Source organism: Lepidochelys kempii, chromosome 6, assembly GCF_965140265.1.
Source record: "Lepidochelys kempii isolate rLepKem1 chromosome 6, rLepKem1.hap2, whole genome shotgun sequence".
Taxonomy (NCBI): Eukaryota; Metazoa; Chordata; order Testudines; family Cheloniidae; genus Lepidochelys; species Lepidochelys kempii.
The window spans coordinates 122,364,480-122,508,658 of record NC_133261.1 but is presented as its reverse complement, the minus strand read 5'-3'; the positions used below and the strand labels follow the sequence as shown (position 1 = coordinate 122,508,658).

At 46.1% G+C, this 144,179-nt stretch overlaps 1 long non-coding RNA gene across 1 annotated transcript; it reads left to right on the top strand.

Moving 5' to 3' along the window:
• Positions 1 to 30,377: 30,377 nt before the first annotated feature.
• LOC140913935 (uncharacterized) lies at positions 30,378 to 132,781 on the top strand. Its single transcript, XR_012159704.1, has 3 exons — positions 30,378 to 30,456; positions 129,722 to 131,244; positions 132,232 to 132,781. It is a non-coding gene; the product is annotated as an uncharacterized lncRNA (long non-coding RNA).
• Positions 132,782 to 144,179: the final 11,398 nt, after the last annotated feature.

Genomic DNA, 144,179 nt, shown 5'->3' with positions numbered 1-144,179 from the left:
CTTCAGATCTGGAAGGGGTTGAAGGTTATTGTAAGTCCCTTCTGAGATGACTGTGATGTCAGCTATGGAGTCAGTTTTAAAGTCCATAGTCTTGCCATGAATATTCTGTTTCACTCTCCAGGTAGGCTCTATATAATCAAACTTGATAGATCCCAGAAACAACAGCTCTTGATTGTCCGTAATATGAGTCAACTCCCTGACTGCTTGGGTATGTCAAACAGCTGCAAAATGTCCATATTTCATGCAATTATTACACCATGAGCCTCTGATTGACATACATCATCTCTTGGGATATGATTTTTTCTACATCTTGTGCATGTCACCTGAAATTTGTCTCTCTTAGCCCTGGTCTACACTATAAACATATAGGTATAACTGTGGGCAAGTCTACACCACAGAAATACTTCATTATAACTATGTCACTCAGGGGTGTGAAAAATCCAAACCTGTAAGTGATGTAGTTATACTGACCTACATTGATGTAGACAGTGCTCTGTCGACGGGAAAGCTTCTCCTGCTGACATAGCTACTGCCTCTCGTGAAGGTGGATTAACTACACTGACGGGAGAGCTCTTTCCCATCACTGTAGAGAGTCTTCACTAAAGTTCGTACAGCCTTTTTAAGTGTAGACCTGCCATATGTCGGTAACGGGTGTAGAAAATCCACATCCCTGAGCAATGCAGTTATACCAACTGAACTCCCGGTGTAGACACCGTTATGTCAACAGGAGAACTTCTTCCATCAGCATAGCTACCATCTCTCAGGGAGGTGGAGTACCTATGCCAAAGAGAGAAGATCTCATGTCAGCATAGGTAGTATCTTCACTAAGCACTACAGCAGTGCAGCTGCAGTGCTGTAAGTGTAGACAAGCTCTTAGACTGGGAGATCTCTCTCCTTGCCTCAGGGGTTTTATGATAATGACTTTTAACACTTGTCTGTTTACAGCTTCTAAACTAGTTTCAGGTTTTTCAAGTTGCTCCTGTCTCTTGTTCTGTTGTTTGACTAATTCTTACTGCTTTCCTATCTATATAGCTGTGGCTTGGGTTAAATCTCTCTTCAGTTGTAGCTGCTGTGAAAGGGCTTTACCTGTTAATCCAATAACTAGCCTGTCTCTGATATTTTTGTGTTTTGCATTCCCAAAATCACATTTTTCAGCCAATGTGTGCAGAGCTCTTATAAAACATTTAACATTTTCCCCCTGGTTCTTGAATTCTCTGGTGAAAACATTCTCTTTGATAAACCACATGTCTCTGAGGTATAGTGTATGCATCAAAGATAGCCAGAACCCTTTCATTGTCATCTTTGTGACTATCTCCAGTAAAGCCAAAGGATTTAAATATATGCTCTGCCTCCTTCCCCATAGCGTAAATGAAAGAAGATACCTGTAGATCTCCAGTTTCTTTGTGGAGTTTGTTTACTCTTTAAAATCTTGCCCCCAGTCTGTCCATTGTGAAAGCTGAAGTTCTCTGGGGCATTGAAGAGAGGCATGCTGGTGGAATCCTGCAACATTTGTTGCTTTGTTCCTTCTGTCTGCAACCTTTGTTCCTTCTGTTTCTGTTCTTAGTTTACTCTTGACACCATGTCATGTACTTCCGTACCACATATGGACTGGTCACAGAACTTGCCTATACACATCACATGTATTCATCATAAGATCCTTTAATGTTCTGCCAGGTAGGGCTGACGTTTGTTTAAATGAGGTATTTTATACACCTAGTGGCTGAACAGTATAATACAGTTTAACATTCAGGGTTGTCCTAATTCTGCTTCCATTGAAGACAGAGATTTCAAGACCAGAAGGGACCATTATGGCTGACCTGCATCACACAGGCCACAGAATTCCACCTAGTAATTCCTGCAGTTGAGCCTATAACTTTTGGTTGAGTTTGGCTGCCTTTCTAAAAGAGATGCACTTTCTTCATTTAAAGCGATTAACAGAGAATCCATCACATCTTTAGCTTGGTTGTTCCCATGGTTAATTACACTCCCTGTTAAAAATTTGTGCCTTATTTCCCAGCTGAATTTGTCTAGCTTAAACTTCCAGACAATGGAACTTGTTATGCCTTTGTCTGGTGGTAGATTGAAGAGCCCTCTGCTATTAGAAATTTTCTTCTTGTGTAGGCATGTATAGACCACGAGCAAGTCACCTCTTAACCTTCTCTTGGAAGGCTAGACAGATAGAGCTTCTTTCATCCGTCACTATAAGGAATGCTTTCCAGGCCTTAGAGGAACAGCCGTGTTAGTCTGTATTCGCAAAAAGAAAAGGAGTACTTGTGGCACCTTAGAGACTAACCAATTTATTTGAGCATGAGCTTTCGTGAGCTACAGCTCACTTCATCTGATGAAGTGAGCTGTAGCTCACGAAAGCTCATGCTCAAATAAATTGGTTAGTCTCTAAGGTGCCACAAGTACTCCTTTTCTTTTTCCAGGCCTTGAATCATTCTTGTAGCTCTTTCTGAACTCTTGAAAATTTTTCAACATCCTTTTTGAAACGTGGACACCAGAACACGACACTGGTGTCCAGTAATGGTCTCATTAATGCCATACACCACCCGGTTCCTTCTCAATATTCTCCTGTTTGTACATCCAAGGATCTCATTCACTTTCTTAGCCTGCACATGGCACTGGGAGCTCAAGTTAGTTGGATTTCATGTATGACCCTCAAGGCCTTTTTAGAGTCACTGCTTTCCAGGATACAGTCCCTCAGTCTGTAAGTGTGACCTATGCCCCAGACTCTCAAAGGTATTTAGGTGCCTATCTCCCACTGAAAATACCAGGAGTGAGGCCACTAAATACCTTGGAAGATCTGGACCTAAGTTCTTTGTTCTTAGATGTTCTTTGTGCTTGGCTGCATTAGAAGAAAAACTCCCATTGACCTCAACAGCAGCAAAGTTAGGCCAGCGCTTCATGCTTCTGAAAATCCCAGGCTAGGTTCATAATGCCACTTTACAGCAGCAACCCTAAAGCGGCGCTCTCAGCTGATCAGCAATGATGGCAACTGAGCTTACTCTGGAACTTGATTAATGAGAACATCCACTAAAAGCAAAATCCTCCACTGTTTGTCCTCCTCTTGTGAGGAGTCAGACAGCCCCTGGCAATCCCTAGTGTCTGTTGCTCTGACAGCTGAGAGTAGGGCAGCTTTTTAATCTCTGTAGGATGAATGCATTCAGAAGATAGAATTCCTTTTTCTCACTCCACCCAGGAGTTGCACTATTTCTTCCATTTCATTTTTTCTATCAGCAAGATTTCTCTCTGTGGCTAACTGGTGACTTCTAGCAGTTGATGTTAGCAGCATGTTTTTTATTCTCTAACACCTTCCTTCTTTACATATTAATTAAAATATTCTAATTTTACTTTCTCTGGTCCCCATTCAGGACAGCGCTCAGGGGTGTTCTTACACCCAGGCTTATTCAGGACAGTGCTTAAGCATGTGCTTAAACCCCAGTAACTTTAATGGGATTGAAGCATATGCCTAAAACGGGGCTGCCATGCTCATTGAAAAGAGAGGACAAATTCTCTGTGGGCCAGCCAGGCTATAAATTCAGGACTGCACAGTGATGTCAGTAAGAGGTTTGCATGGAGATCCAGGGACAAATATGACCTTTTTGCAGTAACTAAATGTTTCATTATTTATTACTTGTTCAGGGCTTTCTTGTTGCATTCATCGTTCAGTAAAAAAATCTGCTCCCCTTTAGGTCACTGCTGTCTCAGCCCTTATTTATCTTCCTTCCCCATCCTCCCTTCTGTTTCTCTCTCCTTTCCCCCTCTTTGTGAATTTCCTCTGTAATTTTCCCTGCATTCCCTTCCCTACAGCAGCTCCCCATTCCTGACGAGGTGGGATTCTATTCTATTCTATTCAGGTGTTTGTACCATATTCATTGCCATAATATCTAAAGGCCTTCCAGTAGTGCATTAAGTCCTGTGTTGTTCGTTCTCTCATCCTCTCCCAGGAGGACAAGTGTCTCGTTTTGGTAGCATCTTTTCTTTTTTAAATCTAAATATAACTGATGCTCTGTGTTTGTTTGTAACAGGATGGGTGGCCCCTTTAAGGGTGAGAGACCTGGGTTATTAGTGACTAGTACGAGTTAGTTACTAGGTAGGCACGCCTGAGCTGGAATCAGCTGATTCCCCTATAGTGAGCCTCCCAGCCTGGGTAGAGAGACTTGTGGTAGCTCGGCTTCAGCTAGTTCGCTGACCATAGCAGTGTGGACATTGCAGCTCCAGTGGAGACTCAGGCTAGCCAGCCCAGCTCACACGCAGGAGGTTGGGTGGGCCAGAGAGCCTGATCTGCCTCCCAAGCTGTCACATCCATGCTGCTATTTTTAGTGCGTCAGCTTGAGCTGAACTAGCATGAGTCTGTCTACCCAGGCTGGGAGGCTCTCTGCCAAGGGCAGTGTGTACACACCTGAAAAGAGCAGGAAGCTGCAGGGGTAGGGGAGGGCAGAGGAGGGGAGAGGTTCCTACAGGGAAGACCATGACATCAGGGGACTTTGGGAGCCTGAAGAGAGGAAAGGAGCTGGGTCCCATCTCTGGGAAGGAGGGCTGGGTAGAGAGACACCGAACTGGGATTGGGGCCTGCAGGGCCAGTGTGTGTGAGGACTAGGGTTGCAACCCATTCGGTTTTTCCACGGACAGTCTGCTTTTGGGCTTCTGTGTCCGGGTGCCATTTAGGGTTGCCAGGTGCCTGTTTTTCGGGGACCTAGCAACCCTAAATGGCACCTGAAGCAAAAGTCCAGTTACCACAGGACATGGGGAGGTGCCAGGTCATTAATCTGCGCCAGCCCCTGCTCATCCAGGGCCGCCTCCTACCTGCAGTCAGGCTCCTTGAGACAATCCAGTGAGTGATGGGAGGAGGTGGGAGAGGAGCAAGCGACGGGGACCGGGCCTTGGGAGGAAGAGGTGGGGCAGGTCCTTGGGGGGGAAGAGGCGGAGCAGGGGGCAGAGCCTCGAGGGTACGGTTACCAGCAATTAAAAAGGTAGCAATCCTAGTGAGGACTAAAGAAATTGGACCCCAGAAGGGGAGTGTCTTAATTATCTTTTGACTGTGATCTGAAGTTGTTGAGGCATCCAGGAGGGAAGTTGAGGCAAGGTGCCACAGAACCACCTCTGGATGCACGGCAGGCAGCCAACCCTTGTTTCAGTATTAGAGAAGGCAAAATCAAAGAGTGCTTGGAGTGGAAAGTGGTGAGGTTTATGATTGTCCTTAGCTCTCGGGGACGTTCATTCCACAGTCTCGGGTTGCCGCTGGAGAAAGTTCTGTCTCCCCCACAGACTAACTTGACCCTTAGTGTTGAGAGTGCCATTGCGCCTGAGGCGTGGATTTGTCAGCTGCGTCTTAGCTCTGAAGCTTGAGATGATCTTTTAGGTACCCTGGATGCAGGCTGTGGAGCTCTTTGAAGATAAGGACCGAGACCTGGAACTGGATTTGAAATTTTATAGGAAGCCAGAGCAGAGGACAGGTCTGATATGTTTGCAGTAGCCTATGTTGCTGAGGAGATGTGCTGCAGCATTTTGAATTAGTTGGAGTTTCTGAAGTGGTGAACACTTCATTCCCAGGTATAGCGCATTGTTGTGGTCCAGCCGAGAGGTGATGAAGGTGTGAATAACTGAGGCCAGGTCTTCATCTGCCAGGATGGGACACATTTCTCGGTCAAATGGAGATGGTAGAAAGAATTACTAGTGGTGGCTGTTACATGAGACCTCCACATCAGTGAGGAATCCAAGAGTACTCCTAGACTTTGGACTGAATTGACCAACTATGGATGTGTATCTTTAACCAGCAGAGACTGCACCATGGGTGCAAGCTCTTAGAAATCTTGTCATCTGCCCACCAGCATCACCTCTTTCTTGTTTGGGTTCAGCTTCAGCCAGCTGTTCTTCAACCATGAAGCGATCTTATCCAAGCACTTGCCCATCTCGGTGGTAGTGGTGTCATTGTACACTGTAAAGGACAGGTGGAGCTGTGTGTCACCTGCATATTGCTGGCACTTGAGTCCATGTTATCTGACCAGTTCACCTAATGGTTGTGTGTAGATGTTGTTGTAAAGGACTACAGAGAGAATTGATCCTTATGGAATTGCACAAGTGAGGGTCTAGAGGTGGAGATGCAGTTTCCCATCACTGCCCCCAGCTCCTGCTCCCCATTTCATCCTTTAAAATGATCCGTGGATAAAGAGTTTATGTTCAGACTGACCTATCATCATTGGCTTTACTTTTGATGATCCAATCAGATTAATAGGGGACAGCTGAATCCAATCCTGTGAGTCATTATTTCAGGCTATCTGCACACTCAGGCAGACATCACCTCATCGGTTGCACTCAGTTCAGATTTGCAAGGTTGTCTTTGCAGTCATGAAGGATAGAAACATACTTTTTTATTTAAATAAAAGCTTAGATTCTGGAGACTCTGAATATGTCACACAGGTCACAGAAGTACATCATGTGAAATGGATGCAGCTCAGGGGCCATATATTTAATAGATTCATATGCATAGAGTCCAAGACCAGATAGGACCATAGTGATAATCTAGTCTGACCTTTTGTGTAATACAGGCCACAGAACTTCCCCCAAATAATCCCTAGAGCAGGTCTTTTAGAAAACGTCCATTCTTGATTTAAAAATTGCCAGTGATGGAGAATCCACACCACCCTTGGTAAGTTGTTCCAATGGTTAATTAGCTTCACTGTTGAAAATGTATGTCTTATTTCCCATCTGAATTTGTCTAGCGCCAACTTCCCACTATTGGATGATGATATATCTTTCTCTGCTAGACTGAAGAGCCCATTATTAAATATTTGTTCCCCATGTAGGTGCTTATAGACTGTAATCAAGTCACCCTTAACCTTCTCTTTGTTAAGCTAAATGGACTGAGCTCCTTGAGTATCTCTCTCTCTCAGGCATGTTTTCTAATCCTTTAATCATTCTCATGGCTCTTCCTTGAATTGTCTCCAATTGATCTTTTTAGATTGTGGGCATCAGAACTGGATGCAGTATTCCATCAGTGGTCACATCAGTGCCAAATACAGACGTAAAATAACCTCTCTATTCCTACCCAAGAGTCACCTGTTTATGCATCCAATGGTCTCACTAGTCCTTTTGGCCATCATGTAGTGCTGTGAGCTCATGTTCAGCTGATTATCCACCATGACCCCAAAATCTTTTTCAGAGTCACTGCTTCCCACGATAGTTCCCCATCATGTCTGTATGGCCTACATTCTTTGTTTCTAGATGTATACTTTTACATTTAGCCCAGCTTACCAAACGATCCAGATCATTCTGTATCAGTGATCTGTCCTCTTCACTGTTTACCACTCCCCCAATTTTTGTGCCATCTGCAGACTTTATCAGTGATGATCTTTATGTTTTCTTTCAGGCCATTAATAAAAATGTTAAATAGTGTAGTGCCAAGAACTGATCCTTGCAGGACACTAGAAACATATCCATTTGGTGGTGGTTCCCCATTTACAGTTACATTATGGGACCTATCAGGTAGCCTGCTTTGAATCCAAATAATGTCTGCCATGTTATTTTTATATTGTTTTAGTTTTTTTTAATAAAAATGGCATGTGGTACCAAGTCAAATGCCTTACGGTAGTCTAAATATATTACATCAACACTATTAATGTTATCAACCAAACTCTCATAAAAAAAATATCAAGTTAGTTTGATAGGATCTATTTTCCATAAGCCCATGTGGATTGGTATGAATTATATTATCTTCTTTTAATACTTGATTAATTGAGTCTGGTATCAGTCACTCCATTGTCTTGTCCAGGATTGGTGTGAGGCTAACAGGCCCATAATTACCTGGATCATCCTGTTTATTCTTTTTAAAATTGGCACAACACTGGCTTTCTTCCAGACTTTCTGGAACTTCCCCAGTGTTTCAAGACTCATTGAAAATCAACATTAATGGGCCAGTGAGCTCATCAGCCAGCTCTTTTAAAACTCTTGTGTGCAAGTTATCTGGTCTTGCAGATTTAAAAATGTCTAACTTTAGTAGCTGCTGTTTAACATCCTCTTGAGATACTGGTGGAATGGAAGAGTGTCATCATAGGATATGATGATATCATCTGTTTTTCCCCATATACAGAACAGAAATATTTCTTGAACAATTATGCCTTTTTGCATGATTAATTCTACCATTTCCATCTAGTAAGGCCCAATACCATTGCTAGGATTCATTTTGTTCTGAATATACTTAAAACCCCCTCTTTCTTTATCGTCCTTAATTCTGCTGACCATAGATTTTTCCTTGTGTTTCTTTGCTTCCTTTATCTATTTTTTACAATTCTTAGTTTCTGATTTATATTCATTACTATCAACTTCCCCTTTCTTCCATTTTATTTTTTATTTATTTTATTGGCACCTGGCTTAAGGTTGAGCACATGTTTAAGTGATATCCAGAGCATTCTGAATTGGGACTTTAGATGTACCTTTATGAAAGACCATATTAATCCAACTAATGAAACTGTTGCAGACTCATGTGAATATTCCCTGGGTCCTCTTCTATGCTATTTTTCACAGAACTTTGTATAGCTTTCAGGTAAGACACTCCCAGCTCTCTCCAAACAAGTCAGCATCAGAAATTAAGCTGGGTAGAAATGTTGGTCAGAATTGAACAGTTGTATGGAACATTGAAATATCCATAATACAAACTGTAGTTTAACTAAACAAAGCAACACTAAAATTACTCAGAGATTATTCAAGTTAATTTCTTTTTGATGAAAGGGTGGGATTCTTCAGTGAAAAGGTGTGTTTCTTACAGTGCATATGCCAAAAGGCCGTGTGTCACAGCGGATGAACTTAATGATGCAAGAGTTTTTCTACAGTATGTGGTTTATGTGTCCAAATTATACCAGCCAAAAAAATGGGAAAGAAGCTTATTTATACCATTTACCAGTAATGTGTAAAGGCTAGTACTCTGAATAATTGACCACTCCCCGTGAGTGTTTGTATTACTATGTATAACTGTCTATAATAGTTATTCCTATAGGTCTTTGATGTATGGATTCTCAGCTGGTGCACATTATTATAGCTTCATTGAAGGCAAGAGAGCTGTGACAATTCACACCAGCTGAGGATCTGCCCCTAGATGTCTCGTTGTTGCCACACCATTTATCAAGACTAGATAGCCGTGTACTGAGAATGACACACGGCTGAGGTTTAGCCAACTGTGCACCTGTCAGTGTGAGCCGAAGGTATCCCTGATGAAGATGATAGTTACTCCAACTGAAGACTTCCCAAAGAACTCAGTGACATCGAAACAGCTTCTCTCAAGGCAAAAGAATCAGCAAAGGGTTGGCTGCACGTTGCAGAAATACTCCCAATGGAGCTGGCTCATGCTGGTGACCCCTACCCTCTGCCACCCCTGCTGCCTGAGAAGCCATTCATGTGGGGAATCAAAGAATCATAGAATATCAGGGTTGGAAGGGACCTCAGGAGGTCATCTAGTCCAACCCCCTGCTCAAAGCAGGACCAATCCCCAATTAAATCATCCCAGCCAGGGCTTTGTGAAGCCTGACCTTAAAAACTTCTAAGGAAGGAGATTCTACCACCTCCCTAGGTAATGCATTCCAGTGTTTCACCACCCTCCTAGTGAAGAAGTTTTTCCTAATATCCAACCTAAACCTCCCCCACTGCAACTTGAGACCATTACTCCTTGTCCTGTCCTCTTCTACCACTGAGAATAGTCTAGAACCATCCTCTCTGCAACCACCTCTCAGATAGTTGAAAGCAGCTATCAAATCCCCCCTCATTCTTCTCTTCTGCAGACTAAACAATCCCAGTTCCCTCAGCCTCTCCTCATAAGTCATGTGTTCCAGACCCCTAATCATTTTTGTTGCCCTTCGCTGGACTCTCTCCAATTTATCCACATCTTTCTTGTAGTGTGGGGCCCAAAACTGGACACAGTACTCCAGATGAGGCCTCACCAATGTCGAATAGAGGGGAAAGATCACGTCCCTTGATCTGCTCGCTATGCCCCTACTTATACATCCCAAAATGCCATTGGCCTTCTTGGCAACAAGGGCACACTGCTGGCTCATATCCAGCTTCTCGTCCACTGTCACCCCTAGGTCCTTTTCCGCAGAACTGCTGCCTAGCCATTCGGTCCCTAGTCTGTAGCTGTGCATTGGGTTCTTCCGTCCTAAGTGCAGGACCCTGCACTTATCCTTATTGAACCTCATCAGATTTATTTTGGCCCAATCCTCCAATTTGTCTAGGTCCCTCTGTATCCTATCCCTGCCCTCCAGTGTATCAACCACTCCTCCCAGTTTAGTATCATCTGCAAATTTGCTGAGAGTGCAATCCACACCATTCTCCAGATCATTTATGAAGATATTGAACAAAACCGGCCCCAGGACCGACCCCTGGGGCACTCCACTTGACACCGGCTGCCAACTAGACATGGAGCCATTGATCACTACCCGTTGAGCCCGACAATCTAGCCAACTTTCTACCCACCTTATAGTGCATTTATCCAGCCCATACTTCTTTAACTTGCTGACAAGAATACTGTGGGAGACCGTGTCAAAAGCTTTGCTAAAGTCAAGAAACAATACATCCACTGCTTTCCCTTCATCCACAGAACCAGTAATCTCATCATAGAAGGCGATTAGATTAGTCAGGCATGACCTTCCTTTGGTGAATCCATGCTGACTGTTCCTGATCACTTTCCTCTCATGTAAGTGCTTCAGGATTGATTCCTTGAGGACCTGCTCCATGATTTTTCTGGGGACTGAGGTGAGGCTGACTGGCCTGTAGTTCCCAAGATCCTCCTTCTTCCCTTTTTTAAAGATTGGCACTACATTAGCCTTTTTCCAGTCATCTGGGACTTCCCCTGTTCGCCACGAGTTTTCAAAGATAATGGCCAATGGCTCTGCAATCACAGCCGCCAATTCCTTTAGCACTCTCGGATGCAACTCGTCCGGCCCCATGGATTTGTGCACGTCCAGCTTTTCTAAATAGTCCCTAACCACCTCTTTCTCCACAGAGGGCTGGCCATCTACTCCCCATGTTGTGATGCCCAGCGCAGCAGTCTGGGAGCGGTCCTTGTTCGTGAAGGCATTGGCAAAAAAAGCATTGAGTACATTAGCTTTTTCCACATCCTCTGTCACTTGGTTGCCTCCCTCATTCATTAAGGGGCCCACACTTTCCTTGGCTTTCTTCTTGTTGCCAACATACCTGAAGAAACCCTTCTTGTTACTCTTGACATCTCTTGCTAGCTGCAGCTCCAGGTGCGATTTGGCCCTCCTGATTTCATTCCTACATGCTCGAAGTCCTGGTGCAAAGGGAACTGCCTGGGCCTTTGAATATCAAGCAGAGAAACATTTCCCATAGTGTAGGAGCAGGGACCCAGTCCCTAGGGACCTACCATGTCCTACACCAAATACGACTCGCTAGCATACAGCTGTACACCAGAGTGCTAGGCAAGGTACACCTCTGCTGGGTTATCTGTCAAATGGATTTGTGGTGATTTACGGCACTCGAGAATGGGCTCAGAGTAAGGGGAAAGCCTCATGGCGGGGTCAATTGAGGCTAAAGCCTGAGGTGCAACGTAAGCTTTTCCTGCTGCCTTGATTTCTTCCCCTTATTTTAAAATTTCTATTTTACTTCATTTCAGCATTCCATAAAACCAGGATATGGGAGCATGCTTACTGGACAGGCTTAGTTTTCTTGCAGCCCCACTCAGACGCTTGTCAGAAGTTATTTAGGTATTTAATAATATTTAATAGTATGTTTCCTGCAGTTACAGCTGCCCATTTCACTGGCAAAAGCCAAAGTCATTTAAAGATTAATATTTTTCCATTCTGGGAGTCAGACTGTGCTGCTTTATATGTATATATCTGACTGCTTGCAGGCTGGCAAGGTGAAAAAAGAAGATAAGGCTGAAAGAAATTCTGCATTTCATGACCCGTTGGCTTATATTCTGTGTTTCATACAGACACTTAACAATCATGACAGAGTGTCTTACATCTCCCTTAAAATAGCCACCATATTAAGCCACATATTCAATGTAAATGAATCTGAACTGTTTTTTTCTGGGTCACTGGCTCCTGAGTCACACTGTGTAACAATGGTTACATTGTGTGCAAGGATAAAAAGAGAGAGTTTGAGTCTAAACCATGACACTTATTGCTTCATATTTAGGAGGCCTTTAGCAAGAAGAATGGGCTTCATTTCTTACACTGTCATAAAATCAGTTTTTAAAAAAAGTTGTTCTAGAAGAGAAGTAGAGAGATTGGTTTGAGAACCACTGCTATAAAGCACTGGGCTGGGAATCAGGAGACCTAATTCCCAGCTCTGCCACGGTCAGTGGTGTGATTTTGGACACGTCATTTCACCTCTCTGTGCCTCCGTTTCACTTCCCACCCTTTTTCTGTCTTGGCTATTCAGACTGTAAGCTCGTTGGGGCAGAGACTGTATCTCACTCTGTGGTTGCACAGTGCCTAGCACCATGAGGTTCTGATCTCAGTTGGGGCCTCTTATCACTGTTGGATATATAAATAGTAATTATACTAGGAAATTGGGTCCCTCAAGTGAGCCATGTTGGTAGAAATGATTGAGATCAGTGTAACTTGCTAAAGAAAGACAGGGCAATGTTTCTCAACTGTCCTTCATTACAGACCAAAAGCTGCTTCCTTCGCAAGTCAACATGGGGTTAGGTTCATAGCTCACTGGATGGAGATGGGAAAAGAGATGTTACAACATCAAGTATAGCTCCTCATATGTATCTCCATTGCACGGTCAGGCTCTAGTCCTCTGACATGTCGGACCTCAAACCACTCGATTTTATTGTAATGTATTTATATCAAGGATGCTGAAGTCAGAAACTGACATTGTAGACCGGGATCCTAAAGTGCAGCCTGTGGAACTGTGACAGGTGTCAGTCGGTCCTCCGAGCCCCTAGGGGCGATGGAGAGCAATGGTCTCCGTGGCAGGCCTCGGCCCCACCTCCCGGGCGTTGGGGAATTAGCGGGAAGGTGTGCCGGCCGGAGTCAGTAGCGCGCCCCTCCGGGCAGGGGAGCGCCGGCAAGAGTCAGTAGCGCGCCCCTCCGGCAGGGGAGCGCCGGGGTAGGGGAACACAGGCCCACCCAACTCCACTGCGTTCCAGCCCAGGGCCCTGACAGTGGCGGGAGGCGAAGGTCCTGCCACTGGGTCAGCGGGGCAATCCGCACCCGCTGACCAAACACACCCATCCCATGGTGTGGTTGGTCCCCTGGGCTACTTCCTACCCGGTCTCTCTCAGGCAGGTCTCTCCGGATCCTCCATCTCCTCCGGGTATTCCGCTGCGGGCAGCTCCGGATCCTCCATCTCCTCCGGGTATTCCGCTGCGGGCAGCTCCGGATCCTCCATCTCCTCCGGGTATTCCGCTGCGGGCAGCTCCGGATCCTCCATCTCCTCCGGGTATTCCGCTGCGGGCAGCTCCGGATCCTCCATCTCCTCCGGGTAATCCGCTGCGGGCAGCTCCGGATCCTCCATCTCCTCCGGGTATTCCGCTGCGGGCAGCTCCGGTTCCTCCGGGTATTCCGCTGCGGGCCACCCCCGCTCCCCCTCGGTATCGGACTCACGCTGGCCTGGGCTGCAGTCAGGCCCCTCCAGGTCCTCGGGGTATTCAGCGGCTGGCAGCCCTGGTTGCCACAGGCCTTCCCCCCGGTCAGGCTCCTCCTTGCCCAGGGCTTCGCCTGGGTCAGCAGCAGGATCGCGAGGGAGCAGCCTGTGTCTGTTTCCCTCCCTGGTGCTCTCCTCACTGGGCAGAGGGCCCCGCCCTTTGTACTTCCTGTCCCACCCTTCCCCTTCCGGGGATTGGTGGAAGCTTGGCCTGGCCCCGCCCACTCAGGCTCAGAGGGTGGCTCTTTACCCTCTGGTTCGGAGGGGAGCGCTGGCTCCCTACAGGAACATAAAACCTGGCCTGTAGCTGCCGCCTTCCTATAACTGCAAGGTGAGCACAACTGCTGGCCTGTAACGGTGATGCACCAGTTCCTGTTCATCTGGTGAGAAGGTTACAGTTAAGGGCAGTGTGACTGTGCCCATTTATCTAACCTAATAAATATATATTGCAAGTGGTTTGGGGCAGGATCATCTCTGAAAAATTTCAACAGTACCTAGCACAATGCGGTCCCAGCCCCATTGAGGCCATTAGCTGTTACCACAATCTAATAATAAATATGCAAATTTGGTTTGGTCATGTTGCTAGAATGACCCCATAGCAACTGCCTAAAATTGTGCTCTAAAAGAATGAGTGGAGAGAGAGGCCAGGGACATCCAAGGAGACGATGGTGCCCCAATGGGCTCAAATGGTGGCTCAAAACAGATGTGGATGGAATTTGCTCATAACCTCGGCCATACCCACCTTTGGCATTGGAAAAAGAAGATGATGATGATGATGATGAAGAAATTAGGAGCAGCCACCTGACAAATGGCTGGGCAACCCTTGTGATATGTGGGTCCCCCTGTCACAGGCAAAGTTATTTATGCCTAAAAATTGTACCCCACCCAGCATCCCTCTTCTCTTCTCCTTGTGTTCCAGTTTGGATGTCACCTCTCCAACTTAGGCCTCTGTGGTTTGGGGTGTGGATTGGCTCAGAAGAGGGGCCAAGTTCTTTTGTCCAGGCTCGTGTTTCAGCGCGGTTGCAGTCTGAGCTTTACAAACGAAAGGGTTCAGCAAACAATGGGAGAGGTAGAGTCAGTTTGGAAGAGACCCGCGACTGCTTTTCTTTGTAGGACGGCTCACTTGCACTTCACAAAGCAACCTTGGCTCGGTCTCACTCCGAGGAGTGAGGAGCGTGGCAGGGCCAATTGCCTGGAACACCTGGGAGCTGGCTCTTTAAGACAATGGGAGGCACGAGAGGAGAATGAGTGTGAATTGCCATTACGTCCTCCATGGCTAGCGTGCTATCAGCATGTGCGGCTGAGAGATGCACACATGGCCCTTCAGAATACTGATGAGTCAGCGGCATTAGTATTCAATGCCAAGAGCTGGAGCTGTTAGTCTTAGAATAATGGTGTGAAGTTGATAAATGATTAAGCTGTGTTATAATACTGGCACCTCTGGTCCTGGCTTCCTTGTGTGGAGGATTTAGTAAGTACAAATGTTGGTCCGTAACATCATAATGAAGCAATTGGAATATGCACATTTCAGGTGCTGCGTGTCAACTGCTTTGTTGTCAGTGTATTTCCAGAAAGGGAAACACCCGATTGACAAGGCGTACAAAAAATAATAAAATCCGATCACGTGGCCCTGTACCTACTTACCATACACTTAGTCTGCATAAGGACCTGATTCAGCAATGCCAATGTCCATCCCTATGCAGGAAAGCACTTAAGCATATAATTACATTAAAATTAAGCACACGCTTTGGTGTTTTGCTGCACGGGAACCTAGATGCACGGTGGCTTGTAGTTCTGTGAAGTCTATCCTGCGTAGAGTCGGCTTGCTGGAAGTTTGGCACCTACGGTACCAGATTTCTAAAACTAAGGATGAAATTGCCCCTTCACCCTTCAGAATTGGGTTAAATCCCCAGGTGGCTACATAAGATGATTTAAGATTGAATCAGGTGCACTGCACCTGCTGAAGGTTACCATGCAGGAGTGTCGTCTTCAATTGTGGAGGGCCGCAAGCAGGATCTAAAGCAAAATTGATTTAAACAGGTGAAATATTTGTTTTGTTTTTGTTTATCCTCAAACATAGTCACTAATTTTATCCAGGCTTCTGGCTACACACCCACAAAAAAGCATGTAGGTGAAACAGAACAAAGGTTTTGTTACATCTGGTTTTCAAGTAGAGCTTGTTATAAAATAGGGTGGAGGAAAATATTCATGAATAAATTATTTAGGTTTTTTTTTTAAAAAAACAAAGTTTGCAACGAATAATCTTCACCGTGGATTATCCAGCCAGCTGTTTCTGGGCAACTTTGGTAATAATTATACATGAGAAAAGCCCCTAATTTTCATGATTAGCAAAACCAGGTAGTGAACACTTCCCACACCAAGAGGTTTGGCTGAGGCTAAATTAATTAATATTCAGTACTTTGAGCTCTTGCTTGGAAGGATCTGTGTGAGGTCAAAGTCTTAGTATTTATAATAACGAAAAGAACTGCTGAGCCTTACTTGGATTGCAAAGCTAAAGAGATGTAGACGTCTGGGAGCTGGTTTATATAAACTAGGTGCTGTAGGTATAATGGGGACCAGGTGGGCTTAGAAACAGCTGATCTGGGCACTGTTGAAGGAGTAAGAGAAGTAATCAAATGGGAATACAAAAAACAGTCGGGCGCCCTTTCTTAGGCAGTGTAATCTGCACTGCAGCAGCTTTCTTTTAGCCAGACACTTATTGATCATCTGGGTCGTCTGATACCTGAAGGACTCTGGTTATCAGTTACTTAAGAACATTATTCCCAGTATTGATTATTTTATTATTTCCCTGATGCATCCTTGTATTGACTGTCTGAGCCTGTCAGGGGAACACTCAGGGTGGCAGCGAATCATGGAAAATGTGAGGTCATCCATCATTTCCTTTCAGAATGTGGGAGGTTTTCCTTGGATTATCTTCTGCAGCATGGTTTGGAGCAACCCTCGCCCCCCAAGTCACGATTAACTCTTGCTGGTGTCATCTGGCTCTAATTTCAGAGTCAAAGTTTACGTGCAGAGTGGGAGGAGCAAGACATGGCTGTCCCATGCTGAGCTTGTCAGAGCCCTGAACAGATGGCTCTGCAGATCTGTGCTATGGGATGTGACAACAAACACAAGTTTCCATTGTTTTCTTCTGTACCTTGGTAGCCACTTAATCTCAGAGAGATGTCTAATGCCCTCAATGGCCGGAGACAGTTTTAATTGAAGGAGGCCAGCTATTGAGCTGTTCAAGGTCCCAGCAAAGTAGATGGGTGATATGTAAGTGGCTAGAGAAAGTATTCTCTGGATCATGTTTGTGCAACAGCTTTTGTTGAAATGATGGGATTATTTGCAAAGGAAACTATTGAGTTGCAGAGAAAACATTATGAAAGCAATAGTTATGTGTTGCAATAGGCTCTCCATGCTAGCAGTGCTTACAGAATTGTGGGTGCCTCCCCGGATCAGGCCACAAACAGCTGGCAGCTTTAGCAGATGAGTCCGCATTCTTGAGGTCTGAACAGTAGGGGTTCTCAGAGAAGAGTCCCTGAATGTGAAACTGCTCCTACTGTTAGCTTTCAGAGTAGCAGCCGTGTTAGTCTGTATCCGTAAAAAGAAAAGGAGGACTTGTGGCACCTTAGAGACTAACAAATTTACTTGAGCGTAAGCTTTCGTGAGCTACAGCTCACTTCATTGGATGCATCCGGACACATGCATCTCTAAGGTGCCACAAGTCCTCCTTTTCTTTTTGTTCTTACTGTTAGTCCATCTGAGCTCTTAGCTTTCCAAGCATGGATGCTGCATTGATCTATTTTGACTGAGTTTTTGATGAATGGGTTTAAACGAGGGACTGGCATGAATCGGAACTCTGGTTCTAAATTTTGCAGTTGGCCTATGTCTTTATGATGGGTTGAACCCCAGAGCCAAACACCTCTGGGTGTTCTAAATCCATCAGTGAGTCGGGGCCCACCTCAAATCTGAACAAACCATTGTCTTTGTCCACATTTCTGTTTTGTTTTTATGGATGATGCATTCAGGTGTCTCAGCCACCAGCATGAAATAAATGAATGAAACAAACAGATATGAGCTGTTGGCTGCTTTAGGGAATGTATTGTGCATTAAGGTTCGTTGATAAAAAAGGGACACAGCTGAGACTTGGGGGTGGAATGTATAAAATATTCCCCAGATATGCAAATTCCTTTCTCCAAGTACACTGAAATGGCAATCTTGCTTGCCTTCATCCCTAAATCTGGCTCACACCTTGAGGGTTGTTTTTCAGCTACACATCTATACCTTAAAATTTGAGATGGGCAAACTCACTTTGCCTAATTACACAATCATTACTATTAGAATGGATTCTATTATGGCATCACCCAGGGACCTCAGTCAGGATCAGGGCTGCACTGTACTAAGCATATGGTTGAGAGACAGTCCCAGACCCGAAGAGCTGATGCAGTTGTTTTTGTGTTGGAAAGTTAAAATTCAACTTAAACTTTACAACGTTCCTGTTTCCCAGGGCAGCAAGTAAAAGATCCAGTAGGAGTAGAAAAACAGGGGTTGGAAATGGAGCAGAGAATGGGCAGAGTAAAAATCCAATACATGTTTTTTCTAAAAGATCTGCTCTAGGAATTATTTTGGGGAAGTCCCGTGCCTTGCGTTCTATGAGAGATCAGACTAGATGATCACAATGGTCCCTTCTGGCCTTGAAATTTATGCAGCTATGAATCAAATCCAGGGAGACTGTTAAGGAAAGGAGCAGAGATGGGAGGAGAGTGAGAAATGTTAATGAACAATATGTTGCACACAGCTCTGAACACTACAGGGTCCTTGCCCATGACTGGGGCTCCTAGATACTAGGATAATACAAATAATAAATAACAATAACACGTCAGTGTGCGCTATATACAGGGCCATCCATCTGTCCCAGCCAGGGGGACGAGACAGTTCGCTGGGTTAAATTACAGCAGAAAAGCTTTGCAAACCCCAACAACAACATCATCAAAAATAGTTGGAGAGGTTTGAAACACTCTTGATTTCCCGGAGGTTCGCCCAGCCCTGTTTCAAGCACAAATTCCTCTGGCTGGGGTTCATTTAGTCCAGTGGTTCTCAAATGTTTGTACTCGTTCCCCCTTTCACAGAGCAAGCCTCTGAGTGTGACCCCCCCCACCCCTGTATCAATTAAAAACACTTTTGAAATATATTAAACTCTTTATAAATGCTGGAGGCAAAGCGGGGTTTGGGGTGGAGGCTGACAGCTCACGACCCCCATGTAATAACCTCGCAACCCCCTGAGGGGTCACGGCCCCCAGTTTGAGAACCCCACTCTATTCGGTGTTGACCGTCTTGTGGGTTGTCGTGCCTTTAAGTTGAGGTTTATTTTATTTAGTAATCACGCATGGCCAGTGATCCCTGCAGGACTCGGGAGATGGGGAGTTAGAACCGTGCAGCTCTGAGGCGCTCGGAACACTCGGATCCAATGCTAGCAGCCCCGTTGAAACGCAAAGGCAGGATGGCCGAAGCGACTCATTCTCAGTGTGCAGTGCAAGTGTGAGGGCTTGCATGCTGGCACAAAGGCCATGGCATAGAACGGATTCAGCTCCGTCGGCCCGTCTTCATTTTGCAGACGACGGACTAAACAGTCTACAGCAAAGCAATTATCTCCATAAAGATAATTCCAGCTCTGCTGGAGTGCTTTAAAAGAGTGCACAGAAACAAATCATTTCGCACTAAGTTTTGTAATTTGTTTCTGGGGGTATCTATGAACTCTCTAAGCGCTCGGATTGGAGTTTGCAGAATGGAAGGGTCTAGTAAGACGTAACTATTAAATCAGAAGGAATAAGCAAACCTCCTTCCCCTTTGAATCACCGCTTATTATCTAGCTTCTTGGGCGAGCTCTCCCTGCTATTTTTTTTTTGTCCTGTGGGAATTTGCTGACTGAGTCACCCTTGCAGACCACCTTGAACCTCAGACAGCCACGCTGGGCTCTGAAGCAGTAATATAGACGGAGAGGGTATGTTCAATGGTGAATTAAACAGACCAGCCGAGTTTATTTGGCAACAGTCAAGGGCTAATGAGACACTTTCAGCATAATCCAAGCCCTAAAGAAACACAAATGATTTGCTCCAAAAAGGGCAATGTTTGAAACTGACGAGATTGGGGATTTGACACTGTTCTATGGTATGAGTAGGGCACAGTCCATTTTGGTCAATTTCATGGTCATAGGATTTAAAAAATCGTAATTTTCGTGATTTCAGATATTTAAATCTGAAACTTCAGTGTTGTCAATGTCTGGGTCCTGACCCTAAAGCGGGCTGTGGGAGGTTGCAAGGTGATTGTAGGGGAGGTCACAGTATTGCCACCCTTACTTCTGTGCTGTTGCCTTCAGTGCTGGGCCCTCAGCCAGCAGCCGCTACTCTCCGGCTACCCAGCTCTGAAAACAGCCCCAAAGTAAGGGTGGTAATGCTGTGATCCCCCTACAATAACCTTGCAACCCGCCTGCAATGCCCTTTTGGGTCAGAACCCCCAGTTTGAGAACGCTTGTCTTCCCTGTGAAATCTGGTCTTTTGTGTGCTTTTACTCTGTACTATTCAGATTTCATGGGGGGGGGGCAGATTTCACAGTCTGTGACACTTTTTTTGGAGGGCCGTGAATTTGGTAGAGTCCTCGGCATGAGGTACCTGTCTGCCTATGACCCTGTTTATTGCATTAACCTCATTATCCTTGTTAACCTTTAGGGAGTATTGCTCAGGAAATTTCATTGAGAACTTTATATTTGCTTTTCAGGGTATATTTAAAAGGACTTATTGATTGAAATGGGAGCTTAGACTGCACAGTGCCTCCCAGGATGGAGCCCTTTATCTGCAGTTCACAGGTTGGTTCTTATTATTTATTATCCATATTGTGGGAGTGTCCAAAGGGCCAGTCAGAAGCTGAATACCATTATATTACAAGTTGCCTAAACACATAAGACACAGTCTTTGCCCCCATAGAGTTTATATTCTGCCAGATCCCCTTTTGTCCTTTCTGTGTGCTTGCTGGTTTACACATTAGTCTTTAGACATAGCTCAGCAGGGCAGGGATCATGTCTGATGGTAACATTTTTCAAGAGCAACTAAGTGACTTAAAAGCCTATGTTCCATTGACTTTCACTGAGACTTAGGATCTGTGGTTTCAATGGGAGTTCTTGACAATCCCTCTGGATGTCTTTCTGCAACTTTAAGCACCTAAAGACCTTTAAAAATCCAGCCAGAATTACCCACGTTACTTTTGAAAATGGACGTAGGCTCCGAAGTCACTCGGGCACTTGAAAATTTTACTCTGCATCTTGAAATAATATTGTATACATACTTATGATGCTAATACATCCCAGGCTTACAAGGCATTAGCACTCTTCAGCATGCAGCGTATTTCATGGCGAATATTACTGGCACTCGTCAAGGGGCCAAGCCACACCTTCTGATCAAAGCATCCTTCAGTTTTGGAAAAGTTTGGATCTGAACTTTGCATTAGGCCCCCATCTTTATAATGGGCCAAACCAAAAACCCGCGTCCAAGACTCCTGCCCTTTTGAATAGTTGGGATTCCCACCCAAATGCTGCAGCTCAGGCCTAGCTGTCCTCTGCACGAGCTCTTGGAGTTTGTTCTTCTGAACTTCTCTAATAACCTGCAGTGCAACACAGCTTCTCCCTCCACAGTCTCCTTAGGCTTGATATTCTGTGTGCCTCCCTGAGCCTGGGTGAATAAAGCGGGCCTTTGAGTGGTCCCAGTTATTGAGGTAAGATCTTGCCCACTTAGGGTCACATTTTCAAAGGGCCTGGCCTCTCAATTTGTGTCCAAAAATGGAAACAGGCAGCATTGCTCTAACAACGTTAGTGGCTGCTTGTAGAAATGTGGCCCTGAGAACAGGCAAGAGCTCTGCCTCTGTTATCCCCTTCCTGTGTTAGTTTGTGATGATAGCTCCATTGAACTCTAAGGGTCACATTTTTCTTTGGGTGTGCTTAGCACTCTTCAGCATGCCGTGAATATGCCCTGCAAACGTTTCTGACGCTAGTCAAGGGGTCAAACCAAACCCTCTGATCAAAAGCATCCTTGAGTTTTGGAAAAGTTGTGGGTGTGTTTACTTCTGCTTCCATGAAATGCACCTGCCATGTTTGCATGCAAAGCTGGTAACGCTGCTGTCGTGCCAGTTTGTACATGCAGTCCAGCAGGTAAGAACACAGTCTGTCATCTTTGACATGCACCTGTAGATTCTGGGCTTGCAGGGTCAATGTGCTCACAAATTCCCCAGCATAACTTTGTTGTTTTATTTGGCTTGCTGTTAATGCCTGAGCTGTAATAATATTGGTCTGTCAAGAGACTTGCACTGTGCGCGCTCTACAAGCATTGCATGTTGTTCTTGGCCATGTAGTGAGGCTGCAGAAACTGAGTGTTTTGTGTTTCATATTTGTATTAGTAAATCATGGGAGAGGAATTTGTATTCTTTCCAAGTGCTACGAGGTGGCAGGAGAGCTATGTCCTGAACTGAGGAGGTCCCAGAGGAGAATAGCTCTCGAGTTTCCCCCCTGCACTCTCTGGTCTGTGAGGACAGACAGCAGGCGCGTGTGCTGCCGTGCCTTTGCCACTCAGCTCAACCACTGGAGAGCCTGGGTTAGCAATCGCTGTGCAATGCCCTTGTCCATGGAAAGTCCTGCAGGCCTTCTGGACTGCTGGGGAAGAGAGAGAGCACTCAACCTGAACCTGCTCATCCAAAGCCCCAGGCTCATGCTGAAGAGAGTGGGTATACACCACCGAGGCCCTATCGTGGGCAGCACATCCTGGGCTTCCACGTTGCCATAGCAAGAGACATGTTGTTGGTCCACCATAACTAATGTGGAATGAACTTCCACCGAAACTAAGGAGCACCACAGACCTGCTCACCTTCTGCTCTAAGGGCAAGATGCACCTCTTCAACCTGCCTTCTCCACCCATCGCTCATAGCTCTCTGGGTATTTACAAAAAAAGCTCCTACCGAAACAAACGCTCCACTGCACACACAGTTCTCCCCCAAGGGAGAGGATGAGCGGGAGCAATGCACACGGGACAGATGTTAGTCATGTTGCTTCATGCATGACTGGAAAATGCTAGTTTCTGTGGTGATGAGTTGGGGAGAAGAATCTACGTGGAATAGACCGATATAGAATTTGCCATCAATTTATAGAACTAAAAAATTGCCATAAATGTGTCTATTACTTTTGAATCCTGAATAAATCTGAGGAAGTTGCAATGTGCATGTGGACTTTCAATGGAAAGAAAAGGATAGCAAATTATTTGCCTCAGATGATTAAATCTGCTCTGGTTAATAATGCCGAACTAGACTGTAACTAATATTTGAGGTTTTATGGGTAGTGCAACACTAGAGGGCATGCATCCTTAGAAAAAAATATAGCCATGATACTATCTTTGGAAATCATAGAGAAGAGAACTCCTGAGTGTCTTTATTTTTCCTCTTGATTACTATATCGTACTGGTTAATTTTGTGAAATGCTCTTTTCTTTGATAAAACCAGTGTGATGCCAAAGTCCTGGGAATTATATTCCAGCTCTTGGGCTCTGGGGACCATTCCTGTGTCGTTCCTTTCCCAGTGTAATTAAAATGCATCCATCATCTTTTTTTTCCCCAAAGAAAAATGTAACCTTTTGTTGGCATATTATGGTTCTGTTTAATGGGTGAGATACAAAACATTCGCATTTGCTGCCTGCGGGATCACTCTCTGGCTCGAACTGCTCTGAATGCCGCTGCTGAGTCTGGTGCCAATGGGATTACGTATTGGGAAGTTCTACACACAAACCACCTGTCAGGAATATTTGTTGAGAGGCAGGCACTGTGGTCTAGTGGTCAGAGCGGGACACTGCGAGACAGACCTGTGTTCTGTTCCTGACTGCCGCTGTCTCACCTGGGAAAGGACATAATTTCTGTGCACTTATTTCCTTATCTGTAAAACTGGGATCCATCTTTGTAAATTGCTTTGAGATCCTGAGACAAAATGTATTACAGAAGGGCAAAGAATTAGTCTCCTGCATTCTCCGCTCTCCTTTCAATCACTTTGTTACTGATTATTTCTTCTCTTCCTTTACTATCCCTATTCTTTCATTTCCTTTGGCCCCTCATCTTTGTCCTCCTCTGTTCCCCAGCACCTATGTCGTGCATACCTGTCCAGGTGTCTGTCTCTCTATTTCGCTCATCTTCTTTTTCTCCTTCTGTTTTTACAGGTGTTATTGCAATTGCATCTGACACTATGCGGCCCCTTCGTTCTCCCCTACCTGCTTTCACTGCCAGGCAAATTGTTTGCTGTGGGACAGCAAGGGAAAGGGACCCAAGTTTCAGGAGGACCGGCTTTCCTTTGGCCCTCTCATGCACACATAGAGCTAAATGAAATTTTTCTGCCAAAGCTTTTTTCCCCACTGGAAAATGCAGAATCAGGTAGATGGAAATATTTCATGAGTTTATGCTGAATCCCCCAAGTTGAAACATTTTGGTTTGACCTTTTGAAATCAAACCATCTTTTCGTTTAGAAGTTTACTTCAATTTAAGTTTTAAAGAAGAGAATAAGAAAACAGCCCTGAAAACTAAACAAAACATTTAATCTTATGTTGCATTTCATTCAACCCAAAACCATTTTATTTTTCACTTTTTTGCTTCACCAATTTTTTTTAAGTTTCATTTTCGGTCAGCCCGAAACAATTGGTTTTTGGTTTGGCCGGTGAACTGGAAAATCAGTTATTTGCACAACTGTAGCTACCCACACAGGCTTTCTCTTGTGTTGGTGCCGATAGTCACAGCCATATCTTAAATAGATGACAAGAGCATTAAAAAACATCTATTCCTTGTTGGCCTGATTCCCCATTGCCCTGCACCAGGTGTTGCTAGTTACACGAGTCTGATTTGGAAACGTTTTCCACTCATAGCATTGCCAAACCCAAGCATTCAAAACTTGTCAGTCATTTGCCCCCAAATCATGAGACTGGCTTAAAGATCAAGACTTTTTTGTTTCTGAAGTTGGGTTCTTTTTCACCTTCAGGTTTCTGAGCCTGTAGGGTATGTTTGGGTCACATTTTCCAGCTTCTTCTCTGCAGCCATGAGCGTGAAACACTGACTATATTTTTTTAAAAGGAATGCTGAAATCCTCACATCATCACATGACTCCAGGAGCTGGGGGCTTTAACAAAAATACGGAATCTCTTTTCCTGCTAACACTAGTGCAGCCCTGTGAGTCGGAGCTCCCCAGCCCTACAGTTTCTGCAAAGGCTAATGCATTTGAGAGAGTGCCTTGGCCCAGCAGGCTGCCTCCTGTCTTCGTTATCAAAGAGGCTGCCATCGGCCAAACATTTGCAGAGGTTTCCAGGGACTAATCATAATGATTCTTAATCCCTTTAGCTCCATGGTGAGCATGGCATGAACCACTGCTAGGGATGGGATGCATGATGTAGGAAGTCCCGGCCAGAAGCTTATTTAAAAGAGCCCCTGGGGAGAAAGCAGCTTTCTGATTGGACAGTGAGGGGCTTAGAGCCAATCTGTTGGAATCCTGACATTTTCTTCTTACAGACACCCCAAACCCCTGCTGCCCGTTCTCTGCTACTTTCCTCTGCTCTCAGGATGTGCTCTGCTCTCACACCCTTCCCCTCCTGCCTGCCTGGCATTTCCGATATCCCCTTTCTAGCTCACCTGGCGGCCCCTACCCTTCTTGTGGAGTCCCCTTCTAGGCTCTCCTCCCGGATTTCTTTTGCAGCCTCTTCCTTCCCCTGCTGCCTGCCAGGTACTGTAAATACCTAGTACGCAAATGGCAATATAGGCCTCCGTCCTGCATGTGCATGGGTGGAACAATGCACAAGCAACTGGAGAGGAATAGAGGGTCTGCAAAGGCTAAGGCCATGGCTCCATGTACAGCGCCACAGGGGCACAGCGGTACCGATGCAGCTGCTGCAGCACGTCTGGTGAAGACGCTGTATGCCGACGGGATAAAAAAACCATCCCTGCGAACGGCGTAAGCAGGGGTGACAGTAACTTAAAGGACTTACCAGTATGCCGGAGTCCTGAGCGGTGGCGTGGCCTCAACCGGCAGAGGCGGGGCCTTTACATCTAGATGTAAAGGCCCCGGGGCTCCGGCTGTGGCTGGGAGCCCCGGGGCCTTTAAATAACCCCCGGAGCTCTCAGCTGCAGAAGTGGCTGGGGGCTCGGGGGCGATTTAAAGGGCCCGAGGCTCCGGCCGCTGCTATCGCAGAGGAGCTCCAGTCTTACTTTAAATCGCCGATGGAGCCTTGCCGCCGCTACCCCGGGGCTCTGGCAGCAGGGTTCGGGAGGCGATTTAAAGGGCTCGGGGCTCCGGCCACTGCAGGGAGCCCCGGGCCCTTTAAATTACCAGCCTGGGGAAGCCGGTCCGGTACGCCGTACCAGACCGTGCTGGCTTACTTTCACCTCTGGGCATAAGCTACGTCGGCAGGAGAAGCTCTCCTGCCAAGATAGGACTGTGCACACGAGCACTTCTGTCACTGTAACTTCCGTGGCTCAGGGGGTGGAATATTCACCTAAGATGCTTTGGAAGAAGGTGCAAGAACCTGCAGAACAGACATGTATGGAATAATCTGCTTATGGAAGAAGCTTCTTCGTACCCCCCCCCCCCCACAGTCTGGGCCTGTTTCTATCCCCAGGAAAGCCAATGAGAGTTTTGCCACTGACTTCTGTAGGCACAGGAGTAGAGTCCATGTTACTTATAAATTAGATGGTATCCAATGGAGATGAGAGGAGCAAACGCAAAGCTCGGGGGCTGCCTGATCCATGCTGGGATGGCTTCCTTTTTTTTTTTTTTTTTAACTTTTGTGCATCATTCTTTAGCTGTGCCAAAACACCAGGTTTTGGCTTATCTTGTAAACCCAGTTCACACTGCTCTAAAGTTACTTAAAGCCCTTGGTTTCCTAGACTGAGTTCAGCAGTCTTCTCAATCTGCTAGCCTGCTTTATTTTCTCGTTGAATTTGACTAAACTCCAGGCTGTGATAAGACAACAAAGAGTGAAATCAGCAACCCTTGGAACATTCAAATCGGCTCCAGTTTGTTTGGTTTGGGGCTCAATTTGGAGTGAGAAAACCGGAGCTTGGAGGTGCTATTGGGAATGGGATAATATAGTTGTCTTTCATCTTGGCTCCATCCCCTGTGGCTATGAGAGCTTTCTGCTCCCAGCTGGCCTAACAGCCCTCCTCCCTTTTGGGAGGGGCTGTTTCATCACTGTGTCTGGGGAGGAACATTTTAGCAGGGACCATATGACATGGAGCAAAAGTCGAGGGAACAGATGTTTCTCTCTCAGGGTGTGTGTGTGACCGGGGAAGGGGGGTTCTTTGCAAAGTGTTGAAAAGGGTATAAAATGCCTTTCAATATTTTAAAATCAAAGCCTGGAACAGCTTTTGTTTTTTCTGGTCGTTGACCACAATGTTAACCTGCTGACAACTACACACACGTGCGAGCAGAGCTGCTTCTGGCTATTTGTGGGTGGTTTCATGCAACTTTCATAACCATAGACATTTGATTTTTGGCCTTGGAGTAATTCTGGGCCAAATTGGGGGTGTAAACTCCATGTTAAGTGGTGGTGGAACCTCCACTGACTTTGCCTGAGTTTCTCCCGTTTGTACTAGCAGAGAATTTACCCTCAATTTCACTTCTTTCCTAACCCAGGGCCCCTCCCTAGAACACAGCAGGAATGGTTATTGGTATGAAACCTTGGTGACTTTCATTAACGAGTTGCCCTGTTAACTAATGGTGATACTCTCCCATTCCTGAGCCTTTCACTGATTTCCCTTGTCCTGATTACTTTTATTTATGGGGTGTCTTTCTAGTGATAAGCATTTTGTTTCACACAATCTCCCTCTCCAAACCCTTACTTCTCCCAGATTGCTTCAGTTTCTTTTATAAAACTTTGTTTTCTTCTCTTTTTCTGCCTTCTTTTCATTCACAGCTCTTTCAAAATAGTATTTCTGGTTTGTTTAATACTGTATTTTAGAATGCAGATCTGCCACAGACTGGCGGTTGGACGCTCTCCTGTAGATGTATGTTACTCTTAGCTAGTGGCTGACATACGCTTAGCCCAGTGGTCTCAGATTTTCATCCGTTTTTAGTGTTTTTCCTCCAGATATATGCCAAATTCCTCAGTTGATTTTTCTCACAGTCTCTGCTGAATTACAGTTTCAGATCATGCACAAACTGGTCCCCAAGAAGAGGGCATTGACTGTTCTTTAAAGTCTCACTCTCCAGCTGCAAATTCAGCTGTTCTACACTCAGATTCCATCTCAGCCATATTAAGGGTTTGATCCTGCAAGATGCTGAGTAACTTCTGGAGGTGCAGACTTCATTTCCCAGTGAAGTCAGTTGATCCTAAGTTTCCATCTCTTTATAGTCATTCAAAACTTAAGTTGTTCTCGTTTTTAGCTACTAATAAGCTCTTTCTCCTCTGGTCCCCTTTTGTGTCTTGCATCTCTAAGAGGTTATCCACAATGTGCCTGAAATTTGCTTTAACAGTGTTAGTCTAATCCACACTGAGTAGCCAAACTGTGTTAGCTGAACCGGGTATCTCTGTTTGTCTAGTCTGAGTGGGGCTGGAGGTCAAACTGCTTCATCCAAATGTGGAAGGTGCTCTAGACTCTGCCTGTGTTTGTACTAGACTTCTGTTTTCTTACCTTTACCCTCTCTCTCCCTCCAGACTATGGTTCCTATAGACATCTGTTTTCCTTCATTCCCTACAAACCTTCCCCTCTGCTTCATCAGAGCTAAGATGCTCTTTCTTATCCTTATTGAGACCAGACTGTATTTGTATACTTCCACCATATAAAGCTGCACTAACTCACTGAGCTTGAGTAATTTTATTTGAATCAATTTTGGGGTGAAATTTGTCTTTATGGGGCACAGGCGTTCTGGAACATGGTCCCCCACTTTTTAATAGCCGTAAGAGCGAGTGACGGGAAGGGGGGAGAAAGGAGTGAATGGGGGGCAGGATCTTGTGGGGAAGAGGTAGTGTAGGAGTGAGACCCTGGTGTGGGGGCAGGGTCTCAGGGTAAGGGGCAATGCGAGGGAGTGGGCTTGGGGAGAAGGGGTGGTGCGGGGGTGGCATGGCGGGGGGCAGGGCCATGATTTGGGCACCTGTGGCCCCCCGCACTTTCAGGGTGCTTCTGGTGCTCCTGCTGGGGCTCCTTTCATGAATGCGGGTTGTAAACTGGCCAATTTCTTAGCAAGCTGCAAATGGCAAGCTATGCCAGGCTCCTTATTACTCATATTACAAATGTACTGAGAGACCCCAACTGAGATCAGGGCCCCGTTGCGCTCAGGGTTGTACAAATGCAGAGTTAAAGACTGTCTCTGTCCTGAAGAGCTTCCAGTCTAAGGAGACAGAACAGGCAAGGGGGAGAAGAAATGAAACGTTCTCCCCATTCTATAGATGGGGAACTAAGCCCTGGTCTATACTAGGGACGGGGGGAGATCGATCTAAGTTATGCAACTTCAGCTACGTGAATAACGTAGCTGAAGTCGATGTACTTAGATCGACTTACCGTGGTGTCTTCACCGCGGTGAGTCGACTGCTGCCACTCCCCCACCGACTCCGCCTGCACCTCTTGCTGCGGTGGAGTACAGGAGTCGATGGGAGAGCGCTCGGGGGTCGATTTATCGCGTCTAATCTAGATGCGATAAATTGATCCCCGCTGGATCGATTGCTGCCCGCCCATCCGGTGGGTAGTGAAGACATACCCTGAGACATAGAGAGATTAAGACCCAGATCTTCCAAGAGGGTTAGGTGCATAAATTCCCTTGACATCAATGAGAGTTAGGCACCTAAACACCTTTGACAATCTGGGTCTCTGTGACTTGTTTAAGGTCACAGAGGAATTATATGATAGAGTCAGAGCCTTGAACCCTTTATCTCATGAGTCCCATGAGGCCATCCTCCCTCAGCCTCAGCCAGCCCACTAACATTGGAATATCCCACATGATCTCAGCTAATTTGCAATGCTCTTGTTTGGATTTACTCCTAGTCATTGGAGACAATGAACTTCACTTGTTAGGGTCAAGCACAGGCAGGCCTAGGACAGCGTTCTCCTGAGCAGATCGGCCCAGTGGTTTTTTTCAAAACCTGAACTTTTTCAAACATCATGAAAACTTTAGTGGTTTACAGTGCTGCAACAAAGAGAGCTAGTACTCTGGAGAAGGAGGTCAGTTAATAGCACTGATAGTTCATACATATATATTTAATGTGAATTCATTTTGTTTTGAAGGACCAGGTTAGAAAATGTAAAGGTTTCTAACATGGAAAAAGAACATGGCACCTTAGAGACTTACCAATTTATTTGAGCATAAGCTTTCGTGAGCTACAGCTCACTTCATCGGATGTTGTAGTTCACGAAAGCTTATGCTCAAATAAATTGGTTAGTTGCTAAGGTGCCACAAGTCCTCCTTTTCTTTTTGCGGCTACAGACTAACATGGCTGCTACTCTGAAACCTGTCATTATGTTAACATGGAAAAAGCTTTGTTGCAATGTCAGTCTTTGGCTAGTAAGCTAAATAGCTTTAAGTACACGCTGAAGAGTTTTGCTAAAGTTAGGAACTTCTTGGCACTTTCTTTTTCAGTATGTTTAGGAAATCCGATCTGCACAGCAGTTTGTCTTTGCTCCTGGTGTCTTGGACACGAACGTCAGTTGCATTCCTTGCTCCTTTCCATGCTGCTGGCAGAGGCGTTATTGTGGCAGAAGCAGGCACAGATGTGGAAACTCCTTCTCTGCTCCATCCCCTCCAGCACCTGAAGAGAGACAGAATCAGAACTCTCCCTAGGGCAGTAGAAAGCAGGTAAGAGAGAGAGTGAGAAGAGGAGCTTGACTACCAAGCATAGGCACTGACTCCATGGGTGCTCTGGAACTGGAGCACCCATAGGAAAAAAAGTGGGTGCTCAGCACCCACCAGCAGCCCTGCTGATCAGCTCCTCTCCCACCCCTCCAGCCCTCCCGCCTGCCGGCGGGCCCCTCTGATCAGCGCCTCCCCCTCCCTCCCAGCACCTCCCACCTGCCACAATCAGCAGTTCAGCGGCATTCAAGAGGCGCTGGGGGGGGAGGGGGAGGAGCGGGGACAGGAAGAGGCGGGGAGGGGGCGGAATGGGGCAGGAAGAGGTGGGGCAGGGGTAGGGCCTTGAGGGAAGGGGCGGAGCGGGGAGAGGGGCCTGGGGCAGAGCGAGGGTGGAGCACCCCCCTGGGAACAGGGGAAGTTGGCACCTCTGCTATCAAGTACTGCCTGTGGGTTTCCCCTCATTCAGCTTTGAGGATCACCCCTGTCCCTTGCTTTCACTCTACACCCCTCCTACTAGTCACTGCCCCTGCCCTTCAGGTTGAGGAGCGCTGGCTGGAATGCTCTTTAGCACTCAGCTGCTCCTTGGGATTTAGCAGATGGCGTTTTCTATGTGGGTGGAGCTGCCAAGAGAGTCCAGCCTATGCTGAGATTTCGGGGCACGCCCTGCCCGGCCTGCCTTTGAAGTGCTTTTGGGGAAAGCGCGGGTCATAAAACGTAATGGCAAGTCGCCGCACGGAAGGTCATGAAACGGGGGATGAAACCCTTCCTGCAGCTGCATCAGCACAGTCCCATTTCATCCGTGCCTCGAACAGCTCTCTGAGGGGACACGGGCATTCCTGGCAATGTGCACACCGTCTCTCAAGAGTACTGGCACAAGCAGGAAGTGAGAGGTAGGGGCTGGAGGGGATAGCGAGGAAGCGTGCTCAGTGAGGTAGATCAGCACAGCAGCTTTAAGAACTGAAGCGCAGATCCTCAAAGGTATTTAGGCTCCTAACTTCAATTGAAATGAACAAGTTAGGGGCATATAGAACTTTGAGGATCTGGGCCTGACTGCGTAGTTGAACTGTCAATCAACAGTATAACTTCTGATTGGATGGGAAGCTCTGCTGCTGATCCCCAGTCGCTGATCAGAGCAGACATAAGCAGTAATGTCAGCCCCACGCATTCAAATATCATGATATTGGTTTAAAATAATGAGATTTTTTTAAAAAGAATCCTTTTTGGGTTCTCTTGATTTGCCTTCTGTTTTTTGAGACTTTAGGGTTTGTAATTCCACGCTCTTCTTTGCAACCATGAGGGTTAGCAACTTTTTGTACAAATACAGTGAAAGCTGAGAGTCTTATGAAATCACATGACTCCAGCAGCTCTGGCTTCAAGCAAAAGCACCAAATACAGTGAGATTTTCTTTCTTAGAAGCTGTGTTACTTCTCTCTAGTTTGCAGTTTTGTTGTAGCCATGTCGGTCCCAGGATATTAGAGAGACAAGGTGGGTGAGGGAATATCTTTTTATTGGACCAAGTTCTGTTGATGAAAGAGACAAGCTTTTGAGCTTACACAGGTCTGGGAAACTTAATCAGAGTGTCACAGCTAAATAAATAAATTGATAGAACTTCCCAGACCGGGAGAAGAGCTCTGTGTTAGCTTGAAAGCTTGTCCCTCTCAGAAACAGAACTTGGTCCAATAAAAGATATTCCCTCACCCACCTTGTGTCTCTTAACATTAATATTAGAAAGCCACCTTGTTAGATGCTGAAGGACAGCTTTGGAGTTACGTCAAGATCCATCTTCGGTACTACATGCCACTGTTACCGTAGTATCTGAATTCCTCACAATATCTAATGTATTTAACCTCACAACACCCCGGTGAGGCAGGGCACTGCTATTAGCCCCATTGTACAGATGGGACTTGAGGCACACAGAGGCTAAGTAACTTTCCCAAGGTCACAGAGGAAGTATATAGCAGAGCAGGATCTTGAGCCCAGGTCTCCCAAGTTTAGACCATCCTTTCTCTCGTGCTGTGGTTATGATGACCGCGGTTGTAGCCAAGGAACAAATGAGAGGAAGGTCAGACTCCCAGGATTCAGAGGCGCATCCATGGTTTTGGATGTTTATCAGAACTGAAACTGGTGGGTTTTGAGCCATGCTGATCCTGAACAGTTCACAAAATGAATGATGGCTGTTACTGGTGTCATTGGACAATGAGTGGAACTGGTTCTGACTGTGCTAAGAGAGTGACACACACAGTGCTTGAAAGAGACTGATCTTCATTTCCTGGACTCAGACACATGACCAGTAAAGCCTATGCCAGGGTGCTGGAGAGGAGGTTACACCTGTTAGTTGAACCTCAGATTGAGGAGGAACAATGAGGATTCCATCCCGGCCGTGGAACAATGGACCAGCTCTTTGCTGTCTTGCAGATACTCGAGGGGTCATGGAAGTTTGCTGATTTTGTTTTGTAGATCTGGAGAAGGCATATGACCGTGTTCCGTGAGATGTCTTGTGGGAAGTGCTGTGGGAGTATGAGATGCTGGTGCTGTTTTTGCGTGCTATCTGGTCCCTCTATTCTCAGAGTGAGAGTTGCGTTCGTATTCTTGGCATTAAGTCGAGTTCGTTCAAGCTGGGTGTTGGACTCTGCCAAGGGTGTGTCTTGTCCCCACTCCTGTTCGTGATTTTCATGGATAAGATATCAAGGTGCAGCCAAGCTGTGGAGTGCATCCGGTACGGGGACTCGGAGGTGGCATCTCTGCTGTTTGCAGATGATGTTGTCCTTCTTGCTTCTTCCGACTGCAATCTCCGATGCGCACTCAAATGTTTCACTGCTGAGTGTGAAGCGGCTGGGATGAGGATCAGCACCTCCAAATCAGAGGTCATGGTCCGCTCCTGGAAAGAAGAGGACTACTCTCTCCAGGTGAGGGGGGAGCAGCTGCTCTTATTGGATGAGTTCAAGTATCTAGGGGTCTTGTATGTGAGTGACAGTGAGCGTGAGATCAACTGGCGGATTGGTGCAGCAGCAGCTCTGTACCCATGTCTGATGGTAAAGCAGGAGCTGAGTCCTCAGATGAAGCTCTCGATTTACAGGTCACTCTACGGCTCCATCCTCACCTGTGGTCATGAACTTTGGGTAATAACCAAAAGGACGAGACTGTGGGTACAAGTGGCGGAAATGAGGTTTCTCCACAGGGTGGTTGGGCTTACTCTCTGAGACAGAGTGAGAAGCTAGGCTATTCAGGAGGGCCTCAGAGTAGATACTCTGGATCGAGAGGAGTCAGCTGAGGTGGTTTCGGCACCTGATAAGGATGCCCCTGGGAGGCTTCTGTTGGAACTATACCAGACACGTCCCACTGGGCGGAGGCCTGAGGCCGACCCAAGACACACTGGAGGGATTATATCCCCCTGCTGGCCTGGGAACACTGGGGAATCCCCCAGGAGGAGCTGGAACCTATTGCAGAGGAAAAGGAGGTCTGGTTCTCCCTACTCTCCATGCTGCCGCTGTGACCCTCACCAGGAAAAGCGGCATAAAGGAAAAAGAAGAAGAAGAAACTCACATGGCCAGGGTCAGCACGTCAGAAGATGAATACCTCAGTCACATCCCATTGCAATAACTGGAGCTACAGCAAATGTACATCTTGGAAAGTCCACATTACAGACAGTGTAGATCTCCATGCCCTTCACTGACAATGTCACTTAGGGCAGTGTGTTTCCCCCTGGAACTATTCAGCAGAAATCTTGCAAGAACTTGGGCCTGATAACTGCAGTCTCCAGAGAAATCTCAGCAGATGCCTCTCTCCCCAAGGTAGGGATGTGCTTCTCCCACGTGGGAGTCACTGGATGGTCTGAAAAATGATCAGAGTACAGTCTCCTTCCAGCGTGCCTGAAGGGCTGAGGAATCCTGGCTGTCAGGCCCTTTCCTTTCCCCTGCCGAGGAAGGAGTAGGAAGATCTCTGGAGTAGAGAGAGAGGGTAATTCACTGAAGAGCTTCTGTGTATTCTGACTCAAACGGGTTTAAAAATCTTAATGGAATTTTCAGCCGCTTATACAAAAATGACAAGAGACTGCACTGAAAATTCCCACAGCTGGCATGCATCATCACGTCTGCAGGTCTGTCAATTAGACAGCTTAGTAGTGGGAATTCTGCCGCTGCTTAGAAAGTAAAGTTGAAAGACAAGTAAAGAACACCTAGTATCTTGTTAATAAGCACTGCAACAGACTGGTGAAAGACAATGGGTGATATACTGGCCCAGTGGTAGTTCTGCCAATTGACTTCTCTGGGCCCAGGATTTCCCCTCACGTATCTGCGCTGAAGAATTTACGATCTAAGTCTCTGCTTCTGCCAAGGCTTATGCAGGTATCTTCAAGTACCTGACCGGTTCTATCAAACTGTTAATATTTGCTACCTGTTACAGTGCTTATGACTGAGAGCTGCTCCATTGAGGCCAGTAAACACTATGCCTCGTAGGAAACACAGGCAGGATTGGGCTTAAATGAACACTTCAGGGGATCTCTACATGGCAGCTGGGAGGGTGCTTCCCAGTGTGGGTAGACAGACGCGCTCGAGTCCGTGCTGAAAAACTGCAGTGTAGCAGAGGTGGCCGCTTGGACTAGCCCCCTGACTACAGCCCTTCCTGGAAAAGAGCTGCGTACATATTCGTGCAGCTCGTCTGAGCCGTTGCCTGTACTACCACGGGCTATTTTTAGCGTACTAGCTTGAGCAGAGCTAGCATGTGTCTGTCTACCCGTGCGTGGAAGCACTCTCCCAACTGTGGTGTACGTATCCTTCCAGTTGTTTGACCTCATCTCCGCATGCCTGTGATGGCCCACGGCCATGCACTTTTATAAACACCAGCCATCCATGTCTGTACGGGGGGTGGGGAACTTGCAAAAAAGATTTGCATTGCTACTTCCACCAGGCAAGGCTGTTCAGTACATGTCCTGTGAAACCATCTCCCACCTGCTGGTTTCAGAACCCGTATTTCAAGCTGCATTTAGGGGATTCCTCTCTGTGGCCGTGGCCATAGTAGCACAATTGTCGCCTTTTAGGTCAACAGCGGCAGTAGCAAAGAAATAACTGTCAGCAGTACAGCCCCATTGGCTGGGAGGCCACATCTCTCACTGCTTCAGACTGTAAGGTGCATGTCAAGGCTAAGGGCTGATGGTTCGGCAGCCAGCAGGCACCACAGCAGGTAATTCATCGTTGTGATACGCACCACTGAAATCAACCGAAAACGCCATTAACAGCGTCCGCTTTCTGAGCCTGCAGGTTTGCTGCTGCGCCTTCAGTCTGAGCTGGACCTTTGTCAGAAGCCAAGTCTGCAAACCATTCGAGGCATTCACACCATTGAGGTTACGCTGATAATTTATCAGAGAAATGTAAAACACACTTGCAGCACGTCTGTGTTGAGGCCATTTTAAATTCATATAATGGTGGAAATTTCTCCAGTGTACAAGGGGCCTTAGTACATCCATGAATTACAGGATTACAGTCATGGCATAAATTCTGCCACACAGTAACTATCCTCTTATTGACAGCTTCTTTGCACACAACTTGTCAGCTCGAATATGCCTGGCGGGCGTGGGACATGCCTGTTTGCTGCTGAGAAATGCTTTCTTTTGACAACGTTTTGGTTTGGGGCCTGTAGTGGGGCAGCTGCCCTACTCTGATTAGCAGGGGTTAAAAGCAGTCAAGTTAGGCGGATTGGGGAAGTCAGGGCCTAGCTGGCCCCTATAAGAGGGCTGTGGGCCAGAAGTTGGAGTCTCACTCTAGCCCTGGAGTGGGAAGGGCTAGCTGCCTGAGGGGATGGTGAGCAGGGGCAGAGCAGAGCAACTGGGGAGCTCCAGCCTGGTAACTTCCCAGGCTGAAGGCCTTGTTGAAGAGAGACAGCCTGGGAATAAGCAGAGGCAATTGGTCCTAACCCTTTGCCAATGATGCGTGGCCTTTACAGACTGCAGTCTGCCCCAATGAGTGGGGGCTAGATAATGACTGGCAGTAGCCACTGGGGCAAGGTGGGTTCAGTGGGTTGGGGGTTCCCCTGGGAGGGGAGACCCAGAGTAAGGGGGTACTGCTGGGGGCAGAACCCTGAGGTAAAGAGGCACCAGGGTCTGGGAGGGACACGGGGCCAGTGGCAGGTGAGACACTGGCTTGCAGAGGGCACGCCATATGCTGGAAAAGAGCTAATTCCCAGATGACCAGCAGGAGGCGCTGCACTGGTGGGTTGTCGCTTTGCTACAGGGCTGTTCATTGAACCACCCCCTTCTAGGGTGACCAGATGTCCCGATAATAATGGGACTGTCCCGATTTTTAGGTCTTTGTTCCGTGTCCTGACCGATGCACGGTCGGGATGCCATTTGTCCCGATATTGTGGGTTTGGCTGCTCCGGCTTTTTTTTTTTTTTTTGCTTCCCCCATGTGTCCCGATAATTTCTCCCTTACATCTGATCACCCTACCCCCTTCCCCCCAATTTTTGCTGTAGGAACAGTCTTCTGGCAAATGTATCTCTTCACAGCACCCTTTTAGTGTTAATGTAATAAAGCTCCTAGCAGGTAAATGATTTTGCCCTCCCTAGTCATTACCAGGCACTTGCATTGAGTCTCCTTCAGTGGCCGCCGAAGCACTGCAAGCCTGTCGCGTAAATTACCTTTGAAGCAGGAGTATTTTCAATGGGCGATTCTGTCACTAGACTAGAAATCCACTCACATTTCAAGGAGCCACCAGCCACAGCACAGATCTGTGTCCATCAGCGGCAGCCCAAAGGCCATTGTAAATTCGTTAGCCTCCTCTCTGTAACTAACTGTGTATTGTAGTGGGCTTTCCCTATACACTGGAGTTAAATTACCAACACTAACGTAGGGTGAGATTAAGGATTTCAAGCACTGCCCTGGAATCCTATGAGAGCTATTTAGTTCTTGGCCTTCTTTCTAGGTCACTGGGTCTAAGGTGCCGCAAGTACTCCTTTCCTTTCTGGGTCACTGTTGACTCTCGATGTAACGCCCAATTCCCTGTAGCCAGTTGTCAATCCTAAAACCCCTCTTGAGCAGTGGCTGATAATGACTTTGGCCACCAACTGGCTGCACTGATTGATGCTTTCCACCACCCTCCCTTTGGAAATCAAAGGCCTAGCATAGAGATAATGCAAAACCCAGCCAGGCTTTCATCTCAGAGCTCTCTAATGACGTGCTCCTAATGAGTAGACCTTTGCTATGCAGATTCACACATTATCCTTCTCTATATTGTTGTATGCAGCCTTGTTGTGGCCTGCAGGTCCCAGGATATTAGAGAGACAAGGTGATATCTTTTATTGGACCAACTTTGGTTGGTGAGCGAGACAAGCTGTCCAGCTCCACAGAGCTCTTCTTCAGGCCTGAGACAGCTAAATACAAGGTGGAGCTGATTGTTTAGCATAAATAGTTACCACAGATTTCAAGGGACTGTTCCATTCACCTCACCCACTTTGCCTCTCTGTATTGTTGTAGCAGCTCTGGGTGGGGGGAGTGTGGGTCCCTTAGCATATGAAAGCTGCCTCTTGCACAGGACTACAAGCATGGCACATTTCAGCCAGCCTGAGCCACAAGCTTCTGCCAAGTCATGATGTATGAGACATGAAGGTCAAAAGTTCAATTTGACAATCCACAAGGTTAGCTGATGGTCACTTCATTTGTGGTTGTTTGTCCCCAAATTGTCAAGCCGGCGTTTAGGTTTTGGTGATGGATCTGACTCCTCAATTAAAGCCTGACATTTGCCCCTTCGTTTCTATTTCTAGAGGGCCCGATCCAGAGCCCAGTGAAATCTTCCCATGAACTCCAATGGGTTTTGGATCCATCCTACAAGGAATATGTAGCTTTCTAGAGCCTGCTTTTCTGTGTTTGGTGTTATGACTATCTTACAGTTCCATGAGATGCTGCTGTTGCTGGGGAGTGCTTATGCTCCAGAGCATGGTCTGAAATGTATGTGTCCTGTTTCTCGTTTACATCTCAGGTTCCTTTCCCTCGTCCCCACACAATATTTACAACAGAGCTTCTTTGGATGGCAGATTGGAAAAAATCTGAGTTGTACCAAACGTATTCAGAGTCTGATGTTTCATAATCCCTTCTTTTAGCTTATCCAAACAAATATATAGCTAATACTTCTTGTGAGGCAGTCTGCTTCCTTGATAACACTGTCCTTATCCAAACAAAAACCCCTTTTAAATATTTCACTGTTTTTTTCCAGGGGCGGAGGGAGGGAGTTATTCATCCAAGGGCTTGATTTTGCAGGATACTCAGCTGTCAGGGTCCAATCCAGAAAAGCAATTAAACATGAACATTGCCCCATAGAAGTCAATAGGACTATGTGGATGCCTGAATTACACATATGCTCATGTGGTGTGCTGGGTCAAGGCCAGCGGGCTCAGCACCTAGCAGGATGGAGCCCTGGGTGAATAACTTTTTAATGGCCAATGAATGGAGTTTATTTGGTGAGATTTGGCTAATCTGATTAAATGCCAGTTTGTCCCCTCTGAGGTCTGCTCTACGCACAGTTTTTGAACCAGTGTAAATATTTCAGTTGGGGGGGTGATTTAAAAAAAATCAACAAAATAGTTACATTGCTACAACTGCTAGTGTTATCCCTCCCCACACCTCCTGACTGCTGCCACCAAGGAGTGTGTGTGTGTCTCGAAGATTCTGTCTCTCCCTCAGCCTTCTTGCTGCTGTGAGGGGGTGTCTCCATTATTCTACTCCTGTCCCAGTTCCCAGTCTTTACCCCTCCTCCCCAGTGAACAGCTCCAGCACCTGCCTTTCATGCTGCTCCTGAATTTCCCAAGGAGAAGTAGAGTGAAACTGACAATCTATTTCATGGCTGCCCATAGGGTTCTGGACAGCAACAGTGAAAATGGACAGGACTGGTCAGTTTTCATTTGGCAGAGTTCTGAGCAGCAGCAGAGACACAGCAGCTGTCTGCCTGCAGACTCAGGATGGCAGCACTGCAATGATCTAAACACAGATCCCATTTTTGCTAGTGCAGGGGTCTCAACTATGCAAAGCATTAATTCTTTATGAGCTCTTCTATGGTATGCATGAATCTAGTAGCTGCCTGCGCCACAACGCCCCTGCGAAGTAGGGAAATACTATCGCTCCCATTTTACAGGTCCAAGTTGAAGCAGAGAGAAATAAGAGCCTGATTTCTGGAAGTCACTAGGAGCTGTGGGTTCCCAACAACTTTTGCTGAAGGTCAAACAGGGAGCCTGCGGCAAGGCCAGGAAGAGCCACTGAGTCCCAGGGGAGTGTTTTAAGCACAGGGACATCGTTCTCTCACTGCGGGGAGATTTAAGGCTTCTCAGCACCTAAGAAAGTCAAGCCCAGAAGGGCTGGTTCACTAGAAATGATACGGAGCCTTTCCTGTCGACCTACAAATGGAGCCACAATAGGCTCTGGCAAATTCGGACTCTGCAGAGGCAAGATAGCCCTGCAAGTTGCAGAAATATATTTTAAAGCCCGTTTCCTGGGGCTTTCTGCAGAGAGCTGCGAGGGGACTGAAATTTCATTAGCGAACATCTCTGCTCGACTCACCGCTAATCTTGACCCCCCCCCCCGCCCAGAGGCAAAATCTCAGTGTAACATGGATAGAAATGTCGTTTTCCCCTGGACGGCGGTGAAACTGGGAGGCAGAGTAGAGATTGCTGCTCTCCTTAACTCTAGATGTAGCAGTTTAGGGCTATGTGATTCCTTAATGTTTCTCCCTGGAAAATCCGGCCTTAAAAGCAGCACGGTTTCTGGGAATACACGGCATGGGAATTGTCTTCCAAGGTTGTGGCACAGGATATTTCTACCTTTATGGAGACTATACTGGCATAGCTACTCGGGCATAGACCCGTAGTGTAGACACAGCCTATTCTGACAGAAGGAATTTTTCTGAGGAGGTAGGAACACTGCCTCCCCAAATGACATTAGCTATGTTGACAGAAGCTCTCTTCCCTCCACGTGGTTGTCAGTTTAGCTACATTGGTCAGGAGCGATGTCCGCTCACTAAAAGTGGGGAGGCCACTGGTGCCTGAACTGTGGCTTCGCCCCCGTGCCATCCCTTCTCCCTGAGGCTCTGCCCCCGCTTGCTCCTCTCCACCCCATTCCCACTGTCACTCACCCTTACGGCCTGTAAAAAGTGATGGGGCCCTGTTCCCTCCCTGTTCCACTGCCCCTGACGTTGGTCAGGGATGTGGATTTTTCATGGCCCTGACAGACCAAGTTATGTTGATATAACTTTCAGGGGTAGCCCAAAATCTGTGTGTTAAATTAGCCATAGACTCCCTGAAAAGATGGCCGGGGAGAAAGGATGATGATGATGTGGTCTGCAAATCAGATCTGGGTTCCACTAAACCTCCTCTCCTGTGTGTCCGTGGGCAAGTTACCCCACCTCCCGGTGGCTCCGTCCTCCAGTTGTAAAATGGGGGTGATGATGCGGACCTACTTGTTCTGCAAGCATGCAGAATAGCTGGCTGCAGCCCAGGGAATCAGCCACACCAAACTGAAACTGGAATGGACGTGATTTTTCTCTAGGGAAGCAAATAAACTGTCTCCATGCTTTGTCCGCATGTAGCATATTTTGGGCTATGTTGCCTGTGCATATTTTCTCCTTCCCCTCTTCCTCAGAGTTTGTGCTGAAGGCCTCTGGGCTGCAGCAGAAGGAATTGTGGGGTTTAGGGATTGCCGGACCCCTTATTACCTTGGGTCCAAATGTTTGAGGCTGCAGCGAGTGGCTTGTGTGATCCCAACTGTTACTGTTTTCTAGAAGGTTCTCCAAGCTTAGCAGGGCTGTGAATGTGCAGCAGAAACACCTTCAAAGGTCTGCAGCTACTGTTAAGTAACTTCTCTTGATTATGAAGTCTTTAGCGGTTAGCACTATATTTGTCCAGCCACCTAGACTTATTTACTGTTCATTTCCTTTCCCCATTTTAGTCTCATGTTGTCAATATTTCCATGTAGTTCTGTAGATGGTATGTTCCAGAAAATGATTTTATTTTTTTGCAGGCAGCCTGATTATCTTGCCATTTCCTTGGTGCCAGAAAATCTGGAGGTAGAAAAACAGGCTTCTCATATTTTCTTGCTGATACAATTTTGTTTGCAAAGTCATAAAGATGTGAGAGCTGTAATGAAATGCATCCAACCACAGAATACTATGTACAAGAAATAAGATAATCAGATCTCCCATTAAAATCATGAAAGCGCAGATAGGCAGATTGTAATCTCTGTAGGACAGTATTGGCAATGTCCAGCTGGGTCAGAGGAAGGAAATGAACCAACAAATCTTCCTAGAGGAAAGATATAATGCTAGTCGCACTCCTTCCTGCGCTGAGTCCCAGTGGAAAAGGAAAATTAGCAGTTTTCACAGGCTACTCTTGCAAAACAAAATTCAGAACCAAATGCTGCAGGGAATCGTTTTCATTCTTCTGGAAAAGTTCCAAATTGAAAAACCTCTGGACTCATGTGAGAAAATTGATGAAAGACACAGCAAAGGGATAGAGTTCCCAAATCACTGTCGGCATGGTGGAAAGAAACTGTCCTGGTTTGCTGAAATTAAAGACAGATACTTGTTCTGAATCTTTGTGACTGCAGCCAATACATATGTTATTCCTATGGTAGCAAAAAAGCATCCCCAACCAAATTCTTGCTAAAAAGAACATGGGTCACAATAAAAAGAGAAACGGACAGGCTTACTGCCTCTATAAGGGCAAACTACTGAACTACTGGAGGAGAAATAGAGCATACTAATGCTCTCCATACTTACTGTAACCTTTGCTGTATTCAATTAGTCGACCTTCTGGCCCACCCAAGTAAATAGGCATTGCAAAATGTGACTTGCCTGCCTGGTGCGAAGGTTGCAGATCACTCGAGACATCTAGATAGACTTATGTGTAGTGCTAGGTGGTCATGGTACATGTATGTACCAACGACATAGGGAGGGATAGGAGAGAGGTCCTGGAGGCCAAATTTAGGCTGCTAGGTAAGAGCGTGAAATCCAGGAAATCCATGGTAGTAGTCTCTGAGATGCTCCCAGTTCCACGCGTAGGGCCAGTGACACAGGCAGAACTGCAGGATCTCAATGCGTGGATGAGACGATGGTGTAGGGAGGAGGAGTTTAGATTTATTAGGAGCTGGGAAATCTTTTGGGAAAGGGGGAGCCTATACAGGAAGGATGGGCTCCACCTAAACCAAAATGGAACCAGATTGCTGACACTTAAATTTAAAAAGGTCGTAGAGCAGTTTTTAAACTGAGGGCTGGGGGAAGGCCAACGGGTACAGAGGGGATGTGGTTCGGACAGAGACATCCCTGCGGGGAGGATCTATTAATGCAGATTGTCTATGTCCTAGTAAGGAGGAGAGGATGGAAGATGATAAAATACAGGTAGGATCTGATGAGAAACAGTCAAATGAAAAGTGGTTTCAGAGTAGCAGCCGTGTTAGTCTGTATTCGCAAAAAGAAAATAAATTGGTTAGTCTCTAAGGTGCCACTAGTACTCCTTTTCTTTTTTCAAATGAAAAAAAGTCTCATTCAATTATATCATGTAATGGGAGACAGCTAAAAAGTGACAAGTTTTTAAAGTGCTTAAATACCAATGCTTGATGTCTAAATAATAAGATGGGTGAACTTGAGTGCCTCCTATTAAATGAGGATGTTGATATAATAGGTATCACAGAAACTTGATGGAATGAGGATAATCAATGGAACACAGTAATACCAGGGTATAAAATATATTGGAAGGACAAAACAGGTCATGCTGGTGGGGGAGTGTCACTATATGTGAAAAAAAGCGTAGAATCAAATGAAGTAAAAATCTTAAATGAACCAAACTGTACCATAGAATTTCTATGGCTAGTAATTCCATGCTTGAATAATACGATTATAGCAGTATGGATATATTACCGACCACCTGACCAGGATGGTGATAGTGACTGTGAAATGCCCAGGGAGATTACAGAGGCTATTAAAATAAAAAACTCAATAATAATGGGGGATTTCAACTATCCCCATATTGACTGGGTACACAGCACTTCAGGATGGGATGCAAAGATAAAGTTTCTTGACACCTTACATGACTGCTTCTTGGAGCAGCTAGTCCAGGAACCCACAAGAGAAGAGGCAATTCTTGATTTAGTTCTAAGTGGAGCATAGAAGCTTAACTTATATGTATATGCCAAATTAAAAAACATAGTAGGAGAATCAAAAAAGAGCCACTGTGGTTAAACAACAAAGTAAAAGAAGCAATGAGAGGCAAAAATGTATCTTTTAAAAAGTGGAAGTTTAAATACAAGTGAGGAAAATAGAAAGGAGCATAAACTCTGGCAAGTGAAGTGTAAAAATATAATTAGGAAGGCCAAAAAAGAATTTGAAGAACAGCTAGCCAAAGACTCAAAAAGTAATAGCAAAATTTGTTTTAAGTACATCAGAAGCAGGAAGCCTGCTAAACAACCAGTGGGGCCACTGGACGATCAAGATGCTAAAGGAGCACTCAAAGACGATAAGGCCATTGCGGAGAAACTAAATGAATTCTTTGCATCAGTCTTCATGGTTGAGGATGTGAGGGAGATTCCCACACCTGACCCATTCTTTCTAGGTGACAAATCTGAGGAACTGTCCCAAATTGAGGTGTCATTAGAGGAGGTTTTGGAACAAACTGCTAAACAGTAGTCACCAGGACCAGATGGTATTCACCCAAGAGTTCTGAAGGAACTCAAATGTGAAACTGCAGGACTACTAAATGTAATCTGTAATCTATCATTTAAATCAGCTTCTGTACCAAATGACTGGAAGATAGCAAACGTGACGCCAATTTTATAAAGGGCTCCAGAGATGACCCCAACAATTACAGGATGGTAAGCCTGATTTCAGTACCGGACAAACTGGTTGAAACTATAGTAAAGAACAAAATTGTCAGACACATAGATTAACATAATTTGTTGGGGAAGAGTCAACACGGTTTCTGTAAAGGGAAATCATGCCTCACCAATCTACTAGACTTCTTTGAGGGGGTCAACAAACATGTGGACAAGGGGGATCCAGTGGATATAATGTACTTGGATTTTTGGAAAGCCTTCGACAAGGTCTCTCACCAAAGGCTCTTAAGCAAAGTAAGCAGTCATGGGATAAGAGGGAAGGTCCTCTCATGGATTGGTAACTGGTTAAAAGATAGGAAACAAAGGGTAGGAATGAATGGTCCATTCTCAGAATGGAGAGAGGTAAATAGTGATGTTCCCCAGGGGTCTGTACTGGGCCCAATTCAACATATTGATAAATGATTTGGAAAAAGAGATAAACAGTGAGGAGGCAAAATTTGCAGATGATACAAAACTATTCAAGATAGTTAAGTCCCAGGCAGACTGTGAAGAGCTACAAAAGGATCTCTCAAAACTGGGTGACTGGGCAACAAAATGGCAGATGAAATTCTATGTTGATAAATGCAAAGTAATGCACATTAGAAAACATAACCCAACTATATGTATAAAATGATGGGATCTACATTAGCTGTTACCACTCAACAAAGAGATCTTGGAGTCATTGTGGAGAGTTCTCTGAAAAAATCCACTCAATGTGCAGCAGCAGTCAAAAAAACTAACAGAATGTTGGGAATCATTAAGAAAGGGATAGATAATAAGACAGAAAATATCATATTGCCTCTATGTAAATCCCTGATATGCCCACATCTTGAATACTGCATGCAGATGTGGTTGCCCCATCTCAAAAAAGATATATTGGAATTGGAAAAGGTTCAGGAAAGGGCAACAAAAATGATTAGGGGTGTGGAGCATCTGCCATATGAGGAGAGATTAAAAAGGCTGGGACTTTTCAACTTGGAAAAAAGACAACTTAGGGGGTATATGATAGAGGTCTATTAAATCGTGACTGGTGTGGAGAAAGTAGATAAGGAAGTGTTATTTACTCCTCATAACACAAGAACTAGGAGTCACCAAATGAAATTAATAGGCAGCAGGTTTAAAACAAACAAAAGGAAGTACTTTTTTCACACAATGCACAGTCAACCTGTGGAACTCCTTGCCAGAGAACGTTGTGAAGGCCAAAATTATAACAGGGTTCAAAAAAGAACGAGATAAGTTCATGGAGGATGGGTCCATCAATGGCTATTAGCCAGGATGGGCAGGGATGGTGTCCCTAGCCTCTGTTTGCCAGAAGCTGGGAATGGGTGATGGGATGGATCACTTTATGATTACCTGTTCTATTCATTCCCTCTGGGGCACCTGGCATTGGCCACTGTCGGAAGACAGGATACTGGGCTAGATGGACCTTTGGTCTGACCCAGTATGGCTGTTCTTATGTGTTTGCACCATGTGGCTAGAATACAGAATCCTTCCACCACCTCCACTGGAATGCCATTGGAGATGCTCCCCCCACAGCTGCTATACCAGTTCCGCTACATAAAAACAGGGTTAGCTGGTGGTATACACTGGTATACATATGTAGCTGTGGTATACACTGGTCATTGCCCCACACTTGCCAACTTCCTCTGCATTGCCCTGGCTGGAACCCAGGAGTTCAGCACCATGCTGTCCCTGGGTACAGAACCTGCTTCATGGGTGGTCCTTGGCTTTCCCACCCTTGTAATGGTGGAATCACACATTCTGCTGCTTTTTGTGTTGGGGGGTTGGAGTGTTTGCTATTTTATACATCAGTCTCTCTCCTGAAACAACAAAATACTGTGTGGAGTCAGTTTGGTTCTGTTTTCCTCTAATTAAAACTGGTGCAGATGTGCCAGTTAGAGCCATGCACGGGTTTTTACTTATCACAAAATGGCAATATATTGTTTCCTCCAAGCGGCAGAATCTTGAAGCATCATTTTCCAGCCTCCCGCAGGGCCCAACTTTGAATGACAGCTCTACGCTCTGCCGAGAAAAATCAGTCTGCAGAAAACTCTCTGCAGAATGGAGCTCTTCCCAAGGATTCAGCTGCCCCTGGTGGCCCTGGGGAGCATGTCTCAGAGCAGACAAAAGAGAAAAGAATACCTGCCTCTCTGCTATCATGTCTGTGGGGGATGGTTTGCAGATGTGAGCTGTGCAAGGTCAGAGGGTAATAGAGATAAGTACTGTCCCTCTTGCCACTCAGCAGAGGAACACCCGACTTAGCGAGTGGCAAACTCTCCCTACGGAGCAGTATGCAGCTGTGCTAGAAAGGGCTTAATGGTTGGTGACGGGCATCCTGTATGTGAGGTTTCAAAGGGATTCTGCTGCAGTGCTTCCTCCTCTTGGATGAATGGCTGACTTTCACTCTGACAGGTTTCAGAGTAACAGCCGTGTTAGTCTGTATTCGCAAAAAGAAAAGGAGTACTCGGGGCACCTTAGAAAGCTCAAATAAATTGGTTAGTCTCTAAGGTGCCACAAGTCCTCCTTTTCTTTTGACTTTCACTCTGTCTCTCTGCTGTATCCAGTGTGAAATGGCCAGGCTAGGCCACTGCAGTGGGCTGGGCCGCTCTTCCCTGCTGGTTTGTGTTTAGGTCAGACCTGCTTCCCAGGAACGCGGGCTCTGATCCAGCACTGCTGCAGGGCACAAGCACCGTTTTGTCTCTAAACATCTTGTCTGCATCTGGGAAGAGAAGGAAATTTCTGTACATGAGCCTTTCATCTGTGCTGAAAGGGGCTTTGCGGCATGTTGACATAATAGAAGGTGGTTATTTACATAATGGGAAAAGGGGTTGAAAAACCTCACAGGATTTTGGGGTTTTCTGGGGGGAAGATGGATCCAGAGGGTTATTTTTAAAATGACGGTTCCTTGTTTTTCAGACATTTTGGGCTGATTTATACCAGCTGAGAATCTGGCCTTTTCTATTAACAGATCTATGGCATGGGCGTTTGTGTGCCTATAATACCATGTCGGATTAGCCAGGCATGTGTGACAGAGCTGAGTTTTCACACGTTTTTCATTTGATTTTTATCACTTGCTTGAGCACAGAAATTTCCGTGCAATTAATCAGACGATGACACATATTTACTAGCAGCCAACGATTAATTCACTCATGGTTCTGATTATGCTGATGGCAAATGTATCCATTGCATGTGTAAAACTGAGCAAAAATGAGATGGAACAAGAGCTGAATTTCCTACTGATGTGACTGTCAGAAGCACATAGATCATCTGTCTGTATAGAATGCCCGGGGTACAACATTGTCCCAAATTTTATAGTAATACATAGCTGCTTCATTAGCCCCTAAAACTGAAATAAAAGTTATAGATAATTAAAAGCAATAACCAGTCCTAAAGTATAAATGTGCTAAGCCAGATCCTTTATTATTTTTTGTTCATTCGTTCATTCATTCATATTATGGTAGGATCTAGGAGTCCCTGTCAAGAAATGGGGCCCCATTTTGCTAGATGCTGTAGACAAGTAGGAAAAGAGACTGTCTGCCCCAGACAGCTCTCAGTCTAAATGTCACGCAGACACACACATGCACCCCCCAGTCTCCTTCTGATCCCCATACTGTGGAAATGTAAGATCTGCAAAGAAGCCTCCACTTTTCCAAACAAAGGCAAGACAAACACAGGAAACTGAAGTCTAGAAGTGAACTTGATGTCACTGTGGCAAACCCAACAATTAGAATTTAAAATCCCTGGAGTGGAGATGGAATCAAAACGCAATCGGCCCCTATGAATAAAAACGTACAGTTGTGTCATGCTTTGAGCATCCTTTGTGGATCATCATGGAAGGTGATTTATGCTAAATACAAAATGCTTCTCTGCTCTTCCCACCTGAAATTGCTAGAACTGAACTCTAATTATTTTGCTGACTGTGGCAGTGAAAATACAGCAATTTTACTGGGAGAGAAGCTTTGGTTTTCTAGCAGTCCCTTCCTACTATAAATCAACAATAGGCAGCTGCATCCACTTGCTCCTTGGGATAGAAAAATATACCCTGCTGCTAGACAGCAACATAGGCTCCAAAAACATCATGGGATCAAAGGGCACTGAGACTTATCCCAAGCATAATCAAAACAAGCCCGCCAGCTCTCCTGAACAGTTTGTTTGTTTTAGCCGTGGCCTCCGTGTCTGTCCCAGCTGCAGGTGATGGATTTAACGGCATCATTTGTTCCATATCTTAGTTCATCATTAAAGTCTCTTCTTCATACATGAGCACCTTGATTGCAGGTATCTTTCTATAAATCTGTATATAGCATGACTACGGGGATCAAAGTTTCAGATGTAATGCAAAGACAGCTCTAATCTATTTTCTGAACATGCTGGGGTCCATCTGGTCTATTTCATATGGGATGAAAGTGTAACCTTTCATTTCCTCTTTATCTACCCACGAGGCCCTTCTTAAAGAACATCTATAGTGTTGCCCAAAATATCAGTTTCCGGATGTGCCAACAGCTGGGAATAGTCTTGGTGAAAAAGTGTTTGGTTTTTTTTCACTCCGCTTAGACTCACTCCTCAGCAGAAAAAAGTGTGTCCCTGATCTGTCCCGCTATTTTCTTCTATTGGCAATGCTTTATCCAGTGTATGAATTGCTCCTCATACTTCCTAGAATTAGATTACGCTTTCTTTGGAAGCAGAGCGTGAATGCTATGCTTGTCTCCAGGAGGTCAAACATCATTCCGGCTTCCCAGGAACAATCTGCAAAGCTGCCAAGTCAGTTGTTTTTCCATATAGTTTGTAGACTTTTGGCCTATTCTACAGGGGAATGTACTGTTGTTTTCTGATGCTGCAAGCTCCAGGCTCAGAGCAGGGAGATTTCATGGGATCTCAGAAAGTGACTGGTGTGTGGGAAGAAATAGCCTCAGCACTAAATGTTTCAAAGCTTTCCTTTCCTCTGTCAATTTTACTCATGATTCTTGTTCTTTTGACTGTATTTCTGTTATATGAAAGTAACCTGCAGCTTTTTATATGTTGGTTACGTAGTAACTGACTAATAGGCCCATACTAACTCTAATACAACCAAAACAATATTTCCTAAATATATTGTACAATAACACAACCAAAACAATATTTCCCAAATGTGTCATAGAGCAAAGTTTCTGTCCATCAAAAAGCGAAACTCTGATGATGGTTTTTACCATTGATGTTTAGCTCCAAATACTCACAGGGCCCAGTTCTGCACTTAGCCTATTAATTGACCTGGGTATGAATGGGAAACCTATTTAAAAACCCCCATGTCAATTTCACTGAACAAGACCTTGATTGAGATGTGAATCATGAAAACACATGCACACACAGAGTCCTTACACAACCATTAATAATCACAGGTTAGCTTACAGCATCCTAATGGAGCTGACTTGCACTCTTCATGTCTAAATTTCATGGTACATTTTGGAAAGACAACTGTAGGCAAGCCCTGTCTCCTCAGTGCCATCGGCTCCAGGGCTCAGCAGTCCTCTTTGCTGGACTTACAAAGAGAATACAGCTAAGTGAGGAGGCTTTTGCATGAATTTCATTTCCCATTTCACTGATATATTGAATTTTTATGGGCTGCAGTGTGGCGTGGTGTGGCCTGAGCCACCAATGACTAGTTAAAGAAACAGCACTGACCATGGGTAATATTGATTCTGGGTTTTTTGACTTGATGTCTAAAGACTGTAAAAACTCTGGGTCAAAATCACTGCTAGCATAAGTGGGCAGAACATCTGGACTTCCATGGGAACAGCATCTATGTCCCACTGATGAGATGAATGTTGTATGCAGGCTGAGCTAGTAGAGGATAACAGCCTACTATTGTTACTAGTTAGGAAAACTGCTCCTTTGGCCAAAGGGTTATGCTTCCTTGATGAAGGCTGTAGGTTCAAACCCTCCTGATGTCTATAGTGGGGCATTGTTACACACCCACTTAGGCCAGCAGTGAATTTTCTCAAGAGGCAAGATGACCATTTGGCTTTGATTGTCCAAGACTTTGTTTTGTAACTTCTTGATCTAATGCAGCACTGTCCTTTTGTAATCAAAGCAGCGGACAACTGTTTATCAGATATAAACTCTATTGCTATGAATTATTAGTATTACAATTGTGCAGCGAGGACACACACCATGTTAGCACTCCATTGTGCTTGGTGTTATGTACACGCCCCATGACCGAGTACACAGTAAGAGACTGTCCCTGCCCCCAAGAGTTTGCAGTCTTAGTAGACAAGCCAGACAAAGGATTAATTAATCCCATATGACAGATGGGAAAATGAGGGACACAGGGATTAGGTGAGTTGCCAAGGACACACAGGAAGTCTGTGACAGTGCCAGGAATTGAATCTAAAGTCTCGAGTCTCAGCACTAGTAGACGAACGACTCTAGTCTCGCTTCAAAATAAATCTTCGCTCAGGTCTCTGGTCATCACAATAGTAACAAATGATTTCTTTCTTTGGGGCACTCCTTGGGCCAAGAGAGGAAAGTGCTGTTTCCGTTGATGTAACTGACCTCGCTCGGGGTGACAGTTGGGTTTGAACCCTGGCACCTGGATTTGTGCTGGAAATGGCCCAACTTGATTATCATACACTTTGTAAGGAGAGGGATCACTTTAGATAAGCTATTACCAGCAGGAGAGTGGGGTGGGAGGAGGTATTGTTTCATGGTCTCTGTGTATATAATGTCTTCTGCAGTTTCCACAGTATGCATCCGATGAAGTGAGCTGTAGCTCACGAAAGCTTATGCTCAAATAAATTGGTTAGTCTCTAAGGTGCCACAAGTACTCCTTTTCTTTTTGAGAAGTGAAAATGTGAACCTCACCTGCTCAGGCTAAAAGCTTAAGCCCATTAGTTTGTAGGCCGCTTCCTGTGGACCTGCCGAAGAGGAGGCCCTGTAATACAGTTTATAAGTGGTTTACACATCATCATGGGAGGAAGTACAGCATGGTGGTTAGGGTGCTGGCCTAGGAGTCTCAGGTTTGAGTCCCTGCTTTGCCATAGACTTCCTGTGTGAGTATAGACCTCAGTTTCCCCCTCTGTAAAAATGGGGTTCCTGGAAAGGAGAGGGGTAAAGTTAGGCTAAAACCCACTAGTTGAAATGATGCCCTCATAACTGAGTTGGCCATGGGGTGTCTACACAGTTGTTACTCTGCTGCTGGAGAGATCTGACGTTTCAAGGAGATGCAGTGAAGAGCAAAGCAAGGAAATTCCTTCAGGCTACTTCTTTATAGCTGGCCCCCCATTGGTCCTTGCTCTGTCTGGTCAGCAGCAGCCTTGCATACTTTAACAAACAATTTCTAAATTTTCAGTTAGCTGAATATTTTGAGCGTATGTGTTTAAGAGGAACGAGAAGGGTCATGTTAGCATCTCTCTGTTCAATACAGATACTGTTCAGCCATCTCTCGCTTTTCTTATGGTGGTTATGGCGAATACATCAATTTCAAATGTGACTGAGTAAGATGTAATGGATCAGAGCCAGTATTTCAATACTGCAACGAGTTCTCCCTCCTGGAATCTCTATTGCCTGGCTTTGTAGAAAGCCACAGGTAGAATATTTCATAAACAGCTGCTCCAGAAGCTTCTAACATGACTATGTAATAGTTATTATAGCAAATCAAAAGCAATTTCCGATTCTCAACGCATAAATGTGGTGAATGAGGCCCTAGATAATCTTTAGCTTGTTCAGATCCAAACCCTGGGAGCACTCTGAGGTGTGCACACTATGTAAGACAGAAAGCCTTCCTTTATCTGAGCCTTAGCGCGGCAGGAAACAGGAGCGTAGCAATTCAATCTCATGTTGCTGCAGCAAGCACAATACAATTAGAAATCCCTGCTGCAGGATAGATCCAGCGTCAATCTGCTAATGCAAATAAAAGCTGCATGCAGCTGCAGCAGGCTGTGCGCGTCCTTGGGAGACCTTCCTGAAAGGTGATTGTGCTAAATGGAATACTTTGCTGGTCCCCACCTGAGCTATAATCATTTCACCAACTGCAAGTGAAAATAAGGCAGTTTTATTGTTAGAACATCTTTGGTTTATTACTGCTCATTTCCTTGTCTAAATCAGCCATAGGCAGCTGTACAGTGGTCAGATTTAGGGGGACACTGTCACTTATCTTAACCACACATGTGCTCACAGAAGCCTTTCTTTAACCCTTGAAAATGCTTCTCAGACCTCTGCTGTGTTGTTGAATGATGTCTTGATGGTGGTGATTTGGAGCCACCTGTTGGAAAGGGGGTACACGTGGACTATGCAGTCTGGGACACCCTAGCAGCTGCCATGCCTTGGTTCCCCAGGGGAAGAGCTAGTCTCTTCCATTTGCAGCTGTGTACGCTGTATAGAATTGGGATGAATTGTTTGAGCTTTGTTTGATTTTCCCATTTTTCCCCCTGAGTGGGGCAGCGCCATGCTTGTTCCAATGGCAGGACCACTAATGCAGCTGCATCCGCTTGCTTTGTGGATAGAAAAATATGCCCTACTGATAGCACAGGAATTAAGATACTGACATCAGAGGTTAGTGACAATTTATTCCAGGAATTAAGATATTTGCATTAGGTACATGGGAGCCATATTTCATTTTGCTAGCAGCACTGATACCCGCTTCCCCAGAGATTGACCCTAGATGGCCAGCATGCTCCGCGGCAAAGCTCCTGTGGGAGGGCATGGGGAGATGTGTTTGTACAGTGCTTGGTGGAATGGAACTCTGATCAGGCGTGGGGTTTCTCGGCACTGCTGGAGCGTAAGTAACAAGAATGTTCCCTGTTCCTGACATTTGTACTGGAGGGTCTGATGCTTTGATTTACAGAAGCTCAGAGCAGAAAATAGAAAAAAAAAATCCCTTAAATTAATCAGGAAAGGGGATAAAAAGGCAGGATGAGACTTTAATAAAAGCTAGCTGAAGCCTGTGTTATGAAGACTGTCAATTTCCAGTAGCTACCAATAATGCTAGGATGAGGAAGGATGGTTAGGGCACTACTCGAGGCCTTAGAAGACCTGGGTTCAAGTCCTTGCTTGCATCATAGACTTCCTGGGTGACCTTGGGGAAGTTTCTGTGCCTCAGTTTCCGTCTGTCAAATGACAATAATGGCATTGCCCTAACTCAGAGGTGTGTTATGAGAATATACACATCATAGATCGTGAGGCACCCAGATACTCTAGTGATGGGGATACATAGGTAGCTAGAAGGCTGAGTTCAGGTTTTAGCCCCAGGTTTTAGCAGCAGTCTAGTTACTGAGACAGCTTCCTGAGCCCCATGGCCAATGCCAGGCATGCAATCTCTGGGAAATAAATCATAGTATCTGTTTTAGCTGATGGGCCTTGATTTTTGCTATTTTTGATTTGTGTAAATGAAGCTGAGGAGCTGTCAGAGAGACAGGCTGAGTTTTCAGTTGGGCCAGGAGACAGGTCGGGCGTGGAGAGGTAGATCTGGGAGTCATCTGAACAGCAATGGTAATTGAATTTGTGTTGGTGGATGAGATTACCCAGAGCTAAGGTACAGAGGGAGAAGAGAACGGCCATTTCAGAGGAGTGCTAGGGCCGGATGCTGATGGGAGAGGGTCGAGTTGGAATTGCGGGAGAGGAATGCCAGACAATGATGGTGAACCGTGCATGCAAGGCCCTTAGAGGTGAAAGGGAGATGGGAGATGAGGCACTAGCTGAAGAGACAAGTGGGTGCTTTATTCTTCAGATGGGAGAGACTTGTATTGTGAGTGTAAGAGGGTGTCCAGCCCCAGTCCACAGGTTTTGGTAGAGCTTGTCGCATTGGCGCTCTGAAAATAGCTGTGTGAACGTCGCTTTGACATGTTGCCTCAGGCTCTCAAATACTCCCCCCGCCCCAGGCTTCAGAGCCCAAGCTGCAGCCAGAGCCACCATATGGACACAGCCATTTTTAGGGTACTGACACAAGCCCCGGTGGCACAAGTCTGTGGAACTGGGTGGCAGACTCGCTCCCAGATGCACCGAAGGCATGTCCATTAGGGCCAGGAGGTCTGGGGCTAGCCCTGCCCTGTTTAATCAGCCCCATCTGCTCGGTAATGAGAAGGCAGGACTAAGGGGGACGGTGGTCAGCTGTTAGTATTGCAAACACCTGGTCCTCATAATAAAAAGGCGGCAGAGAAAACAGTTGAGGAGGAAGCTGTGGTAGAGGCTGCAGAGAGCTGGAGGCTTCTGCAGGGAAAGAACCTACAGGGAGCAGCTGAAGCTCCTGTGGGAGTCCCTGGGCGGGGGCCTGTAAAAAGCTAGCTCAGAAGGGACAAGAGCTGAGGCCAGATGGTGGGCTGAAGAATAGCCGAAGAGAGGGAGAAGCATGGCTTGTTGGGTTGGACTTTTGATACCCTGGAAGGGGACTGAACGTGAAGTGTGACCTGGCCAGAGGGCTGAGTCCCTCAGAAGAGACCGCTGCAGAACCCGATCAGCTGGCGGAAAGAGCATGGGAGTGGGAAGAATCCCTGCAATGCTGCGTCTTGACCCGAGGGGGCGCCGGGGTGAGCAAGGCCCATTGCAGAAAGGGGAACAGTAAAGGAAGGAATGAGAGTGGGCACAAGGGAGATCAGGAGAGGGGATGGGAGGGAGGAAAGGGAGGAGTCAGAGGAGATCAGGTGATACACTTCTGCGGCTGTGATTGGAGCGGGGGAGAAGAGAGTTGTAGGAGGGGAAGGGAAGGCGAGCCAAGGGGAGGGGCAATGTCCTGTTGTATTTTGTCGAGTATCCAGTTTAGGAAAAATGGGTGAGATCCTGTTGAGAAAGAGAGAGAGAGAAGTGGAGGGAGGAGGAATGGAGGGTTTGAGGAGTGAGTCTAAGGTGGTGAGAAGGCAGCTGGGACTGCAGAGAGATGGGACTGAGCAGAGTCGGAGGTAGCGCTGTTTAGCGAGGAAGAGGGCCGGACTGAAGGAGGAGAGGATGAATGCGCAGCAGAGGAAGTTGGCCTGGTCACAGGATTTCCGCTAGAGATGCTCTGTAGTGTACAAGCAGGAATGGAGGAATTGAAGGGGGTGGGGGGAGCCAAAGCTGGGAGTTGGCAGGGCCTTGTGATGGGAGAGAGGGGCAGAAGACTCAAGGGTGGCAGAGAATGAAGCGTGGAGAGAATCAACAACTGGATCAATAGAAGAAAGGGAGGGGAAGGCGGAGAGCAGATAGGATGTCCTCAATGCTGATAGACTGGAAATCCTGGAAAGGCCAAGGGACAGGGTGTAGGGGAGTGATGGTGCTGCTGAAAAAGAGACCAGGTGCTGGTTGGGAGGGGGAACTCACCGACAGAGATCAGAGACAGTGGTGCTTTGTGAAGACCCAATCAAGTGAGTGGTCCTTTTGATGAGTGAGCAAGTTGAAACAGGGCGTCCGGCTGAATGGAGAGGTGAGGGCGAGGGAACGTGCAGCTAAGAGGTTGGATGAGCCATCGACATGGAAGCTGAAGTCACTCAGGATGAGTGTGGCAGACGGTGAGTCAGGGCTGGCCCTAGGTATTTCGACGTGTAGGGTGGAAACCATTTCTGGCCCCCTCTTTCCCCCCAAAGGTGCAAACAAACAAACATAAAAGTCAAGCAAAACTGTTGTGCAACCTCCCCCCTGAAATAAACAGTGATGGTCACCCCCAAATGTTGGTGCCCAGCCTCGCCGTGCTGATCACCAGCCCCTCAGGCCGGCCCTGTTGCGAGGCGAGGAAGAGAGAGAGCCAGGAGACGAGATCAGATCAGAGGAAGGCTGATGGGGAGGAATTGGGTGGCTGGCAGAGGGGGAGAGAAGAGAAGAGCTGGTGTGGTGCTGAGGACAAAAAGTGGGGAGGGGGAGGAAGGTGGACTGGAAGTGGCAGGGAGGAAAGAGGAGAAGCCCAACACCTCCTTCATGGTCTGATCCAGGCCGGGGAATGCGAGAGGAGAGGCCCCCACGAGAGAGGGGTGCTGGACCGGCTGTGTCAGACAAAGGGATCAGGCTCTCTCTGAGGGCCAGGAGCGGGAGGGGACCGTTGCAGATAGCTGTGCTGTTTGAGAGATGGGGTGGGCATTCCAGAGACAGCAAGAGAAGGGGAGCGGGGAAAGAGGGGGCTGGGCATGAGGGTAAGGATGGTATCATGAGAGGGTCAGAGGTGATGGTGGGGACTGAGGTGGGAGGGAGAGAGGGTGGGGAGGACCAGGGTTGGGGCGAATGTCACCAGAAGTGAGGAGGACGGTATGAGATCTGGATTTGAGCTGGTGGGAGGAGGGGAGAGATGGGAGGGGAAGGGGGTAGGTAGAGTTGGTGGGTACTATCGTGGGGTAAGGCTAACCAGGAGGGGGGAATTCTACCAGTGGGGGGAAGGGAGGAGGAAGAAGAAGGAGGCGGATGGATGCTATGATGCAGAAGAGGGTGTGGTGAGGGCCATGGGTGAGTGGCAGATGGACAAATACTCAAGCCTGTGCCCCTGTAACACAGAGGAGGTTGATACCTCTCCCAGCATTCACTGGACACTCCCTTTGATGCGACTCTCCTGACTTCTGCAAGCTGGGCTTTCAGGAGAGCAAAGCATCTCAAAATAGATTTCAGGCCTTATGCCGTGTCTTCTTACTGGTATATTGCATCAAGATGGCCCAAGTGTATCCTATAGGAAGGAGGACATGATCTTAAAGGTAGCAGCCTCTGCTTGGGTTGGGGGTTTCCTTTCACTATATTGCACTGTACCCTTTTATCCTTATTGATGCAAGTTGTCCCACATCTTAGTGTACCCCGTGCAGCACCTCTCCGAGCTCACTACTCAGCTCCCCACTTAGGAGGTGACGTATGTTTACTATGGAAAGCTCGGATCGGATGCTGCATGTTTTTCAGCCTGGGCCTCCTTTTTCCATCTGGGTTTCATTGTGGCATAAAGAAGTACAATGGCTCCTTTTGTGAAGCCAAGGTAACACCCCTGGAAATTAGTACCAAAAAGCCTCCTCGCTCCCAGCCCGCTGCTCTAACCACTGAAGTGCACAGCCTCCTTAAACGTGGGTCGTGACAAGAAAACACTCTCCGGCATAGTGGAGCCTATAGCCGTTCCTGTGCTAAACTGCAGATGCTCATGCAACCAGCCAAACCTGGGTTTGAGGGCCCGTGCTCTGGCTGCGTCTGTTGTTGCTACCTGTACTGCCCAAGCCCTGAACATCAGCCTGGGGACAGAGACGACGGGCAATGCGCGAAAACCACTGGTTCCCTTGCACAGCACAAAGGGCTGGCTCATTCAGCCTCCTCTGCTGTACCCTGGGAAAGGATCAAGCAGGCCTAAGGAGCGCGTGCTTGTTCTGCGGAGATGCTGGGAGTGCGTGGGTGTGTTTTTGCCAAAACCCGTCTCCCACCCAGCGGTGAAGGGAGCGGCAGACGGTGAGTCAGCGTCAGGAGGGACGAGGAAGCGCTGGGTCAAGCCTTCTGCCTGTGGAGCAGGATTAATGGGCTCGCCCTCTCTGTGCAACAGCTCCCGCCCCTCCGCTTTGGGAATGCTGCAGCTGGCCAGTGGCTGAATGCAAAACCAGACACATGTGCGTCCGCTGGGTCTGGGTGCTTCTCCTGAGCCAGCTGTGGCGTGTGTCACACGCTGCTGGCTTTACAGTGCCTCGGATGGGCTGGAGGTAGGGCCTCGGAGGGCAGTGAAGAAACATGTCTTGCCTTCTCACAGCTCTCCTTCCCCCCCCCCCCACCCCACCCCTGCCCTCCTCCTTCCCACATGCTGTGACGGTGCTGCTCAATGCTGATGAGGCAATCTTTGGCCTCCCTCCAATCTGTCATTTTGGGGATAATTATTTCAGGTTCTGAACAACGGACCGGCATTTTTGTGGGAAACGCTGGGGGCTCTGAGAGCTCGGGGCCTGGCCTGCCTCGGTCTCTCTCTTTGCAAGAAGGACTGGGATGATTCCCTCACATGACCTCCCTTTCCCTTTTGCCCTTTCTCCACCCGTGGGGAGACGGGGGAGGGGTGGCGATCTGTCCAAAATCAAAGAAAAATAAAATCGAGACCCCCCCCTCCCAACTTCCTGCCTATTTCTAAATACTCCCTAAATACTCCCCCCCTCCCCTCCCAGCAAATGCAGAGCAATAAGCTCTAGCTAATCAAATAAGCGCTAGAGGGCTTTGCCTCTGAGCAGGACCGTGTGCTTATTTCTCAGAGCTTTCCTTACAAGATGCTAGCACAGTCTCCTCTCATGCCTGCCCTGAGCAACTCCCATCATCCCATGTGCAAAAGCTGCTATGGTAAACTTCAGCTGAGAAGCCCAGCCCCTTCTCCTGCCATCGTACGCCTGGCATTGGTTTCACGCGGCATCAAGGGCATTTGGCTTGCCAAGACCTCGTCAGCGTCTGCTGGAATGCTAGCTGGTGAAGCAATTTTGAGAGCAAGCTGACAAAGAAAGGAAGCGAATGACCATTAGTTATATGGATTCACCATAAAGCATTTTCCATGGTACGGTTCTTAATAAGACACATGGGGCCAGGTTTCCAGGAGGGCTCCGCTCCCTCTGTGACTCGGTATCTAGTGAATACTGAGCTCTTTTGAAACTCTGTCTCTCAAGGCTGATCCTGTATGTTGACTTTGATGCACATTCCAGCACTTCTCTATACTTATATAGCCCCCCATTACCACAGTATATGAGCACCTCACAGTCTCTACTGTATTTATCCTTACTGCACTCCTGTGAGGAAGGGAAGTGCTATTATACCCATTTTACAGGTGGAGAACAGAGGCACAGGCACAAGGGAGACTAAGGCCCAGATTCTCAAAGGTATGTAGGCACCAAACTCCCATAGATGCTGGAACTAGGGGTGCAGCTGCACCCCCTGGCTTCAAGTGGTTTTCATCATATACAGGGTTTAGAGTTTAGTTCAGGTTTCAGAGTAACAGCCGTGTTAGTCTGTATTCGCAAAAAGTTTAGTTCAATGGCTCTCAGCACTCCCACCATACAAATTGTTCCTGCAACCTCCTATTGAAACCAGGGGAGCTAGGCACCAAAACACTTTTGAGGATCTAGGCCTAGCCTCTTGCCCAAGGTCACACAGGGAGTCTGTAATATGGCAAGGAATCAAACCTGGTTATCCCCAAATCCTAGACTAGTACCTCACCACTGGACTATGCTTCCTCTCCTACATGTCACTCCCACTAAACAGGCTCTCCTGATAGAGTAATACAGGGATGCTGTGGTTTGGTCTGTTAAGGCATGATTTTAACCAGGGCTGCCCAGTGACATTTTCATGCAGCCCTGCAAAGTGGCCAACGCCAAGATGCTGGAATGGTCAACACTCTGGAAATAATGAACCTCAGTGGTACAAAATACAATTTTCTAAGGTCTTCCAGCTTTGATGAATGTATCAATCCCTTCCTAGCACAGGGGCTGCCCCAAGAGAAAAGCCAGTTTGTCACCCTTGATAACTTTAAGGCTGAGGTCAAATGTGGCACAAAATACAGGTTTAACAAACATAGGGCTTGATCTCTCCTAAGCTGCTGGTCTCTCGGCTCTTTTCCCTCTCCTCCTGGCCATGCCCCCTTGGCTATGGGGATCTGAGCGCCTGTGTACGGGCTGGTGGCAGCTGTGTGCAGTGAGAGTACCTCTCTGAGTGACCCAGAAGTGACCATCCCTTGGGGGACTGGCTGGGGCCTTTCTGTTCCCCCATGGTGAGTAACGAGAGGGGATCACCTGGTGCCATCCTGGGGGTTGGGGGTGGGGTAAGACCTCAAAGGCTGGAATAGCGTGAGGGTTGGAGCAGGGCTATGCAATGAGCAGAGAGGCTGGGACACTGCGAGCACTTAGCAAATAATACTGATCCTAGTCAGAAGGCTGAGTGTGCTTTGGGGGAGTGTTTTGGAAACCGCAATGCATACTTCAGCTCTAGCCCATGGCCGCCACAGCTAATTCCAGTAAGAAGGGTCTGATTTGTGAGCTGTTTCCCTGAGGGTAAAAGCTTGAGGTCAAAAATCTGGAAGCTGTTAGTTTATAAGGTCTTTCATCAGTGTGCATCGATCATACTCTGCACGGTAGGGATTTGCAGACCTGAGACTCTCCTGAATGCAGGGGCTGCTCCCTCCGAGTGCCTCCCAGGCTGCTAGACATCCAATAGGGGAGGGGAAAAAGCAAAGCCTGGCCTTATCCAGCTGCAGAGCCTAGTGCAAGCTGCACCCTACTGAGGGCTGATGCAGCCGTGGGCTCCTGGGAGCTCTCAGAGGTGCTGTGCCAGGGCAGCTTGAAATATAATACCTCCTGGAGGTCACCCTGGGGCAATCCAGCTTTGCACCATCCCCCTAGCAGGCCTGTGCCTCTCATGCAAAATCCGGCCCATTGTGGTTGCAGAGGTCTTCACTAGTGGTGTTCAGGTCTGGTGTCTGGAAGCCTCTCCCCTAAACTTCCTGTGCAGGGAGTGCTGTTTCCTCTGGGTCTCTTGGAATAACAAGAACATCTTTTTTACTGGGGTGAAAGAGTAATTTTCTCATTGTGAATTGCATTCCTGCTAAACCAGCTAAAGCAGAGAAATTGAACGAGAGCCTCCTGACATGATGCTGCATTATAGGAACCAATCTCTTGAGCTGCATAACTGGTAACCCTCTCCCTTTTGGGACCAACATTATTCCTCAAACAGTGATGAGAATTTCCTTGAACCACTCCGATGACACAGCCTTTCAACAGGATAACCAACTGTCAGATAGTGCCCAGAATTTCCATGGGATTAGACTTAAGGTAATGTCTGCTCTTCCATTATAAAATGCCTCTCCTCCTCTCTCCCCACCCTAAGGACCACAAGAAATTGACTTAGGGTTGCAATTGGATATTTAAAGTTTTGGTCTCATGATTTCCACACCAAATGAAAGGCCAAGTTAAACAGGGCGATGGTACTTGCCAATGAGAGTGGATAACAAAAAGAGATTGGAAGCTGCCCATCACAGAGGGCTGAGGAAAACACTACACATTTCCTGGGAAGACAAAGCAACATATGCAAGGCTAAGGGAGCGGACACAGAAGGACACGTTAAATATCATCAAAGAAAGAAGGCTTAGGTGGCTGGGACATGTATACCATACAGAAGGTGGGAGACATGCTAAGAAGGCGTTAAACTGGGTGTCTGAGGTGGGAAAGAGAAAGCAAGGATGGCCAAAACCAGCAGAAGACAGTGACAGAGGATACAAAACGTGCTGGCATCCCCTGGGAAGAAGTACCACAAGTAGTGAGCGACCATAATCAGAGGAGGAACTGGACTGACCGACGTGGCGGTGGCAGAGAAGGAGCTAAGGTCTCATCAGTGTTTTGAAGTACGTATTCTAGGAAAGAAACAAGATGGTTTATCTGGAAGTTCTGTATGACTAATAATGGAAATGTGGCCTGTTCTTCTGTGAGAGGCAAGCCCTCCGGAGACCTGGGATGTAAGAGAAAATCAGCTTTTTACTGTTACGTTTTAGTGCTTGTGGAAGGCACTCAGCTGCCCTTTTGTAGGCAGGAATCCACTCTTTAACTCCAGGAGAGGTCCATCACTTGCACAGGATCAGGCAAGTTGGGGGTCTAGGCACCTTCTACATAGTCGGCCCTGCCCCTCCTTGGAGGTTTCAGAGTAAAGATTAAAAGGGTAATTTACATCTCTTGGAACTGTTGTCCTGGTCTATGATGGGATCCTAGGTGCTACCACAATACAAACAAATAGTAATATTGTATCTGGCTCGCTGCAGACTCAGGCATCTTTTATACTCACGTCACATTTTCAAGTTTTATTTTGCAAGAAGGCTCAAAATGTATCTTTTTAAAATGACAGCTGAGACTCAGACCTCATCACATGACTCCAGAAGCTAGGGCCTTAATCACAGGCTTATGCCTTAATCTGGCCCTGACTCAGCGGGGTCCATGTAAACGGATGACGTGCAAGCAGCAGCGCACTGACACTGGGCCTCAGCTCTGGCCTCAAAGAACCAACGATTGGATCAGCCATTGCACTAGCTCAGTCCTTCACCTCTCTGCTGAGCTGACTGACATAGATATCAGCTGGCACAATGGTTCTGTGCCCGTGCCTGATCCAAATGCCCCCTGACTTCAGTGGGCTTTGGATCAAGCCCATAAGGAGCTGAGACACTCACTCTCTTTGTATAGGCCAAACAGCCATCAGATGGTGGTGACTTACAGTCACTTGCTTCCAACTGAGGCTATGTGCAAACTGGTGACCTGTAGGTGAAGGGCTCTGCACATTATAACCAGTCCCCTGAGTCTTCCACCCCCAGTACAGGAGAATCCCAATTTCATAAAAGCCTTGGGGGGGACACCCAAACCTTTTCTAAAAGGGGGGAAATGTCCAATAATTAATTTTTTGGACCAGGGAGGGGAGAGAGACACTAGCATTTTTGACTCAATTTAGCTTTGTTAAATGGGTTTACACAGGGGGAGTAAGGCAAATCTGGGGGCTGTAGGCACAGCATGACATACCCCCATGTTCCCAGACCTGTACCATGGCCCTACTCCTTTTTCTGGAGTGGCAGGGGCCTCCTCTCTCTGACAGGCAGCCACAGGGGACTTTCCTATAACCCCCAGGCAAGGTAGCAGGACTCCTTCCTCCACCAGGGAGCAACAGGGTTTTCCCTCCCCCCACCTCCTCAAGAAGTAGAGATGGGAGCGGGGGATTCTGGAACACTTACCTCTGACTGCTGGGGTATCTACTGGGGTAGGTGGGCTCAGCCCACTTCCCTCTTCTCCTGCCACACTCCTGGGCTGTTGTTGGTGGGGGCCCCTCAAAGCGATGCCTCTTGGCGTTAACACCCCATTGAGATAAATGGGGCTCTTGACACGTCTCGGAGCGATTGTTTCAGGCTGTCTGCAGACTCAGGCAGACACCGCTGTATCGCTTACACTCAGGTCACACATTCAAGCTTTTCTGTGCTCTCCGGTGGGCTAGAAACCTCCTCCTTTTTTAAAACAAAATGAAAACTAAGATTCTGCCCACGTTGCATGATTCCAGGAAGTAGGGCCTAAGCACAAATTTTTTGTACCTGTGGCTTAATCTGGCCCTGGCTGTAGCTAAAAATATATTCAGCAGAAGCTGAATCGCTTGAACGTATGCTGGCGAGCAGAGGGCATCCGTTCTACAATGAATTCCTCATTTCCATCACTATAACCCATGCAAAGGTGTGTGCACTAGCAAGCATGGCACAGGATACAGAGGGACTTCTGATAATTTATACATGGTTACTGTTGCCCGGGAAACCACTTCTAAACCACACCTTTTAATTTCACGTGCCATCTCAATGCTACACGATAACGGGCCTCTTCTGGAACAACACGGAATCCAAAGGCGTGTCGAAAGAATTTATTATGATAGTTGCCCGGCAGATAGAAACACACCGAGGAGGAAATCACCTTTGTAGCTGGTGGTTGTATGTTTGGCCTACACCTCTTGTTCTGAATTCAGGCTTCAGAGCGACATGGCTGCGCTTGAACAAGGAATAAACAGCTAAAACAATCCCTAAAGAAACTGAAAGCATTAAGCTCTGGCTAACCTATGCTGAGGGCTTTTATTTAGTTTGAGGAGGGGATTATTAGGAAAAATATTAGAAATTTGGGTCTGGGTGGAATGTAAAGTCAATTTGTCTCCTGCTGTATCAAGTGTCTATACAGATATGCTGAAGTGGACCAAAAATCCTTCAAGTCGGGGGGAAATTCAGCAGAAACTTAGCTGTGATTGGAAGTTTCACCAATACCAGATCATGTCAGGGCATCTTCTTCTGAAAAATGACCTGCTAGATTTAAGGTTCTGTGGAAAGAAAGTCTCAGTGTAGTAAGCATGTAAAGATGATGTGTCATGGATCCTGCAAGCTGAAAAGAGTTAGTGGACCAAAACCAGTAGTTGAGTGCCAAAAAACCAAAGCAAAGCAGGCTTAAATGAAAGAGAACGTGCTGATGAAGTTTCTCTTTTTCCACAAGGATCCAGTGGGCTCTCTCTTTGGAAAGGGCGTGGCTCTGTAGCAATCCTCTACATTATTGTCCCTTAAATAGAAAATATTCCAGGTTTCTGACAAGTTTGGTGACTATTGGGTTGGATGGTTACAGGCGTTTTCTGAATTACAGTCCTTGGGCAGGGTTGCCAACTTTCTAACTGCACAAAACCGAACACCCCTATCCCGCCCCCTGCCTCACCCCTTCCCTGATGCTCCGCCCCTTCTCCAAGGCCCTGCCCCCACTCGCTCCATCCCCCCTTCCTCCGTCGCTCGCTCTCCCCCACCCTCACTCACTTTCACTGGGCTGGGACAGGGGGTTGCGGTGAGGGCTTTGGCTGGGGGTGTGGGCTCTGGAGTGGGGCTGAGAATGAGGGGTTTGGAGTGCAGGAGGGGACTCCGGGCTGGGGGTTGGGGTGTGGGAGAGGGTTCAGGGTGCGGGGTCCCGGTGGCACTTACTGCGGCTCCCAGGAAGCGGCCGCTAGGTCCCTGTAGCCCCTAGGCACATTGATGGCCAGGGAGGCTCCTCACACTGCCTTCACGACCACAAGTGCCGCTCCCGCAACTCCCATTGGTTGCAGTTCCCGGCCAATGGGAGCTGCGGAGCTGGCACTAGGGGTGGGGCAATGCATGAAGCATCCCTGGCTACCTATGTGTCTAGGGGCTGCAATGATCTGGCAGCCACTTCCAGGAGTTACGCGGAGCTAGGGCAGGCAGGGAGCCTGCCTTAGCCCTGGGCCCCCGCTGCGCCACTGACCAGACTTTTAATGGCAGTGCTGACTGGAGCCACCAGGATCCCTTTTCAACTGGGTGTTCCAGTCGAAAACCAGATGCCTGGCAATCCTATCAGTGGGTCAGAGTAAATTCTGAGTTCCCTGTAGCAGACACAGGTTCCCTTAAATGGTAAGATTAATGTTGGCAAATGGTAAGATTAATGTTGGCTAACTGTAACGTTCTAGATGTTTATAACCAATGTCCATATCAGCATGTAATGTTTTCCCTACCTTGCGAGATGGTAGGCACCAAACTAGAACATACGGAAAACGAACTAGAAGCATTAACTCATGGTTTCTGATTGCAAGAGCATTGTAATTTTGGGGGATAAGGTTGCATTTAACATGCCTTGCCAATGTAGTGTGGGTGAAATTGTGATCTTATTGCAGCCAGTGGAATTACTTTAGGTTTACATCAATATCAGTATTGGGTTTATACCAATATCAATATTAGATCAGTATTGGGCCAAACTGGGCCATACAGAATTTAAGTCCCAATCAAAGCCAGTTATTTAGTGTCATATTTATAGTAAACATTTGTTCACAACGATCCCAAACGATGCAGCTCTGCTTGGCACATGCTCGAGTTCATGCAGCCGTAGAAACAGTCTGTAGCACCTATAGAAAAGCAGCTGTAGGAAAGAATGGTTGTTGCAGGTCAGAGCTGAAATCTGCAGGCACAGCACACTTGCAGTTCACTCCCCTGCATTGGCCAGACATAGCCTGTAATTGCTGACCTTTTCGTTTAGGGTTCTGTGGTGGTCTGCATTGGATGGGTTTGATGAGGTGGAAAGTGAGACTTTTCAACGCTGTTGGCCAGTTTAGGTGCGTTTTCATGTTCTGGGGGTTAGGTTGCCTGCTGGAGTTGTATCTTTATTGTATTAAAAGCTGTCGGGGTATTTAGAGCCCAGGATAGATGCTCTTAAAAGATACATGTCTACATCAGAATAAATAAAATGACGAAGTGGATGAATGCACCAGATTTTGCCTTCTGGAGACTTGAAGAGCAAAAGTGAATGGAGCAGTGTTGTTCTAGAGTCAAGCCTAAGTCTGTTCCCATCACTAAATGAAGGCACAGTTTTGCATAATTCACTAGAACATCCGATGAAGTGAGCTGTAGCTCACGAAAGCTCATGCTCAAATAAATTGGTTCGTCTCTAAGGTGCCACAAGTCCTCCTTTTCTTTTTGTGAATACGGACGAACACGGCTGCTCCTCTGAATCCTGTCTCTAGGACCAACAGTCTCTGCTGAGACGATACCGTGCATTGGACCAGCAGGGCTGTTGCAGGGGAGGATTTCGATGCACTGGGACACTTGTGCTGTGCCTGCTCATCATGCACATGGCACTAGTCTTTGCTATCAGTCCTTTACTTTCATAGTCACCAGAGTCACCTTCCCATAAAACTAAAACTGAGTGTGAGCTGAGGCCATAAAATCAGTCACCCAAGCCCATTCCTGGTACTCTATACACAAATTTTAATTAACTCAAGGCATAGACTTGGAAACAATGCATAGAAAAGGTCTCCTAGGGCATCTAGTCCTTCCCTTTGTATTAGTACAGGATTGTTCCTCCCACTATGCTCCTAAGAGCCTTATTGGTGGTACTTATTTGGACAGGGTGACAGTCACGCAACACAGCTGCCAACATCCATCACGAGCTGATTACTTGACAGGGCTGATTCTTGGCAGATATAGTATTGGACTTTTCTCTCTGGGACACCAGTTTAATTCAAGCCAGGTCCTAAGTGAGCTGCATTTAGATTTTTTTTTTTTACCTAATTCCATGAAATTTTTGCTTTTATTTTTTTTTTTTAAGATCAAGAGAGGCTGAGAAGGAGATGCCCACCCTCCACAACAGAACTCCCACTGATGTTGTCATAGAATATCAGGGTTGGAAGGGGCCTCAGGAGGTGCTATCATAGAAAAGACTGGTGCTATCATAGAATATCAGGGTTGGAAGGGACCTAGTCCAACCTTCTGCTCAAAGCAGGACCAATCCCCAACTAAATCATCCCAACCAGGGCTTCGTCATCAGAGCATGTGGCCTGATCCAACGTGCTTGATGATAAAGAAAAGAGGCCCAATTGTCTTCCATGGCAGCTGGATCAAATCCATAACGCAGAGAGAGTGAATCTATTAATTAAAATCAGCAGATTTCAGGCCTATGAACTTCAGCTTATGCTAGCAACATGTCCACATATCGTCACTGAGAGTGTTAGTATTTCAGTGATCAAGATTTCTTGTTCTTTCTTCCATTTCATAATGGTGTTGACAATTATGGAGGAAAAAGTCCTAGACCCCATTCTGAAAACCATTCTAGCCATTTATAAAGCCAGCATCCCCTTATGAGCCACATACTATATATATGATGCTCTCCACTTCATAGCTTTGTCCTGAAAGCTGCTCCCTCATGAATAAACACCTGTGTCTATCTGAGGGGCCATCTCTGAGGATCAATTTGCTGGATCAGGACTGATAAGGGGCTGATCAGTCAGCTATAAAAGAGTTTTCTTTTTAAAGAAAGAAGTTAGAAAATAAGAACAATTTTACCATGGAGTAGTTAAGGGGGAATGGCCCTATATTCACTTGCTATGTATGTGCCCAAATATTCCCTGAATCAGGCACAGGAACTGTGGAGCTGATCAGCAAACCCAGTCATTGTCCATTTCTGGAACTGGTTTAGGGAAATAACCCAGAACAGCAGTTGAGGAAATGCAGGAGTAAGAGGCCAAGCTCCAAAGGAAACTGGAGCAAATGCTTTGATTTTTTCTCTTTTAATGATGAAAATATCAATAAAGGGAGCAGGAAGGACAGAAGGTAACATGGGAAAGGAGTTAAGATACCCCAATAACAGGGGCCAGATAAATACCTAGGTTGATATACTGAGCCTCCTTCCTGGTTCCTAAGTATATTCAAAAGCTTGTCTGAAACTGCTCTGAAGTTATATCCTTATCCTGGATGCGGTCATGTGGGTACAGTACACACAATGCTAGGGTTACATTCAAAGTGTCCTATGTCATTCTGGCCACATTATCACCAGTGCCCTTGTCTTTCAGTGTCTGGCCACAGTGCACATTTTTCATGTACACTTGTTGTTGGTAGTCCATCGCTGACAATGATGACAATATTGTCGCAATTCTCATCTATGGTTATGCATATGACTCCGAAGTCCAAACCCTGATGCACAGAGTCAGTCGCACTGAGGGCATGGGAAATCCATATCTATGGTGTTTGATGATGCAGGTCTGTGGTGCCTTTCATATGCAGTCTGGAGATGATTTCATCGATCCCGCTCAAACATGTTACATGCTGATCTTGTAAGAGACCGCCAGTGAATCCTGTTCTGAGCCATTTGCTCAAGGTCTTTGAGATTGACGCCAGCCCACTGGAGACTGCTCTTCAGGTTATCTTTGACAACTTGGACAACTCTTCTTTCTTTTGCCCTGATTCAGCTCTCTTTACAAGATCTGTTTTTGGTGGCGGTGCTCCTCCAATCTGATGACCTATCTGGTCCACCTAAGTTGTGCGCTCAGTAGCATTTCTTCAATGCTGGTTGTGTTTGCTCTCTCAAGGGCTTTAATATTGGTCACTCTGTCCTGCCAGTGAATGCTCATTATTGAGTGGAGGGAGCACATGTGAAATTGCTAAAACTGTTCAATATGCTGGTTATAGAGAGTCCATGTCTCAGATCCATACAGGAGAGATGTTAGAACCACTGCACTGTAGATCTTCAATTTGGTGGACAGACAAATGTTGAGTTGGTTAAGGACTTTTGTTCGGAGTTGACCTGGGCCATGATATCACCTGATCCTAGTCCTTTCTGGAATGGATGAGGACACATGCAAAGAACAAATTGAACAGCACTGGAGCAAGTATACAGCCTTGCTTCACTCGATTTGAGATTTCCAGTGCATTAGAAGAGTCATCACTGGAGAGCACTTGCACTGTCCTGTGGTCGTGGAACAGATGGATGGTTTGTATGAACCTTCTTTGGCAGCCCAGTTTATGCCCATAGACCCTCTCTGTTGATTGTATCAAAAGCTTTGGTCAAGTCGATGAAAACTGCATACAGGTTCATGCTCTGCTCTAAACATTTTTCCTGGACCTGTCTTACAACAAAGATCATGTCCATGCTACTACAACCTGGTCTGAAACTACACTGTGCTTCTGGAAGATTCTTCTCACATATGTTTGCAGTGAGTCTGTTCAGTAGAATGTGAGCTAGTATTTTCCCTGCTGTGCAGAGGAGAGAAATGCCTGTGTAGTTTCCGCAGTCAGCTTTGCTGCCTTTGTTTTTGAACAGTGATACAATAATAGCATCTTTGAGGTCTTGTGGCATTTCTTCTTCCTTCCAAATGCTACTCAAGATGTCATGAAACACTTTAATAACGTTTGGGCCTTCTACTTTGTACAATTCTGCTGGAATACCATACTTTCTGCACGCTTTGCCAGAGTTTAATTGTCTGATGGCTTTTATGATTTCTTCAACTGTTGGAGGGAGGTCGAGATCCTCTTTGATGGGTTTCTTGGGTAATTGATCAAGCCATGCTGATCTACTGTGGATGCCCTATTGAGTAGACTATTGAAGTGTTCAGTCCATTTTCGTGTACACCAACAAACTACAATCCAACAATTCATGTGCATCGCCTTACAATCTCCTTTGGAGCAATCCATACTCCATCGCAGAGTAGATCTGAACAAGAGATACAACCACTGATTTTAGGCTTTTTCTCCTGAGGAGCAGTGAGAACTGGGTGGGAAAGAGCAGGCAAATTGCAAATATTTGACAGGAAATCCAGCAAGATTAGAACAACATACACATTCCAGTGGTTATTCTACACTCTAACTGGAGGACGGGTGGCACAGTGGTTAGGGTACTAGCCTTGAACCTGGGTTCAGGTCTCCCTTTTGCCAAAGACCCCAATATGAACTTGGGTAAGTCACTTAAGGTAACAATTTCAAAGGTGCCTAAGTGACTTAGGAGCCTAAGTTCCATTTCAAAAGTGGCACTTAAGGCTCAGATCTTCAAAGGTATTTGGGTGCCTAGCTGCTATACCTTTCAGTTCTGGGCCTTTGGAGCCTCAATCCCATTGGCTTTCAATGAGACGTATGCTTCTAAGTGTCTAAGGGCCAGATTTGTAAAGGTCCTAAAGATGCAGGTAGGTGCCTGGTAAGATGCACAAAAATGCCTTGGCACCTAACTCCCATTGAAACCAATGGTAGTTAGGCACCTAGATGCTTTGAAAAACCCACTATGGTGCCTATATACCTTTTTAAAATTTGGTCCTACATCACTGTCAAATGGAACTCAGGGTCCTAAGTCACTTAGGCGTGTTTGGAAATTCCACCCTAGTGTCTCTCTCTGCCACAGTTTACCAGCCATAAAATGTGCAGATAAATATATAGTAAAGATAACGAGTCACTCAGATAACACAATAATGTGGGGCTCTGCGGGTACCATAGATAGCTAAAGACGATTTGCTGTGATTCCCACTTCAAACCTTAACAAACTTCATGGTGGGTGAGCATTTCCAAAACTAACAAAAGATTCCACAATCTCTATGCCTTCCATCACATACTTGTGTACAGATCTAGCCCTGACAAGATGAAGGGTCAAATGTGGGTCTGATTTATACCTGTTGCAACCCTGTTGTAGTCCCTCAGGATGGAATCTGGCACTAAGTGTAAGTGAAGAATTTATGCAATGGCGACACAGCTAAAATAGAGAGACATCTTGGAAATAGGAAAAACGCTACTGTGAAATGCAGTATTGTTTGGGAGAAAGGAGCTGAGATAGTCAAATGACGTTTACCTTTACTGGCTAGTTATATACCAGAGGCTACAGCTGCTTGACAAGTCATTTTATTGGTTGTCCACTACTTTGTTGTGAAGCAGTGACATAGCTAGATAATAAGCTAGAAGCAGCACATGAAGACTCAAGGGACACCAGATTTACTCCAGCAGCTCTGCCTATTCTCTCAGTACAACTTCTCTTTGGGAGTGATGCTATTCTACGTTTTCACTTGCACCAAAGTTTGGCTAACTTTTCTTCCAACACTGTGAATGTCTACCAAGCAAAGCAATAGAATCAGCATAGGGAGTTCTTATTTAGGCTGATGTTTACTGATGTCTCTTGTTATAGATTGGCAACATTAGTTAACAAATGAATTTATCTGCTAGCTCATTCCAAGAATTATATTAACTTCAACTCCTGCCCTTACCAAGAAGTCTCTTGCAATGTAATTGGTCATCACAGTATAACTGATACCAAAACTTTACATGGTCAACACACTGGGGAACATTCAGGCCCAGATCATGTTCTCTTACATAGACGTAATCAATTTTAAGGCCAGAAGGGACTGTTACGATCATGTAGTCTGACCTCCTGTGTGACACAAGCCATAGAATTTCATCCAGTGATTCCTGCATCAAATCCAACAACTTGTCATTGAGCTGGAGCATATCTTTTTGAAAGGCATCCCATCTTTTGTACATATTTGCACAGAACTCCAGCTCCAATCCAGGTCGTGCAATGTAAAGGAGACGGTTGTCTTGCTGAGCTCTGTGTAGAATCTGCCTCTCAAGTTGATTTCAAAGTGTAACTGAAGAGCAAGCGTGTAATTTAGCTTTCCAGGTTTTGTTAGGCCCTTCACTCAGATTTCAAATAATGCCAGCATGGGGCCTTTCTCCCACTATGTCGTCATTCTACAGAGTATTTCTATCGTTAGTAATGATGTGTGGTGACACTGATTAAATGATGGACACACGTAATCTCTTCTAAAGAAACACTCTGCTAATAGTGGATGTCAGTTTTCTAAACAACACTGATTTGAACTTGGTTTGAATTGCATCCTGACCTAGAGACGATTCCAAAAGCTTTCTGGGATGCTGTTGCTGGAAAATCATGCCTGTGGCTACTATTGTGTCAGATTTTTAATCCATCTTTTCATAAACTGGAAATGAAGAACTGAGTGTGGAAGTCATCAAATGGTGTATTGTATCGCTGGGGATCTGCGTGGAAGAGCCAAAGCTCAATGCAGCTGTTAAAGCTGCTGCCTGCGTTTCAGTTTCACCAAAATATTGACAAATGTGCCCATCGTGGAAGGCATTTTAGTTTCATATTTGTATTGGCAATTCCTTCATTATTGATATGAAGGCTCCAGAAAAAGCACAGTGAGCTCACCCGCCTCAGCTTGATAAAAGGAGGTTGGAAACTGTTCCGTCAATGCCCACAACAACCCTGAGTCTCCAGGCAGTTCATGTTGATCATCTGCTCCCCATAGAAAAGGCGGAGAGTTATTACAAGAGAATAATTAAACCAGCTGAGAAGAGAAAAGTGTTGGCAGGCTGCAACCCCCTTGCACAGACCACACAACCGCTTGCTGAAATCAGCAAAAAAAAAAAAAAAAAAAAAACCATGGCAGAGACGTGGAGACTGAGGGGGGTAAATATTACAAGGAATTTGTCACCCGCTCACTTCTCTCCACTTTCATGTAGCGAATGAGGAGGGATGAAGCAAGAGAGAGAGTCAGTGAACCCTACATGCAAAGTCCTTTTAAAAACGGTGGTCATGACTCACCTGGGCATCTGTCCTGTTTGCTTGTTAGGCTACTACAAGGGGTGTTGCCATGGTGTCAGAAATGGCCAATCAGATGGCCCCATTTGAGTGGCATGTCTCACAACTTAATGTCATAGGCTGTATTCTCTCTTCTTCCTTTGTTCATCTTGTTCATAGATTTTAAGGCCAGGAGGGACCATTAAACTATCTAGTCTAATTTATTGTGTATCGCAGGCCATTACGTTTCAGCCAGTTGGTGCTGAATGGAGTCCAATAACTAGTGTTTGACCCAAGCATAGGGTGACCAGAGAGCAACTGTGAAAAAATGGGACGGGGGTGAGGGGTAATAGGCGCCTATATAAGAAAAAGTCCCCAAAAATGGGACTGTGCCTATAAAAACGGGACATCTGGTCACCCTATCCAAGCATGTCTTCCAGAAAGGCATCCGGTCTTGAACTGAAGTCGTTAAGAGATGGAGAATCCATCCCTTTCCTTGGCAGTTTGTTCCACTGGTTAATCGCCCTCACTGTTAAAAATGTGTCTCTCATTTCTAATTCAAATTTGGCTGGCTTTAACTTCCAGCCGTTGGTTCTTTCTGTATATTTCTCCACTAAATTAAAGAGCCCTTTCCTATCCAGAATTTTCTCCCCATTAAGGTACTTAGGTACCAGATCCTCAAAGGTAGTTAGGCACCTAACTCCCATTGAATTGAAGAAATTAGGTGCCTAAATACCTTTGAGGATCTAGACCTTATTAACCATGACCAAGTCACCTCTTAACAGATGTAGTTCCTCTTTCTCTAACTTCTGTTTTCTTTTCTCATCTGCCCCAAACCTTTTATTCCCTTTCTCATCTCTTCCTTTCCCACTCCTTTCTCCTGTCTTATGCTGTTCCATTTCCCCCTTTGGTTTTCGTCCCAAAAATTCATTGTGTTATAATTTTCAGCCAAAGTTTTGGTCCTGCGGCTGCCAAGCCGCCTCTGCCCCCTGCTGCTCTCTCCCATTCAGAAGCACCACTTGCTGATCATCATTCGAGAGCAGAGAAATTCAGTGCCACACAATTCTGAAAAGCAGGTTATTGGAGGAGAACTGCAGCCCATAGCAACTATAGGGGTACAGAACCAGAGTCAAGACTGAGGAAGTCTGAAAGGGGAAAAAGGGGTCTCCAACATCTCATGTGACACTCATTCGCCCCTTCAGCTGCCCTGCACACATGGAGACCTACAGTGGGTCTTCCTGGCCAACAATGGCTGCTGTGGCACTTGTGCTTTGCTGGCAGCTCGGCAGCCGCTTTGCCTCCCTTTTCACTGCGCTCCCTGCTGGGTCCCAGTAGACACGAGCCGCTGGCAGTGGTGTCAGCAGTGGGAGGGACAGAAGAGGAGGAGGGCTCAATACTGATCACACCTTTCCCCTCGATCTTGACCTCCCCCCCGTCGACACCTTCCAGGACCCACTTATCTCAGCACCCCTCCATTGCTCCAGCCAGAGCTGCCTGTTTTTGTGCAGCTTCCGTTCCTGCACCAGCTGCTGCCTGAGTCAGGCTGTGCTGACTGCAAATTTTTTGCACCTGTGTAATGGAGCACATTGATTGTTTTGCATAATGTCACCCATGGAGCTGCACCGAATGTAGCAGCTTTGGATGGGGGCAGAAATAGGGTCCCACCCTGTGCCAAAGCCCCCCGCTGACATCTTCCTTTCTCCCATGCGGGAGGAGTCCTGACTCAGCTTTCCACAAAGCTGTTCCTAGCCAGACTAGACACGACTCCATAGCTTCCCCTGTGCGGGGTAGAAGAGACCTACAACTAAAGCAGCACACAGGGAATTAATTCCCTCCTCGTCCTGCTTGATTCCCATCCATGAAGCTGTAGGTAGGCTTGTGAACTTAATTAGGGTTACTGATTGGGGGAAAGGACTCGACTTGTGACTCAATTAAGTGCTAGCACTCTGCTGCAGCTGCAGAGAGGTGCATGGAAATGCCGAGCAGCAGGGGAGCAGATGCTAAAGGCAGGAAAAGCCGGCTGTTTGTTTGGGGTTTTGTATTTCCTTTAAGTCAGCGTTGTCCTGGGTCGCTTTGATGATCGTGCCACACGTGAGGGCTGAGTGGCTACTGGTGCCCCTTCCAGGTTGCTCGGTGTTTTGTGGCTTCAGCTGTGTTGCTGCTGCACAAAATGCAGAGACAAAAGAGAGGCCGTGCTGGAAGGGTTTCTAAGGAGCCAACCGTTCCCAGAGTCAGGACTTTGGTATCTCTGTGGCTCTAATACAGTAGGCTTTCCAGAGCACGTCCTGATACCTTGGCTAGTCCCTTAACCATCCCACGGATGTGAAAGGGAACCAGAAATGTCCTCTGTGGATGAGGAAAGTATGAGGGAAGGGATGTGTTCAGTGCTTTTGATTTTATGTGGTAGTAAATGGGGCCCTCCCAGCCCTCTCAAGGCGTCTCGGATTGATTGCATGCCCTGCTCAAATGCCAAGCTCATAGGAGGCCCCTAGTTCTCCTGTGCTATTGGTTCATAAAGCATTCAGATTAAAAGGCTGTTTTTTTGCATCCACAGCATTGTATCCTTCCCTGCTAATTCTTCACTAGCAGGCCAGCTGCCATAGGCTCCCACAGTGGGCCCCATGATGTTGGAAAGGACAGTCTTGTAAACGCATTCCAGTCTTCATGTGTATTGACTTCTGGTAGTGGGTGGAGGGGAGGAGGAACCTGGTCTGTCTTCCTCCCCCACTAATGGAGACCTTCACAGCGATCTTGGGATCTGATAGTCAAAGGACAGTCTGAAGAAATGAGATTGTAAGCTCTATGGCTGGGACCATGTTTTCTTCTGTGTTTGTGCGCTGCATAGACCAGTGGGCTCCTAATCCTGAGTGGGAACTTTGAAGCTTACCCATGATACAAATTAAAATATTTAATGAGGCTACAGCCGTGTAGCCAGCTAATGTGACCATGTGTTGAAAGCCAGAGTCATGAGGCAAGCTTATGTCAAAATGAGAACCTGCCCATATCTTTTTCTAGCGGTGTCATCTGTATTCTTAGCCCCGATTTCACTGGCGAAATGGAGGCACGGAAAAGCTAAGCAATTTGCTCAAGTTCACAGGCTGAGTCAGGAGATGCCCCCAGCTCTTCTGACTTCCAGTCGAGTTCTCAATTTGCTAGCCCAAAACTCTCTAGTACACTGTACCCAGTGGTGTAGCAAAACCATAACTTTCCTAATAATTTTCCTTATGAACTATAGAACCTTTTGTCTCATTTTAGCTAGTGTTGGTAAATACTTCTGAAGGCTCCCAGATTGTTTAAAGATACAAAACTCCTTGCTCTACAGCAATCTATGATCCTGCTGGTAGAGAGAAATTCCCAGGTGTTGAAACACACACACAAAGGAGGATTGGTATTAATTAAAAACACGTCCTGCTAGGGTGACCAGATAGCAAGTGTGAAAAATCAGGACGGGGGTGGGGGGTGGGGTAATAGGAGCCTACAAAAGGAAAAAGCCCCAAATATCGGGACTGTCCCTATAAAATCGGGACATCTGGTCACCCTACGTCCCGCAAATATAAAACCAAAATTAATGGTGGAAGGAAGCGAGGCCTGCGTCAGCAGGTGGAGAAAACAACCGAGGTTCCCCTTATGCCTGGAGGAGACATTGGGGCCCTGATTCTTGTTGACTATCAAGACCTCTTTAAGATTTTCTGGCGATGTAAAAGAGCCTTAAAGATGGTGTAGATATAACTTACTCAAATATGAATTAGCCACCGGGTTTGCCTCTCCAGTCACGGTAACCAGTATGAATTGGGAATATGGTAATGGAGCTCTGCGGTGTAAGTCTGAGACAAGCTGGGGCCATTACCTTTTGCTTTTATCTCTCGCTGCAGCATCTTATTTCCCCTCCCCCCATTTATTTCTGTAGCTCACAGGCTGACACGGCAGCATAATGGCTACTATATCCGTCATTATGGGGAGGAGAGAGCAGATCAAGGAGAGTGTAGGCGATAGCCTCCTTAAGGTTATTCAATTAGTAAAGGTTTAATCCTACAAAGAGAGGGGCTATCCATTTTTTCCCCAAAAGGATTTTGATAGAACAAGTGTAAACTGCTTCTTATCTTCATTCTAGTGCTGTCTCCAATGAAAAGAGAGCCTGAATTTAAGACCATGAGAAACAGAAAGTTCCCTGGCAAGTTGGCAAACACGCTGCACTAATGCCTACACACACACACCCCCCCCCCAGTGAAATGGGTAGTGATGCCAAGATTTTATAAACTTATGCATGAAAACACGATACTAGTAAGATAATCTCCGGTATAGCTGTGACCCTGGAGAATATGATTTGGTAGGTGTACATCAAATGCAATAGCTAACCACATGCTAGAAAGTTTTTCTGAAGAGCGCTGGAGCTGGTCACATCTTCTGCAGTGGGTGTTGTGTGAAGGTTTTACTTCCCGACAATACCCAAATGAGGAGATGCACAATTTCAGTTAGGTGGGCATTTATTGGTGCTGTGGGAGTGTTTAGAGGCCCCGTTCAGGGTCCCAGTGTGCTCCGCATACATAATGAAAAGACAGGTCCTGCCCCAAATAGGTTACAATCTGCAGTTAGCTGACTATCCATCTCCCACTTGTTACCTTTTGAAACACGCTCCTTTGTACTCTCTCCACGCTGCCCTTCATGCTTCGGAGGGGCTCCCAAACCACACAGAACTAATTCATTATCCTCCTTCAAAACATTCCTTTGCTGTGATGCCTATTGAAAAACCAACCAAACAAAAAACTTGACCCTGGTTAGGCTGTTGATGTGCTCAAACCACTGCTGATCATTGACACTACTGTCTCATTGTATGCCCAACCCCCTGCCCCGGTGTCTACCAGTGTCCATCTATTGTCTCTTGTTCCTTACTTCGTTAAGATAAATAATAGATTGTAAGTTCTTTGAGACAGGTATTGTCTATTTGTTCTGTGTTTGTACAGCGCCTAGCACAAACAGTGCCTGGCCCTCAACGGGGGCTTCTACAAGTGACAACTATAAACATAATAAATAAGACACATCATCCTTGTGAGGGGTTGCTCTACTTACTACTGGATGGTGCCACCTCCTGGTGGTACTGGGGGATTAGCTTGGTCAGGCCAACGCCCTTTCCAGTGGCACAGCCTGTGAGTTTCTCCTCTGTGGCTTCTCTCTTGCTCGCAGGAGCCATAGCTGTCCTCTTTGTGATGCAGCCTTCCAGCTAGGTCACTATTGTGATTTCCCCTTCCGTGGTGGGAGTGGATCAAGGTTCCTGTTCTCCAGCAGCATCAGGCAGTCTTCTGCTTCACTGCCTCATGGTGCCACTCCTGCAGGGGCTGGCAGGGGAAGCCAGGCCCATCCTCTACTCCAGGTTCCAGCTCAGGGACACTCTAGTCAGTAGTCAAGGTCCATTCCCTGCACATTGCTGCCTTTCCCTCAGCCTCTTCCATACCTCATGGTCTTCCCCATTCCTTAGGGTTTGCCAGTCTCTTCACTCCCTCCTCCCAGGAAGTAACTTTAGGCAACTTGTCTCTGCAGCCCCCAAAACACTCCTCCTTCTTCCCAGGGAGGGACCGCAGCCTTTCCTAGCAGCCCCTTCTGTTGCCAGCTTCCTGCCTTATATACAGGGTTACCATATGTCCAGGTTTTCCTGGACATGACCTCTCTTTTGGTCCTCTGATCTCCATCTGGGCCAGTTTTTGAACCATGAACAAATGTCCGTGATTTTTCCTTGCTTGTCCTTTTTCCAACATTTGATGCTGGTAGAACTGCAATTTCTGGCGTGCCCTAGCAGCGGCATGCGTGTTTACTGGCTTCCCCTCTTACTTCTGCGCCGCAGGTGGTCGTGGTGCTGCCTTCAGAGCTGGGCGGCCGGAGAGCAGTGGCTGCTGGCTGGCCGCCAAGCTCTGAAGGCAGCGCGGCTTCCAGCAGCAGTGAAGGAGTACGGGTGGTATGGCATTGACTGTCGAGTAGCTGGAAGGGATCCAGCTTGTACAGTACAACTTCAGGCATGCATCTTGCAAAGACTTTCATGGCTCCTTAATGAGCAATCAGTCACTGCTGAGAAAGATAGGCTCTGCAGAGAAATATGCCTGGGCACAACAGGAAGAAGCACAGTAAGATAGAACTGACTGCAAGTAAAAAGGTACATTTACATTTATTTTTGAGGCCATTGCACTTGTTTATAAGTGTTAGAAATTCCAAGTAGAAAGAAACTGTACTTCCCTTCCTCCTCCACCTGGCAGTGTCCTCCACTTGGGAACTTGAAATATGGTAACCCTACTTATATAGGCCCTGCCTGTTCGTGCACAGGTGACCTTCTTCTTTAATTAGCTGCCTTCAGCCGAAAGCTCCCCTGTGTTTTCAGCTTAATCTGCTGATTGGGCCCGCCTAGCCCAATTCAGCTCTTGCAGGACCAGTGTGGGCAGCACACTCCACCACAATCCTAGACATCTAATTTCCAGACACTGTGAACCCCACTCCAGTCCCTTTAGTACAGTCCATCTAGATGCACAATGAACTGTAGACTCTGATCTTTTTCCTGGGAAGGCACAAACATTCATCTGCACAGAAGAGGTAACACTGACCACTCCTGTACTCCTGTCCAGTGGCCTATTGGCTGGGAGTCCAGACTTAGCTAGGTAAAGGTGTGTACCAGGGAAACACACTGACTGCTTAGTCAAGCTGCTGTCTCCCCGCATGCCAAGCAAAGGCCATTGCACCTTGTTTGAAAGTCTTCCAACGAAGGCAAAGTCCTATGGGAAGGATAATGTTATCTGAGTGATCTCATACACCATTGAACTGACAGAAATATCGAGAATTAGCATGAAATACCTTGTTTCCTTTCAGTGGAAGGGAGGCATGCCCAGGTGCTGTGCTATTGAATGAAGTCGCTGACTGACAGATGTTGAACTTATTTAGATGTAAGCAGAGTCAGGATGAGCTCTACCCTGACATCTGGTGGTGAGTCATGGTGGATTGTGGAAAAGAACTTCAGGGGCTGATCTCATTTGCATAGGCACACCCATCCTTCCTAGATGGTCACTTTGGCTGCTGTAGGAGCCCCAGTTTCTCTGTTATAGGGGAGGAATAAACTGTTATTATCCTGATTATGTGAATCAAGGACAGTGGAACTGTACTTGGCCTTTTGTTATGATGGAGGGACTCACCATCAACTAAGCAGCACTCGCTAGGCAAGGGTCATGGATTCCAAAACCCAGTGAAGGGGGAGAGGTTGGGGGTAGGTATTAATATTTGGTGGCATGGGCCCCCTGGTGAGGGCCTTACATGCTAATTGCACTTCTACCTCTCTCCACTGTGGAATATCAGAGCTAATTTTGATTCTATTAGGAGTCTAGTTACAGGCTGCTGAGCTGAATTCACTTTGGGCTAATGGTGCACCAGTACTGAAGCTCCCCTACTGCACGCTGAAATCACAAAAGAGCTAAACTTACTGAGAGCTGAAATCACTGAGTGTTGTGTTAAGTAGGGGGGAAGCCTGAAGAGATATGGCAGAGCAGAGCGGCTGGTGGGGCAGAGCAGCTTGTGGAGCATTGCAGTTTGCGGGACGGCTGGCGGAGCGGAGCGGCTGGTGGGGCAGAGCAGTTTGTTGGATGCCTGGAGCAGCTCATGGGGGCGGCTGGCGGAGCGGAGCGGCTGGTGGGGCAGAGCAGTTTGTTGGATGCCTGGAGCAGCTCATGGGGGCGGCTGGCGGAGCGGAGCCCCATGGAGAGGTGGGGCCATCAGCTTTGGACCACGTAAGGTGCCCCTTAACCCCACCCCCCATCTCCACCCAGGTTGGGAGGTAAGACTCTGCAGATAAGCTTTCGAACTCTGGGGCTGCCCTGACCAGGGACAAAGACTTTTGGGTTGTTGGACTTTTGGGACTTTGGGTGATTTGGGGTTGCTGGACTCAAGAACCAAAGGGAAAGGGCATGCCCCAATTTGCCTGGGGTGGGTTTTTGCTCATGGGTTGCGTTATGAATCCTGTTGGTGGTGTTTCCCCAACATAATGCCACATTGTTTCTCTCTGTTATTAAAAGGCTTTTTGCTACACTCAGACTATGTGCTTGCAAGAGGGGAAGTATTGCCTCTTGGAGGCGCCCAGCGGGGGTGGTATATATTTGTCCCAGGTCCCTGGGTGGGGGCTCGAGCCGGTTTTGCATTGTGTTATTGGAATGGATCCCCTAGATACTGAACCTGGCCCTTGCTGCTGCCAACTCTGACAGGAAGAAGGGTTACATATATATTTTTGTTGGAACATGAATAATGCAAATTCACTTCCGATACCTTGATTTCCAAGATTTTTTTTTTATTATTTACATGTGCTGTGATTTCACAATCTGGCCATCTGGGTTGTATGAAAGGCAGAGAAAGGTGTGTTCTATGCTCATATTGATGATAAAAGTAGGGCATTAGCTGTGGATTTAGCAAAGAATAAGGCCAACGCATTAAAACAGTGAGCTGCTGTGGTGATTACCTGCTTACATAGAGCAGTGTGTGGGCGCGAAAACAGGAGACAGAGCAATGTAGGAAGGTGGAAAAGAGGCTTGTGAAAACAAAGCATATCAGATGTGCGGAGCATGGCATTTCTGTACTGGGAGCCTGTTGCTGTTTCAATGTTGAGGAAATTTAGTTTCTGCTAGCTACTGCCTAGAAATCTCTTCCCCACCCCCCAAAAAAACCCAAAGTGATTCAGATGCTTGTTTTTTCTTTTAAAGATTTAATTTGAAATAAGAGATTATCTTAATATGTTTAGCATTTAACTGGTGCCTGCAAGCTAAGACTTTCAACAACTGGCAAGTGTGTTCTGCAACTAAAGCTTTTTCGTCTTTCCCTCTGTTAAATCAAAATGAAATTTTAGAAAACTGACTTTGCTGCTACTTCTCTGTTCCATGCTTTTTTTTAAAAAAAGCCCAACAACAATGCATTACCTGGCCTTATTCATCCTTGTCTTTTTATATCTAATGGATATTAATTGCCTAGGTTATTGTCGCTCAAGACTAGAAATTCCAGCATGCTGATTGGCTAGCAGCCATAGCTGTATATTGGATACCTTTATTTTATGTCATGATATCACCAAAACCACTAACTCATCTCCACTTACAAAGGCTATTGTCCAATCTCAACACAAGCATCCTCTGGTGTTTCACATTTTCTAACTATGTATTTTTCCCTGTACCATGAGCAAACCTTGTACTTTGAGCCTGGATAACTTTATCTTACATTAAGGAAAACCGCCACCAAAGAGAACAAGTGTAAGAATCTGAGTGAGAGCACAGTGTGGTGTTCCCACTAATGGCCATCTTGACTTGACTCAGTGTACTGCCCCCAGCAGATAGTCTGTACCAGTTTTCAAGGTTCAACGGTCTGGGGTAAGAATAGGAGAGCTAGGAAAAACCTTAGGTGAACAACCCTTCTTTAGAGAGAGATCAGAGATCCATTCAACTGCAGAATCAAGGGAAAGAGGGAAACTTCTCTTAAGATGTAGAGAGCAAGTTCAAACAGGTTCTGGGGAAATATCCACCACACAGCTCCTCCAGCAAGCTACTATGTGACCATATGCTCAACCAATAAATCATAACTGAGAGGTATTATATCATCAGAACAAATACTTATTGGTTAGTCCCACCTCACTCTCACGAGGCTTGTCTAGAAGCTCCTCGATGCTTCTGGCTCTACAAGTTGGTGGTTGCTGCCCAGAGCAGATGTATCTAGGCTAGGAAAACTCATGTATTTTTAGAATAGATCTGTTGCTCTCAATATATATGGCGGTACTATCCGGCACAAGAATATATCTTTTGTTTGTTTGTTTTCCTATAGAAAAAAACCCCAATTTTTCAGCTTTTCATATCTAAAAAACTTAGATTTGTACAGCCTATGTTGCAATCCCAGCAACATGTGACAGAGTGAGTCATGCTGTGACTCCACAGACACTTTGTCTCCAGCCTATTGCCTATCGGTGTGCACAAGGCACAGTGGCGTCCCAGCATGACATGCTCCCCCTGTCGTGTCTTATTGCATAAATATAGGTCAGCCAGACGGCATGGCTCCAGTCTGGAAAATCTCTTCCAGGAGTCAAGCTTCCAACCTCATAAACGTGGAATCTGTCAAGCCCGGGAACACAAGAACCCCAGGCCACTATTAGCCAATATGATGCCGATAAAAGACTCTATAAACCAAACCATGATAAATAATTTCACAAGTAAAGCAGCAGCATTGTAGTGCTTGGTTTGGAGTTGAAAGCCCCTGTAATGTGCTGCCAGAGGGTATTAAATCTATCACTGTGTTTGAGGCAGTCACTTGTATAGCATTTCATTCTGCCTTTGGCATAGGGAGAGAAAGGGAGCTTTTTGTTCCTACACACCCAGACTGAAACTGGAAAGCTATCTCTGCACTGTTCTAGGACTGACTTTTTCTGAGCATGCCACAGATTTTAGTGGTTTCTCTTTCTCATAAACATGCCACACGCATTACATTATCTGTATTAAAGATCAGCTGTTGGCTAATCCTCACTATATGCTTACAAATACCATTTACATATAGCATGATAGTTAAGATCTTTACGTCCATGCCAAGCAACTAAATACTCTGCTGGATAAACTGCACGGAAAGGATATCAGAAGCTTCCCATTGAAATATGAAGAGGTGATTGTGACTGGTTTAACTCAAGCTCCCCCTACCCCATCCCCCTTTACACCACCATCAAAAGTATTTGTGATAAGAACATGAGAATGACCGTATTGGGTCACATCAATGATCCGTCTAGCCCAATGTCCTGTCTTCCAACAGTGGTCAGTGTTTCCCTCTTCAGAGGGAATGAACAGGTCAATTATCGAGTGATTGACTTATCCACTGTTATCCAGTCCAAGCTTCTGGCAGTTGGAGGTTTAGGGACACCCAGAGCATAGGGTTGCATCTCTGACCATCTTAGCCATTGGTGGACCTATTAGCCATCTTCCATGAACGTATCTCCTTCTTCTTCTTTTTTAACCCAGTTATACTTTTGGCCTTCACAATGTTCCCTGGCAATGAGTTCCACAGGTTGACAGTGCATTGTGTGAAGAAATGATCTGGGAGTTTACATCTGATTTAAATCCCCCCAGTTACCAATGGTGGTTTAGGAGAATTTGAGTCTTGTACAAATCCTGTCCAGCCATCTTCACAGCCCCATTGTGGGACATGTGGAAAGAAGCTTGGTATCGCACAAGAAGTAATCATACTCTAATTGGTTATACAGAACAGAGACATTAGTGGAATAGTAGCTTTCAAACACTATTTTTCATTTTGTGGACCATTTCGTTAGGAACTGTTCCTCTTGTGGACTCATCTGCCCTTCTGATCTGTTGCAGCCAAATCATTGTGTGTTCTCAGAACCACTGAATTATTGCTTAAGTTGGTCCTCCTTGGAGATATCCAAAACAACACTAATTATTAATTATTTTCATAATAAAAATGTATTTGCTATTTTTGTTTCCATAGTTATTATGGCTGGATTATTTTTTTTAAACATCCGGTTTCCTTTGGCAGAAACGTCTAAGTCTTTCTTTTGGCTTCTGCACTAGTGTCAGCTCTCACTGCTGTTCCAAAATGGGCTGTTATACAAAAAATCAGTGTCACAAGATTTATGATGCTCCCAGTTTAGAAACTAAGAGGGGTGTAAAATCAACAATTTTTCTGAATTAGAGCGGATCCTTATCAGGCTTGGGACAGCCCAGCTGATCATTTAAAGCTGTTGCCATTGGCTATAGAAACGTTTCTTGTCAAAACTGTCACTTCCAATTGATATTATACAGTTTACAGTGGAAAGTTAGGGTAACTTTAAAAATGGAAGGGCCTGATTCTGACCCTGAATTTGTGCATTACTCCAGTTAAGAGGGCTTAGAGAGAAGACAATTCCCTTAGTTTAATAAAACAGTCCTTTAGGATGAAATTCACCTTGGTCCTCACCTAGCTCCAGGGAAGCTAATGGAAAGCCTTCTGTTGACTTAAATGGGAGTTGATCAGATTTAAATGATGTATAGAGTCTTATAGGAATCTTCCACACTGGAATGTATGTCACCTGATTGAATCGGTCTATTCTGAGGTGCTTATTTAAATATTTGTCGTCTGAGCACCGGGTGGCTGGGGATATCATTGCATGCAATATTGCAAAAGGTCAGCTATAACATTGACATACTAATAACATTCCAGATGAGATGACTACACTTCCAAGGTCAGAACTGGTTCTCCTAGGGCCAGAATGCAATACTGTATCCTCATTTAAGTTGAATAGTTGGCACCTTACCACCTGAGAATCCCAATTGATCTTAATGGGACTACTCAAGGAGTAAAGTATTACTCAGCACAAGGAAGGGTATTGCAATCAGATCCTGAATTAAGAGTTTGCATTATAAACTGGTCGCATCTTAGTAAAAAGAAAAGGAGTACTTGTGGCACCTTAGAGACTAACCAATTTATTTGAGCATAAGCTTTTGTGAGCTACAGCTCACTTCATCGGATGCATACTGTGGAAACTGCATCCGCTGAAGTGAGCTGTAGCTCACGAAAGCTTATGCTCAAATAAATTGGTTAGTCTCTAAGGTGCCACAAGTACTCCTTTTCCTTTTGCGAATACAGACTAACACGGCTGTTACTCTGAAACCTCACATCTTAGTGTTATCCTGGCTAAATGAAAGGCAGCAGCAATAAACCAACAGGAAAGAATGATCTGCCTCCAGTTCTGTGAAAGGCATGACCAAATTTCCTTTGCATTTAATAAAAAGGTGATTAAAACGCTTGACATTGAACGAAACATTTCGTTTTGCGTTGAATGAAACGTTTCGTTTTACCCAACACTATTTTTTCCCCAGTGATTGTTTTTTGTTTTGTTTTTTTTTGTTTTGCCAAGAAAAAACAAAACCCTTTGCTTTTGGTTGATCCTAAATTACTTTTTTTTTTCTCCATTTTACTGGGCAAACCAAAAAATGGGGATGAATTCAGTCAGCTGCACAGCTCTGCTCCACACAGGGGTCTTGCCCGTGTGGAGCTGGTTACAAGACTAGGGCACAGTTGACTTTGGACAACCTATATGTGGTGTCTAGCCCGCAACTCCCACCTTATATGCAAGACAATACCCACCCCCCACCCCCCCATCACCTTCCTCTAGTTTCTAACCTTCAGTTAGCTGTCTGCTACTTGATATTAGCTCAAAAGAGGTGTAGAACAGACATCCCCCAGGGTAGCCATGTAGTCTGACACATGATACAGTAGGCAACAGTCTAGATGATACAAGCCATGTTCACTTGCCAACTTGGAAAAGGACAAAATCCTTTTCCAGAAATGTAACTGCATGTGGTGATATTAGGCACTGTGAACTTGGTAAGCATGGGTGGATGGTGGAGAGGGATAAATGTTCCGTATAAAGCCACCTTTATGGCCTGCAGCTACCTATGGGAGCATTACAGGATTGGGGAGACTCCTTCAGAAGGAACCCCTCCCAGTCCTTTGAGTGAGGTTTGGGACTTCAGCTGCTTGAGTGGTTTGCAGTATGTGGCTGGCTGGGATGGGACTTGCTGCAATACATCTCTGGCACTGAGCCTTCTCATACCAGCCTGATATCCAGTGCTGAGGCAGCTGGGGGAGAGTTTCTCCGGGAGCTGGTGCCATGAGGAAAAACGAGAGCCCTCCCTGGACATCCAGTGGTCACAAGGAGGGAAGGGAAAACGTCAGGATGTTGTATTAAAGCACATCTGTCTGCAGTCTGGAATGGTGAATACATTTTCAGGCACTCTTAATAAAGCTACAGTGTTTAATATTGAAGTAAATGGGAGCATGATTATTGACCCCAATGGGGCCAGGATTTCAGTCCTGATTTCTGACAGCTTTGGTGGTTTTGCATTCAACTCATCATGTTCTCTAAATACAGATTTATTTTACTTATTGACTTTCTTCTTATAGTTAAGGAAAAACATATTCCTTAACTGTGGATGGGAAAAGTTGTTGTTCAGATAAGTCATTCCAGTCTCCACAGGATAAATAGATATTTTGACTTTTTAGTTTTGTTTTACTTGCCTGAATATGTTTGAATGAGGATTATATCTGCTTTACTAGGCCATTTTTTGCCTGATGGGCTGCACTGAGGCAATAAGCACAAGGATCCATTATGTTAATTTGGTTGCCCACAGATGTGGAGTCACACCATGGATGAATTGAATTTCACATGCAAAAAGAGTACGGATTTTCTGTTCCTGTAGTGGCTGACATATTAACCTCATTTTTTTTTATTTTTATTTTTTGTTCTGCTATCTCAAAGGCAATTCATAGAATATCAGGGTTGGAAGGGACCTCAGGAGGTCATCTAGTCCAACCCCCTTGCTCAAAGCAGGACCAATCCCCAACTAAATCACCCCAGCCAGGGCTTTGTCAAACCTGACCTTAAAAACTTCAAAGGAAGGAGATTCCACCACCTCCCTAGGTAACCCCTTCCAGTGCTTCACCACCCTCCTAGTGAAAAAGTTTTTCCTAATATCCAACCTAAACCTCCCCCACTGCAACTTGAGACCATTACTCCTTGTACTGTCATCTGCTACCACTGAGAACAGTCTAAATCCATCGTCTTTGGAACCCCCTTTCAGGTAGTTGAAAGCAGCTATCAAATCCCCCCTCATTCTTCTCTTCTGCAGACTAAACAATCCCAGTTCCCTCAGCCTCTCCTCAGAAGTCATGTGTTCCAGTCCCCTAATAATTTTTGTTGCCCTCCACTGGACGCTTTCCAATTTTTCCACATCCTTCTTGTAGTGTGGGGTCCAAAACTGGACACAGTACTCCAGATGAGGCCTCACCAATGTCAAATAGAGGGGAATGATCACGTCCCTCGATCTGCTGGCAGTGCCCCTACTTATACAGCCCAAAATGCCATTGGCCTTCTTGGCAACAAGGGCACACTGTTGACTCATATCCAGCTTCTCGTCCACTGTAACAGCTAGGTCCTTTTCTGCAGAACTGCTGCCTAGCCATTCGGTCCCTAGTCTGTAGCAGCGCATGGGATTCTTCATCCTAAGTGCAGGACTCTGCACTTGTCTTTGTTGAACCTCATCAGATTTCTTTTTGCCCAATCCTCTAATTTGTCTAGGTCCCTCTGTATCTTATCCCTACCCTCCAGCATATCTACCTCTCCTCTCAGTTTAGTGTCATCTGCAAACTTGCTGAGGGTGCAATCCATAATTCAACCATATTATGCAAAATTACCCCCCAAAAATCTCCATTTTAAACAAGATGAGCAATTAGTTAAGACTCAAGCAGGAGATCTCTGAAGGGATTCTCATTTGCATCTTCCAAAATCTCTCTTTCTTCCCCCTCCCCGCCGAAATAACCAAATCTTTCCCCTGCCCCCAACTCAAATTAAGGCTTCAGCTCTAGGTTATCATTTGCTTTATCTTTTGAGGTGTTTGTCTAAAAGATCTGCTCTAGGAATAATTTTGGGGAAGTTCTATGGCTTGTGTTATACAGGAGGTTAGACTAGTTGATCACAATAGTCCCTTCTGGCCTTGGAATCTATGAATCTGTTTCCAGCTAATGGAACGTCAGTTGTTTGTATCACAAGGCTGGGGGCTTGGACAGCGGGTTTGAGTATGTTTCCAGAGACATCTTGCCAGCAACAGACCTGCCTTAGGTCCACTTCCAAGCTCCTCTGGGTTCTGGGGGATGTTTTTTGTCCCTGGATGGCCCAGTCCACTTGGAGAGTTGGCCTTAGATACTCTTGTGCCCCAGTTGCAGTTGGATATAGTAGAAGGGCACAGATATGGCGGGAGGGGAATTTCTGGAGGCATTTTCACAATCCAAATGAAAGCTTTGGGATTTCATTTACCAGAAAATGAGCTGATACAAGTGTGTGTTCTCCCTGCTTCAGATATCATTGGTGTCCTAGGACAGGAGGAAGGTGAAGTAGTACAAAGATGTGGAATTGGGGAGGCAGTCTGGCCCATGATATTTTCTAAAGTAAAAAGAGAGCTATCAGTGAGAAAGGGCTTTAAAAAGACACCAATTATTGCTAACCTGTGTAACTGAAGTTAGGCTCTTAAATCCCTATTGAAGCACTTGTATAAAAATGGCTTGATTTCCCCCCCCCCTCCCCTGAAGTGCTGAATACCCACAAAACTCACTAAAGTTCATGCAAACCACTGGAGTTCAGCAGTTTTGAAAATCAAGCCACTTTAATGCAGGTGCCTAAATATGGATTTCAGAGCCTAATTTTGGGTTAGAAAATGTTGCCCTGAGAATCTATTCCTCATCGGTACTTGAGATGGAGGACTGACATGGGGAAAGACTTGTACGAGTGTTTATAGTAGGGGTTGTGGGAGAGACTTTTACCCACCTATGTGGGAGATTGGAAATAAAACTTCCAAAAAGAACCTAAGTGATTTAGGAACCCAAGTCCCATGTTCAAAAGTGATGTAGACACTTAGGCGTCTAAGCGTATTTATAAAATGGGATTTAGATTTCTTAAGTCACTGAACGTATGTTTACTCAGCAAAAAAAAAGGGAACACCTCAAACCTGCAGCATCAAGTCTCAGAACCTGGGTCACTTGACTTGGGCATATGGGCCTCATGCTACTGGGCTAAAAATAGCAGTGTAGACATTTTGCTTGGTGCTGGGACTCTAAGACCCTCTGCCCTGAGGCAATGTGTGTGCAGGCATGCAGAGTCACACGCTCCCCCAGATTTGCTGCTTGGCTTGCACTGAGCATGCTCACACAGACTGAACATGGTCCGTAACATTGATGAAGTCTGCTGCCCTCACTTTGCTCCCCCCGGCCCCACACTATCAGCAGGCACGGGTTGTCTCTGCCTATCTCTCTGGGTTTCAGAGCATAGGTTCTAGCATGAGCCTGAGCATTCACACTGCTATCTTTAAACCCTGTCACACAAGCCCAAATCAGTTGCCCTGGGCTCTCAGACTTGCTGCTGTGGGGGGGGGGGGGGGGTTTCTGTGTAAATGTACCCTTGTGTGCTTTCGAAAATGTTACCCATGTTTTCTTAGAATGGCAGCCAAAGGAACTGTTTGTTTGAAATCTGTGCCAGATTTCCAAATATTGGGCTAAATTCTTAGCTGGTATAAATTGGCATAGTTGATGGAGCTGGTGCCTTGGATTAAAGAATGTTCCCAGTTTTTTCTTTTGCAAGCCTAATACTCCTCTCTGGAGCATGAACATGGGCGCCACTCCGGATCTGCTCTGTTATTGCTGTCTGACACCACTACATGTGTCTGAGAACAGTGCCTAGAAGACAGATTGCAAATGCCCTGGAGGAAATCACTGCTCTCAAGCTTCATAGATGACAAAATATCATGTTAGCTCTGCTTGGGAAAGAATGTTTTTTTCCACACCTTGGATCAGAAGCATAACACTGTAGGGGAATATTTGTATTTCTTTCTCATCTCAAACACTCTGAAATATAATTTCTCTGTAATTGCGGAGAGGCTGTCCAGATTTCTGTTTGCAATGTTAGATTTATGACTGTGCACTGTATCTTCTGTAAAAACAGTGAGTCATACCCACAGCTGATGTAAATCAGCATAGCTGCATTGACTTCAATGGGGCTACACTGTTTTACACATAAAGACCTGAAGACCTTGCCTAGGGTTTTTAGTTACTTTCTAAAGGACATGGATGCTTGCTTTGATGGGTTCTGGTGTTAGGATGCCAGTCATGGCTCTCCTTTGTCCTCCATCTGTTCTGCTAGTCGACATATCCTTTTCCTTTATTTAAACGTGGGCGCACACAAGTCCCTAACTCCTGGCTGTGTTTCTCTAATAGATGTTGGACTTGTCTGGAGATGGTGCTGCAGGCATTGGTGTATGTCTTCTTCCCACTTCCTCTTTCAGGCTGGCTGAGGAAGGACAGTGAAGGTTCATCCACATTGTTATCTGCTTCTCTCCATTCCATCTCATCTTCACCTGAGAATCCGCTGGCAGGCCCCATTCATCCCTGTGTTCCAGGAGCGTCTGCTTGTATCAGTCAGGGAACGAGGCCGCTGGTGGCTGAAAGACCACCAGAGCGAAGCTTACAGTGCCACTTGTGCACGAACAGCATAACCTATGAAGCACTAGCTGAGGAGGGCACATGTCCAAGGCCAATATTGCGCTGACTCCGCAGATCCTGGCTCTGCCAGTGGCGTTTGTATGGAGCCCAAGGCAGAAACTAAAGCTGGTCTCCCCTGGCATGACCTCCCATGGAGGGCAGTGGTGCAAACACCGCCTGACCTCCTCTTTGTGGGTAAATCCCTGAGGTGCAGCTGGTCTAGCTGGAAGGGGGGTGGGTGCAACTTTCAGTTCTCTGCACCAGCTGGGCTGACCCTAGGCTGGCATCTGAGCCCAGCCAGCAGGAGGCAGAGTACCCCTTTGAGGCACCGCCTTGGCTATTGAGGGCATGTCTATGCTGCAGCTGTGATCACGCTTCCCCGTGCAGGTATAGGGACATGGGCTAGCTCTGCTCAAGCAAGTGCACTAAAAATACCACTGTACCTTGGGGGTAGTACAAGAGGCAGCTTGGGTTAGTCCAAAGCCCCGAACCCTCCCGCACTCCCTGGGCACGTACTCGGGAGGCTAGTCTGAGCTGCTGCCGAGCTACCTGGGTACACCACTATTTAGAGCACTAGTTAGAGCAGAGCTAGTGCACGTCCGTCTACCTGGGCTGGGAAGCATGATCACAGCTGCGGTGCGGGCCTGCCCACAGTGTAAATGTCACTCAGCCATTGCTTGGGCTACACACTGCCACTATTGGGACTCAGGGTGGGGGAAAGGATCCACTCATGTTGATCCCGTTGTAGGTTCGGGGCCTAAGAGAGTCCCTCTCCCCTGCGATCAAACTCACCTTATGGCTGCTACAGCAATGAAAACGTGGAAGACCAAGCATTTGGCAGCCCAGCCCCCAGTTCTGGAACAGAACTTCTCCTGCAATGCGCTGCACACTCCAGCAGCTTTGCCTTCCAGTAAGATGAATAAATGCATTTTAAAAATTCTCTTTTCATTTTATGCTAAAGAGGTTTTTTTTAAAGTCCTTGATGTGGCAATAAATGTAATATATGATTCTGGGCACATGGGTGGGGGGGAGTGGGGAAATAACTTCCATGTTTCTCATTAACTTGCAGGAAGACTGGATTGATTTCTGCCCCCCTCACCTCCGCACTTATGGGGAATGATTCCAGGCTACCGGTGCATATTTTTCTTTTATATTTAATAACACTATTTTACATTTATATAGCACCTTTCATCCAGAAGGATCCCAAGGTTCTTGACAAAGTACGTATAGCACCACTGAAATGTAGCCACCTTTGGGATGGAAGGTGGCACCTAGGTGAGCTCCTGGGGTTAGATCGTCACTGGTGCAAGCTGGCATGGCTCTCTGGACTTTGACGGAGCTACACCAACTAAAGATCTGGTCCTTGGTTCGTAGAGTGGTGTAGAGCAGTGCAAAGAAGGGAAATGTAAATGTTTTAGGATCACTAGGAAATGAGATGCGAAAGGTGATTTATTATAACAAGGATCCTACAGAACTGGTTGTAGGTGTATGGTAAGGGCTGTGGACTCTTCGTATCCTTGAGTGCTCTCATTCCTTGAGGTTGACAGTTAAACCTGTACCGAATTTGTTCCTGTAACTTATTACAGACAGACTCCTAAGCCCCTGGGCATTCCCACATTCAGTTGTGTCTTTGCCAGCAAAACCAGAGCTTCTTTAATCTCTTTTTTCTTCATTAAATTCACAGCTTTGGTAATTTTACAGATATTGTAGAATTTGGCTATGTTCCATCCCATGGAATCACAAGGCAGCAACATTGTTTAAGCATCATATGGTTTTCGACAAAGTCAGGCTTCGGATCCAACCTAAACAGCTTAACATTATCAAAAAGCCCAAGCCGACTGTAGCAATAACAACCTCTGCTTCCTTTCCATAAGTTGTATAACAAGAGGAGGAAAGCTTTCAAACTGGGAAGGCTGCTGTGATCCTGAACAGGGGTTGCAGGGCTGAAGAAAGCCCTTTGTACACTCTCATTACTTTCTTAGGACAAGAAGCTTCCACCTGGGCCACAAAGGAAGTTCAAGGCCAGGTCTGGTTTCACTTAAGATGTCTAAGAATACAGAACAGGTTTTCTTCATATTGTTTCCATATACGATTCATTTATTTGATATTTAGGATTTAATGAGGTCTTGCAGAGAATTCTACATGCCTTCAAGCTGGAAGGCACTTAATTGTCTCCATTATTCAGTGTATGTTGGCTTTTCCAAAGATTAAGTATTCCTGGCCCCACCTAACATGATCCATGCAAACGTTATTGGAGTACAGTGAATATATTTGGCATGAGTGTTTTAGTAAGACAGGGAATGGGGAGGAGGGAGACAAGTCTTGCTGAGTGTACGGAGCAAGAGTAGAAAGATAGCAAATGAGTTTTGAACTCTCCCACTGAAATATACTATAAATTTCAACAGCTGATGAGTAACATTGCATGGAATAGCTTCCAAAATGAAGCAGGAGACTAGAGATAGTGTTTGTGACAGTGCCTTGTAGTGATCAGAAATGATTATCCTATTCCTGCTATGAATCTAACAGTTGGCCAAGGACTCTGTCCTGAGTAATAGCAATCAGCAGACCAAATGCTTCACACACATCTGTATTGCATTTGGATAACAACAATTAGACTGCTACAGCTGCATCCCTGTTGACAACAATAGAAACCTTAGACACAGAGGCTCTTGCTACTCCCTGTATCTTCCATTGAGAGAAGGGGTGGCAGAGAGGTGCTTGAAAGTAGCAAGGTGACACTTGTTGAAGCCTTCACATCATCTCTTCTATTTACTTTACTTTTCTAGATTCACCATTTTGTAATGAAAGACTGTATCCTACAAAGACCTAATAAACAAGGTGTGTCTGATGTTGAGAATACTGGGATCCCAACTTACAGATCAACTCGCTTTTAATAAATCAACATTGTCTGTTAGAGGGGGAAGCACTGAGATACTGAAGTAAACAAAACAAAAAAGCCTAAAACTTTGCTCTACAAAAGCCTTGTTGACAACTTATTGGAAGATGAAAGTGTCCAGAGGTGCTAAGACTGTGTTCGTTTGCCATCCAGGACTAAATAAATCTTTTTTGCACATTACTTCTGCTTATGAAGTGACAAAAGCACCCAGCTGCAGCATTTCCCACCAACCTGCTAACTTGCATTTGATAGAGGGGAAGACCATGTTAGGAAGAGAGAGAGCCAGGGGTGCTGGAACAATATCTATAGTGGGGGTGCTGAGAGCCATTGAACCAAACTGTAAACCCTGTATATGACGGAAACCATTTTACATCAGGGTGCTGCCGCATCCCTTCCCCCCCCCCCAGCACTCTTAGTTCCAACACCTATGGAGAGAGCTTGGTACTGAGGAGGGGGTTATCCCTGCAGATTGCCAATAGGTCAATCAACAAAGAGGCCCTTTACTTCAAAGCAGATCACAGAAACCTAACCTTGATCAAATGGGCTAGGTGAAGAAAGGTGGGGTGCTGAAGTGGATCTTTTTCATCGTTTCTGTATTGGAACGTGTGCTGATTTTGAGGGGGAATGGGAGGGTTGTGCAAACTCTACGTTAGCACTGTGATAACAACACTGACCCCTACAGGCAATGGTGGAAGCATTCTGCACTGTCAGACATGACATCCTTTGGGTGAGATGTGAAGGAAATACCTTCTGTTCATTGTAGTCCAACTGGAGATAGAATCATAGAATATCAGGGTTGGAAGGGACCTCAGGAGGTCATCTAGTCCCACCCCCTGCTCGAAGCAGGACCAATCCCCAATTAAATCATCCCAGCCAGGGCTTTGTCAAGCCTGACCTTAAAAACTTCTAAGGAAGGAGATTCTACCACTTCCCTAGGTAACGCATTCCGGTGTTTCACCACCCTCCTAGTGAAAAAGTTTTTCCTAATATCCAACCTAAACCTCCCGCACTGCAACTTGAGACCATTACTCCTTGTCCTGTCCTCTTTTACCACTGAGAATAGCCTAGAACCATCCTCTTTGGAACCACCTCTCAGGTAGTTGAAAGCAGCTATCAAATCCCCCCTCATTCTTCTCTTCTGCAGACTAAACAATCCCAGTTCCATCAGCCTCTCCTCAGAAGTCATGTGTTCCAGACCCCTAATCATTTTTGTTGCCCTTCGCTGGACTCTCTCCAATTTATCCACATCCTTCTTGTAGTGTGGGGCCCAAAACTGGACACAGTACTCCAGATGAGGCCTCACCAATGTCGAATAGAGAGGAACGATCATGACCCTCGATCTGCTGGCTATGCCCCTACTTATACATCCCAAAATGCCATTGACCTTCTTGGCAACAAGGGCACACTGTTGACTCATATCCAGCTTCTCGTCCACTGTCACCCCTCGGTCCTGTTCCGCAGAACTGCCGCCTAGCCATTCGGTCCCTAGTCTGTAGCGGTGCATTGGGTTCTTCCATCCTAAGTGCAGGACCCTGCACTTATCCTTGTTGAACCTCATCAGATTTCTTTTGGCCCAATCCTCCAATTTGTCTAGGTCCATCTGTATCCTATCCCTGCCCTCCAGCATATCTACCACTCCTCCTAGTTTAGTATCATCCGCAAATTTGCTGAGAGTGCAATCCACACCATCCTCCAGATCATTTATGAAGATATTGAACAAACCGGCCCCAGGACCGACCCTTGGGGCACTCCACTTGATACCAGCTGCCAACTAGACATGGAGCCACTGATCACTACCCGTTGAGCCCGACAATCTAGACAACTTTCTACCCACTTTATAGTGCATTCATCCATCCCATACTTCTCTAACTTGCTGACAAGAATACTGTGGGAGACCGTGTCAAAAGCTTTGCTAAAGTCAAGAAACAATACATCCACTGCTTTCCCTTCATCCACAGAACCAGTAATCTCATCATAAAAGGCGATTAGATTAGTCAGGCATGACCTTCCCTTGGTGAATCCATGCTGACTGTTCCTGATCACTTTCCTCTCGTGTAAGTGCTTCAGGATTGATTCCTTGAGGACCTGCTCCATGATTTTTCTGGGGACTGAGGTGAGGCTGACTGGCCTGTAGTTCCCAGGATCCTCCTTCTTCCCTTTTTTAAAGATGGGCACTACATTAGCCTTTTTCCAATCATCCGGGACTTCCCCCCATTCGCCACGAGTTTTCAAAGATAATGGGCAATGGCTCTGCAATCACAGCCGCCAATTCCTTTAGCACTCTTGGATGCAACGCGTCCGGCCCCATGGACTTGTGCACATTCAGCTTTTCTAAATAGTCCCTAACCACCTCTTTCTCCACAGAGGGCTGGCCATCTCTTCCGCATTTTGTGATGCCCAGCGCAGCAGTCTGGGAGCTGACCTTGTTCGTGAAGACAGAGGCAAAAAAAGCATTGAGTACATTAGCTTTTTCCACATCCTCTGTCACTAGGTTGCCTCCCTCATTCAGTAAGGGGCCCACACCTTCCTTGGCTTTCTTCTTGTTGCCAACATACCTGAAGAAACCCTTCTTGTTACTCTTAACATCTCTTGCTAGCTGCAGCTCCAGGTGTGATTTGGCCCTCCTGATTTCATTCCTACATGCCCGAGCAATAATTTTATACTCTTCCCTGGTCATTTGTCCAATCTTCCACTTCTTGTAAGCTTCTTTTTTATGTTTAAGATTTCACCAGCAAGGATTTCACCATTAAGCCAAGCTGGTCGCTTGCCATATTCACTATTCTTTCAACACATCGGGATGGTTTGTCCCTGTAACCTCAATAGGGATTCCTTGAAATACAGCCAGCTCTCCTGGACTCCTTTCCCCTTCATGTTATTCCCCCAGGGGATCCTACCCATCAGTTCCCTGAGGGAGTCGAAGTCTGCTTTCCTGAAGTCCAGGGTCCGTATTCTGCTGCTTACCTTTCTTCCCTGTGTCAGGATCCTGAACTCAACCAACTCATGGTCACTGCCTCCCAGATTCCCATCCACTTTTGCTTCCCCCACTAATTCTTCCTGGTTTGTGAGCAGCAGGTCAAGAAAAGCTCCCCCACAGTTGGCTCCTCTAGCACTTGCACCAGGAAATTGTCCCCTACGCTTTCCAAAAACTTCCTGGATTGTCTATGCACTGCTGTATTGCTCTCCCAGCAGATATCAGGAAGATTAAAGTCGCCCATGAGAACCAGGGCATGCGATCTAGTAGCTTCCGCGAGTTGCCGGAAGAAAGCCTCATCCACCTCATCCCCCTGGTCCGGTGGTCTATAGCAGACTCCCACCACTACATCACTGTTGTTGCTCACACTTCTAAACTTAATCCAGAGACACTCAGGTTTTTCTGCAGTTTCGTACCGGAGCTCTGAGTAGTCATACTGCTCCCTTACATACAGTGCTACTCCCCCACCTTTAGTGCCCTGCCTGTCCTTCCTGAACAGTTTATAACCATCCATGACAGTACTCCAGTCATGTGAGTTATCCCACCAAGTCTCTGTTATTCCAGTCACGTCATAATTCCTTGATATCACCAGGACCTCCAGTTCTCCCTGCTTGTTTCCAAGCAGATCATATGGGTTTAAAAAAAAGTTATGAGAGAACCTCAGTGCTAATGCCAAAGTTCCAAGCAAAATGTGTTCTGACCTCGAAGCTGTGTGTGAGGTGTCCACCATCACAACTGCTGCATTGTTGTACTTATTTAAAGGTACGAAATGCCCATTCAGAGGCCTGGGGACTGTCCAATCACCAGACAAAGATCTCCCCCTGCCACCTGCACAAACTGATCCTGTTCTATCCACCCCAAAACTCTCCTCAGCTCTTCCATTCCCTCCACACCTGCCAGCCTCTGCATCTGAAGAAACCAGGGAAAATAGTAAGCTGTGTAATGTCCCTGTTAGGTTTCCATATGCAGATGAATGGGTTGAACACGAGTATCAGAATCAAGGACTCCTCACCAAGGGATGTCTACACTGCTGCTGGGACACGGACTGCCAGCTGCAGTGTAGATGTATGGTAAGAAACTAGGGGCCTATTAGCTTGAGCCTCAGCCCACCACAACTGTTGTAGTCTCTAAGGTAGCCAGAACTAATGCATTTAGGGCTTTATAGGTGAAAACCAACACCTTAGAGTCACTGGGATAGTAACATGTAAGCACTGCAGATTGTGGACTCGCTGTGGGAAATTAGTACTTAACGGATGGGCACTTCTGCTTCAGTTGTAGTTTCCAAATGGTTTTAAGGTATGTTAGATTTGCCTGACCTCAAGGTGACCAACACACAAATAATTGTGGTGAGGTCCACATCCAAAAGAGACCAGTTCAGACTTCTCAACAAATGCAATGAGAATAAGAGATACGGTTGCCCAAGAACCATCTGAACATCAGAAGCAGCTGGGAATCCAGCATAACAAACAGTGGACATGCCTGCTTCATCAGTGGGGTGAATATAATCTCTACCACTTCTCTTGATACTCATATAGAATCATAGGACTGGAAGGGACCTTGAGACGTCATCTAGTCCAGTCCCCTGCACTAATGGCAGAACTAAGTGTTAGACCATCTCTGACAGGTGTTTGTCTAACCTGCTCTTAAAAAAACCTCCAATGATGGAATTTCCACAACCTCCATAGGCAATTTATTCCAGTGCTTAACCACCCTGACCGTTAGGAAGCTTTTCCTAATGTCCATTCTAAAGAGCCCTTGCTTCAATTTAAGCCCTCTGCTTCTTGTCCTATCATCAGAGATTAACAAGAACATTTTTTTTTCTCCCTCCTCCTTGTAACAACATTTTATGTACTGGAAAACTGTTATCATGTCCCCTCTCAGTCTTCTCTTCTCCAGACTAAACAAACCCAGTCTTTTTCAATCTTTCTTCATAGGTCATGTTTTCTAGACCTTTAATCATTTTTGTTGCTCTTCTCTGGACTTTCTCAATTTTGTCTACTTCTTTTCTGAAATGTGGTGCCCAGAACTGGACACAATACTCCAGGTGAGGCCTAATCAGCGTGGAGTAGAACAGAAAAATTACTTCTAGTATCTTGCTTGCAACACTCTGCTAATACATCCCAGGATGATGTTTGGGTTTTTTGCAACAGTGTTACACTGTTGACTCATATTTAGCTTGTGATCCACTATGACCCCCAGATCCCTTTCCGCAGTACTCCTTCCTAGGCAGTCATTTCCCATTTTGTATGTGTGCAACCGATTATTCTGTCTTAAGTGGAGTACTTTGCATTTGTCCTTATTGAATTTCATCCTATTTTCATCAGACCATTTCTCCAGATCATTTTGAATTTTAATCCTATCCTCCAAAGCACTTGCAACCCCTCCCAGCTTGGTATCGTCCGCAAACTTTATAAGTGTACTCTCTATGCCATTATCTAAATCATTGATGAAGATATTGAACAGAACCGGACCCAGAACTGATCCCTGCGGGACTCCACTCATTATACCCTTCCATCATGACATGAACCACTGATAACTACTCTCTGGGAACGATTTTCCAACCAGTTATGCACCCACCTTATAGTAGCTCCATCTAGGTTGTATTTTCCTAGTTTGTTTTACGAGAAAGTCATGCGAGACAGTATCAGAAGCCTTAATAAAGTCAAGATACACCACATCTACTGCTTCCCTGCATTCACAAGGCTTGTTACCCTGTCAAAGAATGCTATCAGGTTGGTTTGACATGATTTGTTCTTGACAAATCCATGCTGACTGTTACTTTTCACCTCATTATCTTCTAGGCTTTTGCAAATTGGTTGCTTAATTATTTGCTGCATTTTCTTTCTGGGTACAGAAGTTAAGATGACTTGTCTGTAATTTTCTGGGTTGTCCTTATTTCCCTTTTTATAGATGGGCACTACATTTATTCTTTTCCGGTCTTCTGGAATGTCTCCTGTCTTCCATGACTTTTCAAAGATAATTGCTAATGGCTCAGATATCTCCTCCATCAATTCCTTGAATATTCAAGGTTGCATTTCATCAGGCCCTGGTGATTTGAAGACATCTAACTTGTCTAAGTAATTTTTGACTTGTTCTTTCCCTATTTTAGACTCTGATCCTATCTCATTTTCACTGGCATTCACCATGTTAGACGTCCAATTGCTACTGACCACCTTGGTGAAAACCGAAACAAAGAAGTCATTAAGCACCTCTGCCATTTCCACATTTTCTGTTATTGTCTTTCCCCCTCCCTTATTGAGTAACTAGCCTACTCTGTCCTGGGTCTTCCTCTTGTTTCTAATGTATTTGTAGAATGTTTTCTTGTTTTCTATTAGAAAAGGAGTACTTGTGGCACCTTAGAGACTAACCAATTTATTTGAGCATAAGCTTTCGTGAGCTACAGCTCACTTCATCGGATGCATACTGTGGAAAGTACAGAAGACGTTTTTATACACACAAACCATGAAAAAATGGGTGATTACCAGCAGGAGAGTGGGGTGGGGGAAGGGAAAACCTTTTGTAGTGATAATCACCCATTTTTTCATGGTTTGTGTGTATAAAAACGTCTTCTGTACTTTCCACAGTATGCATCCGATGAAGTGAGCTGTAGCTCACGAAAGCTTATGCTCAAATAAATTGGTTAGTCTCTAAGGTGCCACAAGTACTCCTTTTTCTTTTTGCAAATACAGACTAACACGGCTGTTACTCTGAAACTTGTTTTCTATTATGTCCCTAGCTAGTTTCATCTCTTTTAGTGCCTCGGCCTTTCTAATTTTGTCCCTACATACTTGTATTATTTGTTTTTATTCATCATTTGTAATTTGACCAAGTTTCCATTTTCTGTAGGACTCTTTTTTGAGTTTTAGGTCATTGAAGATCTCCTGGTTAAACCAGGGTGTTCTCTTGCCATACTTCCTATCTTTCCTACACAGTGGGATAGTTTGTTCTTGTGCCCTTAATAATGTCTCTTTGGAAAAGCTGCCAACTGTCTTCAATTGTTTTTCCCCTTAGACTTGCTTCCCATTGGATTTTACCTACCAACTCCCTGAGTTTGCTAAATCTGCCTTCTTGAAATCCATTGTCTTTATTGTGCTGTTCTCCCTCCTACCATTCCTTAGACTCATGAACTCTATTTCATTATCACTTTCACCCAAGTTGCCTTCCACTTTCAAATTCTCAACCAGTTCCTCCCTATTTGTCAAAGTCAAATCTAGAACAGCCTGCCCCTGCCCCCAGCAGCTTTCTCCACCTTCTGAAATAAAAATTTGTCTCCAATACATTCAAATAACTTGTTGGATAATCTGTACCCCGCTGTGTTATTTTCCCAACAGATGTCTGGGTAGTTGAAGTCCCCCATCACCACCAAGTCCTGTGCTATGGATGATTTTGTTAATTGTTTAAAAAAAGCCTCATCTAACCAGGAAGAAGAGGTGGGTGGTCTGTAGTAGACCCCTACCATGACATTACCCTTGTTCTTTACCCCTTTTATCCTTACCCAGAGATTTTCAACAAGTCTGTCTCTTATTTCTATCTCAACCTCACTCCAAGTGTATACATTTTTAATACATAAGGCAACACCTCCTCCCTTTTTTCCCTGCCTGTCCTTCCTGAGCAAGCTGAACCCTTCTATACTAATATTCCAGTCATGTGTATTATCCCACCAAGTCTCCGTGATGCCAACTATGTCATAGTTTTGTTTATTTATTAGCATTTTGAGTTCTTCCTGCTTATTCCCCAGACTACTTGCATTAGTATACAGACATCTAAGATACTGATTTGATTTCTTCCTCCTTCCCCCCGTTTTGTCTTGTCTCTCCCTTATTTCTGCTATAACATCCCATGCTCCCCCCAGATTCTGACCCTTTTCCCAGGTCTCCATGTTTTTGACTTACCTGTGGGCTTTGGTCACCTGCTAATAATCGTTAATGACTGATATCGCCTCAGTCAGCTCCTTAAGTATTTTTTTTTTTTTTAGTTTCATATCATTGAAGATCTCTTGGTTAAGGCAGGGTGGTCTCTTGCCATGCTTCCTATCTTTCCTATGCAGTGGATAGTTTGCTCTTGTGCCCTTAATAATATCTCATTGGAAAATTGCCAATTCTCTTGAACATCTACCACAGCAGCTTTTATAAAGCAGTTTTGGATTCTGCAAATTGAACTAAACCCCTTTGTTACATTGCTGCAACTTTAGTAAAGTCAACATGTGTGACTCCAGTTATAACTGAGCACAGAATCTGGCCCTTTGAATATTGAAAGCAAAGAAGGAAGGCAAATTTTATTCTGTATGTATTATTCATTTGATTTCCACTGTGGAAGAAGAGCTAATAAATGTGACTTAAATACACTTTAGTTAGGTGTGTGCTTTAAAAGTTCATATTGCATTTTTCTGAACTCCTCATGCTGTCACCAGTCAATCTGGTTGGGTTGTATTAGGAACACATTACTAACGCATTACTTACCACTATATTTTATGCTTGTTGCAGATGTTTGGCTTGAACACAGAGGGGCCCTTGTATCCTGGAAACAGCAGCCAGCCTCTAGTGCCAGCTGCATCGGTCTCCTGTTGGTGTGTAACTGCACTGCACGTGTATTGAGAAGTCCAATATTTGAGGATTAAATGTAGCTGCTTATAGCATCAGGGTTGGCCTCTCTCTGGTTTGGCTGCTAGAAAAGGAAGAGAGGCACTGGGACCAATAGCCTCACATCAGATAATTTTGCATTTGCAAAGCAAATAGAGTCCTATGAAATCCAGTTGGGCCAGGGAATAAACCTCTCAAATCGCTTCAGATACCTTATCTAGAAGGTATGCCTAGGTTAGAGCATGGGGGGGGAGCGCGGGGGGGGGGCAGGGGAGAGAGAGGGTTTCTGTCACGAGGTGCTTTGAGTTCTATAGGTAGAAATAGTTATATAGAACGAGTGTTGTTCTTCTAAGATTGACAGCCTAGTGCACTTGGCCTCGAAGAACAGTGATGTTTGAGCGAGGATGCTCATGTACAGTTTGAATCATGCACGGTTAGACACAGCAATGAACATTCAGAAAGGTGGAATGGAATCTGGCTTAGGTTCAGACTTCAGGGAGAAACCCAGAGGAACCATGCAGAGTTCCTGCACGGCATTTCCTCCTGGAGGGAGCTTTCAGAGGCCCACTGAGCTTGAGAGGAAATGGTCTCCTTACCTTTATGATCCAGGAGCTACCTATGTGGACCTTCCCTCAGCCTCCTTCTTTCGGCAGCACAGTGCTTCCATAGCATGGAGCCTGAAGGAGTTTCTACTGTTTCCTAACTCCTGCTAGGATATTTGTGGCCTGTAGAACACTTGAGTAAAGAGCCACATTCTTGCCAACCCTTCTTTGGAGCAGCTCTGGTGGAGAACGAGGGAGGGGAATGGTACTGTGGAAGGATCAACCAGTCCTCATAACAGTGCAGAAAGCACCACCATAGGGATGCTTCCACCTCGTATAAGTTAATGCCTAATTAACAAAATAAACCATTTCTAGTTACACCCTGACAGAGTTTTAATAACTCATTCATTCTGCTGCTAACTCAGTGCAGATATTGTTAGCATTTGACAGCAGGGAACAACCAAATGTCTTTCTACAACTGTACATTAAACCTGGGGATTATTTAGATGCTGGGGCTTTTTGTGTTTTGTTTTTCAACAGATGTGAGAAGCTCAGGGGTTGGATTTCAGCCCCAGTTGAGACTTTGGGCTCATTTTAAGTGGTCACCAAATAAAAGTGTCCAGCACACTGTGGAACTCTGCTTCTCCACTGTGTCTTCCCAGTGCCTACCGCTGCTCTGTTATCTTAGGGGCAGGAAATACGTTTGAATGGGTACTAGATATCCAAGTTACACCTGACTGGCCACAAGAGGAATCTGGTCACCTGATTGCAGGACTCAGACAGCTGAGTGGCAGGTTGTGTATGTGCTTCATGCGGTATACTGAACACTAAAAGCATGTCAAGTTTGCAAAGTCAAACACTCAAAACATAGGGAATGCCAGAATCAAGGTTGCACATTTAACCTTAACTTGGCCTCCTTGTGCATATGCACTCTTATACCATCTCCCCCACCCCCACCGCATTTCTCATCTCTCTGTATTTGAGTTTGGGCTGTTCCTCTTTCTCCTCCTTGCTGCCTGGGTACTAGCAGGGAAGCATTGAGAGCACAGGAGGGACAACCTCCCCGGCCTCAGATTTGGTGCCTGGCACCACAGTGGCCAGGAGGAGCAATTGCTGGGAAATTCCTGCTGTGAGCCCCAACTGCCCTGGGTTGAGGCATACTCAGTGCAGGTAGAATCTTACGAGAATTTGGCAGCTAAATACTATCAAGTCTCTCCTGAGAATATGTAAGCTGAGAGAGGTTTTTTTTGTAAAGAGGATTTCAAACTTGGACAAATTTGGGGGAAACTTGAAGGGGATGGCAAAGACACATCCGTGACAACAGTGTGATACCCCCACCCAAATTTCAAGCCCCAATCCAAAGCATGAAGAAGCTAGTATGGTTGTAAGAATTTTTCCACCTATTTTCCTCTTGCCTTAGTCTCAGAAATGGCTGAACCAGTGTAAGTGAAACATGCCCCCAAAATTCAACCTAAAGCAGACAATTGGGATAGAAAATTTCAGTGTTGATGGTTAAAGTTTGGAAAAATTCTAAGCAACTGAAAATAGGGACTTATAATGGAAAGAGTTAGGCAACCTTAAATATAGGCAGAGCTACATGCTCCACCCTGTAATCAGACTAATTTTAAGTGAGTGATACCACAATAAAACAAAATGTGGGCCCTGGTGGGGAAAGACCAATAGTGAGAGTGCATCTATCATATAAACTGCACTGAAGAGGCCATAAATAAGCTAGTAAAAAGCAATGCGTGTAAGTAGGTGAAGTGGTGCATGCTAGGGGGAACAATTCCCTGCATTTCTGTCCTAGCCCCTGTAACTTAACAGGCACGTCAGGCATTTTATTAGGTGGCTTGTTTTAAGCTAAACCCTTCACACTACAGTCACTTGGAGAAATGGAAAACGAGTGAGTTGTTCTCTCTATAATATACCCAATCATGTTACTGAAGACTTTCAGAAATAATGGAACAGGCTAATCTTCCACCAGACCGATTCTGCAGTTGTTTTCCGCTGAGAGCAGCACTAAGAAGAAGCACTTAGAAGCCCTAAGAAGCCAGTTGGAGGCCACAGGTCACTCCTTTTGCTTCTAGCGAGTTAGAGCAGCTACTTGACCTACACAGGGGTGAGAGAGAGAATCAGCTGAAGTGTATACAGTATCTAGGGCTATATGTCCACTGCATACCTTACAGTGGCACAGCCGTGCCACTGTCAAGTACGCTGTGTAGCCGCTCTTGCTGGCAGGAGCCGGCAAAATAAAACCATCCGCAACGAGAGGCAGTAGCTTTGTCAGTGGGAGAGCGTCTCCTCCCGACAAAGCACTGTCCACACTGGCAACTTTTTGTCATTAAAACTTTTGTCAGTCAGGGTTTGTTTTGGGTTTTCCCCCCACACCCCTGACTGACAAAAGTTTTAGCGACAAAAGTGCAGTGTAGAGAGAACCTAGATCTGGGTTGCCTGATTGCTCGCTTGACGTAGGAGGGGGTTGGGAGGGTACCGAACCTGGTTCCTAAATTGTAGATAAGGAGAAGGGGTAACTGCCGATATTCTTTCACACACATGGATGTCCTTGGGATCTGCCATTAAAATGTATCCAGCCCAAGCCTTCATGAAAATGGGACTGGGGTGGATCAAAAGTGGGGTAGTAACACCTACTGAGCTGGGTTCCTCGGGTTGGAATGGAGGTCATACAGAAGGCACTCTTGCCCAAATTGAAACTATTGGGAGTTAGGAAAAGGTGAAACTATTTGGAATAAATAAGATTTGACGCAAACCTTCAGCCCAAACTCCAATCAAACCTGAAACTTTTCTGAGAGTTCTAAAAGTTTGGCTGAGTTGACAGTTTTTATTTCCAGGCCTCTATCACAGGGTTCAGGGTGCAATTCAGACCTCTGAGGGGTTGTCACCACTTGTCCTGAAGTCCCGGTTGCATTACAAAGCTTTGCAGCTCTAGATCCCAGCCTGGGATGCTCACAGACAGCCTACAAACATGTAGGTCACACCCTGAGTGTCTGGATGCTAGACAGCCCTGTTCAGAAAGAGCTTTGTCTAAGCAGGTTTCTCACTTATTCAGTTTCCAGAAACTCAAACCCCCGTTGGTTGAAGGACCCATCTTTCTCAGCTTGCAAGAGCTCTGGCTTCTTGTGTCCTTATAGTGATGGATGCCAAAGATGGCTTCTGTCCTTGCTCATCTTCCAAAGTTCAGTGACCTTGCTTCAAGAGGTCTGGTTTTTGCTTCCTGTGGGTATCCCATCTGCCTATATGTAAATGGGTCTTCCACTGTTTTGATTCCACCATGCTTTAATTTACAAAGGAGACACAGGTAAGTAGCTGTGATGTTCCATCCTGTCGAGGAGAGATCTGTTTCTCCCTTTGCTTGGACATAGACTATAAGGCCTAAAATCAAAGTGTAGTGGTGCAGGTGGCCTATTCCAGCAGGGGCTGGAGGCTATGGAAACCTTCAGCTAATTAGGGCAAGACTTGTTAGGAGCCAGACAGGAGGCAGCTGCTGGGGCAGCCCAGGTATAAGAAGCCGTCTGGCAGAACAGAGAGGAGACTCTCCCTGACAAGCAAGGGAGGAGGCTGGGAGTGGCTAAGTCATTATGCAAGGTAGCCTGTTTCCTCTTGTTTTTTCCTACCCCCCCCTCCCCCCAGATGTTCTGGTTTAACTTGGATTTAAACTTGAAGAATGGTCAGTTTGGATGAGCTATTACCAGCAGGAGAGTGAGTTTGTGTGTGTATGGGGGTGGGGGGGATGTGAGAGAACCTGGATTTGTGCAGGAAATAGCCCAACTTGATTGTCATGCACATTGTGTAAAGAGTTGTCACTTTGGATGGGCTATCACCAGCAGGAGAGTGAATTTGTGGGGGGGGGGGGGGGGTGGAGGGTGAGAAAACCTGGATTTGTGCTGGAAATGGCCCACCTGATGATCACTTTCGATAAGCTATTACCAGCAGGACAGTGGGGTGGGAGGAGGTATTGTTTCATATTCTCTGTGTATATATAAAGCCTGCTGCAGTTTCCACGATATGCATCTGAGGAAGTGAGCTGTAGCTCACGAAAGCTTATGCTCTAATAAATTGGTTAGTCTCTAAGGTGCCACAAGTACTCCTTTTCTTTTTAAGGGAGGAGGGAGTGGCTCCTAGGGATAGCACATGAGATAGAACAGTGCTGGCAGGCTCAGGGGAGCAGAGGGTGAGCTCTGGCCTGTTACCTGCTAGGCTGCAGGCCCCTACCAGAAAGGGCCAAGAAGGTGCAAAGGCCAAGGGGAAGTGGCCAAGGGATGATAGGCAGACAAGGGGAGAGGAGGGCAGAGAGGCTTCTGCTAGAGGGTCCCTGGGTCAGGATCCAGAGTAGTGGGTGGGCCTGGGTCCCCGCTCCCTTGCACTGCACCTGGCTGCAGAGGAGCATGGCTAATACAGACTGCAACTTGCCCCTGAAGTGGGGGGCTAGACTTTGGATTGTGGTTGGCCCCTGCGGTGAGTGCAAGCCAAAGGACTACTGTGACCCCCGGAAGGGGAGTGAGAAAGAAGTAGTGGGCACTGCTGGAGGGCAGTGTCCTGAAGAGGACACCGCTGAGTGGGGGAGCAATGTGGGTCTGAAACAGCGGAGTAGAGCAGAAAATGGGCAAGATACCACCCACAGAGGGTGCTCTGGAGCTGGACTAAGCTAATTCCTGGAGCAACCAGCAGGAGGCGCCAGCGGTGGTGAGTCTGCACCATTACACAAAGATTATCAATAATTCCTGATAGTGTTAATAAATACATTTTATGATATTAGTCACCAGCTTTCAGAAAGACCTCACTCTTTTATAATAAAGTAATATTGTATACAATGACAGGTTTCAGAGGAACAGCCGTGTTAGTCTGTATTCGCAAAAAGAAAAGGAGTACTTGTGGCACCTTAGAGACTAACTAATTTATTTGAGCATGAGCTTTCGTGAGCTACAGCTCACTTCATCAGATGTTTACCGTGGAAACTGCAGCAGACTTTATATACACACAGAAATCATGAAACAATACCTCCTCCCACCCCACTGTCCTGCTGGTAATAGCTTATCGAAAGTGGACCAGCAGGACAGTGGGGTGGGAGGAGGTATTGTTTCATGATTTCTGTGTGTATATAAAGTCTGCTGCAGTTTCCACGGTAAACATCTGATGAAGTGAGCTGTAGCTCACGAAAGCTCATGCTCAAATAAATTGGTTAGTCTCTAAGGTGCCACAAGTACTCCTTTTCTTTTATTGTATACAATGAGTTGATTCAATTGCTTATCGCTTGAGGTTCAGCCCCCTGTCTTTATAGACCAATAAACCTTTTCATTGTATTCTTTGAACAGTAAAACCCTCAGACCAAGTTTTTCTCTTCTGTCAGCACAGATGCCATGCTGCCTTTCCCCCACCCCCTTGTTAGCTTGATAGCTTAGTTTGCCTGATATGTGAATATACCTTCATTGTCTCTTGCTGATGATTGAGCTGGTTAGAGAAACAAATACACATTCCATTTACCAACTCCCCTGGCAGGCCTGGCTTAAACAGCTTTTAGTCATCACTTCAGCACATATCCATAACTCTTATTACACACCCTGTACATACAACATGCAAGAATATTAATGATCAGTGAAAAGAAAAGGAGTTCTTGTGGCACCTTAAAGACTAACAAATTTCTTTGAACATAAGCTTTCGTGAGCTACAGCTCGCTTCATTGGATGCATTCAGTGGAAAATACAGCGGGGAGATTTATATACACAGAGAACATGAAACAATGGGTGTTACCATTCACGTGCCTTACAGTGTGTATGGTAACACCCATTGTTTCATGTTCTCTGTGTATATAAATCTCCCCACTGTATTTTCCACTGAATGCATCCGATGAAGTGAGCTGTAGCTCACGAAAGCTTATGCTCAAATAAATTGGTTAGTCTCTAAGGTGCCACGAATCCTCCTTTTTCTTTTTGCGAATACAGACTAACACGGCTGCTACTCTGAAATGATCAGTGAGTTATTAATTTTCAAATGATACCTCCCAAGGCATATTCTGGACAAAGATTATTACAGTAACGTGTAGGCTGTGACTACCGGGGTGCTTAGGAGCCCAGCCTCCCCTTTCCTAGTTTTGACTCTCTCTGAAATCACTGGGAGTTGAGGGCACTCATCACTTCACTGGAGACACTGCACCCTGAAGAGTCCGGCACATGGGGTGAAATTATCCTACTTGCAGGTGGTCAACCCCCCCACACACACTTTTTTGTCCCATGAAATATTTGAAGGAACCTTGTGAAATGAAACCAATTCATTTTTTGTCTCATAATTGGAAATTTTTTGTCTCCCCCCCCCCCCCCCCCGTGTTTCAAAACTGAAATGAAAAGGGCCAGTTTGAAGCAAAACCAAAACTTTTGTGGAATTTAGTTTAGAAATTTCCTGTTTGAAAAGGTTTATTGAAAATGACGTTTTTCCCTGTAGGGAGGAAAAAACCTTGTTTTCAATAAAAACCCCATTTTTCAGCAAGCAAAATTTTTGGCTGAAAAACTTCAGCCAGCTCTAACTTAAACTTTTGGTGATAGATGGAACCTCTAGGACATGGCACTTGTTGCAAACCCATTGAAGTAAATGGCAATTCCATGTGCTTTGAATCAGGTCCTATGCTGATTTACAGGACTGAAGCCTATTACGAAATGTCACATGGTGGAAGCTTGTATTGTTTTGGGCAATGTCACTGACTGAACTTTGCTTATTCTAAGAGCTACTAATGGTTGGAGCTACTAATGCTGGAAATCACTTTAGATAAGCTATTACCAGCAGGACAGTGGGGTGGGAATAGGTATTGTTTCATATTCTCTGTGTATATATAAAGCCTGCTGCAGTTTCCACGATATGCATCTGAGGAAGTGAGCTGTAGCTCACGAAAGCTTATGCTCTAATAAATTGGTTAGTCTCTAAGGTGCCACAAGTCCTCCTTTTCTTTTTGCGAATACAGACTAACACGGCTGTTAATCACTAAACCATTAGTTTCAGAGTCTTCTCACAGCTCAGAGGATTATTCTTTGTAAATGAAGGCAGCGATATTTCAGTGATCTCACACTGGTTAGATGCCCCGGTGTTAACTGCTAGTTCTGAAAGCGGTTCACTTTTAACAGTAGGTGGATTGGATCAAATGCAAGGCCTCCTATTGTTACCAAGTAGATTATGAAAGCATTAACTGTGATCATATAATTGTACTGGAGATGCTGACAAGCTGAAGTGTGTTATGTACTATTTTCCCCTCTTAGTCCTTTTTTCTGTTGTCAAGGGCAGGTGTTTTTGTGTGGTACTCTTTAATGATATTTATGGAGGTATATTTTCAAGGTTTTTGTTTAACATTGTCCCCTTCCTCAGTCTATTCTGAAATTCAGCTGCATGTCTGGTGCATCATTTGTTCAATTATTTAAAAGCCTGAATGGAGGCTAACTTCGCTACGCAGCAGCAGATTGCCTGACAGATTTATGTGCTTCTGTTCCACAATCAAGCGGGGGTGGGGGGAGATTTATTTAAAAGTGTATGGCAATTGCAGACAGAAACCTAGCTGTGACCATAATCCTCGGGAAGAACTAATGGAAAATTTTGCTATTATGGGTATTCCAGGTCTTAGCTATCAGGAAGCACTGAGTGGTTGCTTTAGTCTGAGTGGTTTGGGAACAGTAGCTGTGTTGGTGAGAGAAGCTCATCCACCAACATAGCGTTGTTCACACCGGCGCTTAGGTCGGTATAACTTATGTTACTTGCGGGCGGCTTATTCGCATTCCTGAGTTCCATAATTTATACGGACTGAAGCTGTAGTGTTCCCATAGCCAGAGTGTGGATTTTTCTTGCAATGTCTGGCTGGTCCAGAGGGGTCTTGAGGATACAGCTGAGGCTCGCCATCTCTTCTTCCTTGCACTGTTTCTTAATGGCTGCAAATGTGATATTTCTCCTAACGATAATGCAAATGCAGCCTCCCTGGAGGCTGAGGGAATGATGCCCTTTGACCGGAGCCAACTATGGATCAAATACTTCTTCCCTAGCCCTGAGTCATCAAGGGATCATGCCTGCAAAATGGCAGTGAGACACCCCCCCACCCCCAGGTGTGCTTCCCACCTGATCTCCAGCACCGATGCGTGTGTAAAACACCGGTATGGTGGGCTGCATATACATCTAGTGCAGAAGTGGGCAAACTATGCTGGCCCATGGGACCATTCTGGCAGGCCCCTGAGCTCCTAGCTGGGGAGGCTTGTCCCTGGCCCCTCCCCCGCTGTTCCTCCTCCCTCGCAGCTACGCCGCTGCGTGGGCAGCGCAGTTGGCACCCACCCACCTCCCAGGCTTTCCAATAAGCCTGTCCTGCCACTCGGAGTGGCATTGGGGCAGGGCGGGAGAGTTGGCTAAGGGTCAGGAGGTCCCCAGGGGCAGACAGGGGGCAGTTGGATGGGGCAGAGGGTTGGGGGGGGGGGGCAGTCAGGAGACAGGGAGCAGGGGGGCTTGGATAGGGGTTGGGATCCCGGGGGGCAGTTTGGGATGGGGGTCCCGGGAGGGGGCGGTCAGGGAACAAGGGGGGGTGTTAGGGGCGGGGGTGTGGATAGGGGTCAGGGTGGTCAGGGAACAAGGAGAAGGGGGGGTTAGATAGGGGGGTGGGGTCCTGGGGGGGTGGTCAGGGGCAGGGGGGTCCCAGGAGAGGGTGGTCAGGGGACAAGGAGTGGGGGGGTTGGATGGGTGGGGTGTTCTGAGTGAGAGGCAGTCAGGGGGCGGGAAGTGGGAGAAGGCAGATGGGGGTGGGGGCCAGGCTGTCTGGAGAGGCACAGCCTTCCCTACCCAGCCCTCCATACCGTTTTGCAACCTCGATTTGGCCCTCGGGCCGAAAAGTTTGTCCACCCTGATCTAGTGGCTGGTCTGTCTACTAGGGGATAATAGCCTACCATAGCTACCAGCAGTCAGAGTTACTCCTTTAACTTATGTGGCAGAGGTCTATGCTATGCTGCTGCACGTCCTGGATTCAAATTCCACTGATAACCTACGCAGACGGTTATTGCACATGGAGCACTACCATAAAGCCTCTGAGGTGGCAGAAATGGGACAACATGTTAGAATTTATTTTTTCCCCTTCTTCCCTGCAAGAATGTTTGGGCTCCCTGCAAGTACTAGATTAGCTCAGTAAGAACAATATTATCTATAGTGACATGCAAGGAATAACCTACAGGCTAAATTTCCAGGGAGTTCCACATTTGAGTTCTCTAACTGTAGCTTTCTGTGGGTTATCTGCTTATAACTCACCACATAGTGCCTTAGGCTAAAGGTATCACGGTAGTTCAATTTTACATTAGAGGCAATTGGGAACAAGAACCTCAATTTATATAGTGCAGTAAATGTACATGGCACATTACAGAACACTTAAGACTGGATTCCTGCCCAAGCTTTGAGCTAGAATTATTTGATTCATGTATGATGTAGACAGTAAATGGACAAAATACTCCAGTTTACCAAACTATTGTGTGCCCGCCAATTAGTTACATTTATTGCCCTATGGTACAATATATTAAAAAAATTAACTAGACTTAATTGGCAATGGGCTTAGTTGCCAACTGTGCCCACATATCTATTCAGGGGACACCATCACAGGGCCTAATCACATCAGCCACACTATCAGAGGCTCGTTCACCTGCACATCTACCAATGTGATATATGCCATCATGTGCCAGCAATGCCCCTCTGCCATGTACATTGGTCAGGCTGGACAGTCTCTACGTAAAAGAATAAATGGACACAAATCAGATGTCAAGAATTATAACATTCATAAACCAGTCGGAGAACACTTCAGTCTCTCTGGTCACTCGATCTCTGACCTAAAAGTCGCAATATTACAACAAAAAGACTTCAAAAACAGACTCCAACGAGAGACTGCTGAATGGGAATTAATTTGCAAAGTAAAACTATTTCCCCATGTTTATTCCTCCCTTCCCCCTCCCCCACTGTTCCTCAGACATTCTTGTTAACTGCTGGAAATGGCCCACCTTGATTATCACTACAAAAGGTTTTCTTTCTCCTGCTGGTAATAGCTCATCTTAAGTGATCACTCTCCTTACAGTGTGTATGATAACACCCATTGTTTCATGTTCTGTGTGCATATAAATCTCCTCACTGTATTTTCCACTGAATGCATCCGATGAAGTGAGCTGTCGCTCACAAAAGCTCATGCTCAAATAAATTGGTTAGTCTCTGAGGTGCCACAAGTCCTCCTGTTCTTTTTGCGGATACAGACTAACACGGCTGCTCCTCTGAAACTAAATTTTACGTTCTTTCTTTTAATCACCTAGAGGCGAATTGACTGTTCTGTCCCATTAATCAGTTATAGTACCACATGCTCAAATGTCTCCATGTGCAGACGGTTAGCTATTAATTATTATATAACCCTGTAACTATAGGTTTAATATACTGGTTCAGTTTGTTACATGTTCCCTTCTAATGGCTGGCTCACAAATGAGGATAGGAGTCCATTAATGCTACTAGCTAATGGAGTGACTCCTTTAGCTGAACTGGTAGAGGCTCGTGCTGGAGGTCCCAGGTTCAGTCCTCACCCATGGTAGGGGCAGGTGATCATTACACAGACAGTCCTTTACAAATGTATTTGAAAAGGTCCCTGTCCTGAAGAACTTACAATCAAAAAGATCACACAGAAAGGCAGGTGCAGACCATGCTGGGGAACACTTCACCGCTTGCAGGCCAAGCAAAAGAAGTGAGTCTGAAGGTGGGGACAGGAAAGGAGCTTTGCTCACAGGAGGATGAGGCTGATCCAAGCATAAGGAGCAAGTATCTGTGTAGAGGAAAATAGCATGAAATCAGGCATGGGAGAAGGAGACAAAAGGAGGATTACAAGGAATGAGGGCAGAGAAACCAGATGGAGGGGGTGGGGGAAGCTGTGAAGGGTGATGTGTAACCAACCTGCTGGACTATGAATTAGTGTCTCACAAATATCTGATTTACCAGCAGCTACGTCAGGTACCAAAGAGCACCACTGTCTCTGACATCACTCCTGATATTACATAGTTTCCTGCCCGTGGTCATTCCAGGAGCATCCTCCACCACGTCTAATTACTGCAGACTCTACAAACCCTCTGCTATCATAGAATCATAGAATATCAGGGTTGGAAGGGACCCCAGAAGGTCATCTAGTCCAACCCCCTGCTCAAAGCAGGACCAATTCCCAGTTAAATCATCCCAGCCAGGGCTTTGTCAAGCCTGACCTTAAAAACCTCTAAGGAAGGAGATTCTACCACCTCCCTAGGTAACGCATTCCAGTGTTTCACCACCCTCTTAGTGAAAAAGTTTTTCCTAATATCCAATCTAAACCTCCCCCACTGCAACTTGAGACCATTACTCCTCGTTCTCTCATCTGCTACCATTGAGAACAGTCTAGAGCCATCCTCTTTGGAACCCCCTTTCAGGTAGTTGAAAGCAGCTATCAAATCCCCCCTCATTCTTCTCTTCTGCAGGCTAAACAATCCCAGCTCCCTCAGCCTCTCCTCATAACTCATGTGTTCCAGTCCCCTAATCATTTTTGTTGCCCTTCGCTGGACTCTCTCCAATTTATCCACATCCTTCTTGAAGTGTGGGGCCCAAAACTGGACACAGTACTCCAGATGAGGCCTCACCAATGTCGAATAGAGGGGAACGATCACGTCCCTCGATCTGCTCGCTATGCCCCTACTTATACATCCCAAAATGCCATTGGCCTTCTTGGCAACAAGGGCACACTGCTGACTCATATCCAGCTTCTCGTCCACTGTCACCCCTAGGTCCTTTTCCGCAGAACTGCTGCCTAGCCATTCGGTCCCTAGTCTGTAGCTGTGCATTGGGTTCTTCCGTCCTAAGTGCAGGACCCTGCACTTATCCTTATTGAACCTCATCAGATTCCTTTTGGCCCAATCTTCCAATTGGTCTAGGTCCTTCTGTATCCTATCCCTCCCCTCCAGCGTATCTACCACTCCTCCCAGTTTAGTATCATCCGCAAATTTGCTGAGAGTGCAATCCACACCATCCTCCAGATCATTTATGAAGATATTGAATAAAACCGGCCCCAGGACCGACCCTTGGGGCACTCCACTTGATACCGGCTGCCAACTAGACATGGATCCATTGATCACTACCCGTTGAGCCCGACAATCTAGCCAGCTTTCTACCCACCTTATAGTGCATTCATCCAGCCCATACTTCCTTAACTTGGTGACAAGAATACTATGGGAGACCGTGTCAAAAGCTTTGCTAAAGTCAAGAAACAATACATCCACTGCTTTCCCTTCATCCACAGAACCAGTAATCTCATCATAAAAGGCGATTAGATTAGTCAGGCATGACCTTCCCTTGGTGAATCCATGCTGGCTGTTCCTGATCACTTTCCTCTCATGCAAGTGCTTCAGGATTGATTCTTTGAAGACCTGCTCCATGATTTTTCCAGGGACTGAGGTGAGGCTGACTGACCTGTAGTTCCCAGGATCTTCCTTCTTCCCTTTTTTAAAGATTGGCACTACATTAGCCTTTTTCCAGTCATCCGGGACTTCCCCGGTTCGCCACGAGTTTTCAAAGATAATGGCCAGTGGCTCTGCAATCACAGCTGCCAATTCCTTCAGCACTCTCGGATGCAACTCGTCCGGCCCCATGGACTTGTGCACGTCCAGCTTTTCTAAATAGTCCCTAACCGCCTCTATCTCCACAGAGGGCTGGCCATCTCTTCCGCATTTTGTGATGCCCAGCGCAGCAGTCTGGGAGCTGACTTTGTTAGTGAAAACAGAGGCAAAAAAAGCATTGAGTACATTAGCTTTTTCCACATCCTCTGTCACTAGGTTGCCTCCCTCATTCAGTAAGGGGCCCACACATTCCTTGGCTTTCTTCTTGTTGCCAACATACCTGAAGAAACCCTTCTTGTTACTCTTGACATCTCTGGCTAGCTGCAGCTCCAGGTGCGATTTGGCCCTCCTGATAACATTCCTACATGCCCGAGCAATATTTTTATACTCTTCCCTGGTCATATGTCCAACCTTCCACTTCTTGTAAGCTTCTTTTTTATGTTTAAGATCCGCTAGGATTTCACCATTAAGCCAAGCTGGTCGCCTGCCATATTTACTATTCTTTCGACTCATCGGGATGGTTTGTCCCTGTAACCTCAACAGGGATTCCTTGAAATACAGCCAGCTCTCCTGGACTCCTTTCCCCTTCAAGTTAGTCCCCCAGGGGATCCTGGCCATCCGTTCCCTGAGGGAGTCGAAGTCTGCTTTCCTGAAGTCCTGGGTCCGTATCCTGCTGCTTACCTTTCTTCCCTGCGTCAGGATCCTGAACTCAACCAACTCATGGTCACTGCCTCCCAGATTCCCATCCACTTTTGCTTCCCCCACTAATTCTACCCGATTTGTGAGCAGCAGGTCAAGAAAAGCGCCCCCCCTAGTTGGCTCCTCTAGCACTTGCGCCAGGAAATTGTCCCCTACGCTTTCCAAAAACGAACGCACTCCCCCAAGTCATTAGAGGGAGTGTGAGAAGCAGAGCTCTTTCCTTTTTCTGTGCTATGAATAGCTGATCTCTTTGACTGGTGTCATTGCGACACCAGATGTAAATCACTCCTCCCTCAATTTGCATTGTGCAGCCCCATTGGTTGAAATGAAATAAGTTAGGAGAGGACCGAGAAAGACGAACTTCTTAGCATTCAAAAGACACTAGTTGTCTTGGCTAGAAAAATAAGAGCTCTTTGCACACATACAGGTTGTGGAGATTTTTCTGCATCCAGATCAGAGGCTAACTGCCTGAGTTCAAAGAAAATTCATTCAGGTGCACACAGGGGATAATGATCATATAGCTACCCAAGTAACCCAATCCAAGATAGGGACCACGTCTTCCTGTAGCCCTTCCTCTACCTATCTTGTGCTGCTTCAGTTCCCCAATTTCAACTGCTATTGGAGCCATCATTACCTATTGCCTGCTTTGTTGCTGCTGTACCCCTTGGCCTGTCTGTTCCCCTTCTTTACTCTCCAGTACTGTTCTTCACACACTCCTGTCCTCTTTGCATTGTACTGCTTTGTCCATGCTCAGCTGCTGTCCTATGAACGGTTCAGGTCATTCATAAGTAGGGGTATTTTGTGACGCCGAAGGTAACTCAGCCAATCACTACCTATTCCTCTCCAGTTCATTTACATACTGCAATTGGATTGGCTGAAATGAGTCATTAAGAGGGTTTTACAGTCTGACATAGCTGAGGCCCCAGGACATTGTTTCATAGCATGTCGGCAGGTCACAGGCTTTCAAATGACGACATTTCCATTGACATTGATGGAGAAAAAGCAGAGTCTTTCACCAGAAATTCATTCAGAGAAGTTTGAGAAACTATCAAATAGATGCTTTGAGCATGTGTCGTGCACTGGGCTAGAACACGTCCCCAAGATTTAATGGAAAAGTTGAGTTTGTGCCATTGTTGCCGAGGAAAGCCCTCCATCATTGCAGGTTAAGAGTGTAAAACAATCCCTTTAGAATAAACATAACGTATGGTTTCATCAACGCAAATGAAAAGCAATTAACCCAAATCATGCCCTTAATTTATAAGCAGTCAGTACATTTTGAGAAACTGAGATCTGATGTTGCCGTTTCAAATTCCTGTGAATTCCACTGGGCATCGAGCACATAAGATTACACTATGCACAGAGCATGTCCTTATTAAATGTGCTGGCTACAACATTTTATTGCTCTCCTGGAGGTCTATTGCGTTTGCCTTTTACTGGAAGCGTAATGTTTTCCCAGCATTATTGGTATACTGGCCACACAAGTCTATCTTCAGCTGACAGACTTGTTAAGCTATATGTTTTGCTTACATCCTTTGTCACCTTTTTGTTGATTGAGGTGCCAGTTAGGACACCATGCAGTTGTTGTATTTAATGAAATTATAAAATAAAGTGGATTTCTTAATCAGTAAGGACAGGAAACCACACCTAATTGTGCCTTGAGTCAGCCTTGCTGACATACTATTAATTAGGTTTTTAAATGTCCAAATAGTAGTGGTGGTATGATGATTATTACTTATCAATGGTAGTGATGTCGATGTAGTAGGTTCTTTCCAAACAATCGGGAAGAATAGGATGCTCCCTGCTCCGACATCCTCCTAGTCTAAGGGCAGACAGACAAGTAGACAGAGTTATGGGGGGGAGAGACCAACAACAGGCAGTTGATATAGGCAGGGCAGCTCAACTCGTATGTAACGCAGCAGAACCTGGCTTCAAGAGGGACCTGAAGGCGACAAGGGTAGGAATCTTATGGATTGGCTTGGGGAGATTGTATGGTGCATTGGGGCAAGAAGAGCTAGAAGAAGGGCTGGAGCTAGAAACATACAAAACATCCCCTCTGCACCCAGGAAAAAAATCTAATATGATACATGAACATAGGAATCGACAGACCGGATCAGACCCAAGGTCCATCTAGTCCTGTGTGACTCCAGAAAGAACCATGCAGTAATCAGATGTGGGGTAATTCACTCCCCCATTCCCGTTAGGTCTGATCCTGCTCTCTAATAATTAGAGATTGGCTTCAACCTTGAAGCATGATGGCTAACATCCATTCCAGAATGATCATCATTAATCATGAATACTCTGTGTATTGGTGATATCCATAAACCTGTTCAGTCCTTTTCTGAATCTTGCTTAATTCTTGGCCTCAGCGACTTCCTGTGGCCATGAGTTCCAAAGAGAGAATGCTGTATACTCTCTGCTTTGTTCTAAGAATGAACTGTGATCTATGCATTATGGGTTAGTTGTGCTGGTGGATTCTCCTTTGAAACATGTCCATTCAGAAACAGGGGAACTCTCAGTGTATTTATAAGGTCAGTCACTTCTCTGAGGATTTGGAAGAACGATGGGGTGGGGGGCAAATTTTCAAGAATGGCTTCTACAATTACATCCAGGATAATTTGCTGTCATAGTTGATTGCAGGCACAAAATGAGAGGCCACGTCTGAAAATTAAGCCTTTACAGGCTTAGCCTGCCTTATAGTAGCACCGGTGATGCATGGCAATTTGTGTTTAATTCTGGTGTGTGTAGTGGGAGATTGGGGGAACTGTCAATGATTTTTTTTTTTAACCCCTTTGATCATGTCTTGTGAGTGACAAACACCTACGGATATGGAGTTGCACTGATTTTGTGTCTGGAATCAGAATCTGGCCTATAGGCATTGCCTGATGTACCCTCTCTGCAGTCTGAATTATGCCTAACACAACACAGGTGAAGCTGAACACTAGAGCTGTTTTGAAACGTGAAAAGATTCTTCTTGGTATCAGTGGAAAATTGACCGGGCTGCAGAGTTTGATTTGACGTTTGGGTGTTAACGTATTGGGAGAAGAAACCAAGATTTTTTTTTTGTCTGTCAAAGCAACAAAGGGCACGTCTACACTGCAGCTGGCAGACAGCCTCCCAGCCAGGGAGATATACTTGTGCCAGTGGGGCTAGCACTAGTGTACTAAGAATAGCCGTGTGGACGTAGTCGTGCGGGAGCCGGCTTGGGCTAGCCATGTGACCTCAGGCCGGGGGTCGCGTGGACTTGAGTTCAGGGGGTTAGGCTGCGCCATTGCCAGTGCCACAATGTCCACACAGCTATTTTTAGCGAGTTAGCGTGAGCCCCACACCCTACCCAGGCTAGGAGACTCACTCCCAGCTGCAGTGTAGACATACCCTAAGTGATTTAGGTTCTCAATTAAAAAAGCCCTTAAAAAGCCCTGATTTATCAGAGCTGGGTGTGCAGCATTTTTGAAAACCAGGCCCCTTTTGAATGAGCCAAGGTGGGCACCCAAAATCACTAACGACTTCTGAAAATCTTGGCTAGTTTTTCTTATCTTAGGGTACAGCCACACAGCAAACGAAACCTCACAGCAGCAAGTATCTGAGCGCTGGTCAACTGACTCAGACTCATGCTGCAGGGCTAAAAAGAACAGTGTAGACATTCGAGCTTGGGCTCTGAAACCTCAAGGGGGAAGAGAATCTCAGTGGACCCAGGCTCTAAGATTTGCTGCCGCAAGGTCTTTTTTGCTGTGTAGATATACCCTTAAATCTGGTGATGGTATCAGATGAGCTTCCTTGGGAAGGGCTTAATTCTAACAGTGTGTTTCAGCAGAGGCATGCTAGCCCTCTGAGAGAAATCTAAAACTCAGAGCCTTACTGTGCTTGTGTAGTAGTATTATATGGAGTCACAAAGCAAGCTGGATTATGGTTAAAAATTCTACTTTATCAAGGACAAGGTCAGGACAAGGTATGTTGGTCAGCCACATCTAGTGGGCCATGAGAGGCATAAAACTAAGCTATTTCCTACCTCTCTTTTTTTTTTTTTTAAGAGCTTAAACTGAAAACCTCAGTGATTCTCTGCACACCATCTGGACTGCCCTGATTCTGTCAAATTAATCCCTATCATAAATATGGATCTGGTCTGGTTTTCTTTTTGTTTTTTTGGTCAGATCTGCACTTCCGAAACACATGGTCAGTTTTCTGGCAACAGCCAGCCTTCTCTCATGGGCTAAATGTAACTGTAGTTTGTCTATTTTTAAATTCAAAGTGCCTTATTTTGGGTACTAAACTCTCAGCAGGGTTTACTGGTCATCTCCCTAACTAAGGTTGTTAATATTGGAGCACTTTTTGCAAACCTTTGTTTCAAAAAGCAGTGATCAAGGTGTATATGCAAAAATGGCATGCACCCCGGCACTTGTGCAGGCAAATTGGTCCTTTGTATATCCAGTTGCAGGTATTTGTGTCCATGGCTGAAGAACTTGAGTTAGCGTTTCCTTGCCTTTACAGTTTAAAATCACAGACCTGACTTTTGACTTGACTTAGACTGCTTTGAAGGAGTAACTCCATTGAAACCAGTGGAGTACCACTGCTGGAAAACAGGTGTTACTGCAAAATCGGGTTTGTCTGTGAACCTTATTTTTGTTCTAGAAGATCAGTCTCAACCTATGTCAGTGAAATCAGCGTGTGTCACAATCTAAACAAGCTCCTCACATGTTGGATGGGCAATTTCTCTTCCAGTGCATTCAGTCAGGCATGGTGTTCGAAAGGTAACTAATGGAAAAATGCACTCCTTTTCCTTCTGTAACAATGCTGGTTCTGGTGGGACCCAACTGAGAGTGCCAATTCAGGACAAATTGCTTCAAGCTGGGCAGATACAGCCCAAGGCTGGGGTTTCTATGCACACCAAGGCAAACCAAACCAGCCAGACAGAGAAGACTTTGGTTTTACCCCACTGGCTAACCACAAATCATATAAGCAATTCCCTTAGACACTCCAGTTTCCCAGTATCACCACCAGTGCCACTCGTTATGGGGACAGATGGTTATGAAAACCAATACCCCAGTAAAAGAAAAGAGGTTCTCTCGATCCCAAAGGACCAAGCCCCAGACCCTGGTCAATATACAAATCAGATCTTACCCAGAAATCACACTGTTGCCAATCCTTTAGAATCTAAAATCTAAAGGTTTATTCATAAAAGGAAAAAGATATAGATGAGAGCTAGAATTGGCTAAATGGAATCCATTACATACAGTAATGGCAAAGTTCTTGGTTCAGGCTTGTAGCAGTGATGGAATAGACTGCAGGTTCAAATCAAGTTTCTGGAGTACATCCACAGCTGGGATGGGTCTTTCAGTCCTTGGTTCAAAGCTTCAGTGTAGCAAAGTCCCTCCAGAGGTAAGAAGCAGGATTGAAGACAAGATCGAGGAGCTGCAGCAGCTTTTCATATTCTCTTGCCATGTGGTCTGTCTTTCTTTCTTTGTTCCAAAGACAAGCTGTCCATCACATGGCCTGGAAAAACCTCAGAGTTCTGTCCATAGGCATGTCCCTGCATACCTTGCTGAGTCCCAAGGTGTGTCTGCTTTCTCTCAATGGGTCAATTGTATAGCTGATGGTCCTTAATGGGCCATCAAGCAGGCTAGGCAGAGCTGACACCAACTTGTCTGGAGTGTTCCCCCGAAGCATAGCACAAGTTTGAAATATAGACAGTATAGAGCCAATATTCATAACTTTGACTACAAAAATGATACACACATATAGACAGCATAATCATAACCAGCAAACCATAACCTTGTCTTAGACACCTCATTTGACCCCCTTTATACAAGATTTGTTGCCACTACAGGACCTTGGTTGCAACAATGATTTATATGGTCCCAGTTTATGTTAATAACGTCACACCTTCTCTCAGAACTATGATGTTTTCACAGATGATCCTAGATTTATTCTTGTATATTTCTCAGATAATTCATGGCTGGGCAAGGTGCTTCTCATTTCCATTGCTTGAAAAGCTGCTGTAAAGAAGAGATGAGTAAAACTGTACCCAAAGCAAATAATGCTGGAGCACCATAATATCTGGCACAAATGAAACTCCTTCCTCTCTTTCTGTAATGTGATTAATTCATTGCTGTATGGATCCAAAGCCCATTAGAGCATGTCAGAAATCCCCATCATGCTCTGGAGTGCTCCGCTTTGCCTGTGGATCTCCGGTTTAGCTGACAGATGTGGGAAAAGAAGAAAACACATGCAGCCAAAATACCCTCTAATGACTGCATGTGTGTGGCCGCGGAAGAACTGAAGTGATTCCAGCTAAGAGTGGAAGTTTATTCCAGCTAAGGTCAGCATTATTGTGTTCTTGATGCTTCCCCCACCCCCTGTTCCATGTTTTTCGGGTGGTATAATGTGGGTTGGTGTTCTAGTCTTATGCTTGGATCCTGCCACCTTTCAGGGGCTCTCCCAACCCCACTATCGATGGCTTATGGATCTAGAAATCGTCCCTTTGCTGCTGGACAGCATTGCACTTTCAGAGATTGAAATGTGAAATGAAAGCTGCTGTCAGGCTTTAAGTGTGTAAATGTTGCTGTCACAGTGCAGGGCAATGGCCCCTGTACTCAGGGGTGAAAGTAACTTAAAGGACTTACTGGTACGCCAGAGTCCTGAGCAGGGTGTGTGGCCTCAACCAGAAGAGGCAGGGCCTTTAAATACCTGGGCCCTTTAAGTCAAGATATAAAGGCCCTGGGGTTCCAGCTGTGGCTGGGAGCCCCGGGGCCTTTAAATCACCCCCGGAGCTACCAGCTGCAGAGGCGGCTGGGAGCCCTGGGACTCGGGCAGCGTTTTAAAAGGCCTGGGGCTCCCCGCAGCAGCTGGAGCCGCAGCCCTTTAAATCACCGCCAGAGCCCTGCTGCCGCTACCCCAGGGCTCTGGCAGCGGGGTTTGGGAGGCGGTTTAAAGGGCCCAGGGCTCTGGCTGCTGCAGGGAGCTCTGGGCCCTTTAAATCGTCAGCCTGGGGAAGCTGGTCTGGCACGGCATATTGGCTCTTGCCGGTACGCTGTACCAGACCAGCTTATTTTCACCTCCATCTGTAGTCCCCCTCTGTGGACCAACAGTGGCACCCACTCTAGGCTCCCAGCTCCTCCGCTGTCACCTCTCTTGGGTGGAGACCTGTGTCTCTTGCCCTCCTGATCAGGTTTTTTCCAGGCTGCCCAGTTCCTTGCCTAGTCTGTGTTATTCCCAGCAAGCCAGACTGCCTAACCAGGCAAGTGTTTGTGCTTTGTTAACTCTTCAAAGGCTATAAACAGCCTAAATGACTATAGCTATAGGTTTCCTCACAGCTCTTTCTAAGCAAGCACATTTTATTCTTAAGGTGAAAGCATTACAGAGAAAACATACTAAAAACCATATAAGTTCCTATATGAATGCTACCAGAGGTCACCATCTCTGTGGGGTTTAGTAGGCGAAAGTCCTCCTAACTCTTCACAGGAAGGATTGGGGGGCCCTGTTGGACAGAAGGTCCTGTCCATTTGCTGGATCAGAAAGAAGGCCCGGAGTCAATTTAAACTGGGCTATTTATCCCAAAGTCCTTTCTTTGTCTGTTGGTCTCTGGAGAATCCAGTTTGAACTGCCCTATGCAAGCCTCTCCAGGCAGTGATAGCTCTACAGAGATGTCACAGCCTGAGAGAATTTGCTAATCACCCTCCACTGTTCTTAGTTCCTGAGGCAGTGTGGTCACCATCCCCCAGGCAAGGTGGGAGAAAATCCCTGTCTCACAAAGATGCATAAACTTAATACAGGAAGATCTCCCAACAATGTAGCAGGAAATTGCCATATTTATCTCAGATGCCACATTCCAGATCAGTGGTGTCCAGGTCTAATTGTATCATATGAGCCTCGGTATACCATTTTACCCCCACTCTGGGAATATTGTAGGAGTAGCAGAATGGCTCTACACAAAGGTCTCTCACTGTGCATCTTACCATACCTTGGGCCCAAATTTTCAAACCCCAGTATCTAAAATTAGTCTCCCATATCCACATTTAGGCATCTAAATAAAACCGGCCCGATTTTTAGGTTTGCTGAGTGCCCACAATTGCCATGGAATTTAGTGGGAAAAGCAGGCCACTCCTATCTAGCTACCTAAATGTCAATTTAGGAGCCTAACTTCAAACACAGAGGCTTGAAAATATTGCCCTAACAAGACAGAGGTTTCTTCTATTCTGGATGGATTCTTCTCCTCCCTTCATCACCGTGGGATCTGAGCACCTGCCAGTGCTGCTGTAAGTGCCATGACTCATCTGTAACGTGTGGCTCAGTCACTCTTGCTCCTCCTCTTCCCAGGGGGAGAATTGGGTGTGTGCAGTATAGGGATTTTGTTGAGTTGGTTGGGGTAGGGGGGCTAATGCACATGCTGCTCTGAGTTTAGGGATGGAGAAGGCAGGGCTCAGAGGTGCACCTTGTACTTGGGAGCAGAAGATGGACAGGTTTGTAAACCGTGAAAGCATTTCTTTAAAATATCGTGACAACACGCAAGCCCTCTTTATAGAAATCAAAATGACAAGAGCAGGAAGTCTAATGGATTGGATAGGTAACGCTGTATACAAGACTGTCCCGGTGGGATAATATCCTCTTTCCCGTCATTAGTGAGATCCTGACATTACTCATGGAGCAGAGAGTGCTGAAGTAGAAGAGCCTTGCTCCTTCCTGTTTAATCTTGTGGGTTTTTCCCAGATTTGTTCAAGTGAATCTAATGGCTCAGCTGTTTGGCTTGGCAGACCTCTTGCCAGACCTCTGTTTGGCTGCCTTTGGCCCCGCGGGCCTTGCCCAGTTTGTTTTACTGAAGTGTCAGCACAAGACTGAGGCGAGCCAACTGTGCCGATAACACCGATGGATGCACACCTCGGACAAACATGCTAATTACAGGGCTTGTGGGATAGACGGCAAGGAGGACGTTTTTGCTGGGCTGAAGCACGGAGCTTCTACTGCTCTTTATGTGGGAGGTGAAAACATCCCGCGTTACGAGATCTGTGCATTAGTGGAGAGGCCAATGTGCCGTAATGAATGAGAAGCTCAGTAATTTGCCACAGAGTGGCTATAAATCAAAACTGAAGAGCTGTCCGGGCTGCTCTGGACAATTGTTTTGCAGACTCTCTGGAGTCTTTGAATTAATCTCCCACAACCATCACCACTGCCCACAAACAGTATCTCTTATTTGGGCTGTTTACTCTGAAATTAACAGATTAAATCTAATGGCTTCCACAGAGAGATGAAATCCTGGCTTCATTGAAATCAATGGCAAAGCTCCTATTGACTACAGTGGATCCAGCATTTTATAGCCCCCCCCTCCCCCACACAGCCTGTACCAGAGTTTTTTACATCCCTCACACAGTTCTGGCATGTGTCCTTCCACTCTTGGCCTGTGTTCTATTCTTCTTCCATTTCCAGAACTCCCACTAACAACAACAGGAGCTTGTGCACAGATCAAGACTAGAATATGGCCCATTGTCAGGGATTTCTGCTTAACTATTACCACTGACTCCAGATGTATTATTTGGGGGAGTTTGCAAATGCTCAAAGATATCCTGTTGAGTCAGCTCTGAAGTGGGCTCGGCTTCTGGCAAAGTGTATGAGCCCAAAAATGAGGAGCACCATTAAACTTCTGTATCAGCTATCACAGGGCTGCAACTTGAGAAGTTGATTCCCTGTCACTGGGTTCTGTCCTAAATTAAGTTTCATGGGGCAAGCATCAGCAGTCACACTTCATATAAAGAACAGGAGTACTTGTGGCACCTTAGAGACTAACAAATTTATTAGAGCATAAGCTTTCATGGGCTACAGCCCACTTCATTGGATGCATAGAATGGAACATATAGTAAGAACAAATATACACACAGAGAGAAGGTGGAAGTTGCCATACAAACTGTAAGAGGCTAATTAATTAAGATGAGCTATTATCAGCAGGAGAAAAAAAAACTTTTGTAGTGATTCGCAAAAAGAAAAGGAGTACTTGTGGCACCTTAGAGACTAACCAATTTATTTGAGCATAAGCTTTCGTGAGCTACAGCTCACTTGCATCCGATGAAGTGGGCTGTAGGCCACGAAAACTTATGCTCGAATAAATTTGTTTGTCTCTAAGGTGCCACAAGTACTCCTGTTCTTTCTGTGGATACAGACTACCACGGCTGCTACTCTGAAACTTCATATAAAGGGTTACTGTGACCCTAAGAACTCACTACCAGCTGGCAAAGGATTCACTGTTCTGTAACAGCAGCAAAGAGTCCTGTGGCACCTTTGCTGCTTTTACAAATCCAGACTAGCAAGGTTACCCCTCTGATACTGTTCTTTCACAGTAATTCCTATTAGACCTGACAAGCTCATGACCCTTTACACACTGCTGTCATGGTATTTATCTATAAAGAATGTTTGAGCTCCTTAGTGAAAGCCGGGATCATGCTGGTGAAATGTACATATGATGATATTTAAAAAGTCATGCCTACATACTGAACATATGTTATACCAAGGTGTTACTCACCAGCGGAAGTGGAAAAACTGGTTTCCTGCCAGACCAGAGATGTTTATCCTTCTATCTGTTGAAATGTAAATTAAGTATTGTGAGCCAACACAATGGAAGCCAAATCTGTGCACACAGGAGTATGCACCTTGGAGCCAAAACACCACAGACTGAATGACAGGGCTATCCTGACTCTGAGCTGCAAAGACAGTGAACTTTGGGGATATAAGGGGAAGGCAAAAAGGCACTCCTTGTCCATCACTGAAGGAGCAAAAAAGACAGTGCTTTTTGGCTCCATGAACATTGGATCCCAGCCATGTGGGTTGGCAGAGGCGACAGGGTGGGCTTCCAGGGTCAAGTTCTCCTCCCCTCCGTCCCCCAGATTTCTGCAAGAGCCAAGCTGTCTTTGCAGGGCTTGCTCTGCCAGGGATGCTCCAGATTGCCACATCTGTGCAGCGCCATGCCTGTGAGAACCCAGCTGGGGAGGGAGCGGTGGCCCTGGTCCGGGGGGGGTGGGTCCTCTGGGAAAACACCAGGAGCAGGTTCCCTCAGCTCAGCCTGAGTTAGGGACATTGCCTGTGCCTCTCCTCCGTGAGGTGTCCATGAGGGCGCAGAAGCTCCGGGATTGGTTGCCCTGGCCCAGGAAGGTGGAGCTGGAAGGTTCCTGTACCCAGAGATGACCATGGTGCAGTCACATGCCCCTCCCCCAACCTTTAAATTGTGGCCTGCCCTCCCCACTATCAACAGTTGTGTTGCCTCTGTGGGTTGGTGATGCTGGAAGATTGCTCTGGGTGAGAAACTACTTTAGACAAGGATTTTAGGCTATTTTAAGTTGTTTAGACTCTAAGAAGCATGTTACATCTTTTGTTTTATATGTAACCTGTGGTGGTGGTTGCTCACTGTCTCTTGAATCTTTATCTTTGTTAACAAACTTTTTTGTTTGTTTTCACTACAAGTCAATTAGTGTGGCGCTCATAGAGGAGCGGGCCCTGAGTGGTACCAGTCATATTGTACATACTTGTTCCTTTGGGGCAGCTTACTTGCATAGGCATAGTCTGACTTCTGTATTTGGGGGGGGCAGCTCCAGTCAGGCCAATTCCATGCCTGCCTGAGGCTTGCAGTTTAGGGGGAGCAATGCCCCCCCAACTATACCCCTGATTACCTGGTAATTTCTATGAGCATCCAGTGACAGGCTGCAATGCACCAGGAACTGAGGGGTTGGTTTGTGCCTGTTCCTAGCCAGATCTGGGGGGAATGAAGTCTGTAGAGGTGTGGAAAGCACTGCTTGTATGACTGAAGGCTGTTGGTTTCAAGGAGCTGAGCTACAGCAGGTACCAACAAGGCTGTTTCATGATGGACAGGTAGTGGCAAGGTGCCGCACAACCCCTGGGGAGCATCACAGGGACATAGCCTATGCATCTGAAATCAAATACAGAGCTCTTATCAACTGCCATCTCCGTAGATCCAATATCGGGACTCGAACTCGTGACCTTTGGCACAGAAGCCTGCATAGGGAACCTTTACTAGAACAGGACTGAAATATTCCGCCTGGTAGAGGACAGCAGTACATAGGCATATGTAGACCAAGGCCCACTGTCTGGCACTTTGTATTGTAATTTACAGCTGTGCAGAGGCTGAAAAACACTATCCAATCAGAACGGTGGCGCCTGGCACACACTTTGCCCAAGGGTAAATAACTGCCCAAGGCGAAGGCCATGGAGCATCCAGTTATTACTATTATTAGTTATTATTAGTCTTAGGACCAGCAATTCAGAATAGAAAAGGCTTTTCAGAAGTAACATTATTAACCAGTCTCAGTTTCCTTGTTTGTTGCTTAGCATTTGTGCTATCACATGGGCCAAGAAGTTCCCACTGTTTCTAACTCTTGCAAATGTATCATAGGGCTCATTGGAATTTTGCTGAAAGCCCCAGCTGCTGGAGTCAAGTGATTATGTGAGTCTCTTAAGCTTTTGTTCAAAAAAGATAAACCCTTGTGGTTATTGAAAAGTTTGAAAAGAAAGTGGACCCTAAAGGCTCAAACACCCAAAAGGCAAATAAAAAGGATCCAAAATATATTATTTCTTTTTTAAAAAACACTCATGAATTTCAAGCCAATGTCATGATTATGGGCCCTGAGTCATGATTTCTGAATGCTTGAGGTTGGCAATACTACAGTACGCTTCCAGAACTGGAGATCAAGGTAAAGTGGCTACTGATTTTATAAATGCCTTAACCTAATAAAGGATTCTCTAATGTATTTTTAGGAGATATCTTTTAACTGTAGAGGGAGTGATGGTTTCCCATTGCAATAGCACTACTGTGGAGTACATTCCTTGTAGACTCATGCTGCCATATTTGAGTTTCGGAATACCTTCCTCCACCATTTCCCTGGGCTTTGACAGGAGTTGGTTTCCCTTTCCTTCTGCAGAGAAATTCCCTTAGTAACTGCTAGTCTGTAATATCCTAGTCTATAAAACAATTTATGGATTGTTTTCAGGCCTATGCGTCCTGGTTGTATTTGACATTTTGTCAAAACACTTCTACATTTTTTCCAAAGGTTAGCAGTAAAACTTTGCCTGGTGCACTAATTATCAGTGAAATAATAACTGCTCAGGGAAGGAAATGCACATCTGGATTAAGAGAATGTGTGTTATGTTTCTCTTCTTTCAGCACCGCTATTCACCCAAGTGCTTCATACCAAACAGAGGTTTCCTTTTTCATTAACTTTAATTGAGCCGCTTAGAATTTCTTATTTGCAAACTCTAAATTCACAGGGCCTGATTCTCATTTACTTCACTTCTGCACTGAAGGCAGGAACTGGGGTAGAAGAGGAGGGCATTCCAGGGCCAACCTGATCTTAGTGTAAGTTAAAGCAGCCTTGAGACTGCTTTATCTTATGCTCTGCTTCCTAGTACCTCCTCTGGGCCATGGCAATCAGAGAATAGCCATTGCACAGTGCTCTTTGGCCGGGGCGGCCTACAATATTTTGGCACCTGAGGTGGGGAGCTCAAATATCACCCCCACATCACTTGGGCCAAAACTTTGAAACTCTGGGTCCTAGTGGTGCGGCCCCCCACAGTCTGGCACCTGAGGCAGCCACCTCAGTTCGCCTCATGGTAAGGTCAGCCCTGCTCTTTGCCCACCTCCCTAATCAGCCCTCTGTGCCACGACATGGGAGCAGAGTTTGTGCAGAACCCTTACCCCAGTTCTGTGGTGGCTGGGAAACCCCCCTACAGAGGATATATTGGGGGGGGGGGACATTTTGGTCTAATTTTGCCTCTTTTATGCTTCCAGATGATGGAAAGGGGTCAGATTGTAATTGAAGATGGGGGCCCAGTGTTTTTGATTTTGAATGGTCTTGCAGGTATTTCAGTGCTTGTCGGCAATGCTCAGAGCCAGCCCAGATCTGGTGCCCTTTAGTCTGTTTGGAACAACCAAGCATCCACAGAAACTGTGAGCTGAGGTCTCTGCTGGAAGATGGTCCTGACACACTCTCATGAGGCTTGATGGTAAGAGCCAGGAAAGCATCTGTAAGCTGGAGCTACGCGTGCTGTTAGAAGACATGCTACTCAACTTATATTTTCTGGACAGTTTTATGATGTCACTTAAGAAAGGAGATGCCTGTTTCTGCACTCTGCACCTTGTCTGACCCAAGTTGCACTCACACTACTGCCAAATCGCAAGGCAGGGGTCACCGTGAGGAAAGAGAAAGCTCATACCATGAGCTAAATCTGATGGAAAGCAGGGAGAGTGTGAATGCCAGGAGGAGTGTCCTGCTTTAGGGCACAATTAGTACTGGCTCATTGCACAGCCCAGCTCAGGAGGGGGCCACATTAGTCTAAAGTTCATTCTTAATGGGAAATGAGTCATTTAGCAGCTATTTCTCTAAATCTTCCACATCCAGTGATTAGCACAATACTCACCAAACTGGTACATACAATACAGAGCTGTCTCTGCCCCCTCCCCACCCCGAGACACTGAGGACTAGACTCACTATGGGCTACTACTAGATGTGACTTGGACTAAGGGCTGGTCTACACTATGAGTTTGTCGGATTTAGCAGCATTAAATCCGAATTAACTCTGCACCCGTCCACACAACAAAGCCATTTTTTTGACATAAAGGGCTCTTAAAACCAATTTCTTTACTCCTCCCCAACGAGGGGATTAGCGCTGAAATCGACATCACCATTTCGAATTAGAGTTAGTGTGGACGCAATTCGAAGGTATTGGCCTCCGGGAGCTATCCCACAGTGCACCATTGTGACCGCTTTGGACAGCACTCTGAACTCAGATGCACTGGCCAGGTGTACAGGAAAAGCCCTCGGAACTTTTGAATCTCATTTCCTGTTTGGCCAGGCGAGCTCATCAGCACAGGTGACCATGCAGTCCCAGAATCGAAAAAGAGCTCCAGCATGAACCGAACGGGAGGTACTGGATCTGATCGCTGTATGGGGAGAAGAATCCGTGCTATCAGAACTACGTTCCAAAAGACAAAATGCCAAAACATTTCAAAAATTCTCAGAGGCCATGAGGGACAGAGGCTACATCAGGGACACAACACAGTGCCGTGTAAAACTTAAGAAGCTCGGACAAGCGTACCAGAAAACCAAAGAATCAAACAGACTCTCCGGGACAGAGCCCCAAACATGCCGCTTCTATGCTGAGCTGCATGCAATTCTAGGGGAGGCCGCCACCACTATCCTACCCCTGTCCATGGATGGGATACTCTCCGCCATGGCTGAGGATTTTGCAGATGGGGAAAATGAGGATGACGACAAGCTTGGGGGGAGCACACAACACACCGTTTTCCCTGACAGCCAGGATCTTTTTATCACCCTGACTGAAATACCCTCCCAACCCAATGAAGCCGGAGAAGGGACCTCTAGTGAGTGTACCTTTTAAAATATAATACATGTTATAAAAGCAAGTGTTTTTTAATGATTAAGTAGCCCTTAGGACTTGGGATACATTCGTGGCCAGTACTGCTCCTGGAAAAGTCTGTTAACGTGTCTGGGGATGGAGCAGAAATCTTCCAGGGAGGTAGATCCAGGTACATCTCTTGGAGGTACTCTAAAAGCCTTTGCAGAAGGTTTCTGGGGAGAGCAGCCTTATTCAGTCTTCCATGGTAGGACACTTTACTTGCTACTAGCATGGTGGGGTAATCTGGTATCATTGCATGACAAAGCCTGGCAGCATATGGTCCCAGTGTTTGCTGGCATTCAAGCAACATCCGTTCTTTATCTCTCTGTGTTATCCTTAGGAGAGTGATATCGTTCATGGTAACCTGGTTGAAATAGGGCAAGTTGATTAAGGGGACATTCAGAGGTGCCCGTTCCTACTGGGCTGTTTGCCTGTGGCTGAAAAGAAATCCTCCCCGCAGCTAGCCACCCGGTGGGAGGGAGGGGCCATTGGCACTGAGCTGTTCGTGTTTGGCTAGCAGGGATCTTCCCTGATACCAGCCACATGGTGGGGGAGGGGAAAAGCGATCATTCCGGAGAATTGGAAGGGGGGAGGGGGTTAGTTTGGTTTCTGCTGCTGCACGTTAACAGGAAAACTGCAGCAGTAAATGGCCAGCTCAACGGGCTTTGCTAGGTATGGGAAAGGAGGGGGCTGCTGTTATGAAGGTTGCAGAAGCTGAAAGACTATGGCTTACCATGGCCGCTTGCAAGCCGAATTCTGTTGCCTGGCTCTGCATGTGTGATCTGTAACACGAACGCCCCAGGCACTCAATATAAGATGCAAAATGTGAACTTGTACCAAAATCTCATGTGCTATGTGTAATGTGAATAGTGTTGTTCACCGTGAAAGAGTATAGCCATTGTTCTGTAAAATGTATCTTTTTAAATACCCCACTCCCTTTTTTTTCCTCCAGCAGCTGCAAATGATTCAAGCCTTCCTCCTCTGTCCCAAAGGCTATCTCAGATAAGGCGGCGAAAAAAACGCACACGCGATGACATGTTCTCTGAGCTCATGCAGTCGTCTGTCACTGACAGAGCTGTGTGGAGGGACACAATAGCAGACTACAAGACGGTGGTCGATGAACGTAAGGCGAGGTGGCAACAGGAAGATCAGAGGAGGCATGAGGAAATGCTGGGGATACTGCGGGATCAAATGGACATGCTCTAGCGTCTGGTGGAGGTTCATGAACGGCAGCAGGATCACAGACTGCTGCTGCAGCCCCTGCTTAACCGCCCTCCCTCCTTCCCAAGTGCCATAGCCTCCCCACCCAGATGCCCAAGAACGCGGGGGGAGGGGAGGCGAAGCTCCGGGCACCCAACCACTCCACCCCAGTGGACAGCCCAAGCAGCAGAAGACTGGCATTCAACAAGTTTTAAAGTAGCCTTTTCCTTCCCTCCCACCCTCCTCCCACACCCCAGCCGGGCTACCTTGTGAGCTATCTCCCTATTTTTATAATCAGTTAATAAAGAATACATGTTTTTTAAATGATAGTGACTTTATTTCCTTTGCAAGCAAGCTGTGATCGAAGGGGGGAGGGTGGGTGGCTTACAGGGAATTAGAGTCAACCAAGGGGGCAGGTTTTCATCAAGGAGAAACAAACAGAGGTGTCACACGGTACCCTGGCCAGTCATGAAACTGGTTTTCAAAGCTTCTCTGATGTGCACAGCTTCCTACTGTGCTCTTCTAACTGCCCTGGTGTCTGGCTGTGCATATTCAGCGGCCAGGCGATTTGCATCAATCTCCCACCCCTCCATAAACTTCTCCCCCTTTCTCTCACAAAGATTGTGGAGCACACAACAAGCAGCAATAACAATGGGAATACTGGTTTTGCTGAGGTCTGAGCGAGTCAGTAAACTGCGCCAGCGACCCTTTAAATGTCCAAATGCAACACTACCACCATTCTGCACTTGCTCAGCCTATAGTTGAACAGCTCCTGACTACTGTCGAGGGTGCCTGTGTACAGCTTCATGAGCCAGGGCATTAAGGGGTAGGCTGGGTCCCCAAGGATAACTATTAGCATTTCAACATCCCCAACAGTTATTTTCTGGTCTGGGAAGTAAATCCCTTCCTGCAGCTGTTTAAACAGACCAGAGTTCCTGAAGATGCGAGCGTCATGAACCTTTCCCGGCCATCCCACGCTGATATCAGTGAAACGTCCCTTGTGATCCACCAGTGCTTGCAGCACCATTGAAAAGTACCCCTTGCGGTTTATGAACTGGCTGCCCTGGTGGTCCGGTCCCAAGATAGGGATATGGGTTCTGTCTATAGCCCCACCACAGTTAGGGAATCCCATTGCAGCAAAGCCATCTAGGATGACCTGCACATTTCCCAGAGTCACTACCTTTGATAGCAGCAGCTCAGTGATTGCGTTGGTTACTTGCATCACAGCAACCCACACAGTAGATTTGCCCTCTCCAAATTGATTCCCGACTGACCAGTAGCTGTCTGGCATTGCAAGCTTCCACAGGGCTATTGCCACTCGCTTGTGAACTGTGAGGGCTGCTCTCATCTTGGTATTCTTGCACTTCAGGGCAGGGGAAAGCAAGTCACAAAATTCCATTAAAGTGCCCTTACGCATGCGAAAGTTTCGCAGCCACTGGGAATCATCCCAGACCTGCAACACTATGTGGTCCCACCAGTCTGTGCTTGTTTCCCGGGCCCAGAATTGGCGTTCCACAGCGTGAGCCTGCCCATTAACACCATGATCTCCAAATTGTGGGGGAACGCGGTTTTAGAGAAAAGTGTGTTCAGGGCCTCATCACCGTGTTGCCGTCACCTCCTCGCCTGTTTTTTCAGGTGCTGGTTCTGCATAAACTGCATGATAATGCACGAGGTGTTTACAATGGTCATAACTGCTGGGGTGAGCTGAACGGGCTCCATGCTTGCTGTGCTATGGCGTCTGCTCCTGCTCGGGCAATCAAGGGAAAAGGGCGCGAAACGATTGTCTGGCGGAGGGAGGGGCGACTGACAACATGGCTTACAGGGTTGGCTTACAGGGAATTAAAATCAACAAAGGGGGTGGCTTTGCAAGAAACAAAATGACCCCCTCAAGGATAGGACTCAAAACTGGGTTTAGCAGGCCGTTGATTTCACAGAGGGAGAGAGGAGAAAAAGAATACAAAACAAAGCTGGTCTATTTTTTGTTTTGATCCACTTCATCTCTCTTTATACATCTTGCTGGCAGCAGACTGTGCAGTACTACCGCTAGCCATCGTCATCTCCTGGGTGCTCGGCAGAAGACGGTGCAGTGTGACTGCTGGCCATCATCTTCTGCTGGCTGCAGATTAAAAGACAGTGCACTGCCAGTAGGGCTGAATCACCATGAGATGAAACTTAAAAGGGAAATGACCTGGCTGAGTCACTCCCATGTTTGCCCAGTTGCCCCTGACCTCATCGAGGTCGGTTAAAAGAACACCCAGGACTACGTCAAAGACGGCTACCAGTCATACTGCACTGTCTGCTGCCAAAAGGCAATAAACTGCTGCTGTGTAACAATGCAGTACCACGTCTGCCAGCACCCAGGAGACGTATGGTGACAGCGAGCTGAGCGGGCTCCATGCTTGCCGTGGTATGGTGTCCGCACAGGTAACTCAAGAAAAAAGGTGCAAAACAATTGTCTGCCCTTGCTTTCACGGAGGGAGGGAGGGAACGGGAGCCTGACGATATGTACCCAGAACCACCCGCAACAATGTTTTAGCCCCATCAGGCATTGGGAGTTCTACCCAGAATTCAAATGGGCGGCGGAGACTGCGGGAACTGTGGGTTAGCTACCCACAGTGCAACGCTCTGGAAGTCTACGGTTGTCTCGGTACTGTGGACACACTCCGCCGACTACATGCACTTAGAGCATTTGTGTGGGGACACACACAATCGACTGTATAAAAACGCTTTCTACAAAACCAACTTCTACAAATTCAACCTAATTTCGTAGCGTAGACAAGGTATAAGTGTCCATGTAGGGACTTAAAGGGAGTCAGAACTGCCCCCTACATGAACTACCCAGATCTTAGATCCAGGTGTATAGATATAAGGTAGAAGTGGGAAAACTACAGCCCATGGGCCACATCCCACCTGCAGGATTGTCCTGCCTGGACCCTGAGCTCCTGGCCCAGGAGGCTAGCCCCCTGCCTCTCCCCTGCTGTCCCCCCTCCCCTGTAGCTACGCGGGAAGCGCTCTGGGCAGCTGGGCTACACACTCATGTAGGGCGGCACAGTGGTTTGTCTGGCTCCGGCCGGACGGCGTGGCTGCCAGACATACTGCTCTGAGCAGCATGGTAAAGGGGCCAGGGGGTTGGATAAGGGGCAGAGGGTCCAGGAGGGCAGTCAGGGAACAGAGAGCAGGGGGCGGTTGGATGGGGCAGAGGTTTGGGGGGGGTGTCAGAGGATGGGGAACGGGGTGGTTGGATAGGCGTGGGGGTCCCAAGGGGCCTGTCGGGGGCAGGGGTGTGGATAGGGGGCAGGGCAGTCAGGGAACAGGGAGCAGGGGGGTTTGGATAGGGGGTGGGATCCCAGGGGGAATAATTAGGGTGGGGATCCTGGGGGGGGGTGGTCAGGGGACAAGGAGCGGGGGCGGGGGTTGGATGGGTCAGGGGTTCTGAGGGGGTCAGTCAGGGGCGGGAAGTGGGAGGGGTCGGATGGGGGCAGGGGCCAGGCTGTTTGGGGAGGCACAGCCTTCCCTACCCGGCCCTCCATACAGTTTTGGAACCCCGATGTGGCCCTCAGGCCAAAAAGTTCGCCCAGTCCTGATATAAGGGCTTTTCTACATACAATAGCAGTGCACCCTACAGAATTATGATTTCTAAAGCACACTAATGTATTGTGCAGTAACTGGTCCCTGTAGAGCCTGTATTCCCTACTGGCTGCAGGGAATACTGCACAGGAGCCAGCAGTGAATCTTCTACAGAAGGAGTTTGTTCCTTTCCTTTTGTACTGTTTTGTGGACTGGGAGCTGGATAATAACATGAGATGACTTCATTCCTATTGAACCAAATTTGCTCTTTAGTAAAGCAGCTACTTACAGAACTGCTCTCACTGCAGTTTAGCATTTCTAGACATGTGCACACAAACCAGGGTTGCCAGTTTTGTTTGGATGTATTCCTGGAGGCTTCATCACATGGCATGATCTTTAATTAAAGATTCATCATTAATTCCTGGAGACGCCAGATCAATCCTGGAGGGTTGGCAACCCTAACACAAACTGATTTCCTTATACCATTTCCAAACTCTTCCCTCTTGCAACCTATGCTCCTCCAGCCAAGTTCTATAGAGTTTACTACACCTATGCAAAGGCAGCCGAGTGGGCCTTCATTCCCAGCTCTGTCACAGACATCCTGTGGGTCCAGGGACAGCATACTCAGAGGATATGTTTTAGGATGACTCAGTTTTTGGGTGCCCAACTTGAAACACTTCAGACCTGATCTTCAGAGCTGCTGAGCACCCATCGCTCCCATTGGCATCAACTAGAATTGTGGGTGTTGAGCACTCCTGAAATATCAGGCCCTAAACAACTCAAGCAATGGAAGCACCCAGCATCCAAGGATGCTTTTGAAAAATCTGGTCTTACTCCCTCTGTGCTGTGTTCTCTTCATCTGTAAAATGGGAATAACCCCAGATAGCTATAATTCCTCAGTGTCCGTAATGTGCTTTAAACTCCTTGAGTGGAAGATACTTAATATTTTACAGTAATAGTAACTTCTTAACATGCCTTGAAAATAGGCCTGATTTTTGGATGCTTGTCATGCTTATGTTTCTCATCAATTGCCCTGACAGCCATCACTTTTCCGCCCCCTTTCTCCTCCAATCTAATTCTCTCATTGCTGCAGAAGATACCAGGCCTGGTTCTGTTCTAAGGTACACAAGTGAAAATTTGGGAAAATTCACTCTAGTGGGGTCACACTGGAGAAAATGAGATCAGAATGGGACCAAATGAATTGCCTTGCACCTTTCCTTACTGTGCAAACATGGCTAGTTTCATGAAGTTCTATAGAACATTATGCCATTGTCAATGTCGCATATCAATTGACAACCTCAATGGCCCAATACAACTGCCCACTTCAGAATTCATTTATATAAATCTGCAATTAACACAGATCACAATTTGTTCTCTTGGAACTGAACTAACCACCTTCCACCTCACCCTCCGAAGTAGATAAATGGTGCATTCTGAGTGTCAGACCCTGAAAAAGAGCCATTTTAAAAACAATATGGAGGCCTTCTCCATTGTGTGTGGGCACTGAATTTTGTAAGGCTAAAGATCCGTCCATTGTTTTGGGTCAAAACTCCACTCCGCCCTCCCCCATCTCATCACCATTGTGTATGTACCAGTGCCTTTCATCCCAGCTGTGTAGGCCCATGAAAGAATGAACTTGTGTGACACTGGATCAGCAGGGAAAGTTGTGCAAAATGCTTCAAGAAGAGTGTTCATTTTGTCAAGGATAAGTCGGACTTACAGTGCGTCCCAAGTTTGTGAATGGACGTGATACTTACAGGTATCACCCCCATTCACCAAACTGATCACTCCATTCCTAGATCCCTCCTGTGGAGAGGTCAAAAGCTCCATCCGAGATCCTTACAGGAAGAAAGTGTTCCCAGGATGCTTCACCAGTGGTATGGAAAGAGGATTGGCTATTGACTGTTTTGGTTACAGAAGATTAAACCGTAATGTTCTAGACCCACATTGGGTAGCCTAGATCCAAGACCTGCTAGACAGTTTGGGGAAACTCATCATATACTGTATGTGATCAATGTAAAGCTTATCACCAGTGGCTCATGAGTGGGGTCAAATTAAAACCTGGTCTGTGTGACATCTTTAAAAGAGCAATCTGATATCTAGGAAGGGTGATAACAAACTAAGGGTATTGAGCTGGGTCTCAAGATGTGACCACCATTCAAAATTTGAAGAAAGGAGAAGAGAAACCATTCAAGAGGTTTAAAAGCCAACAAGCTTCCTGGGATACTGTTGTGGGTTCATTAGGGACTCCTCTGACGTTGCTAAACCTTATGACTTTTTAAAAGGACTTAGATGAGAATAAACCAGTTCACTAAACTTAGGGCTTGACTACATTACCCGTTGGATCGACAGGCAGTGATCAATCCAGCGGAGGTCGATTTATCATGTCTAGTCTAGATGCAATTAATCGACCGCCGAGCGCTCTCCCGTCAACTCCGGTACTCCACCGGGGTGAGAGGCACAGGCAGAGTCAATGGCGGAGCATCAGCTGTCGACTTATCACAGTGAAGACACCATGGTAAGTAGATCTAAGTACGTCGACTTCAGCTACGTTATTCACATAGCCGAAGTTGCGTAACATAGATCGATTCTTCCTCCCCCCACCACCCCCGGCAATGTAGACCAGGCCTTAGAGAGGTTTATCCAACAACCAGTAAACTAGGCCTAGCAACTGCCTTTGTATTCAGAGAGTCTGGTCTTCCATTCTCTCTGGAAAAGACCCATCGTAACTCGCATAGGAATGTGGCAATCATCTGTTTGAGACTTTGTCCTCAGACTCTTGTCCTGTCATTAGCATGAAAAGACATTTGAAGGATTCAACAGAACACTATTAGTAAATTAAAAACAACTATTACATTATGAAGATTGAGTGAGAAACAAAAGTCAAATTGGACGGACTGCCTAAAGTTAACCAAGAAATGCATGCTTATAACTGCGCCAAGCATGAAACAACTAGTTGATCTCCATTTTTCTTGCTGCATGAACAGTCTCCAAGGTTACCCATAGATAACATTTCTAACTTCTTAGAGAACAAAGAGGGGGATATTTGTGCCAACTGTGCAGACCAAGGGAGAGAACAGCTGAAAAGAGTCTGAAATTGTTATGGAAAATGTAGAAAGTCATCAGCCAGAGGGCAAGTTTATTACAACCAGAACTCGCCAAAACCCTTAACCAGTCCCCACTGATTTTTCATGGGCTTTGAATTAAGTCCTAGAACTGAGTATTTTAATTGAAATGGCACAGGGTACATACTAGAGGACAGACATTAAACACTGCTGAATAGGAAATGGTGTCATTTACAGCTCGTATTTGCAAGACAAACAGAATTTAATTTTGTTCTGAGCCCTGTTAGTTCTGCAAAAATGTCTGCCATCTATATCCTGAACTTTAAGAATGAAGAGATTCCGAGAAAGAGTGATCCAAGCTGCCTTTATTTATTCCCACTCTCACGGATATGCATATTGCATTAGCAAATATCATTCCATCACAATTTTCTTTGCCTGCTGTGTACATTTTATCAGTAATTCATACGAATGTCTGGAAGGATAATTGCATTTATCAAGCAGGAACTGAATTTATCGTTGGGAGATAGATGACAAATAATGAAGCACATGCCTTTTTATTGACACACGTAGAAGCTATTTAATTTTGGATATTGGCTATAGGAAAACTAAGTCTTTTAAATAGCTGCTTCTTCAAAGAAACAGACTTCAAATAAAGTGCATTCTTCACACTTCCATTCAAAGGTAAATTTCTTGCCTTAGTCAAATTCTTTGTCTTTTTTTAGAACTATACCCTATTAATTCTGTACTCAACATGAATTTAGGGCCTGCTTTTCCTCTGGTTAAAATCAAGGGTAATTTTGCTCTTGACTTCTATGTGTGAATTTTGTTGCATATCTTTTTCAGTGGCCCTGGTATGCCGACTTACATGTACCCCATAATCCAGCAAAGTTCCTAGTCTTATTGACATCAGTGGAATTACTCATATGGTTAAAGATGGGCACATCCTTGGGACCTTATTTTTATAACTCTGTTGCTTAATTTCTTGGGTTAGGCACACAATCCAAGAACTACTTTGTAGAGTTCATAAACATCACTCCTGCTATGTTAATGAAGTGTAAGTCTTTGGACAGGAAGGAAGTAATTATAGCAGAAGAAAGCAGGTTGCATAAGACTGTGGGCAATTATTCCTCTCTTAACCTTAAGAGCTGTTATACATATGAGCCAAGAGGAATCTAGACCCCTGAGATGGTGAAACAACTGCGTCTAAGCATCATAGAAGAAAAGGATTCTGGAAAGAAGGACTCATCAAAAAAATAAAACCCAAAGATCAGGTTGAGATAGATTCTTGCTGGGCTTCTGATACCAGTTCTGATCTCACTTAAATCAGTTTTAAGGTAGTGTAAGTCCATTGACTTCAGCAGAGTTACTCCTGATTCTCACTGGTAAAAGAGAGAGCAGAATCAGGCCCTTTGTATTCCAGTTTGATGCCTATGGGCTCAAGCTTCTGGAAAGTTGAATGCCCCCTGTGTGGTGGTGACCATCCTTAATGTCCACATAGGAGATGAGGGTTCTCCACACCTCACAGAATGGGGCTTTAAGCTTGGATAGTGCAAGGTGCTGGTCTCAGTGGTTTGCAGGAGCACAACAATAGGAAAAATTTGCACTGGCTAGCTTTGTGTTTGTGGTTCAATCTTTCTTCAGAGGTCAATGCTGTCACAGCCTTTATTTTAAATGGTGCATAACAAACATTTCCTTTGGATTTGGCACAAGGATTCCTTTTAAATTACAGTAGAACCTCAGAGTTACGAACACCAGCGTTATGAACTGACCAGTCAACCACAGACCTCATTGGTAACCGGAAGTACACAATCAGGCAGCAGCAGAGATCAAAATAAATCAATAAATAAAGGGAAAGTTTTTTAAAAAAGATTGGACAAGGTAAGGAAACTGTTTCGGGGCTTATTTCATTTAAATTAAGATGGTTAAAAACGGCCAGTTTTTAATTCTGCATAGTAAAGTTTCAAAGCAGTATAAGTCGATGTTCAGTTGTAAATTTTTGAAAGAACAACCCTAACATTTTGTTCAGAGTTATGAACATTTCAGAGTTACGAACAACCTCCATTCCCGAGGTGCTCATAACGCTGAGGTTCTACTGTATTTATTTTCTATGCAGTGGTGCAAGCACATAAAACAAGTCTTGGTGGAGTAGCAGGATTGATAATGCATTTGTTCTACAGCTGCATTACAGGGGCCACAAACAGGACAGTCAGTTTTTTTGAGGGGGAGGGTTAAGTCCTCTCGTCAAGAAACCTCTTCCAGGCCCCAATCCAAAGATCAATCTATATGGTTGGACCATTATGCCTGTGCAGAGACCCAGTGAAGTCACAGAGCCTCTGTGTGGGTTCACAGATCCAGTTGCATGATCATAGGTCTGATTTTTTGACTCCAAAAGAAAATGATTCCATACGGTATACTTTACTCTTCTATTTAGCAGAATAAAGCACTGGAAAAAATGTGTTCTTAACTAACATAGCCAACTTGGGTTAAAATAGCAGTGAAGACACAACTGGGCTTTTAACTGGGGTTAGCTACTTTGAGTCAAAGCCTGTAAAGGAGTCTGGGGTTGAACTCGAGCTGCTCAGCCAAATTAAAAGCCAAGTTGTTGTGTCTGTGATGGGGCATTCGCCCTGTACTGACATATAAGGGATTAATAGAGCCCTAGGGAGACTGCACAGGAAGCAGCTAATAGGAGAGAGGCTGTAAGGAACAGCCAATCTGGGATCAGCAGGGCAAGGCAGGGCAGAGCAGGGGTAGTTACTCCCTAGAGCTCAAGGAGGGAGAACTGGGTGCCTTGCAGGTGGAGGGAAGCTAGCACCCTGGACAGAGCAGTGGAGCAAGAGAGAGCTCCTGGCTGGCTGCTAGGACTGGCATGCTGAGGCCGTGAGGTAAGGGCGAAGAAGGTATTGGGGCTGCGGGGAAGTGGCCCAGGAAAATATACTGAGTGGTTGGCGGGGACACAGCACGTGGTTGACACCTACAGCGTCCCTGGGCTGGGACCAGGAGTAGTGGGCAGGCCTGGGTCCCCCCACTCACCATTGGAGGAAGTGACCAGACAGTTGACTGCAGGGCCTCTGGAAGGGGAGAGCACAGAGTGTAACATGGGCAGAGGGCTGTGTCATGAAGAGGACCCTGCAGTCCTTGGAGTGACATGGGTCTGAGAGCAGACATGATGGCGGGCGAGGCACCATCAGGAAAGGCTGTACTGCTCTGCGGAGCTAATCCCCAAAATGGCCAGCAGGAGGCGCCAGTGTGGAGCGTGGATCCCCATCACTGTGTCTTCACTGCTATTTTAACCCAAATTAGCTAACTCCAATGAGCTAATCTGAGTTAAGAACACACCTTTGTTTGCAGTGTAGAGTCTGGATGTACCCTCAGTTTGTAGAGACATACCCTGTTCTAATCTAATCTAGGAGGAGGGCTTCCATGAAAACTGCAGGAAGTATAATTTAGGAGATGCAAGAGCCAAGGCAGGAATCCTTTCCTTGAGATCCAGTTGTTTTGGGGGCTGAATCCCCTGCTACTTCCATGAGAGGGCAAATTTCCTTGGCATGATACAGTCCATGTAGGAGACAACATGATCCAGTCACTTGATGTAAATTTTAAATGCTACAATATGAAAAGCTACAATTTTGAAAATGCTGCGTGATCTGTAATCAGTGCTCAGCATTACAGAGAGAGCTCTCATGTACTTGTGCTTCTCTAAAGGCCAGTTACAATCCACAGCATTTATGTGGAAAAGTGTTCTGAGCTGGTTGCCTTTATTTTTCATAGAATGCTTTTTGATGGAGTTCACTGTAAGAAATGCTCAGAGGCTTTGAGACTCTTGCGCTCTCTCTCTTTTTCTTTTTTTTTTTTTTTATGTGGTGGGATCAGAATTTGTTTTCATGGAATTTTATTTTAAAAATACTAGAAAAACGTTTATTATTAAAACCAATCCAGCCAATGGGTAATTACCTCCCCAACATATCTGATGTGTGGAAAGATATTTTCTCTGTTATTACAATAATCTAGGAACATAAGAGACTGCCTTCTAATAACTTCCATATGACCATGGATTAAATTTTGCTGCCAGAAAAGACAAAGAACAGCAAAGCAGTCTGACAGCCCAATCCTGCAGGACTGGACTCATAGCGAAATGGATGTGGTTCTACGGCAATTAAATATTGTCAATAAAAGCCTCAATAAAATCACCAATAAGCTCCAGAGTAAGCGGCTACAGCTGGATCTTGTACCGCTCAGATCAATGCTAATTTTTCCCCTGGACTTCAGTGGGAATAAGATGAATCCCCTAAACTCCAATTCAGCAATGCACTTAATCATGTGCAAGCTAGGGTTGGTAACTTTCTAATTGCACAGAACCAAACACCCTTGCCTTGCCCCGCCCCTTCTCTGAGGCCCCACCCCCTCACTCCAGTACCCTCAATCCGTCGCTCGCTCTCCCCCCGCTCACTCGCTTTTGCTGGGATAGGGGGGTTTGGGTGTGGGAGGGCGTGAGGGGTCCAGCTGGGGGTATAGGCTCTGGGGTGGGGCTGGGGATGAGAGGTTTGGGGTGCAGGAGGGGGCTCTGGGCTCCAGGAAGGAATTTGCATGCGGGAGAAGGCTCAGGGCTGGGGAAGGGAGTTGTGGTGTGGGAGGAGGTTCCAACCAGGGGCAGGGGGTTGGGGTGCGGGGTCTGGGAGGGAGTTAGGGTGCGGGACGGGGCTCCGACCTGGGGCAGGGGGTTTGGGATGTGGGCTCCAGCTCGGCAGCACTTACCTCAGGCGGCTCCCAGTTGGTGGCGCAGCAGGGCTAAGGCAGGCTCCCTGTCTGCCCTGGCTCCGCACTACTCCCAGAAGCAGCCGGCATGTCCGGCGGCTAGATGGAGGTGCGGTCAGGTGGCTGTGTATGTTGCTCACACATGCAGGCGCCATCCCCACAGCTCCCATTGGGCATGGTTCCCGGCCAATGGGAGCTGTGGAGCCAGCACTGGGAGCATGGGCAGCACTTGGAGCTTCCCTGATCATCCCTGTGCCTAGGGGCCGGACATGCCAGCCGCTTCGGGGAGCTGCGTGGAGCCAGGGCAGCCAGG